The 144,179-nt window shown below is 41.8% G+C and overlaps 1 protein-coding gene across 1 annotated transcript; it reads right to left on the reverse strand.

The window, feature by feature from the left end:
• Window positions 1-4,365: 4,365 nt before the first annotated feature.
• Window positions 4,366-116,405, reverse strand: C5H10orf67 (chromosome 5 C10orf67 homolog). Its single transcript, XM_036188878.1, has 16 exons — window positions 116,293-116,405; window positions 107,868-107,988; window positions 105,829-105,972; window positions 98,640-98,714; window positions 87,201-87,356; window positions 80,690-80,837; window positions 79,524-79,582; window positions 75,099-75,164; window positions 62,135-62,197; window positions 60,817-61,338; window positions 43,478-43,540; window positions 43,089-43,168; window positions 42,948-43,013; window positions 33,797-33,884; window positions 29,195-29,275; window positions 4,366-4,815 (listed from the first exon to the last, which is right to left on the reverse strand). The coding sequence occupies exons 1-16, from the start codon at window positions 116,403-116,405 to the stop codon at window positions 4,366-4,368; spliced, it is 2,295 nt and encodes a 764-aa protein (XP_036044771.1).
• Window positions 116,406-144,179: the final 27,774 nt, after the last annotated feature.

Consider the following 144,179-nt stretch of genomic DNA (forward strand, 5'->3'; position numbering starts at 1 on the left):
AGCCCTCTAGACGCGTTCGTCCGCCCGCCAGCGCTGTCTGGGCTCTTGGTGGCTAGTGGAGGGGTCGGCGCGTGGGGGCAGGGCAGGAGACGCTCGCTTTGGCCTGGAACCTTTGAGCCGTCGCAGGCGCAGGCCGGGTCAAGGTGAGTTGCTTCTCGGAGCAGCGCAAACCTGGGAAGTCAAAGTGCGGCCGCGCATCTTCTTATTGCCCCCCCCCCCCCCCCCCCCCCCCCCCAACCAGCGCGCGCTCGCGCCCAGCCAGAGGACCGCGCACAGACAGCATGCTAATCTCTTTAACCTAGTTTCAGACCCACCGAGGGGTTCCCCCGCGCGCGCGCCGCGGGTGCCATGGACTTCATCCAAGAGTAATTAAAGCGAGGCTAGGAGCTGGACCGACCCTGCAGAGCAGCCTGGCCAGACACGCTAAGATTCTGGGTCGCGACGCTCCCCAGGAGGCCTTGAGCCCCGAACCCCCTCACCTCCTCCAGCCTTCTCCTCTTCTCCCACCTCCTCTCCCCCTAAAAGTTGACTTTACTCTGGAGATGTTTGAGAAGGAGAAAAAAAAAATAATTTGATTTTTGCCTTGTATTACGGCCTCATTAAACACGAAAGTTGCTTTTGTACAAATGCTCCCATCAGGCATGTAATCTCATTACACTCATTAGAAAGTCAAATGTTAGACTTCAACTTCCTTATAAGTTATGAAAGTGTATCTTTTTTTCCCCCCTCCTTCTGTGTAGACTTGCCTTTCGATTGGATGGGGCAGTGTGGTACTTCATAGTTCAAACACTACAATCATTGTGGTGTGGCACCTTTTATTTTGAATGCCAATTTTTTTTTTTTTTTTTTGTGATTCAATGCATCAACACATCCTTTAGTGCTGTGCAGATGAAGCGGAAGAGCCCAGCTAAGCGTGCAAAGCACCAAGGTCTCTATCTTGTCACTCTTGTGCCCTGACTTGGCAAGTCCCTTTAAGCACAATCTTCAAAGAGACTGACAGTTTCTCTTTATTTACTCATAATCTATTCATCCCAGTGTAGCAATTCTTTTTCTTAAAATATACAGCAGTAAAAGCAGAACAAACGTATCATTTCAGAGCCTCCTTTGGCATCAGTGAGGCCTGAGCTGTGCTGGGCGCAGGGGAGCCAGGCTGGAGAGTCTCTGGCCTGAGCCATCTCTGGCTCAAAAAAACAGCCTGGCACTGGGAAGACCATGTGAGGACAACTTGAGTGATGGGCATTCAGCAGTCCTGAGTCAGTGCTCCCCCATCCCCCCTGCACTCCAAATTAGAAACCAAAATTGCTTATGAAAATAATGGAGGTAGCCAGATTGCTGGGTGGCTATGGAGAGGCTTTGCCAGGCCTTGCTTTTCTGACCCATCAGCCCTTGAGCTGAACCCTGGCCTGCTACTACTAAGGGAAAGACTTTAAATTTCACCCTGGTGGCCCTCACCATTTAGCATAATAAAGAAGCGGTGAACCCAGCCAGGGGTGTATTTTATGATCTTTACTGCAGAGCTATCAAAATCATTACTCAGTGATCCAGATTCCACTGCTGACCATGGGGGTGGGGGGAGCGTTGCAAAAGATGCAACACTTCCTTGAAAGTGGGGTGTGCTGTGGCATGCTCTTCTCTCCTCAACTCCATACCCTCTCCTGCCAAAACCACCTCAACTCCAGTCGACCCTGCTTTCTCCATTCCAGATAACCAAACTGATCTGGGTTCCAGTTTGAACATCAAGGACAATATTTAGTAAAAGCTCCTTTCTTCCACCCCTCTCATTCCCTTACACTTCAGGTGGGCGAGCCATCAGCATTTTCTTGTCATGATGTTAAGAGAGAGATGTCACCCCACTTCCAAGAAAAAGGTGGCTTTCTGTTGCCAGAGCCTGGAAAGCACAGGCATCATGGCCTTTCTTTTCATTCTCTTGGTGGAACTTCCAGTTTTGAGATGAACTTGGGGTGGGAGGACTCTTGAAGCGGGAAGGCCTAGAGAAGTCCAAAGAAGACAGGGGAGCCATTTCTGCAAACTAGGATAAGCAGCTTCGGTAATGGAGCCCCCTGGTGGACCCTCTTCCGGTCCATGGAGGATACACTACTGCTTAACTAAAAACTCTTGAAGGGAGCTGGATTCTGTGGGTCTCACCAGGCAGAAAAAGCAGGTGGGAAAGAGTGAGTCTTCCACCCCAGGCTGGGAGCAGAAGGCATAAAAGGCCTTGTTGGAGCTCCTGTGAAACCGTCTGCCAGCCATTCCCAGGACTGCTCATCTGCCAGTACCAGGATTAACGCCCCTCCATGGAGAGGGTGTGAAGCCTTTTAAACCCACAAACTCATCCTATTTCCATTAATGGGCCTTTGCGGTGGGGCATCGAGTACCAGCTGCGAGGTGGAACAAACACCAGTTGAGTATTCCCTGGCGAATCTCTCTGGGAAGAGCCCTTTCCCCTCCCTCTCCCACTCACCCTCCCCTCCCACAGCCTTTCCAAAGCCTTCTGCAGCCTGTGGGAATGGTCCTAAATAATTCCACAACCAATTGCGTTTTTTGAGATCTGGAACCACTGGTAGGAAAGGATTCCCACGACAGGATGTGAGGTCTGGCCAACAGGTGTTCAGATTTGGCCCAGGGAAATGGAGAGACCCAGGGAGAGAGACAGGCCTGCCAGAAAGCAGACTGCTCAGGGCCTCACAGCTTTACAGGCCGTGGAAGCCGCAGACAATCGAAATGATATCTTTATTGCTAGGTTCATGTCCTGGGCTATAACATATCAATCCCTGTCTTGGTTCTCTGGGATGCACCTGGTATTTCAAACTTGTTCTTTTTGTGCTTCTGGGTCCTGGACTGCAGCTGCCTAAAACAAGCAAAGAGAGAGGCCCTTACAATGTCTCCAAGACGTGTTGGCATGGCCTGCCTGTCTTTAATGTACCATTAACCATTGTCTTTACACAATATGGGAACTGTAAAGCATGACATGTGTTATAATAAAACACATTTTCAATGATACACTTGGACTTGGGGCTGGGGTGTAGCAAACAAACAGGCCCAAACCCTGTTTTGTCTCCTTGCTAAGCCCACTGGCAATTAAACTTGAGACCACTGCTTCACCCACTCCTCACCAGCCAATTAAGTTTTATGTCTCCTAATTTTTCACATAGAAAAAAGTCTCAGTGCTGGCCCCTAAAGACATTGATTTTCTTGCTATCACCTGGCGCTCAGACCTTAGTTCCATTTATCAAGAAGAGAACGTCAGGCGTTACATAAAGTGACTCTGTTACCATAAGGCTCTCACCATCCTGGCCCATTGTTTTCCCTTGTTAATAACTCATTACCAGGATTTAACAAATCAACCATTACATATGTTTTGTGTCTCCATATTTTGATCCGTACGATTAAGCAGATGTTACGATTGAAAATTGAAAAGTCCAAGGCTACTCCAGTCTGAAAGAAAGAGGGCAGCCTCAAACAACGAGCTAACAATGAGATTCAGAAGATCTTCAGAAAAACATTTACCACCAATAAACAGACTCCAACCTGCTCCATTTCAACCATTGTGTGCTTTGGGGGAATAATTAAGTTTAATAGGAATAGGTCTGGAGGGTTTTCAATGCCAAGACCACAGGTGCGGGGTGGCATGATGAATGATTTGCCTGATTTTTGCCAAGCTCAAGGGCTCTTCTCTTGGACTTTCAAGCAGATAGAAAATATTGTCATTTCTTTTAATTCACAGCATTACTTTCAAACCGAACAAAGGCTGAGGACGGGGGGAGGCGGGGGAATGGCTCGGGCTGTAATGAAGCGCTTCGGAGGCGGAGGTGCAGCGGAGGAGGCTGAGGCGGCGGCTGAGCGCGCTGCTGCGTTTGTGCGCAAGTGACACTCCCGTGCCACACACAAAAGGCCTTCTTCTCCCTACCTTCTGCTGCTTTTCAGCTCTCGGTCCCCTGCCAAACCGGCTCCTGGGACGCCGGGGGGCTCCTGGCCTCCTATCCAGGGCAACCCAGCCTTTGGGACAACCGTCGCTGCCAAGGCAAACCTCGCCAAACTTTCCCCAAACTCGGCCGGCTGGGGAGGGACCCTGGCCGTGGGCGCGCATGCGCCCAGTTTGCTCCTGCCTGTTCCCAGGGTTCCCGAGAGCCGGGAGGGAGTCGGATGTGTAGCCCGGGAGGTCCGCCTAGCCCTGGCTACCCGAAAAGTCGGGGGTCAGGTGCTGTCTGTCCACCCAGGAGGCTGGAAGCTGCTGCCTGGCTCCAGCTCTCCGCCGTTCTGCTATCTTTGCGCATGGAAGTCTCCAAGAGGGGATCCCGGAAGCGGCGAGTTGAACTGGGGGCCATCGGCCGGGAGGAGGCCCGTAATCCCGGTCCCAGGCTTCCTCTAAGGAGGCCCCGGGTCACTGCCGTCCCCTGGCTCCGCGGGGAGCCCTGGGTAGTCCGGGTGCCAAGAGCTGGGTGGCCAGGTGCGCAGATTGTTGGCTTGCTGGTTTTGTTTGGTGGCCCTAGAGCCTGCTCTAGCGGCGACAGTGGCCGGGGCACAAGCTTCTAGCTGGCCCCACTTTTGGACTCCTGGGGGTCTTACTGTTGCTTCTTGGAGAGGTTTGGCCCCTGGATGATCCCCGCAGATCAATGCCAGCAGATTTCCTGGCGTGTCCGCATTAGTTCCAAACAACCTGTTGCGCTGGCATTGCTTTGGAGAGGCGCGGGCACTTTGCTTGAAGGAGTCAGGCTGTGTGGCCCCCTCCGGCTTCCAGGACAGGCTTTGGGGTTCTCTCCTAATGAGAAGCACCCCTCTCTTCCTCTCGTGATACCCTGAATACTTCACCCCTGCCTGTGTCCCAGCAACCCAAGGCGTCCTGGGCACCCGTACCTTGCCTCGTCTAGGGTCTCCTCATGTAATTCTTTATACTTTGGGTAGCAAGATTAGACAAAGATCCGGATTAGCGAGACACCAGCTAATCCACTCCCTCACTTCCCTAGCTCGCTTCCCTCAACCCTCCGCAGCCAGATAGAAATCTTTGGTGTGTTAACACCGAGAAAAGAAAGCTAGCGTTTTATTCGCGATTCTGTCTTAGAAGGACAGATCCGTGGGGGAATTCTCTCTCCTGAAGATTTTTAAAAGTTGTTTCTATTTTGCGCTTTCTCTCCAGCGACTGCGTAGGTTCCCTTTTGACTTCTTTCATGACTGAATACCAGGTCGTCCCCCCCAAGAGCTAGTCACCTACAGCTGGAATATAAGAAAGACATTGGAAACCTTCTAGGCTGATGAGTCAATCTAGGAGATGTCTCTAGAAGTTTTATTATGAAATCCAGTTGAACAAGCTTTGACATTAAAAAACAAAACAAAACTAGGCATGCATTTGCTCTAGATGAATTCAGAAGAAATTCATATCCAACTAACTGATCTGAAATAAGAACAGAAATTTTTTAAACAAGCCACTTCCAAATGAAGGACGCTTGGCTGCAACCCGACAAAGAGCTCAAGCGCATACAACTAAATATTGGGGCTCAACGATTAGCATTTGTGGCAATAGCAAATGTGTGACTCCCTCACAGCAATTATTGGGAAGTTTTTTCATACTTCTGAAAACATACTTGACGCCTCATTTCTTTGATGACTGCTCAAAAGACACCCTGAAGCAGGAGCGGAGCTCGCTCTCCTCCCCAAGCTCCCCTCCCCAAGCTCCCCTCCCCAAGCTTCCCTCCCCAAGCCCCCCTCCCCAAGCCCCCCCTCCCCAAGCTCCTCTTGCTTGCAGGGCTTTCATCCAGGGCTTGAATTGTGTTGTCAAAGTTTAGTAGACAGAGGAGGGGGCATGAGAATGGGAGGGTGTCTTGAAAAGTCTTGGAAATCGGTATATTTTGCAGGTGTAGAATGTGCCTAATAGCCATGGCTAGTGTGTGCTCCCCAATGGTGAGGGTGTGACAAGGACAGCTGCCTAGTTTTCAGTGTGAAAACACCCCCTTGGTGGACCAAACGCAGCAACACTGACCTTTCTGCGGGGGGAACCAGAGATGTGCCTTTGACTGAAGGAACCACAAAGACGTCTTGCTATGACTTTTGTTCGCCACTAAAGCAAAGAAATATTGCGTTTAATATGAAAAGTACTGTTCACAGCTTTTCCGTGCCCCTTAAGAAGTATTACAGTGCTGATTTACTAGCCCCCCTCCCCAGAGCTGGCTGGCCACAAGGCAGGGTGGGGGTGGAGGGGTGGGGATGGGGCAGTTGAGCAGGAGCAGGAGGAGGGCGGAGTTGGTGAGTTAAATTGCCTGTTGCTGCTGTTTCCAAGTTCTCTCTGTGCAGCAGCAAATTTATCAATCTTTTCATCTGACAATACTTTGGAATATATCATTGTCATCCCAAGTTGTTTGATACATTATCCGTAGGCACACAGCCTTTTCCAAGGTCAAGTTGAAGATTCTTGTTTGCTGTTTAACTGGGTTGTTTAAAACCTCAGAACAATGCCTGCCTGTTAAATTTTCACTTGTTCTCATGGGACATTGGAAAGCAAGCTTTCCTATTGACTGGGTCTCCGGACACTTCATCGTTTTGAGTTAAATTCAGCAAACAGGGTTTTGGCAGTGAGATTAACAGTAGGAAATATGAGATTTAACCTTACCCCTTGTAGATACAGAGGAGATTAAGCTGTCTTTCATCTCTCATCACAGTGTGCACTAATTTTTAATGTGTGTTGGGAGCTGGTCACAGCCACACACATCATGTTCAACTTTCTAATTTTATTCCAGTGGGAAGCTACAAATACACTCTTCTAAAGTAGAAAGGCACAGAAATTGTGGCCACTCTTGTGGGGTTTGTTGTTGTTTGACAGAGTGTACAGAACCTGTTGCTTTAAAGCTGCTCTAAATTAAAGTCAATTCAAAACGATCATGCTTCTGGACTTATTTCTGTTTTTAATCTCAGGATTGGCTGCGTAGTTTCCTCTATATCTGCAATGATTGATTTTTTTGAATTCAGCTAACTTTTATTTACCTTGCAATAATGTTCTGGACCAATGTGATAAATTACAGATATGCAAATTTCTTTGAATGGTGTTGTAAGTGTGTCTAGCTGGGGCTGAATGACTGTTTGCAAGTCAGTCTGTGCGCGCTCAGGACCCCAGGGAGCTGATCAAAGCACCCATTCTCTTTCATCCCCAGTATTCTCCTCCAAACTATTTCGATACAATATGTTTCCATGATGCACTTAATGTGCCAGGGACATAGAACTCATTACAACCTAGCTAGTTCTGCCGACCTCTTTGTTCCTCGGCAGAAAGTCAAAGAAAAAAGGAAAAGCCCTGCCAGTTGCCAGCTTTCTGAAATGCTAAAGCATGCGTCATTTTTCACCAGGTCTGGTCTTGATATCCTCAAAAGACAAACTATGAAACCGGCCTCAGCCCTTTCTGGCATTAATTACACTGCTGTCCAGCCGATCTGTTTTTCCTATTATATGCATTTCTCAGCAGGGATTTTTTTTTGCAAGACTAATGCAGCTGCGAGTTAAACTATGAATGCATTTTTTATCACTATGGAAAAATGAGTGAAAAGGCCGCAAAGCATACAGCACAAACTTTTGAAAGCATTCTGGTGGGTAACAGATTTAGGACTGGCCTTGGGAGGGGTCTGCAAGGTCTCTAAATCCGAAGTTGACCAGAGTCTCTGCCATTTCCACTTCACTCAGCATCCATGGTGACACTTATTGTGCCATTTGAAATTCCACTTTGGTAGCCAGTTAACTCCTAAAGGTTGAGGATGTCCAGTAAAATTCTGAAATGGAAGGTCTTACTACATCCAAACAGGAGACACTTCCATGGAATTTTGGGCCAGGATAATGACACAGAGAATCTACATTTTATGGGATCTCCTTCGTTTCGTGTAGGGTTGATTGGTTGGTGGGAATGGCTGGCAGCCAGTTCTGGGAAAGATTCCAGACCTGACTCCGATTAACCCTCTCTGGTGAAACTCTGCTGGAAACCAACTCACCAGCAATTGCCATTAATCTACTTACTAATTAAGCCAATTCATTTCTAAAGGAGAAAAATTCCTTTCTTTAGCCAAACTGATGGGAGGAAATTTGAAAGAAGCGCCAAACTGTGTAACTGTAATTCAGCCAAGGACTGCTAAAACAAGGTGTTGATATATAGCAGCAGATTTAAAACAAGTTTCTAGGGCAACACTTCTTTGGAGGCGGTGGTATACAGTGTATAGTAGATGAAGCTCGAATAATGCTCCACGGCGCCATGCCATCTCATGCACTAGCTTTCAAAAAACAGGTCTCTCTCCAATTAAATCTTGTTCCTTTTACGCACAAATAAATCGCCTCTCCTGCTTTCTTTTGGACCAGCCTATGCCAGCTTTATGTGACAGCTACTCCAAATATATCGCTTGCGACTTAATAAGTAGCCTTAGAGATTTGTTGCCTAGAGTCTAGGATCAGGTACAAGGCAGACAGCCTTGAAGTTCAGGCAACAGAAAGTACAAATTTGAACGTTACGCATGAAGAGAAGCAGCCTGGCTCTGGGGTAAGTGGCACCTGGCTTGCAGACAGAGAGATTAGACATTAATCTTGGTCTTCATCCTTATAAAGAAGCAAAACGCCAAAGCGTTTCCTCACTAAAGAATCATGCATTGCCTTTAGGACACAGAGCCCTGTGAGGAAATGAGAAGAAAAGTACACCTTCCCACAGGAAATACAAAATGCTCTTGCCTCTTCAGAGTTCACGTTCACCGGCATTAGACCGTGGGTCCAGGGAGAAGCAGGTTGATTTGGCTTTGCATAAGAGACTGGACTTCCCTGTCTCGAAAAACCAAAAAAAAAAAAAAAAAAAAAAAAAGAAGAAAGGAAGGAAGGAAGGAAGAGAGATTGGATGTATGGGGTGGGGTGGGGTGTGAGGGAAGGATGAGTTAAACAAGTTTAAGGCCTCAATTTTTATTTTATTATTATCATTATTGATAACCCTTAGGCACTGGGGCAGGCCTCTGAATCCCAGAAAGGAAGCCCCAGAGTTTCACCTTGAAGAGTTTTGGCAGGGCTTGAGAAAGTGCGCAAAGGCACACGCACAGGTCCGGAGCTCACTTCCTGTCTGTGATGAGGAGAAGCTGAACTGCCAGTTTAAAAACATCTTGGAGAAAGTACCACTTGTCAAGGGTGGGCAAGTCTTACACCAGCCAAGACGAGGAGGAGCATCTTCATCTGAGGCCAGCTCTGGGGAGCCCAGATTGCTATTCCTTTAATCATGTGGGTCTCCTGGCCATGTGCTGGGGCATGAGCTCTTTCTCCAAATAATCTTGCGGAGATGCCCACGACTTTGCTAGAAATGAGGAAAAGATGAACAGACTTGAACTTTCCTTTTACTAGCTGCTCTCCACCCTACCCGACCCCCACTCTCCCTGTAATTCACAGTATTTTAAAATGGCTCTTGCCCAGCTGGGGCTTCTTAAGTCCCCAGGATGGTAAGTTGTGGGGTAGGTAGGCCAGGGGGTCAGATCATCCTTGGGCTTCAAAATAGGCTGTGCCAGCCAAATTTTCCTCGGTGACAGCTTTCCTGAAGCCACAGGCTGTAGAGATAGATGGTCTTATGTGTCTGTGACCAAGGCCAGTTCTTCTGCTTAGAATTATGAGGCATTATAAGAGAAGGGAAAAATGGGGTGGGGTGGGGGTGGGACAGTTCTCTGGATCTAGAGATTCAGCACTGAAATTTACCTAAAGTAATTTGACATTTGCCTCTCTGTGTGAGATAGAAAGTTAGGAACTGTGAGGAAAGAAAACTAAGGAAAGACCCCTGAGGCCAGGGAAACTAAAAGATGCCACGCCCTCCCCTAGGCTAGATTCTGACTTGTAGGGAGGGATGTTCACCTGGTGTGTAAATTGTGAGCCAAGCTCTGGGGGTCTGAAACAGGAAAGCCACAACAGGAGATGTGATGTTTCAGCCTTTGAAAGGGAACAAAGGTCTGGAACTGAACTCAGCGAAAGCCAGGAGTGTGGAGGAGGGGACAAAGACTTTCAGCCTATGATCACCAGTAGGTGTCAATGTGGACACTTCCAGACTGGGTAGTAGGAGAGGGGAGCAGAGAGCATGGCTGTCACTCCAAGGCTCAACATGAACAAAGATAAAAATGTGACAACCTCCATTTTCAATAGTGGTGAGGTTCAAAGTGGAGTGCTTCAGAGTCTGTATGGGTCAAGTCTTTTCTGGAAAAAAGGGAGGGGCTTTCTTTTTCTAGCCAGCTACTGAGGAGGGGAGTCCTAAGGCCCTTTCCCAAGGTAACTTTTCTGTCTCAAAGATTTCTTCAAAGGAATTGCACACTCTCTAGATGGAACTCTAGATTTGTGAGGACAATATAAAAAGCACCAGGGTCTGCACCCAGAAGCCTCAGGAAGCTGCAACAGTGTTTATGAACTTGAACAGCCTATCTAACTTTTAATTAGTGTATTCTGTCACCCATTACATTTTGTCAAACTATGTGTAGAAGAAGAGGATGAATCTACACGTCTGTGTCCATGGGTACCACCACATAGAGAAGACTTAAAATGTTGACAGAATGATGGAAACTGGGAGAGCTAAGCAAACCAGAGGTTTCAGCCTCTCTGTTAGAAATCAGCAGTCAAGGCATTTACCCACAATGAATCTCTCCTACTTTCTGTGAAAGATAACTGGGGATTTTTCTCATTAGCAAAGCTTATGTCCTGGGATTAGTAAATGGGCATGATAAGAAGTCCTGTTTACCCAAAGAACTCCAACACAGCCGCATTCCCCTCCCCCTAAATTCTACTAGTAAGACAAAAATTTTAAGAAAATCCATAATATTCTGAAATTCTGATTTTCTTTAATCGATGCAGGTCTCTCAAATAATAAAAAGAGGGATGTAAATATCCTTAAAAGACTAATGACATTTCACAGGTAATGCAATTTAGAAAGAAACACTTCCATGTTTTCTTTTCCAACAATGTGCATTTTTGTAAACTGCTATAAATTGCAATTCAAAAGCAGTGATCTCACCATCCCCAATCATTTTTTATACTGATCAAATGAATGCAGATACTCCCATTTGGGAGGGGCGACATGACATTTCACTTGGCAGTTCTAAACAGGTCACAGACCTTTCACAGACCCTAAGGCAGTGGGAGGGAGCTCTTTACTAAACCGTGTAACCAAATCAAACCAATGGTTACCCCTTTTCAAAACCATTGGAATGGTTTGCACAATGCTATTCACATAGCAGCACAGGAACTGAAAGGATAGTCATCCAATGGAGATTTCTTTCCTTTTGTTTAAACTTGCAGAGCTCAAAAAGTAATACTCGAAGGCAGACAATTACATTTGCCATGATAAAAAAATCATATACAGTCCACACACGTTTTTGTTGTCCCTACACAGCATAGTTGGAACTGTCCATATGTATGTATATATATGCACACGTATGTATATGTATGTCTATTTATTGGAGATGTTGCTTTGTTTGAAACCATAGGCACAAAGACACAACATGGCTGCCCTGGAGATGACCTATTGCTTTCAAGTTGCTTGAACACATCAGAATTTCCATTGTTAAGGTTGATTAATTGAAACTGATAAGTTACCATGGATAAAGATTGTTTTTCTGTTTAATGTGGTGGGCCTGATTTGGTAAATGCCTCATTCATGTAGCTTTGCAGTGGAGCATATGGGCAAGAGTCATTCAGTATCACAAACATATACAATTTATTATGCTTGTATGGACACAACTGAAAGACCTTTCTGTTTTAATGACAAAGTTTCAATACGAAATTTCATTTAAAGAGTCACTAGTAACATGAAACATGATTTTATAATTTATTATTAGAGTTTCTGTGGGTGATTTAAAAGATAATATTTAAATACACCACACACACACACACACACACACACACACACACACACACACACATTATACCTTAGCATTAGTTATTGGGGATAAAGCATATCTTATCTTAAATGTGACTAGACACATAAGGAGAGAACATGTTGCCATATCATGGTACCTTGCCTACATGGTGTCATTAGGGTTGCGGAGGATGTGCCCCCAGTGAGAGTTCATGCTGCCCAGTTATCAGTAGGAAGGGAAATGGTGTGGTGAGTAGTAAGTCCATTTCAGGAAGCCTGTTTTTCTTATTGAAAAAACAGAAGACATTTTAAGATTCATCCAGAGAAGGGCACATTCAACAGTTAATTCCTTCTTGTACTTGAAAACACCTTTTAAAAGAGTTAAACAACATAAAAACATGAATATTTACTACAAAATATAAGGTTGCTATTATTTTTGAACTATAGTACATAAACTTTTTTTTGTCTTTGCCTTTTCATTTAGGTTGCTATGTAATTGCCAGAAAATAATAATAACCAAAATTATGAAAGATATGTCAACGAATGAAAGAGCTGATTATACCAAACCATCGAAGAGACAGTTGCCATATTTAGCCTTTAATGTTTCATCAAATAAATTCTCTGGTCATTCATGTCCAAGAAGCAGTTCAAGTTCACTCCACATTCCTCATTTACATTAGATGGGTAGTCACAGTTCAGTTCGGAGAGTAATAAACCACATTTGTCACAGTTGACCACCGCTAGTATGCTTTTTTATAAAGGGCTGGATGTCCATTGCAAAGCTAATCCACAAACCATCACTTGTAAAATCCCCTCCTGCATTTTGAAGTGATAATCTGTATCTAATTTTTAAAGAAAAATTTACTTTCCTTTGACTTTTTGAAGACCGGTTTCTTTGCAGGACCTGAATAGAGATCATGGGGAAGCAGTGCCAAACAGCTCTGGTGTGTGGATAACAAAAACCCACCTCTTTGTAGAACATAACAAATTATGCAGTGTTCACAGATGCGCTTCACATTGCGCCTTTTGTGAGAAAATGAAGCCCCACTCTGTACCCCCTCCTCCCCCCAAGAGAGGCCAGGCTCCTAATGTGATCTGTCCTCATTGAAGAGAACAAGGACTCTCCTTAATATGGAAACTTTCCAGGAGTTCTTTTGAGAAGGTTTTCATTGGACTTTTGGTCTATGTAATTTTTGCAAGTATGAAAGTCACAAGCAGCTATTTCTATAAACAAGTGAACAGTTTGGAGTCTTCAGCATTATGTCGTTGCCATTCCCATGGGGGGCACTCAGGATTACATTATTGCCATTCCCACCTGGCTCCTACCTTTGACTCTTAGATATTTAGTGGAAATGCTGTCATTACATAATTACATGTTTGAACTATGTATGAGCAAACAAATGGGATGTTTTCTCCTAGTTACAATGTTAAAAAAAATATATTCTTAAAAACTTTGACTTTTTTCTTCTGTATTTCAGTCCTGGATTGCTCTTATGGGGAAGAAGCTATTGATAGGCAATCCTAGGTATCCAGGGATGTTGATAAGCAATCCTGAGTAACCAGAAAGCAACTTCTGTGGAAACGATGCCAAATGCAGAGAATGCTACCATACCCCCTGGTAATCCTGACTTCTGCTGAATGTGCTGGTCTTGATGACTGTCACAGAATAGAAATTCCAAGCCCTGGAAAATTCTCTGTGTCCTTAGTGCCTAGCCACCACCAGCTTTGATTACAGTAGATGTACAGTAGTAAAGTCTGTGGTATAAAGGAATGAATGAGTGAATGGACAAGAAGGTGAAAGCTAGAAGGTAATGTGGTCCATTAAAACCCACAGCATTAGTGGTTCTCCCCCATATTAACCTTAGTCTTGGCCATGTAATCTTATTTGACTGATCCAACAAGAGAGCAGAGGGTGAGGCCAATAGAAATTTGAACAAACCTTTCATGCGGAGTTGACTCTCCTGTTCTTGAGAACCACAAGTCCATCTTGAACAAGCCTGAATTAGCCTACTTGATCATGAGTAGCTCATTAGCTCTGCAGACTGCCTGAGTGAGGCTGCTGATAGTCAACTGAATACTAATGAATTCAGCAGCCATGCAGAAGACCAGCCACTTGGATAAAGATATCTACAAAAGCTCAGAAGCCCAGCATTGCCCCAAAGAGCAGAAAACTGCACATTATTTGCTGGGACCATCTGGAGAGCTCATGCAGGGGAGGGGCAGGGCCTGTGAATAGCTAGCTCTTCCTGCTTAACTAGAATGTGACTTCAGCCTGAAAGCCATAGAGATCTATTAAAGGTCAGAAGAAGAAGTAACAAAGTTTGAGAGTGGGGAAGCCAAAGAGTGAAATCCTTGGTGACCCTGACATCTGATGCTCACCTCAAAGCAAGGGCAGTTCAGAGAGTAATAGGCAGTCCAGAGTCTGTATGCATGTACACACTGAAGAGAAGGGAGACAGGAAATATTTCTCCCAGGTTGGTTTCCACAGAAAGGAACGTAGAACATGAGCAGTAGCTTGATGGGAAAGGAGAAGGGTGCCTGCTCACATTTTCAGGAAGAATCTACCATGGGTGCTCTCTTTTGTGAGACAACAGTTAGGGATACTAAGAGAGCATAACCTTGCTGTATCAAATAGAACCTCAAGGTAATGAACTCAAGACTCCATTTTCTTGTGTATGTGTGTGTTCTTGTGTGTGGGTACACAGGCAAACAAGTATATACATGTGTTGTTTTTAGCAGTGCCACCCACCTACTTTAAGAGGGGTCTGTTATGGAGCTCACCAAGCAGGGTAAGCTGTTTGGCCAGTGAGTCTGGAGATCCTCCTGTCTCCATTTCCCCAGCTCTGGAATGACAAGTGAAAGCCATAATGCCTAACACTTTTTCATGGGTTCTGGGATTAAATTGAGGTGCTCATTCTTGCCAGGCAAGCACTACTAACTGAGCCAACTCCCCAGGCACTGCAGTTTTGTCAAGCATTTGTTAATTTATTAACTTCCAGGGATGCAGCAAATAACATTCACATTGGAGTCTTATTCCATTTGAATTCTAATTGCTTAAGAAAACCTCGAAGCTGGGGAGCAGTAGTGTTCTAAGCAAGCAACTTCATCATGGCAGGTAGCAAATAGTGGGACTCCTTACTATCTCTTTGTGAGGCAAAATGGAAATATTAGATCCCTCACCTTGGTTGGCAGAGTATAATCTATCTAACACAGATGTCTTACAATGTTATAGTGTTATCCTGGGTTTGCTCCACATATTTGTTACTTTTCTGCTGTTGTAATACATTCTGACAAAAGTGACTGAAGGAAGAAAGACTCCATTTTTGCTTAGGGTTCCAGAGGGATAGAGTCCATCTTGGTGGGGAAGGCATGACATTTTCATTCACACACAGGAAGCAGAAAGAGAGAGGAGACAGGGAGAGGGAGAGAGAGAGGGGAACAGAGAGAGAGAAGTGAGGAGAGGCTGCAAGCCTCGGCCCCCCACCCAGTTATTTAACTCCTCTTGCAAGATTCTACCTAAGGTTTCTGTAACCTCTCCAATAAACACCTCCTGTGGGGGACCAAGCCAGTAGGGGATGTTTCTCATTCAAACCACCATATTCTACCCCAGGTCCCCAAAGGCTCATGGTCATTGTCATATCATCATACCATACTGCAAAATACATTTAATCTAACTTCAAAAGTTCCCATAGTTTTTAACAGTCTCAATACTATTCAAAAGTTCAAAGTCCTCTTTTAAGACTGAAGGGTAATTTCTTAACTATGACCCTCCCAGTTAAACAGGACAATTTACATACTCCCAGTGTACAATGACTTGTTAGATACATTACTATTCCCCCTCCCCCCCCCCCCCAAAAAAAAAAAAAGAGGAATGGAAGCATAGTGAGGAAAGAGTAGAGCACAGGACGGCAGGCAGACACTGAATCCTTCAGTTCCATGATCAGCATCTGGGGCTTTGGTGTCAAAGGGCTTAGGTGGTTCTGTCCCCTCAGTTTTGCTGCCTGAGATGTAAATGTCTACCTTGGACTGCTTCCACTCCCTGTGTGCAACTCTCCTTGGTAGAGGATGTCTCATGATTGTGGCATCTCCAAAATTTTGAGGTCCATACCACAAGTATAACAGCTTTGTTCAAAGGCGTCTTGGGGTATCTTTAAGAGAACTGTGACCCTGTCACATGTTTCTTGGCTCTAGCAGCTTTCTGTAACTACAGAGGAAGAATCCAGAACTCCCTCAGTCGTGCACTTTTCTTGTCTCCCAAAACTAGTACCTCATGGATGACACTGCTAAGTTTGGCTGCCAGCATGGGGTGTACCTGGGCCTTGTAGACCACAGTTGCACCAACACTGGGATACTGAAGCAACTTCTTTCTATGAATTAGCAACCCCCTAGCTCTCTTTCATAAGATGGAGGCTTAGCCAAGCGTGGGCTTTCCTGGAAGGTACTTTCCTATCTTCCCACTGAAGAGCAGAAGGCTTCCCCCTGATTGTGCTAGTCTCCTTAAGAACCACAGCCTCTCTTAAACACAACTGTAGTTGGAATTTTCTTTGGGCCACCAACCATCTCCCAAATAAAAGACATAGAGACTTACTATTATGAATGCTCAACTTCAGCCTAGGCTTGTCCCACCAGCTCTTTTAACTTGATTTAACCTGTTTCTATTAATCTACTTTTTGCCTTGGGACATTTCATTCTGTATGTCCTACTTTCCTGCTTCCTCTGTGTCTGTCTGGCTCTCCCCTGGCATCTCCCTGGTGTCTCTTTTCCTTCCTTCCTTCCTTCCTTCCTTCCTTTCTCTCTCTCTCTCTTCCTTCCTTCCTTTCTTTCTTTCCTTTCTTTCCTCCTCCTACTTACTCTCCCTGCCCAGAAGTCTGGCCTATACCTCCTCCCTTGCTATTGGACATTCAGTTTTTTTTTTTATTAGATCAATCAGGTGCCATAGGCAGGCAAGGTAAAAGAGCAACATATCTTTACACAATTAAACAAATGCAACACATCTTTACATAGTTAAGCAAATGCAACATATCTTTACAGAAACAAATCGACACATCTTTGTATATTTAAACAAATATTCCACAACACACAACTGTGACTGCAATGCTTCCTAATGCTCCTTTCTTTTCCACACTGCAATTTTCATTTATTTTTGCCCTGCTTATTGCTCTTTTTCATTGTATGTCTGAGTAAGGTAATCAGTAATAACCACATCATAGGCTCAATGCTATGCAGCTGTAAAATTTCTTCCACAAAATAAATTAGTTCATTTTTTAAAATTTATCTTCAGGACATGGGCAGTAAATAGCCAGATTCTTTGCCAAAATATCACATGAATGTCCTCTATCTCAGTTGCCAATAGAGTTCTGCTCTTCTGAAACCTCATTATCTGAGATTCCTGTAAGTAAATTTGTTGCAACTCTGTGGGTTTGGTTCCGGATTTTGGCACCAAATTGTGAGTTTTGCAACTCTGGGGAAAGGTGTCCTGACTACCTGGGGAGTGAGGTAACACCTTGAGCTGCTTAGGACAGCTCTGATGGCTGAAACTGCAAGGAGACATTTCAACTCTGGAGGGTGAGGGGTCCCGGACACCTCAAGCTGCTCAGAACAACAGCTCTTCCTTAAAGGTATCCTGGACACCTGGAGCTGTTTAGTACAGCTCTGATGACTAGAACTGCAAAGAAGCAGCCCAACCCTGGAAAGGAAATTTTTCTGACTTCTCGGGAAAGTCAGGCCTGGAACTGCTTCAGTACGGAAGGGTATCCTGACTGTTGGGAAAGTCAGGGTATACCTGGTGTGATGAGGGATGGTCTCCCTGCAGGATATAGCAATCCTGCTCCTTTCCTGGAGAGCCTCCACAGCTGAGCTTTGCTCAGCCCTCACTTAAGGGGGCTTCCTAACAGAGCTCTGCTTCTCCTACCTAAGATGTTGCTTCTTTTGCTTCACTTTGCAAAAGGGGAAACCCCTGCAGACATGTAGCAATCTCCTCAGGCTCTGGAGAAAAGTGTTACTTTTTCAGTTCTCTCTTGCTCTGTCCACTGAGGGATGTCTCAGCAAAGATCTTCTGTTCCCCTCCTCCTTGCTCTGCTCTTTCAGCTCTCCCTTGTTTTGTCCACTGAGAGACATCTCAGCAAGCATCTTCTCTATGCCAGTGAACGAAGATCTTCACACCCAAAACTCTTTTGAGAAAGAGATTTATTTGGGAGAGTAGCTGACTCTACTAGGGTGGAGAGAACAGCCTTTTAAAAAACTGAACTGGCAGGGCAGTTTACATAGGATGTCTTGGGGGTGGAGTCAATCAGGGGTTGACTTGGGGCCCAGGGTTCTACTATCCTTCTCTGTGATTGGTTGGTTTCACAAGTCAGTTGGCCAGGGGCAGAGGTGGCTCTGATCTGACTGAGCCAAACTGTTTTTTTCTGCCCTGATCTGAGCCATCTTTCCCTAGTTCTGGGCTCCAGGGTCATGGTGGGTTTCATTAGCCAGCCCCCTTTCCCTACAGTTCCACTGTTGACATAGCTCTCAGCCTTACAGTCTTCCAGGCTTCTACTAGCATGGCCAGGTAAGCTTAGCTCACAACATTCAGTGGTTTTCTAGTCCAACATCATGAAGTCTTCATTTCCAAAGTCTTCCTCATTCCTCTTAAAACTAACATGTCAGGTTCTTCACAGTCACTTCACTTTCCTGGTTCCAATTTCTGTCTTGGTCACTTTTCTGTTGCAATAAAATATTCTGGGAAGAGCAACTTAAGAGTTTATTTGTTTCATGAGTCCAGAGGAATGGAGTCCATCATGGTGGGGAAGGCGGGGACAGACAGCTGGCTGATCAAAGTCTTATCCACACACAGGAAGGAGAGGGAGGGTCGGAACACAGGAAGGAAGGGGTGAGGCTATAAACCCTGAAGGCCCACCCCACCCCCAATGACATACTTTCTCCGGTAGAGCTTCTTCCAAAGGCTCTATAACCACCCCAAGCTGCCTCCAGATGGGGTACAAAATACTTCATACATGAACCTGTGAAGGGTACTTATTAAGACCCCCCATATTTCCTAAGCTGGTTGGCTTAATAGAGATGTATTCTTTCATAGTTCTATAGACCCAAGCATCTGAAGTCAGAAAGCCATGCTTCCTTTGAGACTGGGTGCATGTCCTCTTTGCCTCTCCACTATGCTGGTGATGGCTACCAACCATGCACTTCTAACTTGCAGTTGAATCATGCCAATCTCCCTCCCCTGATTTCCTCTTCTCTCCCTGCCCCTTCCTTTCTTCCCTTTCTCCACTCTCTCTTTTCTTTCTCTCCTTTCTCCCTCACCCCAATTTGTCATAACTCAGTGCTTTCCCTGGGAGTGCTGAGTGTTTATATAGTGTTTTTCTCTAATACTGACACCATATATACTGATTTGGTATAACCAGAGATTTTAGGGTAAAAGCCAGAGTCTAGAAGCATCAACAAGCTGGGTTCTATCAGCTATCCCCTATATACCAATTAAAGAGACAGGTAATTGGGAAAAGCGGAGGAAGGAGATTTATTCAATATGGCCACACTGGGAAGAACAAGGGATCCATTGACCCCCAAGTTTAATCTTCAGGTTATAGACACAACCTTTATGTTTAAATGGAGGAAGGTGTGTGCCAAGGGGCAAGAAGTATACAAGATTAAGCAGTCTTGATAAAGGTGCAGTCTCCTTGAATGCTGTCTTAGTTTTAGTACTTCAGTGTGGTCCAAAGAAGTCATTATTGCTTGAAGGGATAAGGCAGAGGTTCTTAGATGATTACTTCTGCTCCAAGATGCAACCTCGCCCTCACTGCTACTTGTTTTCATTGGTTTCAGGGCTCTCTCTGTACCGTGAAACATCGGTGTACCTAGATTCAAAGGTCACTCAAGAGGGAAAGTTAAGGGCAGTAACTTAACTCTGTGCCTTCAGCTAAAGTAAGACAGACACAAATAAAGGAAGATGTGTTATGCTTTCAATATGTTTTAGTTACCTATGGACCCAAATGAGAGGTCAGCAGCTCTTAGACAAAGCAGAAAAGTACCTATTTCATTGCTGCCCAGCTAATAACTTCATCTCAATTTGAGTATACCTGGGAAGACCCTATTATAGCTAAGAAGATATAATTCACAAGAAACAGGTTTGGAATTTCACTGGGTTTTGTTGTTGTTTTGTATTGGTGGAGGGGTAGGACTGGATATAATTCAACCCATACACATGCTTTTTCTGAAATAGGAATCATGTTTCAGAGTGGGCACAAAGTCCTTTAAAACTGCAATAGATGTATTGTGAACAGGCATGGCTGTGTGTGTATGTGTTTGTGTGTGTGTTCCTGTGTGTATATTATGTGTATTCTCTCTCTCTCTTTCTCTCTGTGTATGTGTCTTTGTGATACTGAGTACTGAACACATACAAGGTGAATGATCTTATACTAACCTGTGTTCCCAGCCTTGAAGTGTTCATTAAGAAAATCTTTTTAAAACAGATATTCAAGGTATAATTTTGATGCAGAAGACAATAATGACTATGACTATTGACATCCTTAGGATAGACTGTGTACATAAAGCTTAAATCAAATGATGTGAATAGATAGAATTGTTTTGGGGGTGAAGGAGGGAGCTTAATGCTGCAGTGAGCCCCCTTGTGTTTGTAAGCTTTCTCTTACAACACTGTATGGTACTTACTACACAAGACCCGAGGCAGCTCACCAAGGAAGAAGGTAAGCTTATTCTGTAATGTGACTTCAGAGTCACCCCACTATCCATTGACCCTACTCTTTGATGATGTGGCAATGTCAGGAAAAGGGATGTCTAGTGGAGCGGAGTGGCCCTCCTTCTAGTCAAAAGTACTACAGATAAAAAGTACTACAAAAACAAAAAACAATAGTAAGATAATAGTTGTCAGAACTATGTTCACTGCAGATAAATTCAAGGTAAAATAGCCTGAAAATGACTTAAAATGTATACTTATGTTTAATGAGATTACTGATATTTTCCATTAAAAAGAAAAACAAAATTATGTCCAAAATATGACAAGACAGCATATGAAAGAATAAATACAACAAAAAGCCACTGCTACTTGTTTTCATTGGTTTTGGGGCTCTCTGTGTACCGTGAAACATTGGTGTACCTAGATTCAAAGGTCACTCAAGAGGAAAAGATTAAAAATCAAATGTCTTGGAAATATGAAAGTAAAGTTAGGGACTGAAACATGGTTTAAATTGGTACAGCTGATGAGAGAATTAGAAAACTGGAAAGCAGTATTGAAGCATACACTTATGTTTACTATAGTGAAACATAAAAATCATGTGGGTTTAGAAACTGGAGAATAGATTGAGAGATGTTTCAGGGTAAAATAACTTAGAGTATATTGCATGTTGAAAAAGCAATTTTTGAAAAACTAACAGCTGAGAATTTTCTATAAGTAAACAAACATATTAATCATCTCATCTCAACCCTATTTTCTATACTGACAGCAACTAATACAGAGCTGAATAGATTGTAGAGGTAATAAACACCGAGAATAATGAGTAAAACCATAAAGAAGCGCCCACAAACTATTGACAAATTGCCATCTAACTTCCCAGAACCCTGTGCAGTGGCTCAAATGTACTGATAAAATGGCAAAGTATGGAGGGGAAACAGCTGCCTGTGATGGCGAATACTGCTTGCCAGCGTGAAAGATCTAGAGAGTCACGTAGGACGTGAGACCGACTGGAGATTTGGTGAACTGAGGTGTGAGGTCCCGCCTTACTTGCAGTGTGATACCATCACATGGACCAAGTAAAGAGGAAGTGAGCGGATACCATCGCATGGACTGAATAAATCGGAAGTGAGCTGATACCATCACGTGGACTGAATAAAGCGGAAGTGAGCTGATACCATCGCGTGGACTGAACAAAGCAGAAGTGAGCAGATACCATCACGTGGACTGAATAAAGCAGAAGTGAGCGGATACCATCACGTGGACTAAATAAAGCAGAAGTGAGCCGAACACTGTTAGCATTCTTCTCTCCTTCAGCTCCCTTCAGCAGCTCCTTCAGCTCCCTTCAGCCCCGGCTTCCCTGACTTCCTTGCCATGATGAACTGTATGCTCAAACTGTGAGCCAAAGAAACCCTTTGTCCCCTAAGTTTGCATCTTTTTTCCTTTTCCTTTTTCTTTGGTATTTTGTCACAGCAACAAGACGAAAGAAATCCATTGCCAACCTAGGATTTCACATCTTGTCAAACTCCCACCAATAATGAGTGAAAAAATGAACATAGAATCTGCCATCACTAGACTCTCACTAAACGAGGTTTTGAAGCAATGACACTTTTCAGCATGCACATATATTAAAATATACACATATGCCAATGTATATGTTTAAAGATAATCAAGGTTTCAAAAGCAGAAGTGGGGAAAAGAATACAAAAAATGTTGTCAATTCAAAGGAAATATTGAAAAGCACACTAGGAAGTAATATAAATTTCAGGAAATATAAAAGTAAGATGATAGAAATATGTACATGTCTGCTGTGGGATGCCTTTCTGTATGCTGTGAATACATGTTGCTCCCATTGGCTAATAAAAAGAGCTCTTTTGGCCTATGGCAAAAAAGCTTACAGACAGGTGGGAAGAGAGATAGAGAAGAAAGGCAGAGTGAGAGGGAGACACTATCTAGCCACCCAAGAAGGAAGATGTGAAAGTACCGCTAAGCCACGAAGCCACATGGTAAGACATAGATTAATAGGAATGGGTTGAATTAAGTTGAAAGAGCTAGTTAACATAAGCTGGAGCCATAGGCCACATAGTTTGTAATTAATATGAGCCTCTGTGTAGTTATCTTATAAGTAGCTGTAGGGCCACAGGTGGGAGAGATTTGTCCAGACTGTGGGGCCTGGCGGGACTGAGAAACTTCCATCTACACAAGTCTATAAAAAAATTGAACTTTTACACATAATATTCACCCATTAGAAAGTAGTTATGAGGGCTGGAAAGATATCTCAGTTGCCTTATGAGCTTGAGGACAAGAGTTGGATGCAAACAACTCATGTAAGACACTGGGCATGGTGGTGCATTCTTGTAATGTCAGTGCTGAGGAAGGAGGGACAAGGGGATCTGAGCTCCCTGTCCAGTCAGCCTAGCCTACTTGCTGACTTCTAAGCTGTTTAAAGACACTGAGGAAAACACCTGAGATTGTCTTCTGGAATCCACATATACATGACAGCCACAAATGTGCATATGCACCTGCATATGAACACATGCACATACATACATACACATATACATACATACATGCCGTAAGTTGGTAAAATTAGAAAACATAATACAGTGGGGGTCGGGTAGGGTGGAGAGCAGCTAGTAAAAGGAAAGTTCAAGTCTGAAGGATGAAAATCATTGATAATGTTTTTAGGGGATACATGGAATGACTTTAGTAGATTTCGGAGAATAGACAATTTTTTTTTTTATTAAGAAGAATTAAGAGAACAAGTTCTGAATTACAAGTTTGAAAAGTATGAGTGTGTGGAAATTAAAAACAACTTTAGCATAACAAAAGGCATCAGAAACACCATTAAATGGTACATGGAATTCAGAGGTTTTGTTCTAGTCATTCATGGCAGTGACCTCTTATACACCACACTGTGGGAAATATTGAATATTAATACCAGCTACAGTTTGGGCTCTAACAGCCTGTAAATTTTCTAAATTCCCACTAACAGGAGAATGAATGTGTGTACAGGTTGGTTATAGCCATCACCCAAAATTCTTGGGACCAGCAATTGTTTGTGGTAATCATTTAATTTGTTTTAATATGCCATGTACATTGTGTGTACATAATGAAACATCTTGGGGACAGGACTCAAATATAAACACAAAATTTGTTAGTGTTTCCAGCTGTGGAGTATGCCTGTTTAGTGTTTTCAAGGCCCTGAATTTGACTCAGCATTACAAAGGAATAAGAAAATCCATTTATGTTTTGTGCCTACCTTATACAGACAGCCTGAATGAAGGTTATTTCATGTAACGCGTTAATTTTGTATGTCTATCCCCAATTTAATGGTATAGAATTCTCTACTTGTGGTGTCATGTTTTTGCTTTTGAAGCATTTCAAATTCAGATTTTTAAGTTAAGGATGAGTAACTTGTATGTTCATAGATAAACTGTACAGCAGGTATAATAAACTCAAGGCATAGGGAGCAATATACTGTAATTAAATTAGAAAATGTAACATTTATAGGGAAAAGCCAAGGGCACGTACACCCCACTGCTATTTTAGAAGAAATATGGTTAGTTTAATAGAAGCAGACAAAATACTCTATGTCGTCCTTTTAAAAAAAGACAATTTTCGTGTGCATTGGTGTTTTGCCTGCATGTATGTGTGTGTGTACCTTGTGTGTACTATGTCCATGGAGGTCAGGAGAGGGTGTTGGAGTCTCTAGAACTGGAGTTACAGACACTTGTTAGCAGCCATGTGTGTGGGCCCTGGGAGCAGAACCCAGGTCTTCTGCAGGAGTAACAAGTGCTCTTACCAACGGAGCTGCCTCCCCACCCCTTCACGTTTTATGTCCATTTTTCTTTTGCTGTAAGGACCTCCATTCCTGGTTCACAATGGAACCCAGGGCCTTGCACATGCTAAGCAGGCACTTTGCTATTGAACTGTATTCCTAGACCCTTTCTTGTTTGTTTGTTTGATGTGTACATGGTCTATGCATGTGTTTGTGTGGGTGCGTGCACGTGTACATGTATGCATTATGGAGGTTAGAGGTTGACAAGAGGTAGTCTTCCTCAGTTGTTCTTTCTTTTACATTTTGAGACGGCATGTCTATCTGAACCTGGAGCTAATGTGGGCACAGAACAGTATGCCCCTGCCCAGAGAATGTCCTGCTGCAAAATTGTCCCAGGGCCTCCAGTTAATATGGATTAAGGGAAAAAGGCATACCCTGGCCTTCAGCTATGCGAACCAGGAGGAAGACAACACATAAACTTCCTTCAACCCAGGACAGTTTTTTGACACCTGGGATACCAAGAAACCAAGAAATTACCAAATAAAAGTTTTTATTATTTAAAGTACAGGGGTTTGAGCCTAGGGCCTCAGATCATGCTAGGTGGGCACCGTATCACTGAGCTACATCCACAGTTTACGTTTCACTCTTTTATTAATTTTTGCAGTGTTGTGAACTGATCGGCATACATGCCAGGCAAGTGATCTACTAACGAGCTGTTTTCCAGCCTTGGCTTTTGAGATAAGAGGCTCACACTCAGGCTGTCTGTAGCACAGGCAAGCCTTGACCTTGCAACGCTCCTGCCTCAGCCTCCAGAAGAGCTGGAGGATTACAGGCCTCACTTAATCAGTGCTTTCATGAGCTCTTTCCTAAAGCTCATGTCACCTCAGCAATCCCTACAGACAGCAGAAGCAGAACTACGAAAAGAGCTGAAGGGAAGGCTGCCCACCGGACTCTGAGCCCGGGAGAGAAAGCATGTATTTGTGACCGAAGAAGCCTCTAGATTTGAAATATTCGGCAATTATTCCAAAGGCAAGTGACATTGGGCACAGTTCAACGCAGGTGCTGCAGGGAGAACTGAGACCAGCCTGCTGGGTGACAATGAAAGTCAGCGGCAACAGGGTCTTTCCGAGGCACTGGGTCCAGACTGCATGGCCTAGGATATCTCTTCACATCAGCTTTGCACTTCCTGCTTGTGACCCCAGAGGTACTGAGTGGACTGTGTACTTCACTGCTGCCCCAAATGGTGGTTAATATTTAATTTTTTGCATGTAATTATTTTTAATTGAGAACCATTAATGATTGCAATAGACAAAACCAATATTCCAAAGATAAACAAATAAAACAAATTCAACCAATGAGCACCAGAAAAGCCTCTCTTCGTGCTGGGTATGCACAGGATAAGAACTGTGCTCAATGGCATTTATCAAACAAAATATACATATCTCTACAAGTATGAGCAAAATTAATTAACATAGCCTATCAAATTTATGAAGTACAGTTTTAATTAGTTTTCAACTTTTTAGAATAAAGTTTTAAAATAGTAGCACTGCATTTTCCTTATTTTTTTTAAAGAAAGATTTATTGATTTGTATTCATGTGTTTGTACCTGCATTAGCTTATGTGTACCACATGTGTGCTATGGAGCCCAGAGGGATCTGGATCTCCTAGAATTGGAGTTATTGGCAGTTGTGAGGCACTTGCTGTGGGTGCTGGGAACTGAACCCAGTTCCTCTGGAAGACAGCATTAGTGTTTTGCCTGCATGTCTGTCTGTGTGAGGGTGTTGAATCTCTTGGAACTGGAGTTACAGACACTTGTGAGCTGTCATGTGGATACTGGGAATTAATGCACGTCCTCTGGAAGAGCATCCGTGCTTTTAACTGCTGAGCCATCTCTCCAGCTCTTTGTGTGATTTAAAAAACAAACAAACCATTTTTGTACTTAAAACAGTGTCAGGTGCAACTAAACTAAACTTTTAATTGACATTGAGTCTTGCCAAGTGGTGGGAAAAAGACTTTGAAGAAACTATTCCCAGGCCCAAATTTTTAAAGGGTGAAAAGATCCTAATTTTTTTTATTATCAAATATATTATGGTTATTCTACTATTTTTCAAAAGCTTTCAAGCAACCTATTGGGTATTTCTTTCCCAGAAATCCCAGAAAATCAACTCTACAAGGTAATCTAGACTCCAGTATGGGTCTCCCCTGATGTTTGAGCCGTCTCTTCCTGACAAGGTGCGTACACAGCCAGTTACTTTGAGGTTTTATCTATGGGATTCGTGTCTTTTGGGCTCATTAAGAACATTTCCAGAGATTACAATGTCAACAACACCTAATTACTGGGCTGTGGGAAAGGTCTGCTTGAGTACATAAGACCAGAGCACCTTGTGGGGCACACAATGGGAGGGTCACATCCCACACTTTATCACAGGGAAGTAGCAAACAAATTAATAATCTTTCTTGTGCTCTCCTGGGATAATCACTACCATGTAAAAAACTGCTTTGAGATTTTGCAGATAGTGTGGTGCCCTGTTTTTTATCCCCTTCTACTAGTCAGATTTTTTTTTTTTTTTTTTTTTTTTTTTTTTGGTCTCTTAAAACTAGCTATTGCATGAATGAAACCCTGTGGCTCTCTTCAGAACTCTCAGGACTTCATAACAAAGAAGTGACTTGCAGCCTGCTTAGGCAGGTCTTCCTTGATCTAACGTTGGTTTGATTATATGTTATTATTTTAATTCCCTTTCTCAAAGCCTTGTATGCACTAGCCTCGGTTTTACTTCAGTAAAAATTCAGTTTTACTCATGCCGGATAGAAAACTAGTTATTAAAGAAACAAAGGTGACATTACTTTAATTTATGAACCTATTGCTTAGAGCCTTGTTGCTTTTACATGGTAAATTAAAATATAGATCTGCCAGACTTTAGTCTTGGGTCATGTTTGAAACGCCTCGTGAAGAGAAGCTAATGGGAGAATCAGCTCCATATGTCTTCCAGGAGATTGTTTTATTTAATCCTCTTAGTGAGTGCACCAGGTAGGAGTGTCTCAGCTTATGCAGCAGAGGAAAGCCAGAGGAAGCTGCCCAGGGATTAAGGAGCAGAACTGAGACTGGAGCCCGAGTCTGCTGTCAGCCTCCAAAGCACTGGCTCTTCCTGATGCATCACAAAACGACTCCTGTATCTTGTTGAAAAAAGACTGGACCTGGTCCTGTATGCATTTTTGGGTCAGATAACCCAGTCCAGGGGTGTCTGGCACAGACTTTTGGGTCACTTGATTGAATCCCCCAGTCCCAATGTCAGTATAATCATAACAGTTTTCCAACCCTTGATGTATTCAAGTGAGCCACCTGTTAAGTGAAGGAAATTAATAAGGGAAATCCCACCTCTGGGGTGCTGGTGAGAATTAGAGTTAACACCTGAAAAGCACCTCTTAGAATATTACCTCTTCCTACTATATGCCAGCTGTACATACTTTTAAAGAGTATCCTGTGGTGTGAAAGTACAGCCTAGGAACTTACATCTTTGATGTGGCATAGAACACTAACAGAGACGGTTATTGTTTTCATGTTCAATGGGGCACTTTAGATCTTAATATTGATTTGAATACTTTGAACAATAACAAAAAATATAAACCAGTGACTTCAAAGAGTCTAATTTCAGGGGCTGCAGATTTGAGTGACTGGTACACACAAGGACCTGAGTTCAGATCCCAAGCACCAGGCAAAAAAACTAGGCATGACTGCATGTGCCTGTAATGCCAGCATTAGAGTGGAGACAGGTGGATCCTGAGAACTTACTGTCCATCCAGCATAGCCCAAAAGACAAGCCTCCAGTCCCATGAGAGACCCTGTCTCACTGACATAAATCAGAGTAAGAGGGGAAGACATTTGATGCCCTACTCTGGCCTCTGAGTGTCTGTACGCAGGTGCATATACCATACACTCACAGGCATGCAACACACACACACACACACACACACACACACACACACACACACACAAAGGGGGGGAGAGAAAGAGAGAGAGAGAGAGAGAGAGAGAGAGAGAGAGAGAGAGAGAAAGAAGAAGAAGAAGAAGAAGAAGAAGAAGAAGAAGAAGAAGAAGAAGAAGAAGAAGAAGACAGAGAGACAGAGACAGACAGAGACAGACAGAGAGACAGAGATAATTCCATTTATGGTCCATTGCCAGACACATTATTGTGAACACCTCTCTTTATGGTATAGAAAGTGATAAAAATTTGCTTATAGCTTAGACACATATTAATTGTATATCTAACACCACATTCATATTTGTGAATTAGTGCTAGACATTTAACTAGAGATTCAGGGTTTGGTGTTTAGATTTTTTTCCATTCTTTTTTTTTTTTTGCTGTCTAGTTAAAAGAAGTGAAATTTTAACTGAGATAGTTTCTGAGTTTGAAGAAAGACAAAATTCATTTTCAACTAGCAGCAGTCAGAATACAGAAATGCACAAAGGTTATAAATACCAAATTCCATAAACTAAATAAGAAAAGCAAATTGGAAGGAGGACTTCTGTGAGGTCTGAGGCCAGCCTGGGCTACAGATTGAGGCTTAGAAGAGGAGGAGGGAAGAGGGGGAGACATGAAGGTTAATTACTTTTGTGTACTCACTCTCTGTCCGAACATCTTTTCCTAAATAAGGAGTCTTACCTTGCTTTCCTTTGGTGCTGTGATGGGTGCTGGGGCCTCAGATATACTAGGTTGGCATTATGAGAAACCCCCCTACTCCTGCTCCCTAGATTCTTACCTTTTGGCAAGTGTGCAAAGGACACCTGGTCACTGGATACATCCATATACTTGTGCTCCATCTGCATGTTAATCAAAAAGTTTCATTACTGAGCTTCAGTAATATTAACTGATTAAATATTTAATGGAGGAAAAAACAATTGACCTACCATGGATGAGTTATAAACACTTGTAGGAGATGGCATCTCTGACAAATTCATTGCAGAGTGTACATACAAAGGCTTGACTCTCTGAAAGACACAAGCAGCAGGTACTGTGGGCCAAGAGGAAATCATAGTCAAAGCAAAGGGATGTGGATGCTCTTTGTATTAGTCAGGTTTCTCTAGAGAAGCAGAACAGATGTAGTGAATCTAAATATATAAAATTTATTTAGTTTTTTTTTTTTTAGAGTGGCTTGCAGATTATATAGTCTGACTAATCCAACAATGGCTTTCTCCCTATGGAAAGTTCAAGAATCCAGTAGTTTTTCAGTCCTAGAGGCTGGATGTCTCAGCTGGTTTTTGGTCCATGCTAGAATCCAAAAGAAGTAGGCTGTAATGCCAGTGGAGGGATGGACTTGCTAGCAAGATTGAGAGGAGAAGGTAAAGAGCAAACATCCTCTTCTTCCATGTCCTTTATATAGACTGCCATCAGAAGGTGTGGTCCAGATTTAAGGTGCATCTTCCCACCTCAGAAGATCCAGATTTAGGGTGGCTATTCCCACCTCAGAAGATCCAGATTTAGGGTGGCTATTCCCACTTTAATGATTCAATCAGGAATCTCTCACAGGTGCACCTCGCTGCTTGGCTTTTTGTTAATTCCAGATGTAGTCAACTTGACAACCAAGAACAGCCATCACACTCGTTAACTCCTCAACTATGACATGAAAACCCTGCTTCTAATTTCTTATTTGTTCAAATACAGATGGAGAAATCCTTTATTTTAAACCAATGGTGGTGTACATCTAGAGTCCCAGATACTCAAGTGGCTAAAGCAGGATTGTTTAAACCCAAACGTTTGAGACTAGGCTGGGTAATATAGAGATGCCCCAACTCAAGTCAACAACATCAGCATCATCATCACCAACAAGTAGGAGCAAAGATTCACTGCTTTTCTGAGGCTGTTTTGAAAGACAATTCAAGGAAGATATTCTCCTCAGTGTCTCTTCTGACTCTACTTTCTCTTGGTTATCCCTTCAACTTGGGATTTTCTACAGGTCGGCCCTCTATGGGCATAGCTCTGTGTTTGCAGCTTCAAGTTGCACTGGAGAAAAAAACCACTAAAAAACCCCCCTCTAAATTATTTCTGTAATGAACATGAATAGACATCATTTTCCTTGTCATTATTCCCTAAGCAATACATCTACATAATATTAATTATGTAAATTATTCAATGCATAATATATTGCATTAGGTAGTACAAGTAATCTAGAGAGATTTAAAGTCTATGGAGGATTGTAAAACATCGCACTCAAGCACTAAGTCTTTCTAAAAATAATACAGATATTGAGCATCCAAGGACCTTGGTACCTCTGGGTGGTCCTAGAACTAATGCCCTTCAGATATGGAAGGGCATGACACAGTAACAGAAGTCACAACGTTACTTCCAATCCCAAATAGTTGCTGTAGGCTCCAGAAGTGTGCCCAGACTGCTAAGAATGGACTGGCAAAAAGAAAAGAGAAAAAACAAGTGAGAGACTTTCTTCTAGAATTTCTGCAGCAGAAGCACATTTGCATCACTGTTACAGGCTTGTTAGTAAAACATGATGAGAGGGAGGTGTGGGCTACACAATGCAAGGTGCAATGTGCATGCTCACCAGAAACACTTTGAGGTCCATGTGCACTGCTTAGAATTTATGGTTTTTTCCTCTTATGTATTTCCTTATTCACTCTCGGTGAGTTGAGTATCTTTATTCATATATTCATGCACATAGCCTAATCTCAGAAAGGGGTGTGGAATTAAATGTTTAATGGGGAAAAAACCAATTGACCTACTATAGGTGAGTGAAAAACACTTGTTAGAAAACTCTTCCAGGCTCACTGTAGAGTGCACCATAATGGGGTGTGAGATTAGGGGGATAGAAAATGAATGTACAAGAATATATGGCCTCAGGAGATGAAGGCAGAAGGACACTGGAAATGAATAGTCTGTGAAGAGATCCAAGAGAATCATGAATATGGTGTGGAAAAATTACAACTAGTAAAACATGAGAGAAAATTAAAACCCAAATAAAACCATCTCTTATATTCCTCAAAGTTGTCATACCAGTAGAAAATATAATCAAGGAGCTGGTAAGATGGCTCAGTGTATAAGAGCACCATCTGCTCTTTCAGAGAACTGAGTTTGGCTCCCAGCACCCACATGGCAGCTTACAGTCACCTGTATCTCTAGTTCCAGGTAACTCAACAGCCTTCTTGGGCAGTAGGCACACATATGGTTCATCTACACACATGCAGACAAAACACTCATACACATAAAATTTAAAAAATAAAATATAATCAAGAATGCTGTCAGATGTAAATCTAAGAAAAGATAGATACCATGTCTCCCATCCTGCAGCTTCCTTTTGCTTTGAGGACACTTACCAAACTTAACACACACACACACACACACACACACACACACACACACACACACATATATATATATATATATGTGTGTGGTCAAAGGCTCCTTTAACTCAGAGGTAGAGGACAAAACTCAGAATCCACTTAAAATGTGTGATTTAACAAGACACCTTGCTTCATGATGACTCCAGAGTCTTAGTAATGCAAAGTGGATGTATGTGTAGGGCTGAGGGGAGAAGATGGCACCATATATATAATGCATATAAAGCAAAGCTGTAATAAGCTTGAAGTTTTTCCAGACATCTATATCTGCTAGCTTGCCACAGGACATAGCAATAAAAGTTAAAGGTGATTTTTATTATTGATTTATTTGCAGCAGATATGATAAACCACTGGCTAAGGTGACTTAAGAAATACAATTTAACAAATAAAAGTTCCAGCAGTACATTTTTAAGGAATGGATACATTGATTATAAGTGCCCTCAAAAAAATACTAAATATGTCTGATGGTGTGACACAGACTTCTTGTGGGATTTTCTGTTCTGTTGGTCTAGCTGGTTAAACATTGAAGATGAAGATGATGCCAAATGAATTTGCAAACTTCAGTGAGAAGAAGAAAAGGCAGGGAGAAAGATATTAGGCATCTTCTCTGTGTAGACTAGTTTGGGAATATTTCAGGAGACAAACTTTCTTTTTCTTTCTTTCTTTCTTTCTTTCTTTCTTTCTTTCTTTCTTTCTTTCTTTCTTTCTTTCTTCCTTCCTTCCTTCCTTCCTTTCTTTCTTTCTCTCTTTCTCTTTCTTTCTTTTTCTTTCCCTCTTTCCTTCCTTCCTTCCTCTCTGTCTGTCTGTCTGTCTGTCTGTCTCTCTCTTTCTTTTTTCTTTCTCTCTTTTTTCTGGTTTATTGAGACAGGGTTGCTCTGTGTAATAGCCCTGGATGTCCTGGAACTTGCTTTATAGACCAGGCTGGCCTTGAACTCACAGAGATCTGCCTGCCTCTGCCTCTCGAGTGCTGGGATCAAAGACTTGCACCACCACTGCCCTGCTCAGGAGACAATTCTTAAACCCTCAGGTTTCTAAATAGATTTAGTTAAAAATACTATCTTGACAGGATATTTCAGAATGCTTTGTCACAACTTAGACCTAGAAAAGTCTTAAAGTGAAAAATGTTGAAAAGAATTGGAAAGAAATTTATTTTAGACTATAAGCCTCCTAAAGCCACACCCTATGGCCTGTTTCTTACACCCTGTTCTAAAAACAAACCAAAAAAAGCTTGACTTATGTCATGGCATCAGCAGTTTAAAGGGGTACCATGCTGACTGACTGGCTAGTTGAAATGGACCAGATCTGTTTCTGCATCTTTCCTTGTATCAGCAGGACTCTCTCATTGAAACAAGATAAGTAAAAGTCTATATTAGAGTTGGATTTGATCTGCAGGTATGTTGGGTCACCAAGGTTTACCTCCCTAACATGGCCCTAACACATGATGAGGTGGTGCCTCGTGGGAGGTCTTTATATCACTCTGGTGTGTGTACTTAGGTTTTTGTTCATGTGAAACCATTGGGTTTTCACTAGATGGTGGTTGCATGGAGTCAGCATGGATTCTCTTGTTCTCTTTGCTTCCTGGGTCAGGATGTGACCACTTGACTCTCCTGCCATTGCTGTTTGTCATGAAATGGTGCAGTCCTTGCCACCAGCCTATATAATGTTATCTGGACTTTGAGGCTTCAGCTGTGAGCTAAGTGAACTGCTTTGATTCAAAGGTCTTAATTATTTTGTCCTAGTGATGTAGATCTGGTAAGTACAGTTTTGAGTCTCAGAATGATGCTTACCTTCTTCCCTTTAGAAGTGACTGGGGACTTGAACTTGAGCTTTGATATTCCCCAACATAGTACTTGTGGTTAAAGATGAACAAATGGGCAGATCCTTCTACTCAGAAAGAGTATCCCATCCTCTGAGATCTGCACTGACTTCTGTCACAGCTCAACCACCATGCTGCATTGTAACAGCCTTATTTACACGTATCTAACATCTATTTCACACTAACTGAGCTCTTCGGGGCCCTTCACTTTGTTCTTCACTTTGTTCTATGCCCTCAGTAGCTAGTAGGGTGATTGTTGTGTGTTATTGCTAGAGCCTATAACGTGAAAGGAATTCAATAAATATGTGTCTTTCATAGACACAGACACATGTATTCAAAGTACTTACAATGTAATTGAAGGAGGTGTCAGCAATCATTGCAAATTGCCGGAAAAGTGTGTGTCTAGTAAACATTTCATCCTTTAGAATATGGAAACTGAAACAAAAGAAGCGATATAATAAGATGTATAAACATCATAGGATAAGACCAACACTTATCATGTGGGTAGGGACCACATTAGAAATATTTGAAACGTTGCCAAGTAAAATGCTAATTTTAGCTTAATTCTTCTTCCTAAAAAAACAAAACAAAACAAAACACCCTGCATTTCCTAGCTCTGAAAAGTATAGCAGTAACATCAATGACTACCCCTCCAGACTGTAGGTTCTCATGGAAATGAATGAGGGTATTTTTGAGAAATGGCTGTTTTTGGCTCTAAGGCCAAATACCCAAGGAGAGTCTGAGATATGTTATTCTACTAGAAATCAAGGAAATCATCACAGATTAGATCAAAACAGTGCATTCTTCATCTTTGAAAGGCTTTCACCGACTTAAGATTGGAGAAATTAAGCATTAGAAATAATAAGAATCACAACTTTGAGACCCCAGCCACTTCCTGAGACTCAGAGACCAGCCCCTAGCTCCCATCCACCCTCCGGAACTCCCATCTGGACCAGAGGTGAGTAGCTGGGGTCACCACACCCAGAGAGGTCCCAGCCCTGGGCACCAGCCATTCCAGGGAAGACCTGCCCAACTTGGCCCCAGGTTCTGGCCATAGGGCAGGACCCCCATCCCTACCAGGAAGGTTCCCCCTCTCCACGACCCTCTGGTGGACCCTACAACCTCCACGCCCTGCCCCCACACCCATCTGCCGGAGACCCCAGCCACTTCCTGAGACTCAGAGTCCAGCTCCCAACTCCCATCCGGCCAGCACTCTCATCTGGACCAGAGCTTCCATCTGGACCAGAGAGAGGCTCCCTAAATCTGTCAGCTCTGGGTTGGGGATTTAGCTCAGTGGTAGAGCGCTTGCCTAACAAGCGCAAGACCCTGTGTTCCATCCTCAGCTCAAAAAAAAAAAAAAAAAAAATCTGACAGCTCTGCCTGGACCAAGTGCACTGATAAGACCAAGAAGAACAAATCCACAAGGAGATCTGCAGATGTCAAAGCAGAAGTACATACAACAAAACAAAAAGAAATACAGCATCACCAGAACCTAGCCCTTCTCCAACAGCTAGACCTGAACATCACAGAATGGAAGAAGAAGAAGAAAACAACCTTATAAGTAACACCATGGAGAGGCTAGAGCCTTATATAGAAGACATCAAAAATAAAGTGGAGGAACAGACAAACAAAAAATGGGAAGGATGCTATAAAAAACGAGGAAAGGACAAATAAAGCAAAAGAAAACAATAAGTCCCTGAAAGAAAATCATGAAAAAGCAATGAAACAGATGAGGGAAACAGTCCAAGACCTGAAGAGGGAAATAGAAAAAAAGGAAGAAGACACCAGCAGAGGGAATGCTGGAAATAGAAAATCTGAGTAAACGAACAAGAACTTCAGAATGTAAGAGATGGAAGAGAGGATCTCTGGTGTTGAAGATATATTAGAAGAAATAGATTCATCAGTCAAAGAAAACACTAAAGCCAATTAAGTCATGACCCAAAATGTCCAAGAAATCTGGGACACCATGAAAAGACCAAACCTATGAATAATAGGGATAGAGGAAGAAGAAGAATACCAACTCAAAGGCACAGAAAATATATTTAACAAGATCATAGAAGAAAACGTTCCCAACTTAAAGAAAGAAATGCCTATGATGATAGAAGAAGCCTATAGCACACCAAACAGACTAGACCCCCCAAAAAGTCCCCTCACCACATAATAATTAAACAACTAAATGTACAGAATAAAGAAAGAATATTAAGGGCAGCAAAGGAAAAAGGCCAAGTGACTTATAAAGGAAAACCCATCAGAATAACACCCGATTTCTCAATGGAGACTTTGAAAGCCAGACGGACCTGGACAGATATAATGCAGACACTAAGAGACCATGGATGCCAGCCTAGACTAATATACCCAGCAAAACTTTCAATCATCATAGATGGAGTGAACAAGACCTTCCAAGACAAAACCAGATTTAAACAATACTTATCCACAAACCCAGCCCTACAGAAAGCACTAGAAGGAAAATTCTAACCTAAGGAAGTCAGATACACCCTCAAAAACACAGGCAATAGATAATACCACAGCAGTAAACCCCAAAGAAGAGAAGTATACACACACTACCACCAAAAAATAAAAATAATAACAGGAATGAACAACCGTTGGTCATTAATATCCCTTAATATCAATGGACTTAATTCACCTATAAAAGAGACAGACTAACAAAATGGATATGAAAACAGGACCCATCTTTCTGCTGCATACAAGAAACACACCTCAAATTCAAAGACAGACACCTCCTAAGAATAAAAGGCTGGGAAAAGACTTTCCAATCAAATGGTCTTAAGAAGCAAGCTGTTGTAGCCATCCTAATATCCAGCAAAATAGACTTCAAACTAAAATCAATCAAAAGAGATGATGAAGGACATTACATACTCATTGCAGGAAAGATCCACCAAGATGAAGTTTCAATTCTGAACATTTATGCCCCAAAGACAAGGGCATGCACATATGTAAAATAAACATTACTAAAGCTTAAATCACATATAAAACCCCACACATTAATAGTGGGAGACTTCAACACCCCCACTTTCACCTCTGAACAGATCTGCCAAATTGAAACAGAGACATAATGGACTTATGTGATGTTATGACTAAAAATGGACTTAATCGATATCTACAGAACATTCCACCCAAACAAAAAAGAATATACCTTCTTCTCAGCACCCCATGGAACCTTCTCTAAAATTGACCACATATTTGGCCACAAAGCAAATCTCAACAGATACAAAACAATTGGAATAACCTCCTGTGTTCTATCAGACCACCATGGTTTAAAGTTAGATTTCAACAACAGAAAAAACTACAGAAAACCTACAATCTCATGGAAACTGAATGATGCTCAACTGAATCACCAATAGGTTAAGGAAGAAATAAAGAAAGAAATTAAAGACTTCCTAGAGAACAATGAAAATGAATACACCACATACCCAAACTTATGGGACACTATGAAAGCAGTGCTAAGAGGGAAATTCATAGCACTGAATGCCCACATAAAGAAGCTGGAGAAATCTCACGCTAGTGACTTGACAGCACACTTGAAAGCCCTTGAACAGGAAGAAGCAAAGTCTCCCAGGAGGAACAGACGCCAGGAAATTATCAAATTGAGAGCTGAAATCAATAAAATAGAAATAAAGAGAATAATACAAAGGATTAATGAAACAAAGAGTTGGTTCTTTGAGAAGATCAACAAAATAGATAAGCCCTTATCCAAACTAACCAAAAGACAGAGGGATAGCATCCAAATTAATGAAATCAGAAGTGAAAAGAGGGACATAACAACAGACAATGAGGAAATCCAGAGAATCATCAGGTCATACTTCAAAAACCTCTACTCCACAAAACTGGAAAATCTAAAAGAAATGGATAATTTTCTGGATAGGTACCACATACCTAAGTTAAATCAAGACCAGATAAACCATTTAAATAGTCCAATAACCCTTAAGGAAATAGAATCAGTCATTAAAAGTCTCCCAACCAAAAAAAGCCCAGGACCAGATGGTTTCAGTGCAGAATTCTACCAGATCTTCAAGGAAGACTTAATACCAATACTCTGTAAATTGTTCCACACAATAGAAGCAGAACTCCTTCTATGAGGCTACAATTACCCTGATTCCTAAACCAAACAAAGATGCAACAAAGAAAGAGAACTACAGACTGATCTCCCTCATGAACATTGATGCAAAAATACTCAATAAAATACTGGCAAACAGACTCCAAGAACACATCAAAACAATTATCCAACATGATCAAGTAGGTTTCATCCCAGGGATGCAAGGGTGGTTCAACATATGAAAGTCCATCAATGTAATACACCATATAAACAAACTCAAAGAAAAAAACCACATGATCATCTCACTAGACGCAGAAAAGACATTTGACAAAATCCAACACCCCTTCATAATAAAGGTCTTGGAGTGATCAGGAAATACAGGGCACATACCTAAACATAATAAAGGCAATCTACAGCAAGCCAACAGCCAACATCAAATTAAATGGAGAGAAACTCAAAGCAATACCACTAAAATCAGGAACAAGGCAAGGCTGTTCCCTCTCCCCATACTTATTCAATATAGTACTTGAAGTTCTAGCCAGAGCAATAAGACAACATAAAGAGATTAAGGGGATACAAATTGGAAAGGAAGAAGTCAAGCTTTCCCTATTTGCAGATGACATGATAGTATACATGAGTGACCCCAAAAATTCAACCAAGGAACTGATACAGCTTACAAAAACCTTCAGCAACATAGCAGGATACAAGATCAAGTCAAAAAAACCAGTAGCCCTCCTATATACAATAGACAAACAGGCTGAGAAGGAGATGAGAGACACATCACCCTTTACAATAGCCACAAATGATATAAAGTACTTTGGGGGTTACTCTAACTAAGCATGTGAAGGACCTATATGACAAGAACTTTAAATCCCTGAGAAAAGAAATTGAAGAAGATGTCAGAAAATGGAAAGATCTCCCATGCTCATGGATAGGCAAGATTTACATAGTAAAAATGGCGATCTTACCAAAAGCAATCTACAGATTCAATGTAATCCCCATCAAATTACCAACACAATTCTTCACAGACCTAGAAAGAATAATAATCAACTTCATATGGAAAAACAAAAAAACCCAGGATAGCCAAAAGAATCCTGTACAATAAAACAACCTCTGGAGGCATCATGATCCCCAACCTCAAGCTCTACTATAGAGCTACTGTAATAAAAACAGCTTGGTACTGGCATAAAAACTGACATATGGATGAATGGAATCGAATTGACAACCCTGACATTAACCTGCACACCTATGAATATATAATTTTTGACAAAGAAGCCAAAATGTACAATGGAGAAAAGAAAGCATCTTCAACAAATGGTGCTGGCATAACTGGATGTCAATGTGTAGAAGGCTGCAAATAGATCCATATCTGTCACTGTGCACAAAACTTAAGCCCAAGTGGATCAAAGACCTCAACATAAATCCAGTTACTCTGAACCTGATAGAAGAGAAAGTAGAAAGAAGTCATGAACGCATTGGCACTGGAGATCACTTTCTAAATATAACACCAGTAGCACAGACACTGAGAGAAACAATCAATCAATGGGACCTGTTGAAACTGAGAAGCTTATGTAGAGCAAAGGACACGGTCAACAAGACAAAGCGACAGCCTACAGAATGGGAAAAGGTCTTCACCAACCCCACATCTGACAGAGGGCTGATACCCAGAATATATAAAGAACTCAAGAAATTAGACATCAAAATGCCCAACAGTCCAATTGAGAAATGGGCTACAGAACTAAACAGAGAATTCTCCACAGAGGAAGTTCAAATGGCTGAAAGACATTTAAGGAATTGCTCAACATCCCTAATTATCCGGGAAATGCAAATCAAAATGACTCTGAGATACCACTTTACACCTGTCAGAATGGCTAAGATCAAAAACACAGAAGACAACTTATGCTGGAGAAGATGTGGAGCAAGGGGAACTCTCCTCCATTGGGGGTGGGAATGCAAGCTTGTACAGCCACTTTGGAAATGAATATGTCACTTCCTTATAAAATTGGGAATCCATCTCCCCCAAGACCCAGCTGTAGCACTCTTGGGCGTATACTAAAGGAATGCTCAATCATACCACAAGGGCATTTGCTCAGCTATGTTCATATCAGCATTGTTTGTAATAGCCAGAACCACGAAACAACCTAGATGCCCTTCAACTGAAGAATGGATAAAGAAAATATGGTACATATACACAATGGAGTACCACCCCACAGAGAAAAACAATGACATCATGAGGTTTGTAGGCAAATGGATGGATCTAGAAAAAAAACATCATGAGTAAGGTAACCCAGACTCAGAAAGACAAACATGGTATATACTCACTCATAGTAGGATACTACATGTAAAACAAAGATGACTAGAGTGCTACACAACTCCAGGGAGGCTACCTAGAAAACGGGACCCTAGAAAAGACACAGGGATTGCCCAGTGACAGAGAAATGGATGAGATCTACATGAACAACCTGGACGACTGTGGGAGTAATGAAGGGCAAGGTTCAAGGGAAAGAGAGCTTAGGGGAGCAGGAGATCCCAGCTGGATCAAGAACAGAAAGGGAGAATGAGAAATAACAGACCATGATAAATGAAGACCACATGAGAAAAGGAAGAAGCAAAGTGCTAGAGAGGTCCCCAGAAATCCACAATGATACCTCCACTATAGACTACTGGCAATGGTTGAGAGAAAGCCTGATCTGACCTAGTCTGGTGATTAGGTGGCAAACACCCTAACGGTCATGCTGGAACTCTCATCCAATAACTGATGGAAATGGATGCAGAGATCCTCAGCCAGGCCCCAGGTGGAGCTCCAGGAGTCCAATTGTCAAGAAAGAGGAGGGACTGTAAGAGTGTGAATTGTTGAGACCAAGATTGGAAAAGCACAGGGACAAATAGCCAAACTAATGGAAACACATGAATTATGAACCAGGGGCTGTGGAGCCCCCAACTGGATCAGGCCCTCTGGATAGGTGGGGCAGTTGAATAGCTTGAACTGTTTGGGAGGCACCCAGGCAGTGGGACCCAGACCTATCCTTAGTGCATGAGCTGGCTGTTTGGAACCTTGGGCTTACACAGGGACACATGCTCAGCCTGGAAGGAGGGGACTGGACCTGCCTGTGCTGAATCCACCAGGTTGAATTGAATCCCCAGGGGAGTCTTGGCCTTGGAGTAGATGGGAATGGAGGGGAGGGGATGGGGGAAGGTGGGGGCAGGAGGGGGGAGGACAGGGGAACCCATGGCTGATGAGTAAAATTAAAACACAAATATAATAAATAAAAAAAGGAGAAGAAAAAAAGAATCACAACTTCTCTCTTAGGAAATATTTAGCTTATTTTAATTGTGGATAGTGCAACGAGGAGACTCACTGTTAGTGATACATGAGTTGGGAATGTAGCTGGATATGCTTTTTCTAGTAATTGTAAGTGAATAAAAATATCAGGGCAGTATCTTGATGATAGAACACTTGCCTAGCATGGGCAAGGCCCTTGGTTCCACCCCCAGCATCAGGGAAATCAAGCAATCAACAACAATAACAACAACTACAACAAAACAGCTAATGACCTTTGAAATTTCTTCCTATGTCCTCCCTTTTTGAACATGAAGTTTTATTAGTGTTATTGACAGCTGTGTCAATATAATGCCCATCCCACTTTGCACTTGGGAGCAAAAGCTCTTGTCCACAGCTTTGGGAGTCCATGAGAATGAATTTATAGCCAGAACCTTACTGATCCTGAATTTAGATAATATGAATCGAGACTTTGAGGTATGAGTCTTAGAAAGGGTTTAGACATGAGCTGACACTATGATGAGTAGGGTTAGGGCAGGAAGACTTAAAATGCCCTGGGATAGCACTTTGCATGCAGTACAGGCATGCACATTTGGGGGGACAAAAGAGTAACCAAGGTGGACTGAATATTCCTCAACACCAAAATGCCCATTCCTTCCCCATTCCCTCTTTGTAATGTGTGTAGGTGTGCATGACCCTGTGCAGGTGTGCATGCCTCTGTGCAGGTGTGCATGCCCCTGTGCAGGTGTGCATGCCTCTGTGCAGGTGTGCATGTCCCTGTGCAGGTGTGCATGCACATGCCGCAGAGTGTGGAAGTCAGAAGACAGCTATGGGAGTAATTTCTCTTGTTCCACCACATGGGACTGAAGTCATTTCTTTTTTTCCACCAGGAGGACTGCTGTGAGTTCAAGACTTGCCTGGACTTTAGAGTAACACCTTGTATCAGATAGCCAAAAATAAAAAGGATACACATTTCACAGAGCACAGGAGTCACCAGCAGATCCATGGGACTGAACAGGAGCACAAAGGAGAATTTTCACCTGAGGAGACTTGTGCTCACCATCTGGAACTGTTTCTGGTGTTACGTAAGATCTTGGTTGCTAGCCAGTCCTAACTATTTCAGCACCAGGTGTAGGATTTTTACACATGATGGATATCATGTGCTTATGACATGTAGGGTAAATGTAGTGTTTTATTGCCCTGCAGAGCAAATTGCAATGTATTCATGTCATACACGAGCTTTAAGCTTGGCATATACTGACCCAAATCAGTCCGTCACTGCCCTTCACAATTAAGTTTCTTGAATGGTATTATGTGATATAATATAATTATGCGATAACTAAGAAAATGTGGGGGGAAATTAAGTGAGGAAACAAGTGGACAGGAAATGTATTTAAATGTTCAGACAATAGGGCAAAGGGGAGAAAAAGCATTTACCCTGCACAGCATTTATATTCAATGCAAAAATGCGATGCTGTTATTCAGGATTTTAGTTTCTCCTTCCGCTCCTTCGCACTCCCTTCTCTTGGTCTTTCCTTCCATCCTTTCTTGTTCATGTTTTCTTAGACAATGTTTCACTTATAGAGTCCAGGCTGTCTCTGAACTCCCTATGTAGCCAAGGCTAACCTCATACTCTTGGCAATCCTCCTGCTCCATTCTTCCAAGTGCTGGGATTACAGGTATGTATTACAATACCTGGCCCAGAATTTCACAGTTCCACTTTTGCCATTTAAAAAAAAACCAAACATAATTCTGGGAGAAGAAATTAAATGATTATGTGAGTAAAGTGTGGGTGAGAGATTAAGGAATTGTGGCTAAAGGAGATTAGGATATGAAGTAATTTGTGAAGATGATGCAAACCACTTTTCATGATTATGTGCAAACTGCTGCTGAAGAAGATTCCTGGATAGGTTGGACTACATTCAGGATGGAAACAAAGAACTAGAGAATGGGAGTGTTGAATTCCTCTTTCTTTTAAGTGACTATGAATACTTTTCTATTTTAAACCACGTTGTAGTTCTTATTAAAAGTACATGAAGTCATTTATCATTAATTAATATAGAAAGAAAAACACAAGAGTTCCAGTTGTCCCAAAAGATGAGTGGCTGTATTTCTACAAATGGAATTTATCTATATACCTATACCACCACAGTATACACTATACCTGTTCCTGAGGATGATGAATTTCCTCTCCCAGTTTTTGTTGATCCGATCAGCTTCTTTTCTAAACCTAGAACACATTTGCATGTGGTTAGATAGTGTCTTGGCTGCAGACAGACACCATGTGAATCATTAAGCCCAGTACCTCTCCATCTTCTTCTTTTGATCCTCTAATGCCGTTTTTAATTTCTGTATCTCATCCTGTAAAGCTTTTTTGTCTTCATCCTTTTAACAGAAAACACAAAAACCCAGCATAAGCTTAAGGATATTCATGGTTCCACTCCTTCCTCCTAAGTGAGAAAAGGCTGTTTCTGCTAAGTACTAAGGGAATCCTGATTACCACCAACAGAAAGAAATGTTGGAATTCCTTTGAAAGAATAATGAGATTGTTTTGAAAATTCCCAGAAGTCAGAAGGCTTTATGACTATACACTTCTATTTCTGTAATGATTGACTTTGTTACTTCCTAGGAATAGCCAGAATCCATGAGCAACAATGAGGTTAATAATGGAGTTTCCAGTGGTCATTTTCATACCTTAAGCGCCTGTAATTTTACCAATACGTCTTCAGGCACCAGGTGAGGTATTAGGAATGTAACCTGTGAAGAGAATAAATCATAGTAAAGACAAAATATCAGATTAATGCATCAAGATAGTTTTCCTTTCCGTCTTATCTTAGTTTGAAAAAGGAAATAGAGACTTGAAATTTTCCACCTGTAGCCCAGAGGTCTTAACTGCCTCATTAAATCCCTAAAATCCAGTGTACAGAAAACATGTGTGGTTGGTCAATGAGAGCTATAGTAACAGGCCTAACTTTACCATTATACTATACAAAAGATTATTTTATGTTTATGACTGTTTTGCTTGTATGCATACCACCTGTGTTCATTGTGCTCATGGAAGTCAAAAGAAGGCATCAGATCCCCTGGAGCTGGAGTTACAGATCGTTGTGAGCCACCATGTAGATGGTGGGAATTGAACGCAGGTCCTCTGGAAGAGCAGCCAGTGCTCTAACTACTTGAACCATCTCTTCAGCCACATTCACCATTACACTTTTTAAAACCATGAAGGAGGAGCAGGAAGTTATTTTCCTACAAAGTCATAAGCTTTTTTTTTTTTTTAATACTTGAAAATGCTAAGTTTCCATTGCTAGACTTTTCTGTAGAAGAGCCAACAGGTTATTCAGAAGTGAGACTATATTGGGTATAGGATCTTGGGAGATAGTTGGTAAAGTGCTTGCCTTGCAAGCCCCAGGACCAGAGTTCCATTCCCAGAATCCATTTTAAAAATACAGGGCTTTGTGGCATCAGCTTGTAATCTCTGTGCTGGGGAGGATGAGACAGGTGAATCTTCGGGGCTTACTGTCCAGGTTAGTGAGAGATCCTATTTGAAGAAGGAGGAGAGGGAAGAACAGAATGAAAAATGGAGAGGGTGTGTGTCACAATGTTCCAGAGGAGTAATACTTTAATGAATTCTTATGGGCATGTGCTCATAACCACCTGAATTCATCAATATAAAGTATACACTATGTTAAAACTCTTGGCTGGGCTAGAAATATAGCTCAATGGCAGAATACTTAGCTAGTTCATATGAGGTTCCAGTAACATCCCCAGAACCACACACAGACACACAGACACAGACAGACAGGCAGACAGACAGACAGACAGACAGACAGACACACACACACACACACACACACATACACACACACTTTGGTTAATTATATTTCTGTGCAGTAGACAGAAACACTACCACCGCATTTTGCAAATAGGTTCTGATTCCTCCACAGCCCTGTGGGCCATTGCCCTTCTTGATAGAGTGGACTGTGTTAGAGAAAGGGTTAGAAAGAGCTGAGCAGTTCTGCACCCTAAAGAAAAAAGAACTTTCCCTGGCAACCAAAAGTGAAGTCTGAGGTGAAGATGGGGCAAACCCAGGAAGCGGGAGGTACCAGTGTTTGGTGGGCAGCTAATGACCAATACCCAAACTGACAAGTTTGGAATAACAAATTTGGAATAGCCTCTTGATGATACAAACTCAGTCCCTTACCTATGTAAGCCTTCTCAAACTCACCTACACCAAGGTGTAATATGTGCAGGACGTATATGGGAGTGTGGAGAGAAATTACAGCATCAGATTGCACTCAGCCCTGGATTTTGCTGGTTAATTTATATTTTAATTATTTTGTTGCATGTTATCTATCTTATTTTTTTTTCCTGTGTGTGTGGAAGCAAACATGGGCCTCTGGGCATATGTGGTGATCAGAGAACAATTAGGGGGGAGTCAGATCTCTTCTTCTGCCATGTGATCCCAGGGATTGAACCCAGGTCGTCTGGCTTGGCAGAAAGCCCTTTACCCACTTCATGGCTTACTCTTATCATTTTGACTGGATTTAGAAGTCCATATGAGATTATTTGTTTGGTGTGTGTGTGTGTGTGTGTGTGTGTGTGTGTGTGTGTGTGTGTGTAGAGTTCAGAGGTTGATGCTGGGTGTCTCTCTCTATTATTCTCCACCTTGTGTTTTTGAGATAGGTTCTCTCACTGAACCTGGAACTCACTGATAGGCTAGATCATCTGGCCAGTAAGCCCCAAGGATTCTCCTGTCTCTACCTCTCAGTCCTGGGATTACAGGTGCACACTACCATGTCCAGCTTTTTACATGGGTGCATGTGTTCTCTTGTGTGCATAGCAAAGAACTACCCACTGAATAATCTACCTAGTCCTGCTTATGGGATTACAAAACACAGTTCTGGGTATCTGAGAGGGCATTTCCAGAGAGGAATAACTAGGCTGTAAGCCCCATCTTGAATGTGTGTGGCACCATGCTATAGACCGGGGGCAAGGGCAGCTGTGGAATAAAAGGAGAAAGTGGGGAAAGCAGCTAATATAGGCATTCTCTCTCTGCTTCTAGTCAGACATGATCTGAGTGGCTTTGATCCAGTCTACCCTCCCTGATAAGATGGACAGAAATGTCTGAAGCCATGGGTAAAACAATTTTTTCCCTTAAGTTGTTTTCTTGGTAATAGTCATGAAAAGTGTAACAACTACACTGATTAAGCAAAAATGCTAACTAGTGTAGCAAAGCAATCAGAATGTGATGAGATTCAGAAGTTGACTCACTTCAAGGCTGGGATATAGCTCCATTGGTAGAGTGCTGATCTAGAATGCATAAAGCTCTGAATCCAGACTCCAGCACACATAAACTTGGCATGATGATGACTCAGGCAGGCACAGGGAATAGTTTACTAACCTAGGACTCTACTTGGTGTGGGCCCTGTGCATATCCCTCTTCTAACAATGCACTTGGCATTATGAGACTTTTATATGAATATACTATGGAAGCAGCTCTTTTACCTAGCAACCTATTAATAACTGAGGACCCCAATCTGCATGGAGGTATACACCCACTCCCTCTTAATAATGGAGGAAGTTTCTCCTTTCTTTAACAAGCATCAAACTAACAAAGACCTTGTTCATCATTATTTCCGTTGTGTCCAGTCACAGTAAGTGGGAAGCCGCTCTGTCTTGAGTTAGTGTTGGGTATATTCACAGTAAGGCAAACTATACCCTAAAGTGGCCTTTTAGGAAGAAAGCCCTGTTTATCATCTTATTCCTATGCATAATGGAGCATGCATATGATTAAAATTAGATGCATTATGGAAAGGGACATGAACAATAGAGAAAACATTTATATAACAGTCAGTCAAAATACAGAACTGTGGGGGACCTGCCCCCACCTTTACTCCAGGGTACACTTGGGGAGTGAGGGATAAGAGATTTAGATAGAAGGAGAGGAGATAAAAAGACAGAAACACAGGATGGCCTCAGGAGGGCCTGTATCCTTATCCATTGGCCCCTTCTGTCTCTTCTAAAGGGCTTTGTGAAGGAATGCCAAGGGGTGGAGCAAAAGACCTCCCCATAGCTCAGCCAAGTGCAGACCTTTCCAAACACCTGGTAACCACGCACGTGGTCAGTCCATCCCCTCGTGCAGCCCTGCTGGGTAAAGCAAGCTCAGATCTTACAAGGAAACCTCTGTGGGCTCCCACAGAGAACCAACCAAACTGCACTCTTTAAAAACCAAACTTCTTTTAAACTCCATAAAAGTAAGTCCCCCAAAGTAACTAAGGCTATTGAGACTTTTGTTCATGTGGCCTGCTGTCAATCTTGACCATATATTCCATTCTAATATCTACTACTGCTTTGATTGGAAGAAAGTTGCCTTGCTCCCTTTTAATATCTATGTGGGCTTTTATATCAATTCTTTGAATAAGCCAAGAACACGGAGCACCCGATCAAACCCTGACCACCAGGAACAGTGGTGCCCAGCACTCAGGATATGAAGGTGAAGGATTAGAAGTTCAAGGTACTTGTTGGGAGTGGGTTTGAGGTCAGCCTGAGAAACATGGAGGCTCTGTCTTCGAAAATGAACAGACAAATAAGACAACAATTAATCAAAATTACAGGTTCCCCATGCCTGGGGGCAGCCTTTTATCCTTGGCTTTTAACACATTTAGATTCTGTGTAACCATTGGAAAAGCTGGGGAAGAATTATGAAAATGAGAAAGTCACTGAAGTGACACAAGGCAGACACATTTAAGGATCACTCCATCTATTTGTTCTCAACAGGGACAGTCTACTTGAATGGCCTCTCCACCAAGGTATGGAGTACAGGGTGAAGTCAGTGCCCTTTGGTCAGCTGAAGGCCATGGGGGTCACTGAACAAAAGGTCCAAGCACTCCAAGGCTTTCACCACTATGCTAATGAAAAGGTACCCAAGTTGTTGTTGTTGTTATTATTATTATTATTATTGCTTTTTGAGACAGGGTTTCTCTGTGTAGTTTTGGTGCCTGTTCTGGATCTCGCTCTGTAGACCAGGCTGGCCTTGAACTCACAGAGATCTGCTTGGCTCTACCTCCAAAGTGCTGGGATTAAAGGCATGCACCACCATCACTTGGCCAGGTACCCAAGTTTTAAAAACTCAGACAATTAGGAAAACAAGCTGCCATATTGGAAGCCATTGATGTCTTACTTCATACCATCCAAATTCATGTCAGTGATTAACGATTTATTTTAACATCCTGCTTTTGAATACGTAGTGAAATTTTGTATTGATTTCTAAGGTTCTATTTTTCTCATAAGATGATCAGCCATGGAGCTAGAGATAAGACTGCTGCAGCATATCTTCTATAATGCAAATAAATAATTATTCAGTCTTCCCAGAAGATAGCTCAGTTGTGACAATGAGATAGCATTTCTTTTCATCAGAAACAAAACAAAGCAAAGCAAAGCACCTCATATTGACTACAGTATTTGTTCCTTGTCCCAAGTCAAATTTTCCACCTTGCTCCAGCACATTATTGAATCTTAGCTCTGTCCACATGAAAATGTCATTTTGTTTTGCCAGCTGCTGACATTCCACTGTCTCTGGAATACACATGCTGGCCTTTTTGTGGTCGCTTCATTGACAGGTGCAAACACTGGACTACCAAACAATGGATGGAAATGAAAATGAATGGTCATATTAATAGGACAGCACTTAGCTTCCTGAGTGGGAAAATACAAATTAAATGACTGTACTTGTACTGTCAAACTGTGATTATGAATAATTTTTATAAGTATGCTTCTTTTTTGAATTTATAACTAAAATTTCCTAACCTAGAATATTTATTTTAGGGACTGGAGAGATGGCTCAGAGTTAAGAGCACTGGTTGCTCTTGCAGAAGACCCGAGTTACATTTGCAGCATCTAGATGGTGGCTCACAACCATCTGTAATTCCAGTTCCAGGGACTCCAACACCCTCTTCTGGCCTCTGTGAAAACCAGGCATACAAGTGGTTCACAGACATACATACATGTAAGCAAAACACCCATAAATATAAAATAAAATTTATAAAATAATGAAAATAATTTTTTGTTTTATAATAGAACTCATGCTTCTTAAATTTCTTAACATTTATACAAAATAATTTCTTAAATTTAGAACCCTTTAAAATCTGCCCAATAACCCCAGGCTATATTCTCTTTCCTGAGCTCCATACTAGGGCCCACAGCACTGGCAGCCTTACAGGAGGCCAGGCTGGTCCTAGGAACCCCAGGAAAGACACTGCCCACCACCCACAAAACCCCTTTAAGCCTGTCCAACAACTCCAGACTGCACACTCCATCCATCCCCCCACCACACCACACCTGGCTCTGTAGCCTGGTTTAAAACTTCAGAAGAAGACTCCCATGTTAGGCTAGAACTAGAGAGCCCTGGCCTACAACTTCAGAAGCAGACTTCGGCTTTCCTGGAGCACAGGCCAGATCTAGGGATCCCAGTCCTGGCAGCTGTACTGGAGGCCAGGCTGGTGGTGCTTGGACCCTAGAGGCCAAACTAGATTTAGGAACTCCAGACTGCAGCCCCCTTCCTATGGGCTCCATATCCTGGTCTACAACTCCAAAAGGAGACTTTGCCTCTATCAGAGCCCAGGCCCAATCTAGGGACTCCTGGCCCAAAAAACCCTAGAGAGGACACTGTACTGGACTTGAAGACCCGCTAGTCACCAGAACGCTTGGCCATTTAGGCCAGAAGTCCAGAGAGGAAAGAGAAACTAAGGAACAGAACTCACATCCAACAAAGACAAATGCAAGACTCAACACCTAGACCTATAATCATCCCAAACCCAGATGCCTGAACACCAGTGTAAGAACACAATCAATAACAGAAAGGGCAATGTGGTATCCTCACCAGAGCCCAGCTATTTTACAACAGCAAGGCCTGAACAATCCAACATAGCTGAAGCACAAGAAAACAACCTTAAAAATGACTTTATGAAGATAATAGATGTCCTTGAAGAAGATATATTAAAAAAAAAAAACCTATTAGAATGCCGGGTGGTGGTGGCACATGCCTTTAATCCCAGTACTTGGGAGGCAGAGGCAGGTGGATCTCTGTGAGTTTGAGGCCAGCCTGGTCTCCAAAACGAGTTCCAGGAAAGGTGCAAAGTTACACAGAGAAATCCTGTCTTGAAAAACCAAAATCAATCAATCAATCAATCAATCAATCAATCAATCCATTAGAGAAATTGAGGAAAAGACAAACAAAAAACTAGAAGATATCAATAAATCCCTAAAAGAAAGGCAAGAAAAATGAATAGATGAAGGAAAGTCCCCTTGCCATATAATAAGCAAAGCATTAAACATACAGAACAAAGAAAGAATATTAAAAATGGCAAGGGGAAAAGGCCAAGTAACATATAAAGGCAGAGCCATTAGAATGACACCCAACTTCTCAACAGACCCTAGAATCCAAAGTGCCTGGATTAATGTCTTGCAGAAGCTAAGAGACGATGGATGCTGGCTCAGACTACTATACTCAGCAAAACTGTCAATCACCATAGATGGAGAAAACAAGATATTTCATGACAACGTCAAATTTAAACAATATCTATACATAAATCCAGCCCTACAAATGGTACTAAAAGGGAAACTCCAACCGCAAGAAGCTAACTGCACCCACAAAAACACAGGCAATAGATAATCTCACAGCAAAACCCAAAACAAAGGAAGACACACACAGACACAGACACACACAGAGACACAGACACACACAGACACACACACAGACACACACACAGACACACACAAACACACACACACACACACAGACACACACAGACACACACACACACACACACACACACACACACACACACACAAATCACCACCACCACCAAAATAATAGGAAATAACAACCTTTGGTCATTAATATCCATCAACATCAATGGACTCAATTTGCCAATAAAAATACACAGGATAATGGAATGGATACAAAGACAGGATCCATCATTCTGCTACATACTAAGAAACACACTTCAACACCAAAGATAGACATTACCTCAGAGTAAACAGAGATTTTCTAATCAAATGGACCTAAGAAGCAAGCTGGTATAGCTATCCCCAATACCTAAAAAAATAGACTTCCAACCAAAATTAATCAAAAGAGATGGAGAAGGACATTTCATATTCATCAAAGGAAAAATTCACCAAGATGATGTCTCAATTCTGAATATCTATGCCCCAAATCTAAGGGCACCCACATTTCTAAAAGAAAAATTACTAAAGCTTAAATCATACACTGAACCCTACACATTAATAGTGGGAGACTTCAATAGCAAACTCTCATCAATGGACAGGTCATATAGACAGAAACTTAACAAAGAAATAATGGAACTAAAAGATGTTATGACTCAAATGGATCTAACAGATATCTACAAAATATTTCACCCAAACACAAAGGGATATACCTTCTTCTCAGCACCAGATGGAACCTTCTCCAAGATTGACCATATACTCAGCCACAAAGCAAGTCTCAACAGATAAAAAAATTGAAATAACCCCCTCTATCTTATTAGACCACCAAGAATTAAAGCTGGATTTCAACAACAACAGAAACAATAGAAAGTCCACAAACTTATGGAAACTGAACAGCTCTCTACTGAGTTACCAGTGGGTCAAGGAAGAAATAAAGAAGTTAAAAAATTACTAGAATTTAATGAAAATGAAGGCACAACATACGCAAACTTATGGGACACATTGAAAGCAGTGCTAAGAGGACAGTTTATAGCTCTAAGTGCCTTCATGAAGAACTCGGAGATATCTCATACCAGTCACTTAACAGCACTCCTGAAAGCTTTAGGACAAAACAAAGCAGACACACTGAGGAGAAGATGGCAGGAAATAATTAAACTGAGGGCTGAAATCAATACAATAGAAACAAAGAGGACAATATAAAGAAGCAACAAAGAATTGGTTCTTTGAGAAAATCAACAAAATAGATTAAACCCTTAGCTAAACTAACTAAAAGGCAGAGGGAAAATACCCAAATCAACAAAATCAGAAATGAAAAGGGGGAAATAACAACAGACATTGAGGAAATCCAAAGAATCGTTAGGTCCTACTTCAAAAACTTGTACTCCACAAAATTGGAAAATTGGAAAGAAATGGACAAATTTCTTGATAGATACCACTTGCCAAAGTTAAATCAAGATCAGATAAACAATTTAAATAGACTGATAACCCCTAAGGAAATAGAAGCAGTAATTAAAAGTCTGGCAACCAAAAAAAGCCCAGGGCCAGATAGTTTTAACACAGAATTGTACCAGACTTTCCAAGAACAGCTAATACCAATATTCCTCAAATTATTTCACAAAATAAAAACAGAAGGAACAGTGTCAAATTCTTTCTATGAGGCCACAGTCACTCTGATACACAAACCACACAAACATTCAACAAAGAAAGAGAATTATAGACTAATTTCACTCATGAACATTGATGTAAAAACACTCAATAAAATACTAACAAACAAAATCCAAGAAAAATCAAAAAGATCATCCACCATGACCAAATAGCTTAATCCCAGAGATGCAGAGATGGTTCAACATACAAAAATCTATCAATGTAATCCATCATATAAACAAACTGAAAAAAAACCCACATGATCATCTCTTTAGATAGTGAAAAAGCCTTTGACAAAATACATGATAAAAGTCTTGGAGAGATCAGGGATACAAGGAACATACCTAAACACAATAAAAGCAATACACAACAAGCCTAATGTCCACATCAGATTAAATGGAGAGAAACTCAAAGAAATTCCACTAAAATCAGGAGTAAGACAAGATTGTCCACTCTCTCCATACCTATTCAATATAGTACTTAAAAGTTATAGCTAGAGCAACAAGATAACTGAAGGAGATCAGGGGGATACAAATTGGAAAGGAAGAAGTCAAAGTATCATTATTTGTAGATGATATGACAGTGTACGTAATTGCCCCCCCCCAAAGTGTTGTGGAATATTTGTTTAACTTTGCAAAGATGTGTCGCATTCGCTTAACTATGTAAAGATGTGTTGTATATGTTTAATTATGTAAAGATGTGTTGCTCTTTTACCTTGTTTATCTAAGGCACCTGATTGATCTAACAGAAAGCTGAATGGCCAATAGCGAGAGGAGGGATAGGTGGGACTTCTGGGCAGTGACCGTAAGTAGGAGGAAGAATTTAGGCTTGGGAAGGGGAAAAAAAAGACATGCCAGGGAGATGCCAGGGGCCAGCCAGCCAGCCAGACATGAAGGAAGCAGGAAAGCAGGACATGCAGAATGAAGGAAAGGTAAAAAGCTCTGAGGCAAAATGTAGATGAATAGAACAGAACACTCAGGTTCTGGTTCCTGCTCAATGATTCTAAAAATGTTTAGTGCATGGATTCAGTCATGGAGTTATTGTTGTTTATAATATTCATGGTAGTTGCTGCTGTGACTGAGTTATTGATTGAGGTATGGTCATACACACATATAATGTATACATAATATATAATATTAGCTATATATTATACATATTATGTGTATATATAATTTATATTAACTATTGTTATATAGTTAATTATTATAATATAGTATAATAGCTATTATAGTATAGTATAAATATAGTTATAATATAACTACATCAATTATATACTATAAATAATATATTAACTATACATTATATATGTATGCATATATATGTATATATGTGTATTTATATGCATATATACACACACATATATGCATACATATGTACATAAACGTGGCTCCAGTTCATTCAATGACTTGAAAGATATATGTATTTATGTATGGATAAATACATATTATCAACAGAGAAATGATTCCTTTATAAGATTAGTAAAGTGGGGTTGCAAGCACTTGTAAAAAGTTTTTAAAGGTATTTACTCCCACCCCCTGTGGTGTGTGTGTGTGTGTGTGTGTGTGTGTGTGTGTGTGTGTGTGTGTGCAGGTTCTCCTGGAGCTGTAGTTACAGACAGTTGTGATCCCCCTAATGTGGGTGCTGGGAACCTAACTCAGATCTAACTCAGACTCTCTGCAGGAGTAGCAAGCATTCTTTTAACTGCTGAGCTATCCCTCCAGCCCTCATTTTAAAAAGGTTTTTTTAAGCTTAAATAAAATGCTTCTTTTTGCTAGGCATAGTGGTACACATCTGCAATCTTAGCACCCAGGAGACTAAGGCAGGAGGATTTTGAGGTCAATACTAGCCTCAACTACATGGTGAGACCCTGTATCATCAACAGCAAATCAGCCTCTGGTCCTTATTTACACTGCATAGGCTAACAAAACTAATAAAGACAATGGAATTGCCTAGCATCAAATCAATTTAGTGGAATATTACTGGCTACCTGAAGTTGTTTGGGAATGAAAGTTGGAAGTAAAATGCAATAATGGAGGAATAAACAACTTCCCTTTCATAATTTCAGTTTTTTGTCTCCTATAAAAACTGTTTTGTTTAGAGATGATATTGTCTAGTATAAACTGGCCTCACAGCCTGTGACCCTCTTGCTTCAGCCTCTAGAGTGCTGGAATTACACTGTACATTTGCCTGATGAATAAGCAGATTACATTAAGGAGAAGAAAACAAAAGGCATATGAAATAGAGAAAACTTTAATTACTAAAGAGAAAAAAAAAGATGTATCTTAACTCTCTAGACCAAATCTTGGGATTTGAAAAGAAAATGAAAGCCTGGAGCACTGGAGTGCAAGAAGTCACAGCTGAAGAAATGGTAGGCTGTTAGAGCTGGACCCAAGCAGGGAGCCAGCACAGTCCACATCCAGCGCCCACCTCTGGTGTGGTCCTTGCAAGCATGGATAATGATGCCACTCTGGGACAGCAGGCAATACCAAACAGCAGCATTGGTCCCAGCAATAATGGCACTGTGGATGAGCAAAGCTGTGGTAAATGATTCAGCATCTGTGGGAAAGAACCAAGGCGGGGCTCCTGTCAGAGTCCTGGGGTTAGCTCGCTGGTGAGTCAGCCAGGGTTGAAGCCCAAGAATGGGGAGCAAAGCCACCTTGCATAGTGAGGGTAAAATGTCTGCTCTGGGGGACCAAGACACTAAGGATGACACATCACATGTGGGGAGGACCTACTCAGATCTCCAATTTGGCTATTTCTTACCCTGAGAAAAACGGCAAGTCTCCAGTTTTTAACTTAGACTAAAATATTGTGAACATCACAAAATTTACATTTTCTCTCAACTAAACAAGTGAAAATCCTGGCAGGCAAGTTGGTTCTGTGGGTAAGGACACTTGGCCACTAAGTCTAAAGGACAACTCACATTCTGGGGCCCACAAGGTAGAGGGGAAGAACTGACTCTCACATGTGTGCTTTGGCATGTACACGACCCCACCCCAGATAAATAAATGTAAAACCTTTTAAAAACTGTATAAAGTCCTTCACATAACTTTTAAATATTTTTTAAAGTTTAGGAAATACTAAATGCTATTTTCACTAGCAATTTCTAGTTCCAAGAATATTGAAAATATGTGTTTAAATCATCATCAAAGTACCCAAAATAAAATTATATGGAAGACAAAAACTACCTTTAGGTTGAATTTTATTTAATTAATTAACTGATTACTGGATTTGTTTATGAGGCAGTCTCACTATGCAACCCAGGCTGGCTTCAAACTCATGGGTCCTCTGTTTCAGCCCCCAGAATGCTTGGAGTGTAACCATGCATCAGCACTCTTAGTTTAATTATAAATAGGAAATTTTTCAGGTTTTCAGTTTGGGTCTCTGAGAGCAGAAACCAAAGAGAATTTGTTTTAGCTGTATAAGTAAACTTTGTCTTTAAAGCAAAGCAAGTCATTGTAATGTGCGATCTGCAGTCATTTCCACACAGCAAAGTTATTAATCTTAAAGAAACAAAGATATAAAATTAAAGTCAGAGAGATGGCTAGGTAAATATACCTTCTGCACAAGCCTGAAAACCTGAGTTCAATCCCCAGAACCATATGTGGAGGTGTATATCTGTACCCTCGGCACTGCTGAAACAAGAGGGAGGTTGAGATAGGAGAACCTCTTGGTAGCTCCTGAGTCAGCTTGCCTGGGGTAGTTCAAAAAGGCCTTACCTCACAAGGTGGAAGGTAAGAACCAGTTTCCCTAAGTTATCCTCTGATCTTCACATGAGCATTGCAACACACACACACACACACACACACACACACACACACACACACACACCCGCACATACATACACAGCACACATGCATAAAAATATACAGTTCACATGCACACACACATACACACATGCATAAACATACAATATGCACACACAGACACAGTTCACACACACACAGAGAACACATGCACACACATACATAAAAATATACAGCACACATGCATACACACATACACAATGCATAAACACACACAGCACACACATGCATGCACACACTCGAACCATAATAAATCAGTATCAGTGAAATTATTTTACATCAACATAACTATCAAAATAGAGTTAATATCCTTTGACAGCCTGCAAGGACCACACATGTTACATCCAGGATCTCCCTCTCTGTATAACCCAGTTCCCTGGCATTCCCAGATCAACAACAAGCAAAGTTCTGGCTTCCTTCTGCTCTCTGATTTACCAGGCTCAGCCAAGGCAGAAACAAATGAAATACTGCACAATGAACAGGTACATCGCGTTCTTCCCCTACACAGTTTGTTTTAAACTTCATGCGTAATTTTGCCAAACAAAAGAGTTGAATGGTGGAGATAGCATAATTTGCTAGACAACAATAATGTGGTTACAATCATATTTTAAAAATTACTAGCTTGCAAGATGATTATAGTCCTAACTGCAAACTATTGCAAAACTATTTTACTAGTCATTATTAAATGTTACATAGTTTTTGTTCCTTTGTTTTTGGGGAGTTTTTTGTTTGTTTTTTTGTTTTGTTTTTATTTGGCCTATAGAAATTGCTTTGCATTGTGAGGAGAACAAGATTGGCCTTGTCCCTTGTCCTATTTCCCACACAGAAGGGCCCTGAGCAGACCAAAGCACATGCCATATGGCTTGTCAGCATAGACCAGGCTACCCCAAAGGAGGCTCAGAAGTCTTCCAGAGAAGCATTGACTGGGTGTGACCTTAATTAACTAATTACTTGGGGTGGGGTGAGGGGGACGGGAAACCTGGGAATCCAGTTTAACCTTGATACATAAAAACTGAGTATTTGAACTGCTTTACAGCTATCAAAAAACTAAATAAACTTTACATAAGTACCCTGTGCAAATACAAATGTTACGTTATGAAATCGTTTCTAAACTGATATCTGAAGGCGATGCGTGTGTCATGGTTTTTCAGACTGGCTAAACACTGCCCTTATCACTGGGTGCCTCCCCTGGTCAGCATGTGCACCGTTCCCACCAAATGACACACATTTCAAAAATAAGTATGATTAATTAGGAAGTGAAATGACCGCTGTAAAAGTTCCGGCAGCCAGCTTTCCATGCGGTCATTTGCACATCGTGGATATTAGAAAGCCTTTTAAAGGTCATTTAAGGAGGTCTAGCGACCCTCTTGAGTTAAACATTTAAAGGCAGTCCTAAGCAGAGTGGCTCTGACGGAGTTAATATGCACTGCAAAAGGAATCACACAGGAGGATGACCATGGGATTATGACGACTAACATAGGTGATGGCAATAACTGCAAAGCAGAAAATGTATTTAGAAATTGAATCAATTACTGTGACAGTGAGGACCAGCTTAGGTCCCCATGCCTCCCTCTTGTCCAATTTGTGCTTATTGTTAAACATTAACTTGAGAATCTCACCACTTGACAGAATGTTCCCTGAAGCTCTGGAAACCTCTAGATAACAGTTATTCCGATCAGAAGAGAGTGTGATACCAGGAGAAAAGCCAACTGAAATTGTACTTGTCAGAGACCCTAAGTTGCCTTTCCTCTCTCTTTTTGTGTCTTCCCAGTGGGAAAGTGCTGGGGGTGGGGTCTTTGCCTCACTTAATGTTGAAAGCTCAGCATGTATCTATATTGAGGGCACAGCAGCTTCTGAGCCAGATATCTAGGATTCAGTTCCAGCCTTGGGGTCATGAAGGGGGGCAGGGAGGCCGCTAGTGCAGCTGCCCCCTGCTGCTGGGACCTCAGGATGGGAGATCAGCTGCTGGGCCTGGCTGTTGATGCTGCTCTGCTGCGCTATGGCCAGAATCTAGGACCTCAGACCCCAGACACTTCTGAAAGGCACCCACTTCACTGTCCACTGACACCTTCTGGAACAAGTTGCCCAGCACCAGCTCACTGAGGAAGCCAAAGACTTGTACGAGGGCCCCTTGAATTCAGCTAAATGTCCATAAATCCTTTAAGTAACAATTTGCTTAAGTTCATTTTATGAAAAAAAATCTCCAGAATCTACCTAAAGATGGTTCAAAACCTACTTTTCAGGGATGGAAATTCACAAAGTGAAGCTTACAAGTCAGTAGCCTTCTGAGGCTACAAGGTCCCTCCTTGCCATGTTAAAAACTCCCACAGATACAAGCAGGGAGGCATAATGGCAGCCAGAGCCTACCCCTCAAAACCCTAACACCTCCTCCCTCCATGGCCCAATAGATTAGTCTCTCCTCTCTCCCCACAACACTAGGGGAGGAGACAGACCTGTACTCCTAAAAGTCTGTCTCTTTGATGTAAGCCTTCAGGGAAAAACTTCTGCTGGGGGTGGAATCTGTGGGTCTGTGCATGGTAGGCAAGTACTCTGCCACTGAGCTATATCTCCAGATGTTCCTAAAAATCTTGTTTTAGAAAAACTAGGCGGCATAACATTGTCCCCATGATCCTCGGGCAAGAAGCCCTTGCTCTTCTATCATGGTCACCCAGGGTGGCTGGTTGGTCTCTCTTCTCCTGTCACAGGTGGGTGTCACTAACCACTCAGATCAGTGCTTTAATTTTTGATTGTCAGTGTGTGTGTGTGTGTGTGTGTGTGTGTGTGTGTGTGTGTGTAGCAAGACACCTTGTTTGGCTAGGCTGGCTGGCTGGCCTGTCTCCCCTGGAATGGCGAGGGGTATGGGCATAAGCAGCCACACTTGGATTTTTACAGGAGTTCCGGGCACTCCAACTCAGATCCTCGTGCTTGTTCTACCAGCATTCTTTGACAGTTGTCCATCTTCCCAGCCCTTTGATCAGTTTTTGTTTGGTGGAAACGAAAAAATATACATCTGGATTATAAAACAGTCACTTCTAGAACTGAGCCACTGGTCAGACACGTGCAAAGTCTCTTCCTTGGAGGTTCATATAGCCTTCCACCTGACGCTACCTCCTAATTTTTACAGTGGAAACATTTATCTTTCCTTCCTTCCTTCTTTTTCTGCCTCTCCCCCATCTCTTTTATTCTTTTAGCTTTCCTGTTTTTAAGGCAGGCCTTGATGTGTAGCCCTTGCTGGCCTCAGACTTACTGCTGTAGTGTGTAGTAGAATATTATTTCAAGGTGTGCTACATTTGTTTAACTCTGTGAAGCTGTGACACTTTGCCTGTCGAAGACACCTGATGGTCCAATAGGTAGGCAGGAGAAAGGACTGGTGGGGCTGGCAGGCAGAGAGAATACATAGAAGGAGAAATCTAGGAGGAGGGATCAAAGAGGGAGCCAGAGAAGGAGGAGGACTCCAGGGGCCAGCCACCCAGCTACACAGCAAGTCATGGAGTAAGAGTAAGATTTACAGAAGTAATAGAACAGTAAAAGCCCAGAGGCAAAAGACAGATGTGTTAAGGAAAGCTGGCTAGCAACAAACCAAGATAAGGCTGGACATTCATCAATGAGAATAAGTCTCTGTGATTTATTAGGGAGCTGGGTGGCAGGCTCCCCAAAGAACAAACGAGAAAAAACATCAACAATAGTAGTGATCCTCCTGCCTCTGCCTCCTGAGTGCTGGGATTACACAGGCAAGCAACACTATACCAGTTGAGAACGATTTTTCTCATCTCTTGGTGCTTCCTTCCCTAGTGGACTGACTCCCTGCAAGAGCAACACCCAGTTTCTCTCTTCTTCACTTGGAAGGAGTGATCTATGTCTCTGATTAAATGGCTTAAGAGGCCCGTGTTCTTTCCCATCCCTTTTCAGAAGCAAGATGCACACGACTGTATAATTCTGCTCTGTTCTTACGTGTCCTGTGGATAGGCAGATTCTGCCACCTGGAGGGGAGAAAGAACACGGGGCCTGGCAGAACAAGACTCGGAACCTAGGAGATCTGAACATCCAAGTGGACACGCTATGTGAAGGGCTCTCTATTGGCCCAGTGAGTCACCAGTTGGATCTAAGGTCTTTGAAAGTCAGCCCAGAAAAGAATCTTGTCTGGCTGCACAATGTGTAGTGCCTACAGACCATGTGCACCAATGACCATCAATATCCCCATAGTGAAGCACAAAGAAGGTTCTCCCCAGGATCATTACAAAGGGCAGTCTTGGAGAATGCACTACCCAGTAATAAGCCATGCCCATTTGCTACTTGTCGCTGTTGTTAAATAACCTTACAAGAGAAACTTAGGGGAGAGAGGGCTTCTTGTTTTGGCTCTTAGTTCCAGGGTATGGCCCGCCATGAACTCAAAGCAACAAGAGGTCCCTCCCACTATATCTACAGTCAGGAAGCAGGAGAAGGTGCTTGCACTCAGCTAGCTTTCTCCTTTGTAAGCAGTCTAGAACCCACGCCTAGGGGATGGTGCCGCCATAACTGTCACAAGCCACCTGTGATAGGTTAAGAAGAGCAACAGTTTACAGCTGGTGTATATTTGTTCCCAATAGTGTTATTTCATCTAGCTGTGAGGTGTAGACACTTGTGTGACCAAGGGGACTAGATCCTTCCATGTCCTTCAGGGAGACAACCGTAATATAGTACTATACAGAAAGGAGTTAGAGATGTGTGCCCTAACAAGCACTTAGAATCTAGCTTCTCGATAGAGATTTACTATGGCTTACAAACTAACCTACACAATGCAGCCAGCTGTGAGTAACAGAAATATCATTCTGAGAAAACTAAGGCCCCCTGGCTAGCTGCCAGAACCTTTATCCCTACATGAGAGTCAGATGTGTTAGACAGTGGTCCTGGAGGATGCTGGCAGGAAGCGGGAGGCTTGAGGCTGCAGCTGGAAAAGGCTAACAAATTGGGAACCCACATGAAGTCTGGGAAGCGTGGCCAGAGGGCCGTGATGTACACGGTTCTTACATGCTTTTCCTTCTCAGGTTTTCCAAGGAAATCGGTAACAATCGAACCAACAGGTGTGGTGAGAAGAGCTACAGGGACAGTAGCTGCACCAGGAGCCGCAGCTGCACCAGGAGCCGCAGCTGCACCAGGAGCCGCAGCTGCACCAGGAGCCGCAGCTGCTTCAGGAGCCGCAGCTGCTTCAGGAGCAGGAGAGGTAGGAACGAAGGCGGCACCGACATATTTCTTTGAGATCTTCTTTTTCAGCTTCGGTGATACACTGAGGGAAGCAGAAGGTGGCCTTATAACATGTCCGTCTTCAGATAACGTCACGCTCTTGGACTGACGACTTGAAGGCCGTGAGAAGAAAGTAGAATCTCTTCCCTTGGTTGTTTTCTGTCCCCAAAGAGTCAAGAATTATTCTTATTTCATCCCTTAGATTTGTAGCTCTCCTCTACTACTTGCCCTCCCCCGAGCAAGGATCCCAGAGTGAGCAGGTTCATTCTCAGTGGATGTGAGTCTGCCCTTGTTCTGAGTTCCACAGCCCACCCTTGCCTGCCTTGATTAGCAGCTGGGATCGAATGTCCCTCTAACCCACTGTTCTAGGAAAGAAAGATAGAAACAGTTGGACATTCCCTGGCAGTACCTGTAAAAGATACAGGCCTTGTGAAACCGACGAGGTGGCAGGCTGAGCTTTGTGTCGAGGTGGGAAAAGGGCAAGGAAGCAAAAATGGGGAAAAAAGAAGGAGGAACTTGGGCCCTAGGGTTTGGAAGCAGCCTCTCTGAGGGATGGCTTGCTGGTTCCACGGTTCAGCTTCTTCTTCCCCTCCCTACGTTCTTCATTTTCTATCTTCCACATACCCATCTTGTTTCACTTGCAGATGAGTCTTTTTGAAGAATTATTTAAGTGTGTGTGTGTGTGTGTGTGTGTGTGTGTGTGTGTGTGTGTGTGTGTGTGTGTGTATGTGGTGTGGTGTCCTCAGAGTTCAGAAGAAGATGCTGGATATCCCCGGAGCTGAAGTTTGACATCATTGTGTGCTAGGGACCAGGCTCTTCTGCAAGAGTATTGCCTACTCTTGATATCCAGCATTCTTTTAAACGCATGTATGAGAAAGCAGTGGTGTGAATAGTATCTTGAATGCAGAGAGACAGCATGACAGTAGAGATAGATAGATGATGATAGAGTCCATACAACCTTGGTGCTGATGCTGGCATACTTCCTTCTTATTTCCATGTCTTCTTTCTGCCTATTGATCTGTAAAAAAACAAGGCCATACCATCTGTTATCATTTGCAAAGATTAAAACAGAGAAATCATTACAAAACATCTTAAACAGATTATATGCTGAATGCTAATTAGAAAACAAACTTATACCTAGAAAAAGGCCCTTAAAATAAAAACAGAAATACATGTAAGTGTGGATATTTCAATTAGCATCTATTTACTGCTCCCCGCCCGCCCACCCCCAACACACACAAGGTTTCTCTGTGTAGTTTCGCGCCTTTCCTGGAACTCACTTTGTAGACCAGACCAGGCTGGCCTCGAACTCACAGAGATCTGCCTGCCTCTGCCTCCGGAGTGCTGGGATTAAAGGCATGTGCCACCACCACCCAGCTTATTGGGCTGGAGAGATGGCTCAGCCATTAAAGGCTAGGCTCACAACCAAAAATATTTACTGCTTTTATGTATAATAGATTATATAGATTCATGTGTTGTTTGCTTGTGATGTGATATTTTTATACATCATTGTATTATTATAAGTCTTGTAATTAAAAAAAAAACAAGATAATTTAACATCTAAATCTCAACAATATAAAGGACAAACTTTTACTTTAAAAATTAATACTGATTTCCAGGTATAAAAATAATTGTATCAAAATATATTAATGCATGCTTCAATAAAACTGATTTGCTTAATATGAATTTTAAATAATGCCAATGATTCTAATTATGACTAAACTTATTTGAAATAAAAAAGGTGATGGGAAACACATGTGACCATTCATCTCATTACATATTGAGCCTTCTCACTTTAAGCAGTTATCAGAACTTGCTAGAAATGTGTCTTATAACATCTTGCTGACAGTCACTAATGCCTGTGAAGGTATATATCAAGTAGTAGCTGTGGCTGTGAAGTTAAACCTAATATTATAGTTAAGCCCTATTGCAACAGTGTAAAAATAGTTTTCTCCATAACCTTCAACATAGCCATTGTCAAATTCAATCCAGTTTTCAAGGATTTCAAAAATTCCTTAGCATTCTGAAATAGCATTCGTTCTGCTATACACAACGGGATCACTTCACAGTGGACTACATTTGTAAATATTCAACAGCCATTCATGATAATAACTCTCAGGAAACTAGTAATAAAAGAAAGCTCCTAAATTTGACAAATGCGTGCCTGAGAAAACAGACAAGCTATATACTTATTGATGAACTAATGGCCTATTCTTCCATAAATCTAGGAACAGGACATAACTGCTATTGAATGTCATACTGGCAGTCTTAGCTATTGTAATAAGACACTGTAAGGAAAATAAAAAAGCATAAAGATAAGTACTTATAGACTTTGTTAACATACCAAAATCCAAAAGAATCTACAAAACTATGACTGTGACTAATAAATTAATCCATCAAGGCTTCAAGATACAACACTGATAGAAAAGTAAACTGTGCTTTTATTTTATTTTATTTGTATTTTTTTTTTTTTTTTGAGATAGGATTTCTGTGTTTAGCCCTGGCTGTCCTGGAATTTGCTCTTGGAGCCCAGGATGGCCTTGAACTGATAGAGATCTGCCTGCCTCTGCCTCCCAACTGCTGGGATTAAAGGCATGTACCCCCACAGCCCAGACAATTGTGCTTTTTATATTAATATTAAGAATTAAAAATTAAAAATCTAAAAAAATTCCATCTACAACAGTTTCAAAACTACAAAAGAATTTGAAACAAATTTAACACAATAGGTAAAAATCTCAATACTCAATGACATATTGTTGGTAAGCATTAAAGACCTAAATGAATAGCTACATATCCCTATGTATGAATTGGATGATATAAAGTAGGGTCTACTAAAACACCAATCTTTGCAACATAAACATTGATTCTAAAACCCTGTATGAACATGGAGCATCTGCAGTTTTTCTGGTGAGTTTTACAGGAGGACAAAGCCAGGGGAGCTGCTGTACACTCTCTGAAGCCTTGCAAAGCTCTTGTAACTGGGAGCATAGCACTAGGGTGGGGACTGACATGCCGTTCGATGACAGAATAAGGAAGTCCAAAACACTCATTTGATTCTTTTAAAGGCTCCACCATGAGAAATCCAGTGAAAGAAAACGTCTTTTCTGCAAATGGTATTGTAATAAATGGATAACCATTCAGAAAAAATAAGAAATTTCCCCCTTCTCTCACTTAATACAGAACAAATTATTTATGTGAATAGTATTCATTAAAAAGCTAAAATCAGGGAGAAGGGGCTTGGACCTGCCTCTGCTAAATGTACCAGGCTCTGCTGACTCCCCATGGGAGGCCTTACCTCGTTGGAGGAGGGAATGGGGGGTAGGTTGGGAGGGGAGGCTAGAGGAGAAGGAGGAGGGAAGAGAGGGGGATCTGTGGTTGGCATGTAAAATGAATAAAAAATTCCTTAATAAAACAATTATATATATATATAAAAAATTCCTTAATAAAACAATTATATATATATGTAAAGAAAACATAAGGACTGTTTCCCTGAATAGAAATCCATAAATTGGGCTTTAAAGAGTTTAATGTGTGTGTGTGTGTGTGTGTGTGTGTGTGTTATATGCATGTGTGTGCGTGCAAATACACACACACACACACACACACACACACACACACACACACACGAATGCTGGTATCCTTAGAGTTCAAAAGAAGATGCTGGATCCTCTGGGGCTTGAGTTTGACATCATTGTGTGCTAGGCTCTTCTGCAAGAGTATTGCCTACTCTTGATATCCAGCATTCTTTTAAACGCATGTATGAGAAAGCAGTGGTGTGCATAGTGTCTTGAATGCAGAGAGACAGCATGATAGTAGAGATAGATAGATGATGATAGAGTCCATACAACCTTGGTGCTGATGCTGGCATACTTCCTTCTTATTTCCATGTCTCCTTTCATCTGGGGGCTGGAGAGAAGGCTCAGTGTTTAAGAGTGCTGACTACTCTTCCATTGGACCCGGTTCAATTCCCAGCACCCACATGGCAGCTCACAACTGTCCGTAACTACAGTTCTAGGGGACCTGACACTCTTACACAGCAAAACACTAGTAATGCAAATTAAAAAAAGAGTTTAGTTACCAAACACATTATTGGTCCCCAGCACCCACATTAGTTAGTGGCTCACAATGGCCTGCAACTGCAGCTCCAGAAAATTTCAGCACCTTCTTCTGGCTTCCTTGAGCACCTGTACTCATATGTACTCCCCATACACATTATTAAATTTTTAAATATTATTTTTTTAATGAATGAAAAAGTACAACTGGGTAGAAAATATCTAGAACTATATATTAGAAAGGTTGCCATTTAGGAAACAGTTTATTGGTTGTGTTGTAGTTACATATTTGGCTTTTTATCAACTACCAGATTTTGTATGGTTATTCAGTTTGCCGGCATTTCCTCACCAATGGTCAGCTCAGTGCTTTAAAATGGACAGTCATTTTGAAATAAATTTGAAAAAAAATAGAGATTCATATGTAACTGTAATAAATGTGAGATCTTCTGATATGTTTTACCGAATTTCCCCAATAGAAACATTTTGCAAAGTATAGGGAGTATAATATCTCTATCAGAAATTTGATGTGAGCACAGAGGATATAGGCGTCACTGTCCCTTCTCTGACCTGCGAGACTCCTGATTCTCAGACCATCTGTTTCCTAATTCTCAAGTGAATGTCAACATGGCATGAATCCACGCTAGCCAAGTGGCCCACACTCCTCTGACCTTATTTAGATGTTGTGTGTGTGTGTTTGCATGTGTGTGTTTACTTCTATGAAATTTGATCCCATGCACAGATTTGGATATCCTCTACTACAGTCAATGGTACAAAACAATCCCATGACTCTGGGTTACCTTTTAAGAGCCACACCCACCTCTACCACACCCAGCCTCTCTCTCCCCATCATCTCTAACCCCGGCAAACACTGTTGTAATTTGTACCCAATTTCTAAATTGTATCTTTTCAAAAAGATAAAAAATATATAAAAATTATAAAAAATGGAATGGTGCAAAGGGCGTGTGTGTTACCCTAGTGGCCCTGCCTTTCCATCTAGCAGGATCCTCTTGAGGTCAATCCAAGTTGTTGCCTGTGTCACAAGTTTATTTCTGTTCTTTGTGCAATTGTCCCATGTGATATAGAGAGCCATAGTTCAATCATTCAACTGCCTAAGGGTGTAAGGGCTGCTTCCAGCCCTTAACTACTATGAGTAAAGTTAATGAATATTTTTGTGCATGAACGTAGGTGTTCATTTTCCTCTGTGGAAAATTCATGGGTATGATTGCTGGATGGTGTAATTACATGTTTAGTTCTTAAGAAATGGCCATACTTTCCCTTATGTTTTGGAGTTTTCCTTTATTCTTGCCAACTTTACAATTATTGCTATTTTCCTTTCTTTTTAAAAACAAACTATTTAATAGGATTGTAGTAGTATCTTCCTGTGTCTTAGCCCTGCTTTCCCTCCTGGTTAATGAGATTGGCCATCTTTTCAAATGAATATCTGTTTATGTATTTTGACTACCTTCTAATTGGATTTACTATTGTGTTTTGAGAAATCTTTATGTATTCTAGATACTACACTTTTAGTGGATATATGATTTGAGAATATTGTCTCTTTCAAGTGTACAGTTTGTCTTTCCATCTGCTCCACGTGTTCTTTCATGGAGCAAAAGCTGCTAATTGCACTGACTTGGACTTGAACATTATGTATTCCTAGAAAGCTATGTTTTGATGCAATACCAATGTGGTATTGCACAAAGTGGAGACTTTGAGAGGTTACACACACACACACACACACACACACACACACACACACACACACTACATATTTTAAGAGGATTTATTAGAATGGCTTATGGGCTGTTCTCCAGCTAGTCCAACAATGGCTGTCTACCAATGGAAAGTCCAAGAATCCAGACCAATCCAGACTGGATGTCAGCTGGTCTTCAGAATATGCCAGAATCCTGAAGAAGTAGATTAATGCCAATGAAGAAATGGACTTGCCAGTGAGAGCTAGTGCCAACAGGCAAAGAGAGTAAGCTTCCTTCTTCCATGTCCTTTATATAGGATGCCAGCAGAGGGTGTGACCCTCCAGATAAAAAGTGGATCTTCTCTCCTCAAAAGATCCAGATGAGAAAGGGATCTTCCCACTTCCAATGATTTAATTATGGAAAAAAAATACCTCAGGTGTACTCAGACACTTGGGTTTTAGTTAATTCCAGATGTAGTTAAATTGACAACGAAGAATAGCCACCATAACTGTTTTGTAAAAGTTGAATTATCTTCCACACTAAAAATAAACCTTATTTAACCACAACTCATAAATCCTCTTCTATGCAACAGATTTCCATTTACCAGTATTTGTTACTGTCTGTATTTAGATTTGTTATCGTGGGGAAACTAATCTTATAAACTCATTGGGAAGTGCTATTTCCTTTCCCAGAACACACTGTGAGAAGCTACAAATGTTTGATAGAAATTTCTGGTGAAAACATTGAAACCTGGAGTTTTCTTTTCACAGGAATTGCTTCAGGTTTTGTGGGTGGTGACTTGTTTGCTGTTGATGTTGGTTTTCTTTTCTTTTGCTTTTTTGAAAGGATGTTTCACTGTGTAACCCTGGCCTGGCTCATTGGTCTGGAACTTTCTGTGTAGATCGGAATGGACTCAAGTTCACAGAAAACTGCCTTCATTGGCCTCCCAATTGCTTCCGTTCTTAGCATTGAGAAAGCTATGAACATAAAATTGTGTGTTGTTGTTTTTCCTGATTGTCTTTAAAAACCTTAGCTCTTTATAAGAACTTTCTACAGTGTGTTTTGATCATATTCACCCTTCTCCCTTCTTTACCCACCCAACTTTGTGCTCCCCCCCCATTTCTCTCCATCTATCAAGTCCAGTTTGTGCTGGTCATATTTTCTTAAAGGTGTGGCCTTCCATTGGAGCATGGTTGACTTACCAGGGGCCATATTCTTAAAGGTAACGGACTCTTCCTTTCCTAATACCTCAGCTCCTCACTTCTGGATAGGACTTCATGTCTACCTACCCTTTCCATGCTGAGATCTATATGGCTTCAGTCTGCACTGGATCTGTGTATACTATCACAATTACTGAGTTCATGTGGACAATGGCCCTTTGTTGCCTAGTCTGGAAGACACTGCTTCCTTTTATTCATCCACTGCCTCTGTCTCTTTCACTGTCTGCTCCCTCTTTTGCAGTGACTCCTGAGCCTTGGGATGAGAGGATGTGATACAGATGTCCAGTTTTCTTGAATGTTGCACTTATCTTGATATCTCATTTCATCCTCATTTTGGAGTTTCAACCCATCTCTTTATACATGTGTTAGTGTTGGTACAGATTTATCAATTGTACTGATTTCATTGAAAAACTCATCTCTTTGTTGATTGACTTCTGTTATTTTTCCATTTTCAGTTTTAATGATCTCTGCTATGATCTTTGTTATTTGCCTTTTTTTGTGTGTTGATTTGAGTCTATTTTGTTCTTTTTTCAATTTCTTGGGGGTAGGCAGATGATTGCTTTCTGACTTCTTTTGTCTCTTAGTTCTATATCCCTTTCAGTACTACTCTATGTATGTATTACATATTTGGTATGTCTTACATTTAATTCTGTTTTTAAACATTTACATCAAGTCATGTTTGGAGATGTGTTGTTTAATGGCCAAGTCTTTGGAGATTTTCCTCTTTTCTTTCCTCAAGTCTTTGGATACATTATGACTATAGAACATGCTGTTTTGAACACATTCTGGTTTATATTATGACTCTTGATGCCACAGACTCTTGAGAAAATACATATTCTACTGCAGCTATACAGTGTCTTCTATAGAACAATTAAACCTTTGATAGCTTGTATTTTACATGTCTCAGTTTAGCTATATTCATGGTGATTTCATCTATTAGTTCAATCATTGGCTGAGAGTTTTAAAATGTTCCCAGTCATATTGTGGATTTATCTATTTGCTTTTTCAGCTCTTCAGCTCCACAAATACCTGCTCCTTATGCTGTCTTATACCCCATATGCATTTGGGATCATTGTGTCTTCTTGGCAGACAGATTTTTTTTAAAAAAATCACTTTCCTTTACAGTAATTCTTTTTTCTCCTCCAGTCTACTTTGTCTGAAGTTGTTGAGGTCAATCTTGTTTTGTTTTTAAATTGTTTACAGACTACTTTTTCTATTTGCTTTCAACTTACTTGTGTAATGGGAGTTAGTGAATTTCTTGTATGTAGTATACTATTGGGTTGTAATTTCTTATCCTATTCTTTGTTGTTGTTGTTGTTGTTGTTGTTTTTTAACTTGATGTCCTTGGCTCTTTACAGTTACAGAAATTATAAATATAAAACTCCTTCTACCATTTTATTGTTTTTTTTTCCTTTTTGGTTTTCATCCTGTTTCTTTTCTCTTACTCTCTATTGGCTACTGAGATGATTTTAAAGATTTTACTGATGTTTTAAAACTTATTTCTTAATTTTACTTATTTCTAGTTTTTTTAAAATTGTGGTACTTTGTACAGTTTTCTTGGAGTTACAACAGGTATCCAAATCTACATATAGAATTTATAACAACATTGAGAGAAGTGTAAAATTTTTTTCCTTTTTTATTTTTTTAGGAGGATGATCAACCAGCCAGCCTGTTGCTCGGGCATCACACTTGTCCCTTTAAAGTAGATTGGTTTTCAACATTTCTTCTGCATAGATGGAGGGTAGAACATTAGATGGTATTACAATGTCTTAACAACTGTGAAAGCCAATTTCAACAACTTACAGACCAGTCTGCAGTCATGCTCACCCACACTGTTGCTCTCACACACTCTCTTAATGTTCTCCTCTTTCTGTTGTCATTATTGCTGGGTGATAACTTCCTTTAAATAAGAAATGTTATTGAATCTGTGCTCTGTTATAATACAATTCATTCAAAGTCCTATCATTTTCCTCTGGCTACAATTCTTTTCCTCTGGTCTCTTGTCTGGAATTTAATTATAATGTGACCTACAGTGGGTTTCTTTAGATATATTCTACTTTGAGATTTCTTGGTTTCTTAAATCAGTTTATGACTCTCATCAAATTTAGAATGGGATCAGCCATAATGTGTCAGGATACAAAATTAACATAATAGAAATCAATAGTCATCCTATATGTCAATGGCAAACATACTGAGAAAGAAATCAAAGAAACAATCCCATTCACAATGGCACCATCTTGCCCAATACCTTGGAATAAAATGAACCAAGGAAAAGAGAGACTTCTACAATGAAAACTTTGAAATGAAATTGGGAAAGACAGTAGAAAATGGAGAGGCTTCCTATCATTACAGATTGGTAGGGTTAACATTGTGAAATGGCCATCCTGCCAAGAGCAATCTACAGAGTTATTGTAATATACATCAAAATTTGAGCTCTATTCTTCACAGAAACAGACAAAAAAAAACAATATTAAAATTCATTTAGAAGCTGGGCAGTGGCGGCACACACCTTTAGTCTTAACACTTGGGAGGTAGAGGCAGGCAGATCTCTGAGTTCGAGGCCAGCCTGGTCTAGAGAGTGAGTTCCAGAACAGCTAGAACTGTTACACTGAGAAACTTTACCTCAAAAACCAAAACCAAAACCAAAACCAAATAAAAAAAATTCATATGGAAGCACAAATGACTCTAGATAGTGAGAAACAATTCTGGGTAAAAGAATAATGCTAGAGATATCACCATATCTGACTTCAAGTCATACTACAAAGCTATTGTGAGACAAATAGCATGGTCCTGGCATAAAGCAGACATACAAACCAATGGAGTAGAACAGAGGATTTAAGTCCATGAAACTACAGCTCCACAATTTTTGACAAAGATGCCAAAGTACACATTGAAAAAGACATAGCATCTTCAACAAACAGTGCTGAGGAAACTGGATACCCGCATGAAGAATAGTGAAACTTGATCATCCCAACTTAATAAAAGTAAAGTCATACTATTTAATAGACACTAACAGGAAGGGTTGAAAAGAGGGCGTTCAGGTATGAGACATAGCATGAGGTATTTGATTTCACCAATAGTCAACAAAACAGGTTAAAATCATAAACTTAAATATTATACATACCAGACTGACTGGTTAAAAACAAAATCTTTAAAAAAAAATCCCCAAATACTAATTGTTTGCAAAATTGGGAGGCTGTGGAACTTTCCTATGGTGATGTCAGTACTATGCATCAGTAGAGTTAATTTTGAAAATTATTTAGCAAATAAGGAATTAACATTAAATTACAATGCATAGACTCATACATGGTGCCAGGATACAAGCACAAAAAGGCTCAGGATGGCAAGGGCCACCAGGTGGAAACCTTCAGAATGTCTCTTCACTATAGGAAAAATGGCATCCATTGTGGGAATCGTTCTGGAATCAGCATCCTGATGACACCAACGAGAGGAGAAGAGAAGAGATGTCACCGGCAGAGCTCAGGCCCTCATGCTTGTATGGCAAGTGCCTTACATGCCGAGCCAGCTCTCTAGCCCCATGTGTGGGACTTTCTGCCTGAGCCTAACATTAATAGCACAGTCCATTGAGATACAGCAATGTAGCCGGGCGTGGTGGAACACTGTGGTCCTTTGACTTGGGGGCTGAGACAGGAGGATCACAAGTTTTAGGCCTGACTGAGCTAGATGACAGGATCCTGCCTCAAAAACATAATAAAGAATAATGAAAAGAATATATATATAGAGAGAGAAATGTAGTACTAATGTAACATTCTAACAACAGTGTGCCAAGGAAAAGTTATTAGTGAAGGGTTACTAGTTATTAATTACTAGAAAAGAAGAGGATCAAAAGCATAAAAGAGCAGACATTTCCTTTACAACTGGCTAGGCATATTTTCAACTTATTATTAAATAGTATAGCAGATATCAAAGTGTGGCTCAAGGATCCTCAAAGTCCCTAAAGCCATTTGGAATTCTGTAAATTGTAAATTATTTTCATGACAATATGGTGCTAATTACTTAAATCATTCATAGCGCTCCTGAGTGTACAGTGCAGATTTTTAGAGGCTATGTGAACACCAATTAATGGAGGGAGTTCTTCCTATCATCAGCTTTGCCCTCTGCCCTTTTGACTGTATAATTAGTACAGGTGGAGCAGGACTTTCTGCTGTCTAGGACTTCAGGGGACACACTGGACTGACAAGTGGGCAGTGAGAACATGAGAGTAGAATGCCTTTGACAGTGTGGTATACAGTGACCAGTCACTCACCACCACTGCTCATTTGGTGCTAGTCTTCCCAGAATTTTGGGATCAATGCGGTTTTGCTCAGATCACAGGAAAGATCTGTTTCCCAAACACTGCCGTATCACACACATTAGGACTGGGGGGGGACTTGAAACATGCATTAAAAGGAATTTGGACACCTGGAGCCCAGTTACAGAAGCAAGTGGACCTCAGGAGTCTGCTAGTGCTGTGTCCCCAGAATGTGTCCCCGTCTGTCTTGACTCTAGGCACACTGAGAAAGCAGAGAGAGATGAAACATATGACTAACAGGTCAAGGAAAGAGCTTGGTCAAGTTCTTTTCTGATGGGGAACCCTCTCCTTTGTGCACTTTAAGACACATGAAAAGCATTCACTTAGGAGCTGTAGAAAGGTGCAGAACTATTTCCTGCATTTTTTCAAAGCCCCTTCTAGGGCTACAAGTTCTCCATATGTTACTGCAGGGATATGAAACTGCCCTCCCCCCACCCGCCGTGCCCTCCAAAAAACTTGTGTGTTAAAGGCTAGGTCTGCAGAAAATGGACCCAATCATGGAGAAGCTATTGGGTCATGAGTACTCTGACCTAATCAACGGATTTGTATACTGAGGGATTAATAAGTAACCAGCATTATTAAGAGGTAGTTGACACTTCAAGGTGACACTTTAGCTAGAAAATATATGAAGCATGCCCTTAGGGACTATATCTTTTCCTGGGTCCCCCTGTTGGCCTCTTCCTGACATCTTACGTTCCACCATTTCTGCCCCCAGATGTTCTACCTCATCACAGGTTTAGAAACAATAAACCTAGAGGGCCACAATCTGGAACCTTGGAAACTATGGGCCAAAATGAGTCTTTTCTCCTTCGATTTCTCAAATACTAGTCTAGTGACAATTCTAACATATCACATGTGATTGCTTGCCTATGCTTATTGTAGTGGTATTGTTTTTTTAGATATGCATTGACGTTTTATATGGGACTCTTAAAAGGCCAGAAAAATATTTTGGGAAACAGTCACAGAAAACTAAAGAACAGAAAACCTTCCGTGAGAAATTTGATGTTTATAAAATAACAGCCAGTTCCTCTTTCCTCCACTCCTTTTCAACATACTCCATCACTCTATATGGATAAACAACATGGTATGAAACAACAGTGCCCAGGACCTCCAAAGTCACCTCCCTCTAATGCAGCATCAGTGCCTAGGGGAGATGGAGGGAAGCAAGTCCAACATGCCAACCTTGGTCCAGAGGACAGACTTCAGCTCACGCCCCTACTGAAAACTGGAACCGCCCCGAAACTAGTTCTAAGCATACTAAAAACTCTAGTATTGTCCTATTTTTTGTTTTTGTTTTTGTTTTTTTTGTTTTTTGTTTTTTTTTTCTAGGCAGGCTCTTGCTGCTTGGCAACAAGCTTGGGGCTCAACAAACTCCTAAACAACAAAATAAAATGGGATTGGTTCCCCTGTGGGCGATACAATAGCACCCGTTGAACACTTACAGTTTTTAAAAAAGAAAGGGCCATGGGGTCTACTCCCAGTACAGGCACAAATTCACTGCTGGAGGGCTTCGGTTCTTCTCAACTGCGGCTGACAAACTAACAATGTCACATTTACTTCCCACCCAATAAAAACACTCCCCTTTAATCACTATGTGTATATTTAACTTTTGGAGGCAGAGGCTGGGCTTCGCTAGAAGAGCAAAGAAGACAGACTGTGGGAATACCAGAAATCTACCAAGTGGACTCAAAGGAGGGAAGCTTTTTATATGTAGGTATTTAAAATTAAAGGACCAAGCAACGCATTTGCTAACACGTGGTGTTTGTGAAAAGTGGGTCTTAATTTTTCCCCCTCGCCTGCATTCCCAAGTTGGTTTCATAGAAGGCTTCATTGTAATCCAGGACCATTGTTTTGCATTAATTTCTATGACAAGGAACCCAAAACACAGGGTGCCCGAGAGTAACAAAACAGGGTTGGGAGACAGTCACAACTTGGCACAAGTGTGACAAGCTTTGAAAAAGCAAATGTTTCACTATCCGAAGTGGTGTGGCTTTCCTGGAGCAACCTTGTCTCCTGCAGACAGAGTCATATTCTTTCCAAGCACATTGGAGACCCAAGTCAAGCTGTGTTTTATTTTTTATTATAATAAACACAGTTTACTGTAACAAAGACGTACCAGCGGCGATCAGCTGACAGCCAGTGCAGCACCAGGGGCTGGTGGCGAGGGCCTGGGGGTGGGGAGTCAACTGATAAAAGACCAGCCGTCTGGAAAGTTCCCTTTAAAGAACTTGAAAAGGCAGTGTTGTCTTATGAGACCACCACAGAATGCCAAACTATCTAGCTGGGCTCCTTTCTTGTTGTCACTTACTGCAATTTGTAACTAAAAACAGCAAATCCTTCAAAATCCTGGGCTCTCAGACTTCATTTTGCTTTCAGATTTCCAGGATAAAATGAAAATAGTTTATACACTGTTTTAAGTGGTCATACTGTTTCTTCCCCAGAGTTTACTTCCAGCTTAACATACCATCATTCAAAATTTTCCTTCAAACGCCTACTTAAACGTCTCTACAGTTATCTGTACACTTAGGATTTTGATGAAGGAGGAACAAATTGTTCACAGCAAAGTTGCAAGGGAAGCGCCTAACACATTCAGGTTATTAAAGTCTCAAATTCAGATTCCTTAGGGGGATATAAATCATCTTACCAAATCTTGCATGGCAAGTTTTTCGCAATCCAGCTCGTATCTCAGTCTGTCTCTACTGTCCATTAACTGTAATAGAGAGAAATGAGGCATTTTGACTAAAGATAAGAACACAACACCTAAAATGTTTTCCTCAGTAGAATGTGCTAAAAACACATTTTAATATAGGAGAAAAATGGATCCCAATGTGATCAAAGGAAAAATTAATTTCCTACAGATTATTATGTTCTGATAATATTATTATATAGCCAAGCTAATATACAAAAACAATGCTAATGTACTTACAATTTTCCTTGCTACCCTCAGATATGACATCATCATATAAGGCAGTGAATCAATCTATCCCCCATAACAACTTTGCTAAACTTTCTGTATGGCACATTCTCTTCCTTCATGTTTTTGTGTTATATTTATCTGTGTATCTAACTATATTCATATTGGCTGAAAATACTCCTTAAAAATCATACATTTTACCTCTATCCTCATGTAGCTTTTGTTTTCTTTTTTTTGGGGGGGGGAGGGTTTCAAACAATCTCTGTTTATATCAGTAAAATTCAAACCTTAATTCAGACCTCTGTTAAACTCAATCAATTAATTATGTTTACTAATCTGATAGCTGTCTCCAGAGCCATTCTTCACGACTCTGTATTGTCTTCTGTTTATCCTGGTCACGTGTTGACTTGCCCCCTCGGCTCAGGTCCCCTCTCCCCACTTCCTAGTCATCTTGATGAAACACAAGTCTGCCTGTTTCTCCAGGGACTCAGAAGGCATCCAACCCCTTGGCATGAGTAACCCTTTCCTGTGTGCCTGACCTTTACCACCCTTCCCTTGTGAACAGCCCAAGTGAAACCACACAACTTGCCCCTTAAGAAGTGGCTTCTAACAATCCTTAGGATTTCCTTCTGGACTCTCAGTTTTTCCTGCCAAGCTCTGTCTGGCTTCTGGGAAGCAGCTCAATGCCTTGCCTTCAGCCAGCTTTGATCTCCTACCACCCAAGCTAGGCACACTTGCTGTAGCCTCCCCAGCTTGCTGGGCATCACATTTGGATGGTCCCCTCTGCCTCCTGGTGTGCCACCTACTAGAATGAAGTTTCAAGTAGGGACTGCTTCGAGGTGGCAGTGGATGGAGACAGGCTTCAAGACTCTGTTGTTCAGTCACCTGAACTAAAACACAGAGGCTACTGAAGTCCATACTGTAGGGCACTTACCCTTGGCAGAAGGCGAAGTCGGCTTACCCAAACTCAGACCCATTTTCAACTTCTTTTTCAATTGCATCTACCAATTAAAGAAGGGAACTTGTGCCTTAGTTGAAGCGTTTGAGCTTGTTTTTTCCCCATTGGTTCTTGTTCTGTCTGCCTCTTCCCCGGGCTCTAGGCTTCCTCTTTGTGCTACACAATGAATTCTCACTTTGGCTTCTCAACAGGTCCCTATTATAATAGTCAGCCACGTCACATTTCAGAAAGTCCTGGAATACACGTCACACCACTCACTCATCAACACACTTGGCCGCCAGCTTCTGTGCCCTCTTGTCCTCTGGGAAATAACAGCTCAGGCAGCCCACCTAAGAGGACCTCAAGAGAAAGAGCATGGGAATGTCTATGAATGTTTTCTAGAACTCTCCAGATGGAGACAGCATCTCTTCTCCATGGATCACCCACACATTTAATATTTTTCTAGCAGTAGTGGAGTGGTGACATTCACAAACACCTAATAAACACCATTGAATTAATTTACTGAAGGGTATTGGGAACAAACTTCAAAGATCTGTTCTTTCTTGTTCAACAAGGTCTGACCTGCTTCCAGTTGACATACCACTTCCACATCCATTATTATCTCTAGTACATACTTGGTAAGCCTAGGAGAAAGAGGAAGTGGGGGGACAAGAACGAGCTCACAGGGCAAACAGGAACCCAGGGATCCAGATTATTTCTTCTCAATAAGTGAGTCTATATTCTGTGTCTGTATTAAGTTCCAGTGATTGGAAGGAAAAGCAAATGAGAAACACAGGACTGTCAGAGGATGACTGAGCTGAAAGAGATTGGCTGTACTCTAGCAGATTGTATTTAAAGGCCAAATGACCCTTTCATAGGGGGCTGCATATCAGAGATCCTGTACATCAAATGTTTATGTTGTAATTCATAACAATCCCAAATTACAGTTATAAAGTAGCAATAAAAGTAATGTTATGGTTGGGGTCACCACACCATGAGAAACTGTATTAAAGGGTGGCAGCATTAGGAAGGTTGAGAACCATTGTGCTATAGTTATCCAAAATAGAGCTGGCAAACAGAAATACATTGTGAGTCATATACATACATTCAATTTTATAGTAGCTTTGTTAAAAAGTAAATCATGATATTAAAACTATTTTTATCTATCCCTACATATACACTCCAAATACTAATAAATATTAGAATTCTAAGGGAACTATCTCTTATTTTATATAATTAAAAAATACATATATATATATATCTTTTTCAATTATAGCATAAATTGGAGAGCTAAATTCTTATTTGTGTAGATTTCAGAAAACTTTCAAATAAGAAGGCAGATTCATTATCTAAATTATTGAAAACATGAAGGTTTTTTCCATTCATTGAAACAAACATTGTGTTTTTTCCATTTACATTTAAAACTGTTCAGAATGAATCCCCTCAGTTGCATTGGCCACATTGCAAATGTCCAGTGGTCACATGTGGCCAGGAGGCAGCCCTGGGCAGCGCAAATCGAGACTCTGAGGCAGCCTGTGGATGAGCAATTTCAGCTCGCACAGGGCGTAGTTTGCATCCTTGAGGACTGCAGGGACACTTTTGGCTCTAAGCACATATTGTATTCCATATAGACTAGGAAGCCTCTGTAACTCATTCTCACCAGAGGTAGTGAGGATGAGTGGCCTGGGGCCTTTTTAAATGAATAGTGTGCTTCCCTTGTAGGCAAAGTGAAACCAGAATCCAGATATTTCATTTTTACACTAATGAAGCCGATCTGGAGAAACTTGGACTGTCTGTTCACAGATGCCATTGCTACTTTGTAACAGTGGGGTTTACAGTGCTGCTGTAGGAGACCAGGTGAGGGACAAGAAAATGAAATCATTTCATGGAAATCTACCTAGCAGAGGGAAACATGGCCGGCTCAGACCTGTCAGTGTTAACTATGGATCTTGAAACTAGTTTTATCTAAACTCCATGAATATCCTGTGCTGCAAAGTCAGACCTGGTTGGAATCTGACCCTAAATTACTTGGGTCCATGTGACCACCAGGCTTTGAAATGTGACTTGTATAATTGAGAACAAAGTTGTGTGTGTGTGTGTGTGTGTGTGTGTGTGTGTGTGTGTGTACACATAGATATGTGTATATGTATAAATGTTTATATTTATATTCTCTCTTTTTTAAGTATTTATTTTTATATGTATGGTTGTGTTGCTTGCATGTATGTCTGTGTACCAAATGCATGCCCTGTATGTAGAGGCCATCAAATCCTCTGCAACTGGAATTATAGTTGGTTGGGTGGGTCATGGGAACAGAACCCAGGTCTCTGGAAGTGTAGCCAATGCCCTAACCACTGAGCTTTCTCTCCTGCTCCAAGATCCATGTTTTTAATTTTGCTTACTTTAACTTAAAAATTGATAGTTGGTTGAATTACTGGAAAATATACACATTTCTTGGACTAGTTTAGGGATGTGGTTCTGTCTTTTCATCTGTAAATTTTATGAACTCTAAATGCATCTTTATTCTATGCACCCCTACAGGGAGGGGTGTATTTCAGGGTTCCAGGTAAGGTCGTCAGCACAGATGACATAGTGTGCTGTCTGCACTGAGGATCACAGTCCAAGAAAGACTGACTGACTGCACATGGGAGGAGTATTGCTCAGAAGACTTGAAGCAGGGTGGCTCACCAGCAGGGCCTGGGGGCGGGGCTACTGCTTTGTCCCATGCATTGGATGCACCTGGGATTCTTGATTTTCATGATACTGAAACTTTTCTTGCTTTAAATAAAGACTGACCTAGCATAATAAGCCAATTCATTCTCAATCAGAAAAAAAAAATGTCAACCAACGTCTGGCTTGCAAACAGCATGTGGCAGTGTGGTCTCTTTCTTAGTAATAGATGCTTATAAGCAGCAGTTGGAAACTCTCAACGATCTATAACTTGTCAGTTCCTTACAACCACAAGATACATATGCTGATATATCTCCATTAAATAAGTGATTATCAATATTCCAGTGGGTTTTTCAGTCAGAATTCTTATTTATTACTAGCTACTTTATTCCAGATAAGAAGGAAATATGTTGCTAAAATGACATAATGGGGAAATGTCTATGCCAACTTTCTCTACATTTGAAGACACCCTGGGCATGATGTCATTTCACCAATGGTGCTGATATTTCAATTTAAAAAGAGTCATTTATCAATGTAAAAGATGTTCGTACCCTTTGAATAGTTCGCTGATCCTGGTCTGCCATCTCTTTCAGATACATAACTTCATCCTCTGTAAACAAAAGGAGAGAGAGGCCGACCATGAAATTACACACGTATGCCCCTGTATTCAAACTGCCTGCTTTGGGGCAGGTTGTAGAGGCAGTGGCAGGCATGGTGTTCAGAAGTCCTAGCAGGATTGTGACCTTCACAAATGCCCTTGACATTCACAGCCTTCTTCCTGCTGTTAGGTTGGCCGGTTGGATAGGGAGTAAGAAGTAAGTTCAAGATCCAAGTGTGGCTGAGGGCTAGATGCTTTTCATCAACAGTGGCAATAGACATTTTTTGCTGTTAGTTACAGCCAATACAAAGTGTTTTAGCAGGTGGCACTTTATGATTCTCCAAGAAAGACCACAACCTGGGAAAGCATTGTCATGCCACATCAAAAGAGAAATGGAGTCGCAGTGGCATGGCGTCGTCCTGTACTAAAAGGACACTACAATACAGCTCATTTCACCAATGCTCACGCCCACGTTCTTAATCTTTGCTCTGCTTTCATACTGTAGATTTCCAGAACATCATACTAAACACACAAATACAATAGCAACAGTTAACATTTAAAGGCACTTTAAAGCAGTGTGCTTTTGGTGATAAAAGGAAAATTTGCATTTAAAATTTGGATCAAAATTGAGTGTAAGTGAGTCCCAGCATTTTGTTCTGAAAGGCTAAGCTTGCTTTTCCACAAGCATATCCTGTCATGTTCCTGTATGCATGCTATAGTTTAAGAAAATCAGCACATGTATCTGTCGACAGCACTTCTAAGTGAAGTAGAATCAACTAACTAGCACTTTTTTTTTTTTTTGCTAAGACTAAAGTGTATTTTTGTTTGTTTTGTTTTGTTTTGTTTTTAGAAATAAACACTCGGAGTTCATCTGGTCTAGCTTGGTAGCACAAATACAGATAAATGCTATGTTCCAAGCAAGGAAAGTTATCTTAAAAGAAAAAAAAACAAGGATACCTATCAAACTGATTTATTTTAGGTGTAAATAACTAAACACATATAAGAGGAAAAGCCAAAGAGTGCTGAATTTCAGGACATGTCCCACTCTTCACAAGGACGGGGTTAAGAGCTGAGATGGCACTTTCTTTCAGGTTCACAAGGAAAGGGTAGCAGCGTTACCTAACATGGAATTTTCTTTCAGGTTCATTTGTGCTTCCTCTTCCAAGACTGCGATCACTTGCTGCAGCCTCTCATTCTCCATCTTGTATTCCATCATTTCCTTTTCTGAGAATGCCTTCGGAGAGCCAGTCTCCCCGGCAAAAGTGTCCTGTGAAGATAGGGCATTCCATATGCAACTCCAGGACAATGCAGATACAGAGGCGCTATCATATAATTTTCTGAATTCTATTACACACTTATAATATGAATAGCAAAAAGGAAGGGGACTAAATAGATCTGGCTGGAAGAAAGGCCACAGTACATTCTGTACAAAGACCCCAGCACATGGGGACATTTTATTGACAGGAATAATGCATATCATACTGTTTGTGTGCCCTCATCATTCAGGTCAATTCATTATGGAGGCTGTGTCCAGGGAGGCAGCTGGGGCCCCTCCACCCACACTTCTCTCGGAGTCTCTGAAGCACTGTCCCCCGTAACTAGGCAGGCTGGAGAGACCATGGATGGGCAGCGCCAGGGGGTGGCAAAGTGCAAGGCTAAGGAGGGGGGCTTGTTGCCTTTGTGGCATTTCCCAGTGTCGGGCGCTGCCAGTGTCGTGAGGAGCCCATCACATGTCAAAGGGGTGACGTGTGCAGGCTGGGAGCCGCATGGAGCCCATCAGGCGCGCAGATATCCACACAGTTGGTTTTCTGCTGGGTGGAGGAGCCACCCAGAGGCAATTCATAGTCTGAACATTAACGTGGCTTTGCATGCCTGTCACAGGGGCTGTGCAGGCAGTTAACGCTATTGAAGGCTAGGGTTTAAATCTCTATGCAAAGTGATTACCTTGTAAGAAGGTTTCAGGATAACTTACAACAAAAGACTTTAAAGTTATAGTTTTAGGAAAGCAAACTCATTTACATTTTTATTATGTGTGTCTTTTGTTTAAATCTTGCCATGTCCATTATGATGGAGGCTTTTTCCTATGCCATAGAAGTTTATTTGGGAAGGCTACTCTTTTTTTTTTCTTCTTCTTCTTGTCTGTTTCAAAGCTATTGAAAACATCTGAATATACTCGCCTATGGTTGTCTACATTTTATGGACACACTTAAAAAAAATTAAGATGTCATGGACCAGGGAGGCTGGTGCAGAATTTTATACTCCATCACGGATCATGCAATTTCAAAATAAGGGTTGTATTATTATGCTAAAATAGGAAAACAATTCTACATGCCTTGCTTTGAAATTCCCATAGACTTGAAAATAACTTATGAACTTCAAAGTAATCTTAGCTGAATTATGAGTTGTTTCTTTTATAGTAATTCCATGATTGCAAATAAATAAGAATAAACAGACACTCAAAAACAAAGTGATCTTTCCAATACACCGATTTCCTTCTGAACTAACTGTACGCTGACTTAACTTTTGAGAGACCAGAGAGTAAATTATTAAAATGTTTCTCTCTGTGATCATAATGTTTTAAAAGAAAAACAAGTATTGAAATTTCTTGTAGTATGTTAATAAAACCCTTTAAAATTAGTGGCTTACTAATGGAATTATAATCATATATATTGGATTTAATATCATTTGAATATGTTGTTGAGTATTATACTAAGCTTGGGTACAAATCTTTGAGCTTCTGACTCTTCATTCTATTTAAATTATCCCAGCATAATTAATTTCTAATTTTATGTATTGTCATTGAGACAGGCTAGCATTATATAGCCCAGCCTGGCTATCCCTGTTAGATTTACTTTCTTACTTACTTAACTTACTTACTTACTTATGTGTATGAGTATTTTGCCTGCACATATATGTGCATCATGTGTCCACCTGGTACTACTGGAAGTCAGAAGAGGATGTGAGACCCCTGGAACTGGAGTTACAGATGGTTGTGAGCTGCCATGTGCGTGTGAAGGGACTTGAACCTGGATCCTCTGGAAGAGCAACCTGTGCTCTGAAGCACTGAGGCATCCCTCAAGCCCTTGGTCTTGAACTCTTCACCCTCCTAACCAGGCAACCATAGTGCTCTAACAAGCAGAACGAAAGGAGCACTAACTGGTCTAGTGAGCAGTTAAGAAACAGCGTGGTTTTCTTAGTAAAATAAAGGGAAACTCGGTATTTCTTTGTCTCCCATCGCTAAAGTTGAGACTATTACAGAATGTATTTATGGTCTACGAGGACTTTTAAAACAAACAAACAAAGAAACAAACAAACAAACAAACAAATAAATAAACACAGACTAGAATCTGTTTATGCCTGTATCTGACACCTAGCAGTTCACGGCCATCCATAGAGGATTACACAGGTGCCTGTGATCATTTGTAACCTAGGAACTATTTGAACAAATCAGGTGGAGATGAAAGCGGGACCAGCTCCCAGCTAACGTTTTCTGAGGCTCTGTGAGGGCAGCAGGAACCCAGGAAAACAAGTTCTCAGGCACTTTTCCTCCCTTCATCCCCAGGCAGCCCCGGCTATCCAGAGGTTAGCCTTTAGCGCTGTCCCCACCATCTGCCAGCTGCAGGAACTGCAAGTAATTAACTATTCAGACACCCAGGGCAATGAGGACACTTCATTAGCAAAGGGAACAAAGCCTTCGTCCTGGCTGCTGCCGTCCTCTCTCCCACTCAAGTGGCAAGTTTTGTGGTGATGTTCCTTCAGCCATCTGCCCTACATTGCTAGCTCCGGCTTGCTTAAACCATGAATCTCCTTAAAAATAAGCTGCATTCATAAAACAAGGTTAAAGAAAGTGGAGATCATTCGAGGAAAGTTAGCTGGGTACTTAAAGAAAGGCACAGTATAAGCCAAAAGCGTGTCGTCCACAATCATCCTGGGATTTTAAATTCATAAAGGTACTTCCCCCACTCTTGTTTTGCTATCATTTTATGAAAACGAGGCCTTGAATCGGTGGGATAAATGCAGTTTCTGTTGTGAATATGCATAAGGCTCACAATATATCTGATTGCAGGTCTCAGAACTCCAAGTGGAATCTGGAAAGAAGTGCTTCCCAAAGCAGGAAGCTTCCTTCTCTCAATGTGCTCTTGACCAAGTGCCTAGGCATCAGTTGGGAACTTGTTGGAGAGGTGGCATCTCAGGCTTCAGCCCAGACTGCCCATGTCAGTCTATCTCTCTTGGCAAGTGACTCATATGAAGCAGGGTCTGAGAAGTTCCTGCCTCAGAGCTCTCTGTGTGCATTCTCAGCAGTCCTCCTCTGTGTGTGATGTTAGCGTCTCAATTCTGCAGACTCCATGGATGGCACTCAGACATCTCAATTTGTGGATGGCAGGGGGCAGGAGGGGGACAAGCAGGATTGTGATGCGCGCCCTTGCCTCGTGACAGCCACACAGAAGAGCAGGTGCTTCCCCAGTGAGTGACAACCAGGAAAGTGGCACCCTAGGACAGCGCAGCCCTGCAGTGTCCTCATTCTTGAATGACAGCTCTGTCGCAGTGGCAGTGTTGTTAGCAACAGGCAGATCTGTTCATCCATGGAGGGTGGGTAGATGATGGTTGCACAGCTTGGTCATGTTGGGGCAAGAAGGAAACATGAAAAGCCAGTTGAAATTAAAGTCAATGTATGGTGTGCACAGGCAGGTGTGAGTGTGCACATACACATGAAGGGTACACACAGGCACACAAACATACTCTAATGGGGTAGCTTTCTCTGCAGTTCTCAGAGAGAATGCTCAACAGACAGCATGGCAAACCAGAACTCACACACACATCTGTAGCTAAGTCACACTGATTTCTCACAGACTGAAAATGGGAATGAAGTTGTTCTCAGGAAAACTGGCATCAAGATTGTCATTGGAAGCTCAGGTTTCTGTACCTTGAAAACCTCCCTTTCTGCCCCACATGTAGTTTAGGCTACTCATTTAGTGACCTTGTCCCTTTCTAGCCAATCTCATGAGATTTCTCTCAGAGCCAAGCCAGGAGAGATAGCATGACTATTAACATAAATAAGTTACTGATGCAATTTGATTATCAGAAGAATCAATCAAGTCTTGTACAGACTAAGCAAAGCTGGTTTATTTCACGTTTTTGAAAATATTCCTCTCGAGATTCCCGCTAACTATTTACTCATTAGTAATGTGTGTATGCGTATATGGTGAGGGTGGGGCGAGAGCGCCACAGCGTGTGTGTGGAGGGCAGACAACTTTGTGGAGTTCGCTCTTTAAACTCTGACGCTGGAACTGCAGTCACCAGGCTTGTGTGACAAGCACTCTGAGCTGCTGAGGCAGTTGCTGGTCCTCCCCTTGGTATCTTAACTGCTTCCCTACGTTCTGTGCTCCAAATCCAGTCATAGGTTAGCATTGTGTGACATCTCAGGGGGATTTTTGAGCCACTAGAGGGGGCAGCTGTCTATGATGAAACATCAACTGAAGGCTTCAGTTGAGAACTTACACAGCAGGGGTTTTCCGGGAAGTTTGTTCTTAGAGAATTTAGTAAAATGTTTTTCAGAGGCTGACCGAAATGCAACTACTCTGAAATTCAACATAAAAATCTGAAATCTGAAACCTTTCCAGTTGTAGGTATTTTTGGACAGGTCAGACTCAACCTGGATTGGTGGTCAATGCATGCTCACGTGCGCACCTTTAGCTTCACCTGTTCACCCTCAGTCCTCCAACTCCAATTCAGTCATCTCTTGCTCTTAGAGGGTCATGATCAAATCCTGTCCTGCTTTGGACTGCCAGCGGGGCATGAGAAGGAATCTGCCTTTCTTGCACATTCTTCCCAGACAGAACTTCAAGCTCTTCTCTCTGCTGTCCACTCTTCCCATTTGTGTTCCCACTGCTCTGGACCTAAGTAGGAAGGCAGTGACTGGCTCTTCTTGCCAGGGAGATTATCAGTAGGGAAATGTGAGATTTTCCTTCTCAACGCCTTGATTTAAAAGTCATTCTGTCAGCTGTGATGGGACAAAGACAGTTGCACAGCACTGTGCGGTAACATCCTGGAGACTTCCCTTATCCTTCAGAGCTTCCACTATGTAAAGCCATATCCTTGACTAGGCCATAGGAAAGATTTCCAGAATGAACTAATTGCAGCAGAGTTGGAGTTCATTCAGAGAAAAAAAAGTTAACCTGCACTTAAGAATGTTTTCTTTGTTGTTGTTTTGTTTTGTTTCTTTTTTTGTTTTTGTTTTTGTTTTTGTTTTTGTTTTTAACAGAAGGAAGCATTCAGGGAAAGAGTAAGAAACACCCAAGTGTCATAGTTCATTCACATGTAGTTGTTGAAAAATATGACTTTATGGGTTTCTTATCTTCAAATGGTTGCTAAGGAACGTGAATGAGACCACAGGGTAATTCTTGAGATGCATTGAACAGGATTACAATTGATAACTTAAAACTCCAGAAGTTAGGATATCTTGTTTGTGAGATTCCCAGAGAAGAGTAAGATCACAATGGCTTATTGATATTTTAACATTCTTACTTGAAAATACAATCTCCTTTCTTTAAAGAGAGAGGGGGAAGGAGGAGGAAGGGAGAGGAGAAAGAGAGAGAGAGAGAGAGAGAGAGAGAGAGAGAGAGAGAGAGAGAGAGAGAGAGAGAGAGAGAAACCAGCACTCTTAACTTCTGAGATATTCCTTCAGGCCCCCAAAGTGTCTATCAAAGAGATATTGTTGGTAACCTTTATAACAAATATTGCTAACTTGTGTTAGAACTCTTAATTCTTAGCTAGCAAGAAGCTTCCACCCGATGCCAGGATAAAGGATCCTTGTCCTTCCTAAGTCTCTATCATTTCCCATCTTTCTATCCTGCCTCAATTCTGTTTAATCCCAGTTGGCTTGTTGGAAGCCTCTGACTTGGGGAGATTGGCTTTGTCTCTTTTCAGGTATCTTGACTATAAAGAGAATGGAGGTCTTAGAAATTACAACAAAAATTCATGGTGTTTTTCTCTAGGATGGGATTTTTCTTGGCACTGGCAAATGGGTTATTTCATTTCCATGATAAATTAACATTTGGGAATAGTTATAGCACTCCTCTGTATAATTACTATGGATTTTCTAGAATGTGTCAGAGTAGCAAAGTGATGGACTGGCTCATACTGTGGAGAGATTACCAAGACACACCCAGCCAACTCTTTCATTCTTTTTTTTTGAGTGGGTATGTGTGTGTATGTGTTTACATTTTTATGGGGGGTGTGGCCTTGTGTACCTGTGCACACGTGTTGTGGAAACCAAAGCCAGGAGGTAACATCAGAGGTCTTCCTTATTTACCCTCTACTTTTTTTTGGGACATAATCTCTCACTGAGCCTGGGGGCCACTGATTTGTCTAGACAGTTTGGCCAATAAGTCCTAGGGATTCCATTGTCTCAGCTCCTGCCCACAATGCCATGGTTATAGGTACATGCCACCATGCCCAGCTTTTATGTGGGTCCTAGGTCCTGAACTTAGGTCCTCATGCTTACACTTTGGTAATCTCCTCAGCCCCGTTTGTATTCATTTTTAACCCAGGATTATTGCTATCTATAATCCTATTTATATGACTTAATATTAACTATAATTAATTTATTATAAAAGCGAATGAAACTTACACTCTTGCTAATTCCAGTCTCTTCATATTGTTCTAGCTCATCCCTCAAACCCTTAAGAATTTCTTCTTTTTCCTTCAGTTTTCTTGCTAAAACATTCATTTTGATGTTTGTTGCATCCTGTAGTGCAGCTTTTTCTGCTTCTATTTCAAAGAATTTCTGGAAGGCAGAGAGGAAATTACAAATCTGATCAGAAATTGCTTTATTTTAATTTGATTTCTTGTCTTGTAAACCTATTTTATTTTTTTAATTTTCCTACATTTCTTTGTAAATAACTCTAAATGAAAATACACAATAAAGCAATGCAATACCACATTATCTGATAAAATACAAAGTGTGGTATATTGTTCTAACTTTATCTGCCATACAAATAAGAGTGAAGAAGAGGGAGATGACTGTTTAGGAGGTTTCCTCCTGAATTTAGGTTTCCCACAGGCATCCCTCCCACAGCCACAAGAATTTGTTAGCAATTTGTCAAGATAAGTGTCTACTCAGCTAGAAGGGTAACCCCAAGAAGAACTTTTTTGGGAGATCTGTACCAAGTGGCAGGTTCAACAATAACAGTCTGACAACAGAGTCATAAATGGACTCATTGTACTGTGGACTTAGTTATGAATTTTTGCTTTTGGTCCCACCACCGACACCAGCTGCTAAGAAATCCAAGAGGAAGCATGCCCACTCATGTTTCTGCTAGGTAACAGGACCACTGGCCTGTGAGGGTTCCAGACCCTGAACTGGTCTTGAAATCCATCTAATGCCCATCTCAGCTGTGATTTGAGAGCAGTTTCACTTCCCAGGAACTGAGTAGGAATCATACTAGTCCATGCCCTTGAATCATTGTTTTTAGCCACATAGCAAATCCTGAAATTCCCTGGAACAACCCTGGCTGTCATTTAACAGTGGCAGCCTACCCAGGGACATTCGGAGAAGTATGTGACTTCATGCCTTCAGAGGCACTCTACTGATTCACATCTCATTGCATGAGTAGCCCTGCAAGCCATTTCCATCTCATCCCAGCCCCAGTACAGAAGCAGCCCTGCCCATCCAGAGACCCATCAGGAGACATGCTCACACAGGCCTCCTAAAGTAAGCCTACAGGCATTAGTGCAGTTTCCTACTCTAGGGAAGCACAGTAACCCAGCTTCAGCCCCACAAAAGCCATGATCCTGGGGTACCTCTGAATCTCCAGTGTCTAGCAGAACACAGCTTCATCTGTGTCCCTGGTACATGTCTGTAGTGTTCAGACAAAAATATTAAAAGTAACTATAGTTACAATAAGTAGGTGATGAAACAATTTTAAAAGATAGAAAGTGTGACATCAACAGTATAAAATATTGGATGAATGAAAATATTGAAGTGTGCAGGGTTGTATGCCATTGAAATTAAGTTACTATTAGTTTAAAATTGTCCCTCCCTCTCCCTCACCCTGTCTCTTAGCTTTTTGAAGTAGAGTTTTCCAGGTAGCATAGGTTGGCCTAGAACCTAAGATCCCTACCTCAGCCTCTTGAGTACTGGGATGCTGGCATAGCCACCATGTCTGGAAACAGGCTCTTTTAACTATGAGGTATCTTATATATGCTTCTTGTTAAGCACAGATGAAAGTTTCCAAAGTCCTCTAGTAGGCAAAGATAAAGAGAAAACAACACAAAACCTAGACTACAAAGAAGGTGATGGAGCACATGGCACTAAGAAAGGAAAGGGGAGTGAAAGAATCACAAAGCAGGATAATCAACAGAATGGCAACAGGAAGTCCTTACCCTGTGCAGTTACTGTAAAGTGTAAATGAATGAAAGACCTAACCAAGGGTAGAGCAGTGAATGAATGAAAGTATCTAACCAAGGGTAGAGCAGTGAATGAGTGAAAGAGATACAAGATCCAACAATGTACTACTGCCTGTGAAAGACTCACATTAGCCTGAAGGGCACACACCGACCGAAAGCTTAAGATAATACAAGATTTTCCCTGTACTTAGAAACCCAAAGAGAACAGGACAGACACACTAATATCAGACAAACAAATTTGGATTCAATTGTTTTCACAAGAGACAAAGGTCACTGCATTGTAATAAAAGAATCAATTTATGTAAAGGATGTAACAGTCCGTAAACATAGAAGCACTTAGCACTGGAAAACTGAAGTATATAAAATAGATATTAACAACTTAAGAAAGAAATAGCAATATTGTAATTGTAAGGGGATTTTGATAACCCATTAAAATTTTTTTTTTTAAATCAACCTTTGGGTTTGGACCTAGGGCTTTACATATGCTAAGCACTCTACCACTGAGCTAACTCCCAGCCCAATATTGCACTTTTAATAAGAGACCAAACTTAAAAGCTCAGTAAGAAAACTGTAGACTTGAATACATGAGAAATGAAAAAGAGGTCTAATGTGTGAAAATTCCGGGGGGGGGGGCTGTTAACTTGAGGTGTGCAGAGGAAGGCAAATGACAGCAAATTGCTTGGTATTGTTAGATACCAAGTTTTGGATAAGATGTTAATGACAAAAGTGGGGAGCAGTGGTGACCGGTCTCATGCCCGGGAGCTTAGAGCAACCTACATGTATGAAACACTGTTTAGACAATGGGATTAGTTAGACAATTTGGGATAAGAAGAAAAAAAAAAAAAACAAAGCAAATGCATCAGCAAACCAGGAGCTTGTTCCCACTGAGCCTCCTTGGGAAGACACACGCTCTGTCCCTTGACAAGGCAAGGAGACAGCGGGAGGTGGAACTGCACAATGCCTGTAGGCTTACTTTAGGAGGCCTGTGTGAGCATGTAAGTTTAGAGCCACGCTCCAGAGCCTTAACTGGCCTCTAGGAGGCAGCAGAGAGCCAGTTACGCTTGTCTGATGCCAAAAAGCACAGACCTGTGGAGGCGGCTGTCTTTTCAAGGCTCAACTGTTCTCTTCCAACTAATCCTGAGCAGAGCAAAGTGGGTGGCCAGGATTAGCAAGGCTTGGGAGGTCAAAAGTCAAATCAAAGCGAACAAGCCCAAGTGAAGATTCAATGATGACTTTAATTTAACCTAACAGAAACACAGTTTTTAATCTAACAAAGCAACTAACCACAACACTAGCACATGTTTATCAAAACTTGGTAACAGGCAGAATTTGGCCATTTCTGCTTTCTACTCCCAGAAATAGAAATTGTACCTATGAAGAGTGACACTCATTGAACATCTGATGTATATTTAAAACAGTATTCCAGGAATTATTGAAAACATGAATGATGGTTAAAACCTGTTCTAATGAACCATAGATTTTTAATTTACTCTTACTGTAAATAAAAATTCTGGAGAATTCTGTGTGTGTGTGTGTGTGTGTGTGTGTGTGTGTGTGTGTGTGCGCGTGTGCCAAAGAAGGAATTCCTGTGGTCTACTCTATCACTCTCTGCTTAGTTGGGTTGAGACAGTCTCTCACTGAACCTGGTGGCCCACAAGCCTCAGCAATCCTCCTGCCTCTACTGCCAACTGCTGGGGTTACAGGTGGACACAGCCACTTTTTTCGTTTGTTTGGTTTTTCAAGACAGGGTTTCTCTATGTAACAGTCCTGGCTGTCCTGGAACTGGCTCTGTAGACCATGCTGGCCTCAAACTCACTGAGATCTGCCTGGCTCTGTCTCTCAAGTACTGGGATTATAGGCATGCACCACCACCATCCGGCCTGCACACAGCTACTCTTTTTACAGATTTGCTGGGATCTCCACTCAGGTTCCCGGACAAGTATTCTTACCCATTACATTATTTGTCAAGCCCTGGAGATGAATTCTATTGAGTCCGTTTCCAGCTCACTACAGGCAGCAGAGAAAATACAAGTAGGTCTTTGTCAGAGTATCCTCTTAGAGGCAGGACAACACAGGGGCTGGGCCAGCCTTTCACTGTAGGAAATACCCCACTTTGTACTCTATACCCAATCCTACTACACTGTCCTAGAGTTAGAGCCTGCCTGGAAACTGACGGTAAGGATAGGGTGGGCAAAGAATGGGGGAGAGGGAAGCCCTCTGAGAAATTTTATCCCCATGTTCACACATCTGGGTAGTCTAAAACATTTCAGCTGAGATTTACGTTACAGTTACCACAGACCCACAGAGTTTCACAGAAGCAAATGCAAATGTTCTTTGAAGAAACCTCCCTCTATCTTGGGGCTCAAAGAACTCAGAAGAACATCAGTTCATAGCTAAAAATTGTAAAACTCAAAAGCAAATGTCACCTCATGAGTGAGGGCTAGTGCTTGTGACAGACAATTGCCAGAACCTCAAAGATTGAAGATGTGTAAATTATGAAGCGCAAACTACAAGTGTATGTCAGTGTGCTGATACATATTAATGGGAGTGTGAGCACTGGAGAGACAACTCTGTAAGAGCTGCACAAGTGTGAGACCTGAGTTCAAATCCCCAGAACCCACGTAAAAGCCAGACACATGCATGCATGTCCCAGGACTGAGGCACAGACAGGCAGATTTCTAGGACATGCTGGCCAGCCCACAGAGCTGAAAAAAAGGCAAATTCCAGGTTCAGTGGGAAATCTGTCTCAAGGAATTAAACAGAGAATGATAAAAGTTGAACTCTTAACATCTTCTCTGGCCTCTGCGTGGGCACACACTCATGTTCACACATACATACAAAATAAGTAGATAAAAATTAGAAAGTGTTAATTTGACTTCCAAAAGTGCCTATTTGTTTTCTGGTGGAAAGTTTTATACATCGACCAAAATAGTGAGAATAATAGTTTGCTGTCCACTTATCTACTTGTGTGTTTGAGTATTCCTGAGGGAATCCTGCCCAGCGTTATTGAGCTTGAAAGACTTCAGATTGCCTGAATAAGAGTTAGGGATGTTTCTTTACACAGTCACAATGCCACCGTCATACCTTTCAGTCAATGAATAGCTCATTAATATTTAACATGTAATCCACCATTCCCTCCCCCTCTGCCCCACCCCCAACCCTATCGCCATCCCTGACTATTTAATTGAGAACATAACTAGCTGTATGCATTATATCTGAGCAATGTCTGTAATTCTTCCACTTAAAGTAGAACTTTTCTCCCTCCTATTTACCACTCCAATCACCACTTATGCCGCTACAGAGCATGTATATATATGTTCCCCTTATTATTTTCTGTTCCTCTTTCTCTGTATTTGTCCAATATTTTTCTCCATTATATTATATTGTGCTGAGCAATGTACTAGGTCCTAAGGGACTTTTGTGAACAAAAGCTTATGGTGTCTCCCTTTGGAGGTTACACCTGTCTCCTTTTGTCCAGTATCTTCTTGGAAATAATTACAGAAGTGACCATCTTAAAAGATAAGGCACCCTCTCTTCCTACTGCTTAGGGAACCCTGTGATCTATGGAATGACTTTAGAGACATAATAAAAATTGACTCCCAGCTCCGACACTATCCATTCCTATGACCTTGAGCATTTTCCTTAACAGACTTTGTGTCTCGCATTCTTTAGCTACAAAATGAGGATGCTGATGATGCCTTTTGAACACTTACACTCCACGAGGTGAAAATGGCCAGAAGATACTTCATCCCAACATTTAAGGTAAGCCAACCAGGACCAGCTCTAGATGCCTAGACAATGACTGAGCTTAGCATCTAACCAGCAAGAACACTAACTTAGGACGTAAGGCTGTGAGGTAAATCCCTTCTATTATTAATAGCACCACGTTGAGAGTCATATCAGGAGTTAAAGAGATATAAGTAACAGACTGAATTATTCATTTCAATCTCAGAAGCTATAGGTGACCAGCAGCTGCCATCCCGGCCAATGCCACATTGAGTGACAGTGATCATGTTCAGGTCTCTGCTCAGGACCCATCTTCTCTTTCACATGCTGTTGTGTGGGAGCCATTTGCTCAACCACTTTCACTTCATCAGCACCCTCCCTCTGGGCTGGCCTCTCCTAACATTATGTCCTGGGTTGGGTATGGTTCTGGACTGGCTTGAGGAAGAGGCTAATACTAAGTAAGTTAGATTTCTATCACTTGCCAACAAAAGATATTCCACTATATGCTAGTATAACTGTCTGTCTAGACTCCCGCTAGATTTTTTTTTTGCCCGCCTGCTCTGAGCCTTTCATGCCAGCACTAGTATTACCTCTTCAGTGATGTCTTCACAAAGTTCACTAGCAGAAATAACTGTTCATTATGGTATTCCCACAAATACTACCGTATATGTGTATCTCTGCATATACCCACTTATATTTGTGATTTATTTATGATCTCTCTCTCTCTGCTTATCCCTACCCCATCTCCATAATGTCAGTATCCAGCATATCATACCATAGAGCATTCATTTAAAGATATTGTATGCCAAGATTTTTTTTTTGCTTAAAGATACATTTCTCATGTTATTTATTGCTTTGCTTTAAATTTATTAAAATAACTATGATTATTTAAGCTAGGTACCATGTAAAAGAGTTACTTGACTTTTTAACTCCCAAAGTGGAATCTCATATGATTCAACATAGCAAATATGAAGTCATTACTGAGGCTGTAAGGGCATTTTATTTATTCTCGGTCAGTAGGCAGAAGGCCCTGAGCCTCTGTGCTATGATAGGATCATGAGAAACAAAAGCACAGCAACACTAAGACAGGAGGCCCATGAGTATGTACAGCTGTGGATTTAACACGTAGAGTTTACCTGCTGTGATCTAGGTACCATTCTAAATGCTTCGTAAAGATCAATCTGTCTTACTCTTGGAGCACATCTGTCTGTATGGTATGGAAGATTATTATCCTCATGTCACAGCAAAGAAAACCAAAGCAGAGAGATTACATCATGCTTTACCTAAAGTCACATAGCAATGAAGTGGCGAAGGCGAGATTTGAACCTAGGCTGTTTGCCTTCGTAGCACTTGCTCTAAAACATACATTATACTGACTCTTAACTAATCCATGCAAGTAAAGAAAACATTAGAAAAGCAATCTTTCTAACAAATATAATCAAGAAATTGCATGTTGCTGTGAGCAGAAGGATCCTATCCTATTTACCAGCTAATGCATAACACACCTTCCAAAGGGAGCAACATAAAACACAGCTGTTGGTCATGCTGATTGACATTCTGGGGTAGGGAATTGGGGCAGCAATGGCGGAGATGTTGTGTTGCAGGGGCTACACAGATCCATAACCTCACATGGAAGAATTCTAACTGCTGGTAGCTGATATCATCCGGAAGCTTCTCTACCTGTGGTGGTATTGTGTTCCTCAAAATATTGTGCACCCTAATAAACTTATCTGGGGTCAGAAACAGAACAGCCACAATAGTAAAAATAGAGGATAGGCAGTGGTAGCGCACGCCTTTAATCCTAGCATTCCAGAGGCAGAGATCCATCAGGTCAAGGCAGAGATCTACCTGGATCTCTGTGTGTTCAAGGATACAGCCAAGCATGGTGACTCACGCCTTTAATCCCAGGGAATGATGGCAGAAAGCAGAAAGGTATATAAGGCATGAGGACTAGAAACTAGAAGTTTTTAGCTGGTTAAGCTTTCAGGCTTTGGAGCAGCAGTTCAGCTGAGATTCACTTGGATAAGGACTCAGAGGCTGAAGAAACAGGATCAGCTGAGGAACTGTCGAGGTGAGGATGCTGTGGCTTGTTCCGCTTCTCTGATCTTCCAGCATTCACCCCAATACCAGGCCCTGAGTTCGTTTTATTAGTAGGACCTTCTAACAATTCTGCTACATCTACCCACACATGTGATGCTGGAGTTTAGATGACTCAAAAGCTGGCTCTGACGACCCAGTACCCAGAGCCAGACTCTCTGTACGGGTTGGGCTTCTTTCAGCATGGCAGCTGAGCTCAGGAGGAACAGTGCAGAGAGCCTTTTGAGAGTCCGAAGGTAACTTTCAAGATTTCTTCTGGCCTTACCTCAGAAGTCCTGTACTTTCTCTTCCTCTCATATATCAAGGCACTAAGGCCACCTCTGACTACAGGGAGGGGAACCAGGCCCTGCCTCTGGTCAGGAGGGAAGCAAGGTCATGTTGCAGAAGCGCAGGTGAGTGGGACATAGCAGCATGACCTCATCTAGAAGCACCATTTAACACAGAGGCACAAAGGCTGTTTACAGAGCAGGTGGTCTTGCAGTGTTTTTACCTGCAAGTAACTGAACAGCCAACTAGCAGTGGCTTAAAGACCGAGGGTTATTATCTCGAGCAAAAGGGCAAGTTACATCAGTTGCCCAGTAGCATCACTGGGGCACTTCCATCTTTCTGCCTTGCCCCTTCCGCACTTGTAAATCTCAGTCCTCTGTTTGCTGTAACCATTCTACCCATCAGAAAGTGACATAGCAATGTCAGACAAAGAAAAAGGAGGACACGGGCCAGGGACGATGGATAAAGGGCTTACTACAGAAGCATGAAGACCCGTGTTTGGACCCTCAGCATGCTCAGGAAAGCTGAGTATGCCTGCATGTCTGTAATACCCCCCAGCCCTTGGGAGGGTGGAGACAGGCAGATCCTAGGAGCTCGCTGCCAATCCAGTCTAGATGAAACAGTGAGGTCCAGGTTTAGGAGAGGCCCTGCCTCAAAATTAAGATGGGAGAGCCTGGCAACATGGCTCTGCAGGCAAAGGTTCTTGCCCCTGAAGTCGGATGCCCTGAGTTTGATTTTTAGAACTCACATGAAGGTGGAAGGACAGAACCATCTCCAAAAAGTTGTCCTATGATGGCCACACATAAACAAACAAACAAACAAACAGATGAATGTGAGAAAGAACAAGGGTGACAGGATTCTGGGCAGATTTTTTCCAACTTAACACAAGCTAGAGTCATCTGGGAAGAGGCTATCTCAATTGAAAAAAAAAAAAATGTCTCCATCAGACTGACCTACAGGCACGTCTGTGGGGCATTTTCCTGATTGATGATTGATATGAGAGAGATAAGACCTGTAGGGTCTGAGAGTCCTGCTCCCAGCCCCTACCCAGAGTTCCATAAGAGAAATGTTTCTCAGGAATGGGGGAAATGAAAGATTTTTTTAATAATAACTTCACACCCACAGGCAAATGCTCTTCATTCTATGTGCTCTTTATTCATCTTATTTTCTTCTGGTTTCTTTCACCTGTTACAAATTCCCAAGCATATACATATACATTCATTAGCAACTTGTTAGTAATAAAAAAAAAAACACAAGGCAAACTCTCAGGGATAAGCATTCTTTGTAGATACTATAAGAGTCATGCTTGGCAAAAGCTTGGTCAGCTTAAATGGCTGCAGTTGTAAAAAGTTCTGGCTTATCTCTTAAAGGGATAGCTACAAGGGTTACAAGGGAAAAACCAAACCAATGAGAGATCTAAGGAAGAGGCAAAGAATACCTGTACTATGTAACATTTCTTAAGTGTGATTAATAATATCCAGACATGGTTAATCAGTTAGCCTTTTTCTGTTAATCACCTGAATCTCGGGACCTAAACATAAGTCTACTGAGCCTAAATCTTGCATCAAAAATTAGTGTAGCCAAAGGGGAAAAAAAAAGTATCAGGGCCTGGCAGTGGTGGTGCACGCCTTTAATCCCAGCACTAGGGAGGCAGAGGCAGGTGGATGTGAATTTGAGGCCAGCCTGGTCTCCAAAGCGAGTTCCAGGAAAGGCGCAAAGCTACACAGAGAAACCCTCTCTCAAATAAATAAACAAACAAACAAACAAAAATTGATGTAGAAATAAATACAAAGTGTTAACTGCTTTTTGAATCAGAGAAGGGAGGTATTGAAGAGGCAGGGCCGGTAGAGGAAGCTTAGGGCAATGTAGGTGCTATGGATCTCTTGAAGGACTATCATATAACAAGGCCAGACACCTGCAATATCACTCTAGTTTGCCATAAATCTTTTAAAAGGCTTTGATACAACAAGGCCAAACATCTGCAATTTTGTGCATGAATAAAATCTGTGTAAGTTCTGCCTGTAATCTATCCCAAGGACACTTTCTTTGACCATTTTTCCCCATCACTAAGCCAAGGATGGAGAACAAGACCTCTAAGTGTCTACAGTCCACATGGAACAATAGATCCAGTTATGAAGCATATTTTAGTATGTTTCTATTCATCAAATTATACAGTTAAATGAGAAGTTGTCTTCCTGACCATCCACATATATGTGTGTCCATAAGAGTGAGATGTAATCTTGAGATTACATGTACACATTACATAAAAATGCATGGCAAATGGGAAGATATCATAGCTGTTATTGCACAAGTAAAATTACAGATGAAAGTAACAGTTTTCAGAGTCAGTGATCCATAAGCCTTGCTGATGGGGTATCCCATTCCTCTTGTGGGTCGACATCTGAATTATCAATTGCTATGAGCTGTAATTGCCTCATGGCCCACAATAGCTCATGACAATTGCTCCCAACAAAGACTGCAGTGTTACTGAATTGTATAAGAAAGCAAGCTGAGCACACCAGGAAGAGCAAATTAGTAATCAGCATTCTTCTATGATCTCTTCAGCTTCAGCTCCTGCCTCCAGCCTCCTGCCTTGAGTTCCTGTCCTGACCTCTTTGATGATGTACTGTAAGCTGTAAGACGGAATAAACCCTTTCCTCCCAGGTTGCTTTTGATTCTGGTATCAGAAAGCAAACTAAGGCATGCTTCTTCAATCAGCACAAATCCCTTCCCCTAAGCTTTACAGCACCTCATCTGCTGTCCCATTGGTCAGGCCTGACTTCCAATGTACAGGCCTGGAAAAAGGAAAGTCTATAAAGTTGGAAACGCTGATGAGAATGGGTGAGAAGCAAGCAACACCAAATCCACAACAGGCTCTGGAAGTATCCACTCACAATTACTAACTGATGGTCAATGATGAGTCATGCATAGAGCTAAGAGAAGGGCCACACCAATGAGAAAGGCACTATTGTTATCTTCTAGCACAGAACATGCAGTTACATAGTTAAATACAGACATGCCAAATGCCATGCAGTAACCACTTCGCCAATCAGATATAAGTATAATTATTTATTGAAATATATGGAAATGAAAGATGAGATTATAGCGGTAAATACAAAGGGAGGCATAAGGTGCTTACTAAGTCTAAAAATCATCTTGGAAAGTATGCATTTCCCCACTGTGTGAGAGAGTGAAGCACACAGCAACATCCTCTCGTTAGGGAGATTACTGTGTACTTATGACATGTCTTTTGAAAGTCTAGTCTTATGACTGACTTTCTTCTATCCAGCTGCATCTTCACCACAGAACTTTGGACGATTTGGGTACTTGCTGAGGAAATGAGTGTCATTTTCCAGTTTCTAGAAAATATTGTCTGTCATCATATAGTGTGATTCACACACACTTAACGTGAGTGTGAATAGTCTAAGCCCAAATTCTCTGAGATGACCTGAAATTTGAGGAAACATGCCTTCAAAACTAAAAGTGTAGACTGGGAACTCAAAGCGAGCTCCACCCCCTGTACATGCAGGAATCAAAGCTTGCTTTGTCCTTGATGGCACTCAGAACCCACCTTGTACATCCCTCTGACAACAGCTATGGCGTCACTCAGCTGCTGTTGAAAGCTTTTTCTCAGGACATCTTCAGCCTGCAAACCAAAAATAAATGTAGTAAGCACTGCTGCACGTCTGAATGCAGTCCGTACCTCCTGGGGGAGAGGGCGTAGAAGTGATGCCTTGACTCCAGGCAGTCATCATCTTGAGAATTTCAGTCAATCGTCATGATTTACCAAAGCTATTGTAGCATGTTTAATTTTTATTTGTTATTACCCAAGAGCAATACAAAGATGCTGTGGATAAAATATGGGTAACTTGACAATGTTTCGTTGTACACATCAACTAAAATCTTAGAGACTTATCCTAGAATTGCTTAGAAAAAGAATAAGATCGGCTGGGCAGTGGTGGTGCACACCTGTAATCCTAGCACTCGGGAGGCAGAGGCAGGTGGATCTCTGTGAGTTCAAGGCCAGCCTAGCCTGGTCTACAGAGCTAGTCCAGGACAGGCTCCAAAGCTACAGAGAAACCCTGTCTCAAATAACAAAACAAACAAACCAAAAGAATAAGATCCATTTATATTCACATGTTCTTATAGTCTGTATACTTTTTTTGTTTTTTAATTTTAACTTTGTGTGTGTGTGTGTGTTTTTCCTGCATGTTTATCTGTATACCATTTGTGTGCTTGGAGCCCCAGGAAACTAGAACAGGGAGTCAGATCCCATTGACTAGAGTTACAGATGGTTGTGAACTGCCATGTGGGTGCTGGGACTCAAATCCTAGTCCTCTAAAAGAACACCCAGTACTCTCAACCACTGACTCATCTTTCCATCCCATAGTCCTTCTGCTTTTTGATGGGATAGGCTCATAAAAAGGTTAGCTTTGTTAATCCATAGGCTATAATAATTTTGTTATTTAAATAAATTTGATTATATCTGCTTAGGGTAAAAATGAACACTATTTTTAAAAATACTCTTGGTTCTCCTACCAATTCTGATTCTAGCATGGTGTATAAGCAATAAATAAGTGTTAGAGTCAGAAAGGACTGAATTTAAATACTGTGCACCACTATGGTTTGAGCTGATATAAGGTATTAATCTTGGCAAGCTTAGTTTCTGAAATTTGTGTCTCAAGACCAACAGGATTCCCATTTGGGGATTTGGGGAGACATGAAGATGACATAAATGCATTCAAAACGCTTAGCAAGGCATTTGCTATGATGTGGTCACTAAAATATGGGTCTTCTTTTATACCACAGAAATAATACCAATCTTTTATATTTTATTTTAGGCGCAGTCTCACTGTGTAGATCAGGCTGGCCTAAAACTCCTAGAGGCCCTAGAAAAAGTCAGCAGATGGAGATAAATCATAAAGATCAAGGGCAGACATTCATGACATAAACAACAGCAAAGCCAATGTGAAGAACCCATGAAACAAAGCATTGGTTCTTTGAAAAGAAATCTGGGGTCAACAAACCCTTAGCCAAACTAATCAAAGAGGGGGGCAAGATGGCTCACTGGATAAAGGGACTCTCTATCAAACCTGACGACCCGAGTTTGATTCCCTGAACCCACAAAGAGGAAGGAGAAGACCTTTGACCTCTAGATGGGTATCAAGGTGCTTGCATGTCTATCCCACGACATACACACCAACTAGCCAAAAGAGAGAGAGAGAGAGAGAGAGAGAGAGAGAGAGAGAGAGAGAACCCAATTTAATAAAATTGGATGTTAAAATGGAGCCATTGCAACAGATAACAAAGAAACTCAGAAAATTGTTAATTATTATCTTAAAAACTTGTATTTCAATAAATTTGAAAATCTAACAGCAATGGATGGATTTCTAGGTGGAGGTAACCAAAATTAAACCAAGATGAGACAAACAACTTAAAGAGATCTACTTAATATAATCAAAATATTTTAAATGGTGAAAAACTCAAAGCATTTTCAGTTAAATCAGGAACAAGACCAGGGTGCCTACTTTCCCCATTCTTATTTAATTAGTACTGGAAGTCTATCTAAAGCAATAAGACAAGAGAAGCAATTAAAAGAAATATAAGGGCTGGAGATACAACTCAGTGGTTAAGAGTACTTGTTGCTTAGTTGTGAGCATCAAAGTTCAGATTGCAGCACCCATATCAGGGGGTTTGCTGTAGGGTGTAGCTCTAAGGACTATGACACCATCTTCTGGCTTCTGTAGGTACCCACCCTCACATGTGCACATACAGTCACACAGATGTATATACACATAATAATAATAATAATAATAATAATAATAATAATAATAATAGTAATAATAATAAATTTGTAAAAAGGGTAAAACAGAAAAGAAAAAGAAGTTGAAATATCCTTATTTGCAGATGATATGGTTCTATGCCTAAGAGACACTAAAGATTTCACCAGAAAACTCCTAGACTCATCATACAAAAATGAGTAGCCTTCCTATATTCCAATGAGAAAAATACTGAGAAAAAATCGGAGAAGTAATTCTAGTCACAATAGCCTCAAAACAAAGAAAAAGAAAGAAAGAAAGAGAGAGAGATAGAAGAAGAAGAAGAAGAAGAAGAAGAAGAAGAAGAAGAAGAAGAAGAAATAAAGGAAGGAAGGAAGGAAGGAAGGAAAGGAGAGAGGAAGGAAGGAAGGAAGAAAGAAAGAAAGAAAGAAAGAAAGAGAGAAAGAAAGAAAGAGAGAAAGAAAAAGAAAAAAAAAGGATCCATCTTGGAATAACCCTAACTTAGGAAGTCACTTCTACATTGGAAACTTCCAAGCCCTGAAGAGGGAAACTGAGGAAGACAGTAGAAGATGAAAATACTCTTGTGCTCATGGGTCAGAAGAATCAATATGACAGAAAATGGCTGTCTGACAGTTGTTTAGCTTGAATTGTTTAGGGGCCCCCGGGCAGTGGGATCAGGACCCATCCCTGGTGCATGAGCTGGCTTTTTGGAGCCCAGGTCTATGGTGGGACATTTTGTGCAGCCTTGGGCCTGCCTTTATTGGAATATACCAGGCTCTACTAACTCCCCATGGGGAGGCCTTCCTTGGAGGAGGTGGAAATGGGGGGTGGTTTAGGGGAGAGGCTGGGGAACAGGAGGAGGGAAGAGAGGGGAATCTGTGGTTGGCATGTAAAATTAATAGAAAATCTCGTAATAATTAAAAAGTGCATTAAAAAATGGCTGTCCAAACAAAAGCACACTTAGTCACTGCAATCCCAACCAAAGTTCCAGCATTGTTCTTCACAGTCATAGAAAAACTATCTTAATATTCATATGGAAGCAGAAAAAACCCTGGGTAACCAAAGCAATTTTGAACAGAAAGTACAATTGGAGGTATTATTCTGTCTGGTTTCAATTTACTCTACAGAGGCACAGTAACCCAAACAGCATGGTACTGGACAAAAACAGATTTGTGTATCAGTAGACTGGATAGAAAACATATAACTTCATGCAATTACAGCTGCCTGGCTTTTGATGAAGGCACTAAAAATACACATTGGAGAAAGGGCAGCATCTTCAGCAAATGATTCTGGGAACACTGGACATCAACACATGGGAGAATGAAGCTAGACCCTCTATGGTCTCTCACCCTCCACAAAAATCAGCTCCGAATGAATCAAGAACCTCAACAGAAGACTGGACACTCTGAAAGTGCCAGAGGAAAGAGTAGCATGCATGCCAAGATACAGGCACAGGTAAGGACTTTCTGAGTGGACAGAACTTCAGCCTCGGAAGAAATATGACCAATAATTGACAAATGGGATTGCATAAAACCAAAAGCTTCTGGAGAGCAAAGAAAACTGTCAGTTGAGTGAAGAGGCAGCCTACAGAGCAGAAGAAAATCTTTGCTGGCTGTACATCAACACACGATTAGGATCTAGAATTTGCAAAACAAACAAAAAACCCTTAGGAACCCTTAACTACTGATAGTGGGAGTATAAATTGGTACAGACACTTTGTAAGGTAGTGTGGAGGTTTCTCACAAAGCTAAACATGGAACTACCATATAACCGAGCTATACCACTCCTGGGTACATACCCACAGGGCTCCATATCCTCTCACAGTGCTCCTTGTTCATCTGTGTCCTTCCTTGCTCTACTAACAATAGTTAAGAAATGGAATCAGCCTAAATGTCTCTCAACTGATGAATGATAATGAAAATATGCTACACCTACACAATGGAATTTTATTCAGCAGTAAAAAAAAAAAATGAAATTTACAGGAAAGTAGATGAAACTGGAGAATATACTAGGTGAAGTCACTCAGGCCCCCCAAAATAAATAACATGTTCTCTCTCATATATGGATCTTAGCTCAGCTTGGAATATTTTTATTTGTGTCTTCAACTTACAGTGTCTGTAGTAGTTAAGAACCTAGAGAAGACCCGTGGTAGGGAAGAAGGGAAGAGGACTTAAGTGGGGGAGAGAATGCAGAATACATGTGACATAAATATAGGACAGGCTCACCAACGTGACCGCCCAAACGTAAACTGGACAAGGTTCATACCAATGGACATGCAAAACTGGATGGGGAAAAAGCCTGTTAGACCTCAACCCTACACAAGACTACCGGCAGCCCAGGAAAGCTGGTGGTGGGAAAGGTGGTCCTCCCCAGGGAAGGGCACACCAATTGGCAGTCATGTCAAATGGTCAGCCCTGAAAATATACGTACAAGGAACATTATATGGACTAAGTAGGTTATATTTAGGAATACACACACACATACATACATACATACATACATACATACACACACATATGCATGCAATGACAACTAATGAATTTGACGTAGAGTAGGGAGGGGCATATGTGGGGGTTTGAAAGATTATATTATAATCTCAAAAAAAACCCCACAAAACGTAGGGTAGGGAATTCTGGGGGTTAAAGGCTTGAGCAGGGGAATGGGGGGTGGTGGTCAGGCAGGAATGTTGGGAAGTGGCTTAACCAAACATAAAGATGTATGAAGAAACCTTATGAAAATCCATTTCTCTCTCTCCTTTGTCTCTCCCCCCCTCCCCCGCCGCGTGCCGTGTGTGTGTGTGTGTGTGTGTGTGTGTGTGTGTGTGTGTGTGTGTGTGTGTGTGTGTGTGTGTGTGTGTGTGTGTGTGTGTTGTGTTGCTGTAGATATCACTCTGTGTAAATAAAATGCTGATTGGCCAGTAGCCAGGCAGGAAGTATAGGTGGAAGAAGCAGAGAAGAGAATTCTGGGAACAGGAAGGGGAGGCAGAGAGATTGCAAGTCACCGCCATGAGAAGTGAGATGTAAGGTACAGGTAAGCCACGATCCATGTGGCAAAGTATAGATTAATAGAAATGGGCTAAATATAAGAGTAAGAGCTAGACAACAGTAGGCCTGAGCTAATGGCCAAGCAGTTTAAATAGTATAACTGTCTGTGTATTTATTTTATAAGTGGGCTGTCTAACAGGGCTTGGCGGGGGCTGGAGAGAAGGTCTCCAACTACAGTTGTGTGCTTAATGAAGAAGTTTGAATGAAGGTACCCAGCATCAGCGGACAATTATTAAGTGAAAATCTCAGTGCCAGATGTGGGACACCATCCTCTGACCTATTGGTCAGTGAGGCTCCAGAGGCCTCCAGAACAACACATGCTACTGCCATTGCTCCAACTTGCCCATTTTAACTAGATGATAGGACCTCACTCCTGAACACACAAAACATTTTGATTTAGTGCATAGAGAAATCAAGCTGAAACAGACTTGGAATCTTGTTCCCTGCAGGTTATCTTTCATACTGTGCAGGCCACTTGGGGGCCAAAGTCATCAGTAGACTTACCCAGTGGTAGACCCTGCAGGTGTAACACTGACCTTCCAGGCAAGATGTGACTCTGGCTGTAATCACAGCACAGATGCTATGTGGGTAATCAATTGTTTTCTTATTGGATTTGAAGCCTGTTCCACAGGAGAGAATTCATGCCAGGTACCATAATCCTGATCAAAAGCCAAGGACTTGTGGCTGAAGAGATGGCTCAGTGCTTAAGGGTACTGGTTGCTTTTCCAGAGGACCAAGGTTTGATTCCTAAAACCCACCAAGATGCTCACAAAATCTCTAACTCCAGTTCCAGTGGATCCAACACCCTCTCCTGTATAGACACCAGACACTACACTCAGGGAGCAGACATACCCATAGGAAAACACCCATATACACAAAATAATAAAATAAAATTTGAGTATAAAGAAACCACATGGCTCAGGAGGTCATAGGCCCTAGAGGTGGGTAACCTACTACTACTGTTAGACATTTTTAAAAAGCCCCAATGGCCTAACAAATAAGGGCATTTATTGTATAGCCCAAATTAGTGATGCTCTCAGCCTTGGTCAGAGGTTTCTTTTCTTAGTGGCAGCAGTCAGTGCAGAGACTTACAAGGGGTTGAAGTGATGATAATAAGTAAATGTTCAGCCGTAAATAAGATATCTGTATTACCTCCTCCCTAGAAAGCTCAGGGAACCTGCCAAAGAGGGAGCTGAAAGAGTGTAAGCACTGGAGAATGGAGAAGGGCTGCTGTGAGATGCTTTTTTTTCTGGTTGAGATGTGGCCACCATGTCATGGATCTGTAGTAGCTATGGTTACCTAAACAAGACCAGAGTTATTTCAAGCCAGTCAAAAATTCCAATGTGGAATGGGAGGTGTTCATGAGGTTTCAGCCCTAGCTAAGGAGCTATTGATAATTGGTGGATGCTGGGGGAAGGAAGCCATTTTTCTTTGGCTCTATGGCCACTGATATGCTGCACATGTTCATGCAGGCTGCGCTAGGTGAACTGAGTGGATTATTAAAAAAAAAGACATGGAAGTAGGGTGGCTGGGTATATGTTGGGAGGTCTGGGGGAGTTGGAGAAAGGAGTTGGGATAGATATGATTAAATACATTGTATATATGCATGAAATTATTGAAAACTAAACAAAAGTACTGTTTTAAAAAAATGTTCAAGAGCAAGCATCTGGCAGAGAATCTAAAGTTCTGCTGCCTGACTGGTAATTGTGAGCCAATTAACCTGTTTCCCTATAAGTAATAATCATACCAACTGTACAAGGTAAATATGAGGATTACTGAGGTCACACATGAAGTGTTCACCTAAGTTCCTGATAGTATTAGCTCCTGAGACATGTCTTACATAACTGCAGTTGCTCTGATAAGTGACTGCATTCAAACCCATACACATCCAACACAGGGTCAATTCATGTGGCAGAGAAAACGAGAGAGCACCTACCTGTCGATAATATTTTTTCATTTCTGAAATCCTGTCATTAAGCACACTGACAATTTTCCAAGACTCCTCTTTAAGTCGGTCCTCAAACTTCAGTTGAACCAAATCTTTGAGGAATCCAAAATCCACCTGAAGTGATGTAATCATCTACAAAATAAAAATTGTTAATCACTATAGAGGATAGGGTCTTGGGTGCCAATATTCCAGCATATTCCTTGGTTCAGGGCGTTTGACCTGGTACTTGGCTTACCTTTGAAGATTATCTCTCAGATATGGTTTATTGGAGAAGTCCAATAATTCTCTCTCACTGTGTCTAGGTTTTCAAAATGGTGTCTGATTTCAAAACTAAGAAATGCTAGTGGAGTGGTATGGTTTGAGTATGGCCTGTTCCTTCCAAAAACTTATGTTGGAATTTAATCTCCATCATGAAACATTAAGAAAATGAAATGTTAGTGTGACTACACTGTTTACAGGTGAGAACTTGGAGATATGATTAGAATAAATAAAATCCTGGGGCAGAAGACAGAGAAGGGTGTGGGAAGGAGGAAGTAGAAGAGGAGGCAAGAGTAGGCAAGCCAGTGTTTGTGAATTGTGTCTCAAAGAAGGTTCCCAAAGCTCCCACACCACTGCCATCTAAATCCTCCTGACTAAAACCTAGCTACTGAGGAAGAACATTATAAAGATACTGCCAGAAAATGTCATTCTAAAAGAAGACAATAAATTGACAAACGTGGCAAGGCGACATCTTCAAAAGTTCTTAGCAATGTAAATTGGTACAGTCTTTCAGCAGGGCAACTTGGCAATGCCCTTCAAAGTGACTCACGTATGTACCCTCTGACTCACAAATTCCCTTTTAAGAATTTACGCCACAGATTTACTGGCACTTGAGTCCATGCAGGATTATTCATCACAGAGAAAGATTAGAAACTATCAAAATGTCTATCAATACAGTAATAGAAAATATATGATGCACATCTTGTGCCATAGCTGTGGAATAAAGCAGACACTGGGTATTGAACCCAGGACTTTGCACAAGCTGGACAAGCACTCTATCTCACTACATTTCCTTCCCAGTTGATTTTGGTTTTGTTTTTATTCCCTTTTAAAAATTTTTAATTTGATTTTTGATACATTGTTTCATGAAGTTGCCCAGGTTGGCCTCAAACAAGCGATTCTCCTGTCTCAGCTTCCTGATTAACTTGGATTCCAGTCATGTGCTACTGTATTCAACTATGTGGAAGATTTTTATGTATAGATATGGAATGATTTTCAAATAGGTGAAAAAATAAAAATGAGGCACCTGAGACAATATGTAGCAGTATTCCAATTCATGTAGTAGTCTTAATAACTCAGTATCTTATTTATGAAATACTCTATTCTTTTTCAATCTCAAAAGATCCAAGGGAAATGATATGATTTGACCAAGCTAAACCATTAGAAAGTTATTTAGTATCTCATTGTCTTCATTTATCTGTAGGTAAAATACTTTCTACTTTTCTTAGTATGTCATAAGCAGAAAATATTCACAGATGTAAAAAGAATAGAAATTATAAAGTACAGCTGGGGCCTGGGGCAAAGGCTCAGTGGCTGAGAACACCTATTTATTGCTCTTGCCGAGGACTGGGTTCAGGTCCCAGCACCCACATGGTAACTTACAACCATCTGTAACTGCAGTTCCAGAGCACTTATCCCTTCTTCTGACCTTTGGGAGCACCAGGCACACATGTGTTACACAGACAAAACACACATGTACACAAAATTAACAATTCAATCTTTAAGGATTAAAAAGAATACAGCGGTCATTCTGCTCAGTTTACCAAAGACCTTAATATTTTGAGAAAAATCTCAATTACTTCCGTTTTGCCAATAAAAGACGTATAAAACCACATGTGTAGGGATGTTGTTCAGGGATAAGTGCTTTTTATAACATTCATGAGACACTGAGTTTGATCTCTAATACACTAACCCCTCCTCAAACAAAAAATTACCCTATAAAGACAAACAACACAAAAAATTATTTTAGAAGTTATGCTTAGATTTACCTGTATTAACTTCTCTGTTGATTGAGTCAAATCTTTCAATGGCAAAATTTCACTGCAATCTGTCTGAGTAGCATGATCTGAAGTGAAAAAGCCAACCTTTAAATCTTCTGAAATAGTAAGTCTGGAAACAGAATAGAGATATTAAATTTCCTTAGTAAAAGGTAAGGACACATATTGTGAGGTAAATTCAATTATATTTACAGAACCTCAAGAGACTACTCAAGAAAGAAACTTCTGGAACATCTGGTCATACGAGTTGGATTTGGCCTGGTTGTCAGACTCCCTACACTGTGGCACCCTAACCTCTGTGTGTTTTTTCCACTTTTCTGATGTACTTAAGTCTATTATCTTAGTTTCTTATCCTGTGTTATTGCTGGAGACGTTTATAATTTATGCATGGGCATATCTAACAGAAGCAAATCAAGATGGAGATTCTCCTGGTGTGACCTGAGAACCCTTGGGGCTCCAGAACACTCTGTGGGGCAATCTGTAGGAGGAAACTTAGTTTTTCATAGTAATGGTAGGAATTTTTCATTTTCCCTAGGATTCTCTCACAAAAGTCCATTGTTGTGTTTCACAGCTGTGTGACTGTTGGAACACAGAAGTGACTGGGATGAATCTGCTGCCTGCCTTCAAGCCAGGCATAAAAAAGATTTGCAAAAACAGTGACACCTTCCACCTTAAAATTGGGGTTCTGAAAAATATGGTTACCTTTTCTTTAAAGTTTGTTATTTATATTGACACATGACTTTTTTATCACTATGCTAAAGGAGTTATTATAATATGCATTTAATTTCTACTTTTTAATTTTGACTTCAACAACTATCAATAGATACGATGAATGCAAACCAAAGCTCTTTGAGGTTGTCAACACGTGGAAGAAACCCTAACAAGGCTCTAAAGCCAGAAAGCTTGAGCCCTACTTTAGATGATAACTGTCCTGTAACTGACCATCAAACTCTACCCCTGAAGCATCTGGGGGCCAGGGGCCAGCCTTTGCATACTCCTTCCACAGCTCTACACGGACCAGCATCTTCAAAAGCTAGAAGCAAGCTCATTTTCTGCATGTACCCATCAATTTGATCAAACTTACCACAACCTTTTGTTTCTAAAATGTCAGCAGAGGGGTGGGGGTGGGGGTAAGGGAGGAAAGAAAGGATGGATGCAAGCATGTAAACGAGCCAAGGAAATCCAGTAGAAGCAGAGGCTCTGGTAGAATAGGCATTTCTCTTACTCCTCTGCTGAGCAGCAGAGGCAGACCTGCCAGGGGCACTGTGGCCTTCCCTCTCTTCTTGTGCAGTGGCAGAGCTGTAGATGCCTCTGCCAGGGAACTAGCAAGTTCTGAAACCTGCCACACCTCTGGATTGTCACATAATATGTGTCTCTGGTTGGCAGTTTCTGCCAACCCTAGTGGAAACACCCTAATGGACACTGTAACCACGTGACTTCAGGGAAATTAGTTAACTTTTCCTTGCCTTGATTTCCTCTTGTATTTTTTTTTTTTTTTTTGCTATGTGTATGGGTGTTTTGCCTTCATGTATATTTGTGTACTGTGTATCTACTTAGTTCTGAAAGAGACTGAAAAGGATGTCTGGTCCCCTGGAACTGGAGTTACAGTTGTGAGCCTATTCATGGATACTGGCAATCAAACCCAGTTCTCTGGAAGAGCAGTCAGTTCTCTTAATCTCTGCAGCATGCCCCAGTTTCTTCTTATGGGTAGCAATAGTGCATGCAATGTCTGTAGGATCATTGATAGACAAGTGTGTTAATTGTAGAATCACTTTGGTGTGGTACTTCTACACAATAAGCTCTCAAGGAAGAGTGTTGGTATTGTGCCGAGGGGGGCATTGTGGTGATAATGCTGCCATCATCTTCTTTCTTTTCTTCTTTTGTTTCTCTCTCTGTCTCTCTTTCTCTCTCCCTCTCTTTCTCTCTCTCAGAAAGGGTCTTTCTATTATGTAGTTCTGGCTGTTCTAGAACTTACTATGTAGACCGGGGTGGCCTCTATCTCAAAAAGATCCACCTGTTTCTGGCCCCCAAGTGTTGGGATTAAAGGCATGCACCACCATGCATAGTCAACTTCCAGGTTTTCAAATATCACAATTTGTTCATCATGTTTGAAGAAAACTATGAAATGTTTTACATGGCAGTATTCAACTATGAAAAGCTAATTTGAAATTTAAAACTTAATACTCAGAATAATGATTTTCAATGAATTTCACTAAATTTGCAATTGTGCTTCCATACACATCAATATTATGATAAAAAAAACCCTTATCTTCAGCAGTAGCTAGGTAGATAGAAGCATCTGATGCTAATTAAGATTTCTGAATTTTTTTTCCCCCAAAAGAAACTGTGTTTTAGGTTTATTTTAGTTCCGTTTAGGAGCTTGTGTGTTTTTCCTCACTGACAAATGCCAAAAAGGAGAAGTCTTTCTGCAGGCCCCTTCTAAGTTATGTTTTCAGAGAGTATCCTTGAAGAATGAGGTAACATCTTTCCCCTACTAGGAAGCAATAGTGGCCAGGCTGGAGAGATGCTTGGTAGATAAAAATGCTGCATGGTCTTGCTGAGGACCCTGGTTTGGTTCCCAGGACGCATGTGGCTACTAAAACCCATTAGTAGTAACTTTAGCTCCAGGGGAGTTGGTTGTATCTGCTGACCTCCCTAGGCACCAGGTACACACACAGGACCCTTACATACATGAAGGCAAAACACTTCTACAAACACATACACAAAAATTATAAGTTAATTTTATAAAACAGTGGCTCACAATCCCTGGGAACCTCTCCTTGAGTGTGAACTCCCTGCACGTAGATATATACCATGGGTCTTTCACGCCACCTCTGTGGGAACTGGAGGTGAGATGGGGCACTCAACACAAATGGAAATGAGGCTCAGGATGCTGCCTTGATGGGGTCACTTGTTTCTGGCCCTGGCATTGTATGTTGTCCACCAAGGTGCAGGAACAGTGACGGGAAATCTGTTAGTGACTGAGCAGGGTGATGTTTCAAACAGTCCCTGACAAGCGCTTGCCCCAGAAAGACCCGTGAGTGTGGTGGCACCCACCTGTAATCCCAGCACTGAGGACCGAAATACAATAGCGCATTTGAGACCAGCCGGTATTGAATATTCCCCTTAAGACCAACTTACAGAGATCAATGAAATAATAATCAATGTTTAAGGCTCTGCCCCATGAAATCTATAGCCAACTCTGAAAAAGAATTTATGAAAAACACCAATAAAGTATCCTGACATGTAAGATTAACTATAGTATTACCCTGCACTGTAGAAATGAATAAGTTAGACAATCAAAATTAAACATATTTTTAAATGCTTTGCAAAAATATAGGAGAAAAGCAACTCTTAGAAATGATGACAGAATTTCAGGAAAATGTTCTTTGTACTTCAGGTGAAGGGCCTGGAGTAGCTATCTAGATTAATTCATGAGCAGTCACTAAAAAGCTCATGCATGGCCAGGAAGGCAAAAGATTGGTGGTGAGAGCATCTTGGGAAGAGTTTTATGGATGAACTTTGAAGAATAGAGACGGGCTATAAACATCCCTGTAAGAAACGGTGACTACGTTGAAACCTGGCTGTTCTGTGACCCTTAGGCCACAGAACCAACGGTGTAAGAAAGGGATCCCTCTACTGCCTGATGTGATGGGAATCTGATTATCAAGGGATGCTTGGGCAATTGCCAGAGTGGAGAGTCAAGGAGGGCTCTCTCTGTGCAACCCATGGGTTCTGTGAAACGCCTTTTAGTATTCCCATGCCCAGTGGTAAAGATCAACTGAAAAACACAGCAGCCCAAATAACAAAAGGCTTTCCTGGCTCAGTAAGGAGCTTGGCCTGACTGCACCTTTTAGTGTTCCTTAACCAGTGGGCAAGCTATCCCTGCAGACCAGCTCTGCTTACAACCTCTGCCAAGATTCTCTGCCACTAGTAGCCTGGACCTTTTAGTGTCTCCCATGATGTCTCCAAATAGGTATTTATTGCAGTCTTCAGCATTTGGGGGTATTCTAAATTGTCTAAACCTTGGGTGCTACACCAATATAACAGATAGAACCCATCACCCTAACGTACCCTGTTTCTCTGTAGCCTGCGCACTGTATGTTTAGACCTCTATTTATTCCTCCAGTCCAGAGCTGTAATTCTTTACAGCACCCCCCCCAGTGCTAAGTGCCCCCCCCCCCCCCCCCCGCTATTCAACTTCATTTTCCATTAGGCTTGAACATTTATGTTATTTTATTCCTTCCTATTTTAGGCAACCCCCCCCCCACACACACACTTTATTTGAGCTGTAGGTTTATAGAATGTGGACAATTTTGTGTGTGTGGATAGTTTTTATTATCAATACATTTTTCCAGGTTATGTTTGGTTATTCCTTCTGTTACTGTATCAGGACAGTGATAAAATACATAATTTTACAAATAAACCCTCTGAAATGTTTAAAAACAATACACCTATTTATAGAGTAGCTTGCCGCAGAGGCTTCGTTAAGGTATATATGCGTCAATCTACACTTTTTCTTCTTCCAGTCATTTTCCAACATCTTGTTTCAAAGATGTGGAAACTGAAGTTCAACAAAGGTAAATAGCTCATCCAAAATTGCAAGCCAGGGGTGGGGGACAGAACTGGCATTGTAAGGCTCCCCCCAGTCTTAACTTCCTGTATGATTGATTTAGAAAGATCTGGCTCACCCAGAATCTAAATAAAATATGAAGGTTCATTCTTCAGCTTCTCTTCCAATTTGAAGTAGCTCTAATTTTAGATGTTAACTGCTCTGCCTAGAACGGAAGCCCACATCCCAAGACCTAGTGAAGTGGTTCCTACACAGTCCTTATTTATAGTCTGTGCAGTCCTCCCAAATAATAGGTTGCTCATTATGCATAAAGCATGGTCTTGGGAGATAACAATTATGTTAAATAAATTAGACACAAAATTAATATGCTAACTTATACAAAATAGATCCATGAATATTTATTAATAGACTGCAGCAACACATCCCACTGAGCCCTAGAATAGTCCATCCTAACAAATGCTGGCTAATGAATTACTCAATGAAGATGACATTAGAGGTGCTAAATTTTCACTGTGGTGAATGTCTCAATGTTATTTAAGGAAAATATCCTTTTATTGTTTTCTGTTATTTATGTATTTTCTGGCTGATCTCATGAAATCTCATAGTTTACTTAACACAGAATCCTTTTACAAATTATTTCCAAATTGATATACCAAGCTGGACCCCTCTTCCCGCCTTCAGACCTTACTACTGACCTGCTTAAACAGATGCTTGACAGTCACTGCTGACATTGTTTCCCAAGGCGAGCTTATCACGTTACCCCCATCCTGTTCCCCACATGCCCTTTCCCAACTAAGTTAATGGCAAACTCATATTTCTAACTCCTCAGGTCAGAAACCTCAAGAACACCTGTCCTATGTGTGAGCAGTCCATCAGTAAACTTGACCAACCCCCCTTTTTAATGAGTAGGAAGAATCTGATCACATCTTCAGCTTCTCCAAGGACTGCCTCCTGTTTCCCCATAACCATCTTCCTCTAAGACCACCACTTCCATGAGCTGTGTTATCTGCTTATGCGTGAGCATGGAAATGGGTGCACCCATGCACTTGTCTGCAAGTGTGTGCATGTGGAAGTCAGAAGTCAGCGTTGAGTGTCTTCCTCCTTATTTTGTGGGGGGATAGGACCACTTGTTGAATTCAGGCTTCTAGCTGTATCAGTTAGACTGGCTGGCCGTGAGCACCTGGGACTCACCTGCCCTGCTCCCCCAGTGCTGGGCTTACAGATTTGCTTATATGGCTAGAATACAAACTCAGGCCCTCATAGCCAAGTGCTTACCCAGTCCCCATGTGTGGTGGGATTGTGTTCCCTGAAATATTGTGTGTTCCCCGAAATAAACTTATCTAGGGTCAGAGAACAGACAGCCACTAGAACAAAGCCAAAAATGGTGGCTAAAAAATGGGAAGAGTAAGCCATAACAGAAGTTGGGTGGTGGTGGTACACACCTTTAATCCCAGCACTTGGGAGGCAGAGCCTGGTGGATCACTGTGTGTTCAAGGCCACTTTAGAAACTGCTAAGCATGGTGACCCATGCCTTTAATCCCAGAAACCCAGCCTTTAATCCCAGGGAGTAATACAGAAAGTAGAAAGATACATAAGACGTGAAAACCAGGCACCAGGTTTAGTAAAGCATGTAGTTAGGCATAACTGGAGAAGTATTCAGGCTTTGGAGCAGCACAGTTCAGCTGAGAGCCAGTGGGATGAGGACTCAGAAGCTTCCAGCCTGAGGAAAAAGGATCACCTGAGGAACTAGCAAGGTGAGATAGCTGTGGCTTGTTCTGCTTCTCTGATCTTCCAGCAATCACCCCAATAGCCTGCCTTGGGTTTGTTCTTATTAATAAGAATGCTTTAAGATTCATGTTACACCCATGGCCATCCTCCTTGATAGATATTATAAACCTAACTGGTTTCCCCACTTGTGTCCTTGTCCCTGTTCGAGTCCAGTATCAAAACAGTAGAACAATCCCATAGATAGATAAGTCAGAGAATATCAGAATACCCTCTTGGCTTCCTATCCCTTTTGAAATAAGAGCTGAAGTCTTTATGGTGATCTAAGACCCCTGGAATGTGGCCATCTCTCTTGTGCCTCACCCCATTTCTCTATGTTAGAGTCCCACTGGCCTCCTTGCTATTCTAGACCCAGACTCCCTGCTTTGCATTTCTTGCACTTCCAGTCAGGATTTTGTCTACTGGTTTGTCAGCCTGGCTCCTCCTGCAGTTTTCTTTTTCGTGTTCTCACAGTGAAGCCTTTCCTGACAGCCATATCTAAAATTACAATTCCCCCTTTCCACTTGGTGACTTGGGGGGGGTGGTGTAACATGCACACACAATTTCCTCTGCTACCCTTCATTTCTCTTTCTTCTTTCACGTGTAAATGCTGTCTGACTTACTATGTGGTTACTGATTAACTAGTTTGGCATTGCTTCCTAACTAGAATGTCTACTTCACCAAGGCTGTGAACTGCTGGCGTCCTGGGGCCTAACGCGGCTATGCCCAGATCCCTGGGTGTCAGACAGTGGTCAGCTTCTCCCTCCCACTCATTTCAGAGCTCCAACCTAGCTCCCTGAGTCTTGGGGTGAAGACAAATTGTTATGGGCATTAGCAGTTCCTTGGTTCAATCAATGCATGTTAGTACTGTGCTTGGCAGAGGTCCGTCATTCAGTCCCTTGAATCTGGCTGGAATGTTTTGTTGGGGACTTATTCCACTGTGGAATGTCAAGGAATCCAGAAGAGAGAGGGAGGAGTCTTGGGAACAGGTTAGACACAGCATTCCACTGGTGTCTGCCAAGAGCTGCCTGGGATATGTGCTTTTGGCAGCTTTATCGGGGTCTGTGTGTTCCCTGACTCGGTCTGACTAACATACCTATTATTTAATACAGTTGCACTAGGGAGGCTGAGCTCAGCAGGACTGTGTCACTGGGTCAGACCCATTATAGTCAATCCTCCCCCAAACCCCACCACAACCTGGAGCTACCTAGGTATTGGCCTTGCCTGGAACCAATTGTCTGTCTCCCTGAGGCCTCTGCATGGAATTGCATCTTGTAGCAGTTAACCCAGGGCTATGTGCTTCCTACTTTGAAAAAGTGTTTTAAGAAAAAAAAAACAACAAAAACAAAAAACACCAAAAACGTTCCCTCAGAAACATCCACTCTACATTATCCAAATAACAACAGTAGGGCTGAGGTCAGAGGATCCCAAGAGGAAGGGATGAAACCCAAGGACCCTGAAATAATGACTCCATTAGCAACGGTGTATGGCTCACTGTCTCCGTGTTTTGCGGGGTGCTCCGGTTCTAAGAAAACCCATGCCAATGTCCTACTTTCCAAAGTGATGGCTTCCAGAGGCAGGGTCAAGAGAGAGGACAGGTCATGGTGTGGGAGCCTCGGTAATAGGACTGTATCTTTATTAAAAGCCAAGGTTGTGGCAGTAGAGAGTGGGGAAGTTGGGAGACAGACCCCTGCTGGTCCCACCACCAGACACCAAAACAATGCTCAGTTCTTGGACTTCCAGCTTCCAGAATTCCCAAAGAAATTTGTGTTTAAAAGCTGTAAAGCAGCCTCGTACCATTTCTGTATGGCTCTCTTCTAGACTGTACCTAGGTGAACACATTTAACACGCCTTGTTGTCTGTGATGAGTAGGCACAATTGGCCGCTGTCCTGTTTCCCAGCTCAGGTATAATAGAGGCATAGAGAAGTAAACCGGCTAAGTCAGGGCCTGGTGAGAAGCTGAGCACGACTGGAATCCAGACCTGAGTCTGAGCTGTTAGCCTATGATTTACTTAGAAAATCAAAGGCCAGGAGGCTGTGGGCCTGCTCCGGGGGACGTGGGCACAGTGGGCAGGTCACCTGGGGTTATATTGGAATTGTTCGATAGCCACTTCGAGGGTCTCGAGAATCTTCCGGCATCCTTGGGTCTTCAACCTTGGGTCCTCTGTGTTCTCAGGCTCAGCCTCGGCCATGCCCGCTGGGCTGTGTCTGCAGCCACCACCTAACTGCTGACGCCAAGCTCAGAGAATCTTGAGCTCCAAAGCCAGCGTCCGTTGCCATGGCGACTCCCAGAGAAACCTGAGAAGGGTGGGTGGAGATGGGGGCGGGGCGGAGAACGGGAGGGAATGGGATGGGTGAGGTGCCTAGCAGGCTCTGGAGGTGCCCCTCCGTCCCGCCATGCCACCTGCCCCACCAAACATACACCTTGTGACAATGCACCTTCTTTCCCGGACGCCCACAACCCAACCCGCTCCTAAAATGTCTCCAAGCAAAGCTGCACCCTGTAAATAATTGGCTACGGCCCACACGCCTCCGGACCTTTCTGCTTCCTTCACCATTAAGGCTCTGAGCTCTGGCTCCTTAAAATTTTCTAAGTCAACGCCCCTCCCACGTGCCTGTCAGACCTGAAGCTTGCTTAGCTCTCTTTTGTTTGGCCTGCTGGTGACCCTATCTATTGGCTATGCTCATGACATAAAGAGGCCTGGCTGTCAGCAGTATCACAAAAGAGCAAGTGGTCTGATAAAATACTGACACCTTCACCTGACCACACACACTAGGAGTGTTGCTGAGTAAAGATTTTATTTGCAGAGATTAAAAATGGACCTACATCCTTATTTAATGTAAAGGTCAGAATGTAAAAGGCACGGCATTTTACACTATAGAATGTAGTGTGGAATACAATTCACCGTCTACCATGATTAAGAGAAACTATTTTTAGTGGTGACACTCAGTAACGACAGCTGACAAGGGACACCTAAGCTCAGGGTGTTATCTCTTTGGTTTAGAACTAAGTGTTCTTCGTCTTCATTTTACTATGTCCACAGAAGACACTGCGGTTTCCTCCCTTCTCTCTCTTCTAATTAGCTTGCTGTTAAGAGTATAAAACAGAGAGAGAAATTCACTGTAGCATTACCACTATCTTTAAATTTTTTAAATGTGGTGTGTGTGTGTGTGTGTGTGTGTGTGTGTACCTACTGACAGTGCCCTGGGAGACCAGGAGAGGTGATGGATCCCCCGGAGCTGGAGTTTCAGACCATTGTGATTTGCATTTTGGCTACTAGGGACCAAACCCCTGGCTCTCTGCAAAAGCAATAAGTGTTCTTAACAAGCCAAGCCATCTCTCCTGCCCCATTACTATTTTATGTTTACATACAAAGGCAATAGTGTGTGGTGGCCCAGGATCATGATTCCAACATCCTGGATACAGGCAGAAGGCAAGAGGATACAGAGTTCAGGGTCCTGCTAAACTATATCTAAGCCCCTATCTCAAAAAGACAAGGGAAAAAGGAAAGAAAAGAAAAGAGGGAGAGAAGGATATAAAATTGTACAATAATAATCTTTAAAGGTTTGTTTTCCTTGGGGGGCAGGGTTACTTTTACTCTACGGAGATTTTTTTTTTTTTTTTTCACACTAACTTCTAGGGCTGGGCATGTAGTTCAGTGGTAGCATGCTTAGCACACACAAATTCTTCTGTTCAAGCGCTGACACCACATAAACTGGGTATTGTGGTACATACTCATAATTCCTGCACTCTAGAGACAAGAAGATCAGAAGTTCAAGGTCATCCTTCCTACGTAGGGGGTTTGAGGTCAGCCTGGCTAGAGATCCTATGTTTAAAAAAAAAAAAAAAATCTCACTTCAAAACACTTCAACATTAACTTAGGAAACCTTTATTATATAAAAATGTTTTTAATGTAGATATCTACAATACATTGTCTTTTTCTTAAAAAAAATAAAGATAAAATTAGAAGAGAGCCAAGATAGTATAATGAGTTGTGATAAGCCCTTGACTGTTTGGCTCAGGTAATTATAAATGATATTTTGAAACTGACGCAAGATCTCACAGTTGAGCCCATGAGTCATTGGTCAGGGCTGTGTGGCATTTGCTGGTCAGGCTGCATAGTTACGCCATCCCCCAGAAACAAAACATCTTTATTGGAACATCTTTGCAACACCCTGTCAAGGAGATTTGGTTTTCAGCATCCAGGGCGCTAAGGAAGCAGTGTGAGGTATAACATTTCTTGTCAGCCACCCGAGTTTAATGAGTGTCCTGGCTTACACAGCTGTTCATTTCAGGTCACAATCTCACCTACAATAAGAGGCCTGACACAGTCAGAGTTTGTCATACTGAAGCCAATCTCCTTTCATCAGATGTGGAATTCATTGGTGGTGTTTTGTGGAGAAAGTCCATGGACTCAGGGTAAACATTAGAAATACAGGCTCTAAACCCACTTTTGAATACTGGGCTCATTTATCTAACATTCCCAGGCTTCTGGTGTTTCAGAAGCAAAATCTGGATCACAAACCTTTCTCAACAGACATAATCTATAAAGTGGGAAGAACTCACAGCCCTTTTCGCACATTCCAAAACAGACCCCAGGCAGGCTATTATAACAGCGTTTTCCCTCTCCCCAAGCCACTCCCCAGGAATATGACAGTAGCAGCCAAAGTTTTCAGCTTTCAAAAGCTAGAATGATTCTTCACTTCTTCAGTCAACAGGACGGAGGGCACCGCTTAAACTCATATGTGTATAAATATACTGTGACTGCCTATGAAAACGTCACCTGCCAATTATCAAGAATGATTGCACCTGAGATTAAGTAGCAGGAGGGTTTGATTAAGAGTCACGCGGTGGCTCTGAACATGGTAATTTACAACTCCCAGTTGGACATTATCAGTTCTGTAACTCTAGTAAAAGCCAAGAGGTTTCAGCTTAGGTTTGTAATTTAAATTCTTTTGAGAGAGTCATGCTATGTGAAGTGCTTATTTTTTTCTTTATCACCAACCATAATATGTGATTATGTGGTATGGGTGCTGTTATGTAAACTTGTTTTATGTAATGTTTTAGCCCTCACTGAAGATCTGAAGGAAAGGGTTGGGAAAGGAAACAGGGAAGCCCCAGCCAGGACAATTTTATGCCCTAAATCCCTTAGAGGTAAAACTAAAGAGACTAGATATGTCTCAAACTGTGTTGCAGCAAGTTGCCATCTAAGTCTCCATTAATGACTCTTTGGCACCGGGTTGAAATGAGAGGCGCAATGAGAAACAGAGACTGGGCAGGTGTGAGCTGCGTTAAAGTTGGGGTGTTGGCTGTCAGATGTCCTTGAGCACTCGGTAGACTGTTTCCTCTGGTTGGAGCCCTTGAAAAAGTCAGGGCCCTTGAGAAAGGAACAGGAGCCAAGTGAGAGAATAATGGTGGAGCTTTCGGAAGGAAGCTCCCTTGAGAGGCATGTGAGCTCACTGCCAAGAGTAAGTTAGAGTGGATCCTCCATCCTGGCTATGACCTCACAACACTGTCATGTGCTGCCATTGCAGTACAGAGGGAGGTGACTGGGACAAGTTGAAATCTGGATGGAGAATAATATAGGGACAATCATCATATTTAATGTCATGGAAGACTTAATCCTTTGTAAGATGCATCTTTATTTTACTAGATGCTAAGAAAAAGAATAGCACTACAATACTACCTTAATGTTGATTAGCAAAAGAAGAACATCAAAGATCCTTAATGGGAACACTATTTCATCAGACCCAGAGGGGTTCTCCTCTCCTGAGAAGCAAGGCAACCCAGGTTTTTCCATAGCTTGAATAAATCATCCCATGGGACCACCATGTTGCCTGCTCTTTCTCACCATTACAAGGCAGCAGGCCAATGACCAATTCATGTTATCTCATATAGACATGTAATAAAGACTTATCTGGGCAGCAAATGTGATTTTGGACAGAGTAAGTGATGAAGACTGTTTATCTGGGATTTTTACTTTCTGTTGCTTAAGTTAGCCATTCTCTCCAAAGATAGCACCAACCCCAGAGAGAGTGTACAGAGCAGGGTATTCTGAGCTACCACATTCATAGAACCTGCATTACAGTAAACTGTTATGACTGCTTTGTTTTAGCAGGATGTTGTGGGGACGCTTTTTATCCCAGCACTGGGGAGGCAGAGGCAGGAGAATCTCTGAGTTTAATGCCAGCCTGGTCTACAGAGTGAGTTTCAGGACAACTAAGGCTACACAGAAAAATCCATCTTGAAAACAACAACAACAACAACAACAACAACAACAACAAAAGGAACAAAAAAGGGAAAGAAAGAAAAACCTTGTTTTGTTTTAGTAAGTTATCACTGTCTCTAGTTTATAAATTATACACACACAGAAAGAGAGAGATTAAATTAACTGCTAACACATAGCTTAGTCTCCCTACATCAGCCTAGACTCAGAATCAAGAGGTTCCCTCAGTTATATCAACTGAAATTTTATCTGACAGGCAGCTGGGCTCTCCCATTAACACTCTGCATATGAAATACAGTCTCTCTCTTTCTCTCTCTTCATATCTATCTATCTATCTATCTATCTATCTATCTATCTATCTATCTATGTGTATAGATAGAGATATGGATATAGAGATAAATACATAGATACATAGATATAGATAAAGATCTCAGACAAGGTCTGACTATATATAGCCTTGTTTGTATAGTATAGACTGGGCTGATCTCAGACTCACAGAGATTCCTGCCTCTGCCTCCTGCTAGGATTAAAGGTATGTGCCACTATAACCATAATGGCCTGGCCTAACTTTAAACTCTTAACATAGAAATATATTTCTGTTCCCAAACTCGTATTTAGCAATTTTGAGTACTTAGAGGGGGAAGTTACATGGTAGTCATGGGAGTGTGAGAGGCAGGCTTGCTGCCGTTGTGACGCTGCCTTTATTGCTTGGAAACTCTTCACCGCACATTGAGAGTGTTGTAGATGAACTACGCAGTTGGTGCTATCACCAACAGGTCTGCCAGGAATCAACAGTCTGTAAAAAGGACTGGTTTTTGGTTGTGTTTGTTTGTGTAGCTGTGTCCTCCAGATTGAAACATTCCCCCCCTAATGTTTTTTATCCCAGCACTGAGGAGGCAGAGGTAAGCGGATCCTGGTCTACAGAGTGAGTTCCAGGACAACTCAGGAAGGAGGCTGACAAGACCCAGGAAATTGACTCAAGGCTGATGAGCTCCCTGAGTTTCACTCAGTTTCCTTCAAATAACCTGGTTTCATTGTGTGTGTGTGTGTGTGTGTGTGTGTGTGTGTGTGTGTGTGTGTGTGTTTTCATGTTTTCTCTGAGACTTGTATTTATTGTTACCTGAGTTCAAAGTTACAATATAAATTAGTAACTTATAAATGGAAGATTGCTTTCTCAATGTTCTTTTCCCCAAACTACTAATCAGGCTTCAAACTATAACAGGAGAACTCATGCCAAGACCTTATAGCACTCACAAAGTACTCAGGTCACAAAGGAACATGCTTCTTTGGGACTCTTTGTTTTCCCATTACCTGGGGAATCAGTTAATCTTTACCTTCATCAAAGTTCTTCAGAAGACAAAACATCTGTCCCAAGAAATCTGAGTTTCCTATGACCAAATTAGTTGAGTTTTCTGAGAAGCCACAGAGATAATAAAAACTTTCTCAGTGGAACTGATTTTGCTGTATAGTACAGGGTGCATCCATCTTGTTCATCCTTCTGTTCTCAGGGACCTGCCTCCCACGTGGTGAGTGTGCAATAAACACTGGTTAAATGAATAAGTAACTCAGTAAGAATCCAGGCTGGAGATGTAGCTCAGAGCAGAGTGTTTACCTACAAAGATCTTCAGTTTGATGTCAGTGCCTCATAAACTAGGGACAGCACATGTTTACAACCCAGAAATCAAGAGGTGGAGGCAAGAACAGCAGAAGTTTAGAGTCATTCTTGGCTGTTTGGTAAGTTCAAGGCCAAGCTTCAATACACGAGCCTGTCTCAAATAAGTAAGACTGAACAAACCACCAAGAGCAATTTCCACAGTCCAAATTCCCAATAGTCAATATCAGAAAACCAGGTAGGGGAACCCTGGGGATTGCTTTCAAGTTAATTAATTGGGAAGACAAAACTAATTCATGTAAAATGACACAATCACCCAAAAAAATCTGTAATAACATACTGCTATGTCAAGAAAACTCCAAATAATGATGGGAAGCGGAAGGAAAATTACATCTTAAGAAAGCAGATTCCCTCCAACTGATAGCCACTTGCAAATGAAAGTTGCTCCCTCCATGGGAGTCTTATTGGGAAAACTAAGGACTCTTAAGGGCAGGCTGTGTGCCTAGCAGCAGATGAACAGCAGAAAATGGACTCAAGGGCATCTTTGGAGGTTCTTTGTCCCATAATGTCCTGTCAGGACTTTTCTTTTTTAAAATTTTATCTTATGTTTTTTTATTCTCTATTTTATTTTATTTTTATATATTCTTCTCTCTTTTTACCCTATAGGTCCTTTAAATATATGTTATAGCTTTTAGTTTAGTGTTTTTACAGGATTCCTGATTATGAAAACGAGTGGGTCTCTGTTTCTTGTGCCTTAGCTTGGGTTCTTTTCTTTCTGTTTGTTTTGTCCAGGTCTGATGTCTTAGTTTTTGTTTTATTTTATTATAATTTATTATTATCCCACAGAAGCCTGTTTGTTTTTTCTAGAGACAGAAAGGGTGTGGGTCCAGATGGGAGGGAAGGGAAGGAGAAACTGGGAGGAGTAGAGGGAGGAGAAACGGTAAACAGGATGTGTTATGTGACAGAAAAAAATCTTTTTTCAATAAAGGGAGAAAATGAAAGAAAGGAAGGAAAAGAAGGGAGGGAGAAAGAGGGGGAGGGAGGGAGGGAGGGAGGGAAGGAGAGAGAGAGAGAGGGAGGGAGGGAGGGAGGGAGGGAGAGAGAGAGAGAGAGAGAGAGAGAGAGAGATCCCTTCATGGGAAACATCTAAGGAATCTTCTGTAAAAAGTTGATACAGAGTCAAGGCAAAGACTGCGCATGATCTGGACAGGTAGAATCCTCGAGACATGCAGTGCTCTTTGTTAAAGCTGTATTGGAAATGGGCCTCCCCACCGGCAAATGAGCAGAGACAAGAAACTGGAGAACAGTATCTCCACTACCACCACCACCACCACCACCACCACCACCACCACCACCACCACCACACACACAGACACACACACACACACACAGACACACAGACACAGACACACACAGACAGACAGACAGACAGACACACACACACACACACACACACACACACACACACACACACACTTTAATCACACACAGGAAATAATGCTAGGATCCAGACACAAACTGCTAGATCACTGGTGTCTTATGGAAAGGGCCTTGTTTTTCTGCATGTAAAAGGAGAGGCAGTACATTTATACCATACAAGATGTTTAAAAATTGTTTAGTTGATGTGGCTTACCATTTTGCTTAAGATCATTAAAGAGGAATTCTCATGGGCACCTCAAACTTTTCATGAACCTGTTTACTAGTAACTTGTAAATGGAAGATTACCTTCCTAATGTTCTTTTCCACAAATTACTAATCGGGCTTCAGACTATACAGGAGAACTCATACCAAGGTCTTTTAACACTCACAAAGTACTCAGGTAACACAGGAACATGCTTCTTTGGGACTCTTTGTTACCCTGTTCCCTGGGGAGAAAATGTGAACTATGCCTGAACTGTTGCCAAGCTGGGAGAGGATTCCCTCATTCAGCTCCTTTCACCTTGAGTAATTCATTGGCACAGTCCCTTTTGCCTGCAACAAGCCCAAACTCCAGCTTCTTAGTGTGTCTTAATGAATTGTACCCTTCCCTATCTCTGCATCCACAGTGCCTCTTTTGCTACTATGCCTTAAAACTTGTTGGTACTAATTCTTCAGACTCCAAAGCTTGATACAGTCTGTGGTTTTAGATTTTGTTTTCACTGTTATCCCAGACAGCTTAGCTGAAGCGAGATTAGTATGTTCAAGGTCATGGGCTTGGCCTCTGATGTAATCATACTTCCTTTTCCAAAGGCTGCCCTTCTGATCCCACCCCCAGCAATTCCATCTCTCAAATGTCCTTATATAATCATGGTCTGATTTGGGGGTGGGGTAGTAAACTACAGTGACACTCTACTCCACTGACTTGCCTTCCTAATAAAGGGCCATGAGTCCTTAACTGCTGATTAAGACAACAATCAGGATCTCCCTTACAAAAAGATGAGAGTTAATAGGGATAAATATGAAAATCATGTACCACCTTGTAAATCAAGACACAAAATTACTTGAACCCTATGAGTAAAACCTTAAAACCTCATGGAAAGTTGTAATGGGCAAAGAATTTTTTAAAAGCACAGGACATAAAAAGAAAAAAAATGGATATTACAGAGGTGAGATTATTAATGGGTTTATTCTTTCCTCTACATTTTCTCACAGTGTTGTTTACATTAGTAGACAAAATTCTCAAAAATTCTTCTAACTGGTTCTGCTTTTCCCTTCATGTCTAAATAAATAAAATAGTTTAATATCCATCATAGTAGTTTCCTTTGATTAAAAACTTTTTCAACAGGGCAAGGGGATTAGCTCAGTGCCGGAGCACTGGACGAACATGTACAAAGCCCTGGATTCCATCCTTACCACAACAAAATAAATGCAACAAAATGAAATGGAATTCCTATCACACATGCAAGGATGGAGACTTGATTCCCCTGTCCCTTTGCCATGGTCACCAAGCTTTCTCCACGAGCATGGAAGAGACTACCAAATCTGCAATCTTGAAGGCCATCTGGGAGACAAAAATGGTACAAGAACACCATAAAAAACAAGGGAATTTTTAGTTAGATGTCCAACAGCATCAGCCTTCCATTTATGGTCATCTCTGCTCCAGGGATTCCTCACTGGCCCTTTCTTCTTCCCTGCTCTCAAGCTGCCCCCATCCACACTCTCTCCTGGGGATTATTAGGCACTTGCCCTAGAGAAGGCATCACCAGAGCTGAGGTTCAGAGACTGTGTTAAGAGTTAGCCTGGTGAGCAATTATGGTAAACCATTCAAGGCTCTGGAAGACCGACCTAAGGACAAGGGGTGGGGTTGACGGGGACAGCAGGACAGGGACACATGAAGAGAGGAAGTGCATCTATTCAGGGAATTGCAGAGGTTACCATTGCCAGCTAGTAAGTACATTTGCAAAGGAAGGGCCAGATACTTCCTTCCAGCACTTTCACTCTGGATCATTCTATCTGCAGAGGAGAGAATGGGCTGAACTGTGGTGAGTATAGAATGACGGTAACTTCAAATGCTGCCCTGGGTCCAGATGGGAACCAGAGAGGGAGTGACCTGGGGGAGGGCTACCAGAAACAGAAAGATGACAGGGTCCATCTTGCAACTGCACTGAAGCCATGGTCGAGGGTGTGAAAAAGACACAAACATTCTCAGCTTAGGGGGACAGGATGGAGTCAGTATCAGTCAGATACTGTAAACTGGGAAAGAGAAGGATGGGGGACAGGATTGGTGGAAACCTACTCAGCAGACAGGACAGAAACCTACTTAGCTTGTTCAGAGCAAGATGGAAAGTTCTTTTCAGAGGAAGGGAGATACTACATTCCTCACTCGGGTCCATGTAGATCAGATGCTAAAATTTCTGTACTTTGGCAGAAACTAGGGGTTTATTCTTGGTGAGGATTAGATAGGGGTCTGGACTGGGGGACCCAAGACATGGTGGAGGTGATACCTATATTTCCAAAAGGACAGTTTCCATCATGTCTGGTGAGATCTCTAGTATGGCTCCTGGCAGAGCTCTGAGACCACTGAAAGACCCAAGAATACAGGTTGTGCTGGCTAGTTTTCTGTCAACTTGACACAAACTAGAGTCATCAGAGAGGAGGGGGCCTCAATTGAGAAAATGCCTCCCTAAGATGGGGCTGTAGGCTGTAGGTGAGCCTGTAAGGCATTTTCTTAACTAGTGGTCAGTGTGGGAAGGCCCAGCCCACTGTGGGCGCCACCCCTGGCTGTGGTTTTAGGTTCTTCTATAAGGAAGCAAGCCATGTTGAGCAAGCCAGTAATAGCACCCCTCCATGGCCTGGGCATCAGCTCTTGCCTCTAGGTTCCTGCACTACTTGAATTCCAGTTCTGACTTCCTCCAATGATGGACTATCGAGTAGAAGCACAAGCCAAGTAAACTCTTTCCTCTCCCCCTTGGTTTTGTTCATGGTATTTTATCATGGCAATAGTAACTCTATTTAAGACACAAGTCAAGGGCTCTGAATTTTCCCCAATACAATGGCCTCATAGGTCTTTGTCTAGAAGGCTTCCATATACCTCTTCTCCCTGTCAGCACGAGAATACACACTGTGTAAGATGAATTGCTATGAGGTCTTATTAGTAAAAACAAAACAAAACAAAACAAAAACAAACCCAGAGCCAGATATTAGGGTAAATTCTGAAAGATCAGAGAGACAGAACAAGCCACAGCTAACTTCACCTTGCCAACTTTTCAGCTGATTCTGTCCTCACCTGAATTGATCTCAGCTGAACTGTTGCTAAAAGCTTAAAAGCCTCTAGTTCCTGTCCTCAAGCCTTATCTACTTTTCTGCTTTCTACCATCACTTCCTAGAATTAAAGTCGTGTGTCTTTCCCAAGCAAGGCATGAGATCTCAAGTGCTGGAATTAAAGGTGTGTGTCACCATGCCTGACTCTTTTCACAGTGTGGCCTTCGACTCACAGAGATCCAGATGTATCTCTGCCTCTGAATGCTCTGGATTAAGGGTTTGTGTGCCACCACTGTCTGGCCTCTATGTCTAATCTAGTGGCTGTTCTGTTCTCTGACCCCGGATAAGTTTTATTAGGGTACACCATATATTGGGGGATACAATATATCACCACAACACTGTGACATATAAACCAATTGCTGAGAATCAACAAAATATTTAGGGAAAGTTAAACAGAAAATAGAAACAAACCAACACAAAGGAAAAAGAAAAACAATTTGGAAGAAAAAAGACTATTCACAAATTAAAACTTGAAAAATATCCATCATTAGTGACCCCCGATACTCTCTCTGCACAGGATGAGAAGTCATGCCCTTAGCCAATGCCATGGGAACTGGAGCTGAGAGCTGGCATCTGCTACTGCAGCTCACCAGCTGGAGGTACAGGACGAAGTCTGAGATCCCTATGTTCATTAATTTAACCAACATTTATGGACAGCTGCTCAGTGCCTATCCCTGTGCTGTTCACAGAGGACCCAACAGTGACAAGGAAGACAGAGAGCTTATTGTCTAGACCGCCACTCACTCTGAATTCCCACAGCATAGCTCATTCCCCACACCCTCATGACTGCTACAATTTTATTCTGCATCTTGGAAATTCACATTGTATGTTTCAAACAGGAGCTCTGAGAAGTCATGGATAAAAAAAATTTGAATATGTTCAATTTTCAGTGCTGCCTTTAGAGAAGCAAAGAATTGTCCTTTGCCCTACATGATGCCGGTAAGCACCTATAGAACTGAGTCGGGCCAATGGTAGAACACTGCAAAAATACCAGAGTAAGCCCCATGTACACTCTGATCGTCATATTGGGATAGTTCTGGCCATTTGGAGCCTTTCCTACCTCTGTATTAGAACTAACATCTTATGACTAATAGGTAAAATTCCTTTTAGAATCTATTAACTTAGCTGACAACCAGCTTCCACCAATCATAAATCTAATGCCATCATATAACATCTTAGACCTATAGAAAGACTTCCATCTTGCACCCACCAATGTATTTTCAACTTGCCTTGATTTATTACTTTAAAAAAATTCTATAAAACTTCATGAAACTGCTTCAGTGTTTGAACATAGAATTTAGAATAACCTAAATCTGTATTCATAGACCATGGTTACTCAAGAGGGCTCCAGAATAAACTATCACTTATGTCCTTTAACATGAAAGCCAGGGTTTTGGTGTCAGCATAGGAAAGACCTAAGGGCCAGATAAGCTGACAGAGCCTGCAGGGAGAATGGATACCATGCCTAGAACAACCCATCATAGAGCTTAAGTGGTATAAGGGGTGGACAATCGGTGTATCCACCTTCAGGAACACATATTGAACAAATGCTACAGTTAGTACTTTCAGATAAAGACTGTTTTTGCATCTAAGTCCCTTTTTAAAGACCCCTTTATCTTTTGCTACCACCCAGAATTGAGGTCCGGCCCTGGCATTCAAGCTCTGTGTACTTATCAAGTTGCCTCATTGCTCCGAGAATACAGTATATGAAAAAATACTTTTCAAGCGGCGGTGTGCGGTGTATGTATGAATTCTTGGTATCACGAATACAAAGGGACTGGCCTGAAATTCCATCCAACTCTTCATCCCATGTTAACATGGGGTGGTAGCATACAGTCTTCTGTGTAGGCAGTTCTCAGGCCCATGCTTGGCAAGTGGAGTCCCTGGGAAAAGAGTAATTCAATCTCTGTTTTCTTCTCTATAGTTTCTGCCTTATAGCCTGCCTGCACTCCAGGCCGAGGCACCTCTTAAGTCCTCTACAACCTGAGACCTGCCAAGAATGAACAACTGTCCCAAATTTAACCTCTCCCCTCCAGGTGCCATTTATTCATCTCCCAGGACCCTTCCTCTCTCCAATTCCTCACCCTTTTGTTTGTATGCAGTGCTGGGATGGAACTGAGGCCCCTGAGTACGCCAGGTAAATGATCTGCTGAGCCATGTCCCCTGCTGGTGGCCACATCAGAGGAGCAGCAGGTGGCACCTGAGCTTCAGGAGTTAGGCCACCAGAACGCAAGGCACTGATGGGTGAATCTCAGATAGGCAAGGCCTCCCAGGGTTCAGTTCCAGAATGTCTCTTGCTACTGCTGTGCCTTTACATGTTTGCCACGGCCATTTTTCTCTGGTATCTGGCATGGTGTGAATGGGTGTGGGGGGAGGGGAACCCCTGACTGCCTTTAATGTAGTGTGATTAACTCACAGAAATATTCCATTCTACTGGGCATTTCCCCCTGTGGATTATTATGAAGATGATTTCCTCTTAAGCTGTACTGTTTAATTGAAGTAATGATTTTATACAATAATGGTGTTAGTTTAAATAGAATTTTGATGATTTAGGACTTTCTAACAAATAGAGTAACGGATTATGACAGAGGTTAGTTTAGGTGGAAAATTTACATAGGTAAAGGTAGGATATAGTGTTGCCCCAACCCTGATTAAACAGAGGCTGCAGACGATAGAGAATAGGAACAAAGCAGTGTCACACAGCCAGACTTAATGAGTGTCTCTTGAAGCCACATAGATTTTTGATTAGTGATTAAGGAAAACAATGGAGTCCCAGGAGTTAGCTCAAGTTCTTTTTGATAATAGGAAATGTGTTGATAGGTTTCAGTGTGCATCATAGCTAAAACAAAGATTTAAACAATTGGGTTCATGTAACTAAGAAATTGGATGGTTAGTTAAGATAATTGGACTGGCCTCTAAAATATAGAAAGTGAAATTAGTAACCCGTTTTTCTGGCAATTATAAAAACTATTGCCTATATAAACAGTTATAGCAGAAAGGCTCCTGATCTATGAGAAGTCTAAAAGATAAATGTTTAATTGTATGTGGGTTCTTGGGGATAATTTTTTTAATCTGTAATAAATACATAAAGTGTTTAATCATGTAAAGGAAATGGGAAACATTTTTTTAACTTGTACATTGTAATCATTCACTTAAAAATAGAATGTAACTGCATTGTAATCTTTATATTGCTTGAAAGATTTTGCTGGAGTATATAAGCTGTAAGGAAAAAATAAAAAAGAAAAGGAAGTTGTCAGGAAAGAGAAAGAAGGGAAACATCAGGGTAGAAGAACAGACCAGAAAAAGAAGAGAGTAGAACAAGAAACAGAAAGAAGAATAAAATAAAAGAGAAGCTTTTATCTCTCAGAAAAGAAGGCTTTGTGTTTTCCTTGCCAACTCTGCATCTTGTTCCAAGTTCCTCTGACCTCCAGAAGGCTGGAGCCTCTGCAGTCTACAGCCCCTTCCTCCAGCCATTCTAATAATTCTTAATCCAATATCCTACACATCACTTCTAGATGATCCTGTCCCTGTCCCCATGAGTCTTGCTAGTGTCTAGCTGAGTGCTCTTAAGCTTGTATCTAATATCCTCCCAGGATAAAGCCTTAGTAATCCCTTGTGCAGAACATGGCACATTTGAGATGCTAGCTAAGAGAGTCCTGCTACCAAGGTTGACCCTTGGCTAGCTCTGACAGCTTTGATTTAGGAAAGTCCCCATCATTTCTGAACTGGCAAGAGTTTTTCAATATGTTTAAACTGTGTAAATAGTGTAGTTTATGCTGAATACTTTTTCTTCTTGGAGTCTAGGATTTGTACACTGTTAAGGAAAAGCTGACTATGGAAAAATTCCTCTGTAAAAGCCTGCAGCATTGACTGTGCACTTCTAAGTGACATCTTACTGTGCTGTTACCTTTTGCTTCAGGGGGAATTAAACACAACCTATAACTTCTAAGAAGCCCTAGAAGCCTGTCTTGTTTCTTACAGACATCTCTCCCTGTATCTATCCCTTGGCTGATTTTCTCCTGCATCCTTTTGCTTATAGCCTAAGTTTTATGAGTCCATCTAGTAAATCATTCATTGATTCTAGAGATGGTTGGGTGTCCCTACTGTACCTCTCCGTGTTTTCTTTATTCCTCTCCATGGACTCTAGTTAATCCAGTTTACTACAAACACTCCTTGGGCATGCCTGGTCCCATAGCCTTACTCAGTCTCCCTACCTGAAGTACCTCCAGCTCTGTCAGGCTTAAAGGCTCCCTCCTTCAAGGCCTGTGCCAAGCCCGCCCTCCTCCACCAATTCCCAAAGGATAGGTTAACCTTCGAGAATGCTTCTTTCTCTGAACATCATTTGGCATTTTGCACACAGTCTTAATCATTGTAAATTAAAATTTACGTATTTCTGATCTGCCTTCTCAAGTCAAGTATTAAGTCCTCCAGGGAAGGAAATGTGTTTTGTCTTACTTTCCCAGGCCAAGTCTTCTACTCATTGTAACTCTTTGGGGGTTTATTTAGAAGCCCTCAGATGCTGTCTGACCTGTTCTGGGCTCACTGATTCAAATGTCTCACTCTCTAAGTGTTAACTTGCAGTTCCTTCTCATCCCTCCACCTATGACAGTAGAGCCTCCAGGAAAGTAACCCTTCTACCACCATCTCCAGACCTTTGTCTTATCCTTTCTTCCTCCATTAATACTGAAATTTTCTGGGTTGTTATTTCAATACTGATAATTTATTTAGTCATGGACTTGACTCTTCATGGTGTATACAGTTAGCTGACTTCTAATTCATTCATTGCTTCCACCCAGGCATAACACAGTTGTGAGAATCACAGCAAGAGGCTTGTTGATTTCAACATGGACTGTGGTCAGCAACCTCAGGGCTTGCCCCAGTCAGGGGCTATTGTGCCAGACTGAACAAAGTGGTCCAGTTCCTTGGTAGTTGTTGACAATTTTAAATGGCTTAGAGTCTCTACTCAAATGACAAAGATAGTTCCTGAGTTAGTCAGTTTACTACAACAGACACAAAATCAGAATAAGCAAAATTAACAAAATACATACTATATTAAATTTAACAACATATTCAAATATAGACAAAAATAAGTAAAAGAATTTGGTTGTTTCATATCTGTAATCCTGGGAGGCTGACACAAGAAAATCACAAGTTCAAGGCCAGCTTGAACTGCATAGCAAGATCCTGCCTCAAAATGAAACAAACAAACAAACAAAATCCACTTCCCCCACCACATATAATGCAAGGTAGTGTTTAGGATACAGATCAGTGCTAGAACGTTTGCCAAGCTAACCATCTGGAGGTCCTGGGTTCAACAATCAGGGCTGCAATAAGAAAGGCATCTAAGTGCAGAACACCCATAATGAGTCAAACAATTTGTGTCTCTGTGGAAGAAGTTGTCCAAATGTGAGATGAGTCTTAAATGGCAGTCTGAGGTTCCCTGGTATTCTACTGTTAAGGAGGTGTATTATCTTAACTTCCAGATGTCAGCCTTGGACAAAAAATATCCAAGACACTAGCTCTCCTGTTTGTGTATCAGTTCATGTTTCTTGAGATGACTCTTAGACTGCCCTTGGCTCTGTTACAGCGTGGGTTATATGGAAAAGCTCAAAATGGAATTAGTACTATCAAAACATAGTTACATTAATCATGATTAAAATGCCAGTATACTTAGAGTCACAAAAGTCCTAACATAGCAAAACATACATCCCAACAGGGCCCAACAGGAAGCAGATGAGTCACTTCAAAGGAGCTAAGGAGGGTTGATGAAGGGAAGACTTAGCAAGGTGTGGTTCTGGTTATGGAAATCCAACCAGAGTGCATCCCTTCACCCTCAGGAACATCAGAGGCATGCCAGAACCCAGCTGTGGCGGGAGCTGCAGAATTCAGAAGGGTAGTGCTAGACACTGTGAAGCAGGTATTCAGCTTGTCTGCCCATTCTCACTCCTCTGCTGAGGCTTACCAGATGAGGGTGGCTGGAGGAGAAGGAAATCTGACTGAAAAAAATCAGCTCTTGCAGCCAGACCTGGGTAGAGGAGAATGGAGAGTGGTCTGGAGACCAGAGACTATCCGGACCTGAGAGACAAGCCAGATATACTGCTTTACTTATTTGCACTGGTATTTTCAGCTTCCCTCTAACCCACTAGGTCAGTGGAATAAGTTTGTCTATGAGGAATAATCATCCAAACAAGGGTATCTAATACACAATGGAGGTCTACTGGCCTTTTGTGTAGAAGTTGGCAATCGTGGGTAGTAAGGTGGCTCAGCTCCTCCAAACCCAGCTTCCTTCTGTGCCTTGACTCATAGGATTCGGTCACCTTATTTCTCAAAGGGTTTCAGTCCTGGCCATTGCACCTGCATAATAGCCAGAGGCCAAGAGGAAGAAATGAGAATGTGCCAAGAGGCAGAGAATTTGCCTTTTTCAGGAGCTCCCAGCAGACAGTAGTACCTCCATGGGACTTTGTTAGCAGAGTGCAGGCTCATGGCACCTACCAATTAAACAGTGGCTGTAGTCCATTCTGATTGGCTAGGTGACTACTTTAAAATCAATAGGTCCTAGTATTACAGAAATGAAGCAAATTGGATGGGGAAGTAGGCAGCTAACTTTCCTTGGCATGCCCACCTACATAGGTATGTACCCTGCTATTTGCCTTGTTTGCTCTATCTTTGCAGGGGAGGCATGAAGATGGTCACATCAAGCGACTGTTCCTATTGGGTCCACAGTCACGACCAAGCAGAGAGAGAGAGAATGCTAGCCCTCAGTGTACTTTCCCCTTACTCTTTTGATTCTGTCTGGAATCAAAATGGTGCTGCCCACATTCAGAGTAGACCTTCCCGAATCTCAGTCACACCTGCCTGGAAACACGGACACACAGGCCCAGAAGTGTGTCTCCTGAGGGATTCCAAGTACAGTCCAGTTGACAATGAAGATCAACCATCACAGGGACCAAGCTTCCAACACAAAAGAGGGACATTTAAGATGCAAACTTGCTGCTCTTGCAGAGTACCCGAGTCAGTTTTCAGCTCCCAAACAGTGGCTCACAACTGTCTATAACTCCAGTTCCACAATATCTAATGCCTTCTTTTGGCCTCTGCAGGCACTACACAGATGTGATGCACAGATATATATGCCAGCAAAACATCTGCAGACATAATTAAATTAAATTAAAAACAAGATGCAAACTTGTTTTAGCAAATATGACCACAGAATGCTTTCCTAGAACAATGGTTTCCCATAGTTGAGGATGAAGTCTAACAGGAGATAAACAGGTGATGGGAGAAACAGTTTTATTGGTGAAATTATTAAGGCCACTCCACGTAGTTAAAAGGCAGGTTTATTTTGTGGGGTAACTTATAAGTGAAGGGATAGGTAACAGGGTCTGGGAAAGGTGTGGTGCAGTCCAGCGGTGTTCTCTGAAGAACTCTGCTCAGTCCACCTCCAGCGTCCAGGGTCCAGGAACCAAGAGAACCGGCACATCTGGATTTCGGGTCTTCAGGGTCCTCCCTCGGCCCCGCCTTGTAGGCGTGACCATTACTGAAGCCTCAATGGGGGTTGGAACTTCCAGATCAAAGCTGGAATGGCTACCTACTACACAGCTTCCCATTCATTTAAGACTCAGTTAAAAGGACAAAAGCAGACTGTGAGGGAGGTGAAAGGTATTCTGGCAGCTCACTTAACCCAACACAGCAATGGCCATACAGCTCAGGGGAACTGGGGTCAGTTGATCCCAAAGCATCCATCCTGCCTGAAGTTGCTACTGTGTCTCTGGCTGACTGGCAGCAGTGGCCCTAGTACACAGTCCTGACAAAGCTTCTGATCTCTCTAAGGTGAATGTCACAGGATGCAGTGACAAGAGAAATAGCCCCTCTGCCTTATTCATAAACAAGCCAACTCTAAATACTTCTATGGCTCCCCATGAGCTGTGAGCTTGCTAGTCACACACTCTGCAAGGAGCATGAGCTTTTGTGGGGTTCTGGGTCAGATCCACCAAGGGACACTTTGCCTGGTGAGTTCACACATTTTCCTAGGTTTTTCCACAGATCCCTGGTAAACTGCTATGTAAGCCCCAGAACCACTGGCACAATGCTGTCTGAAAGGAAGGTCTTGAGAACCTTATACCTAGCCCTTGTTACTAAATCTTTGTGGGAAATGGGCTGGGAAAGACCCACAGAATAGTTTTGGTGAGAATGAGCAGGCATATTGACTCTGCAAGCGAAAGAGTTCTCTTTTAAGAAAAACAAAATCCAGTAGGTGTTGAGAGGCTCTCCTATCCCCAGGCTTTCCAAATGGGGGTGAAATGCAGCCTTGCTGCGCTGGACCACTTCACCACAATCCCTCTGTCCACACCCAGCCTGCTTTTGCTCTTTCTTTCTTTTTTCCCTTTAGAATTCATTCAGAGTCTGTACAGACCGGCCAAGCCACATTCAGGACAGCTGGTTAACTGATAGACTCTGAGGTTTCTGAAAACAGAATAGTGGAACAGCTTGTTTGAGCCAAAGGAGAGAAAGTGGAGGTTGGCCAGTACTCTGTGCTTCATTCAGAAACCTACTTAGTCAGAATGATTTCCTGACTGGGAAGGTCAGTTTCTATTCGGTCTTTGCCCTATTGATCTGCCCAGAGGCCATTCAAATAGAGATTCAATCCAAAACTGGATGCAGAGATAGACAGTTATTAAACCAATGTTCAATTAATAATGCAGTGGCAACTTCTACAAACTGCTTCTTCTAGGAGGTCGTCTACATCTCTGCTCCCTCCATGCAAAGATGACACAAATCCAAACTCTGTTTAGGTTTGGATAAAGTTCTAGAGGCTCTTGGCATCATTCAAGGTTAGTTCTTGAACTCTGTGATTCTGTTTGACAGGAAGGAAAGGGTCAAAATGTCTTCTTCCGAAGGCTGTCTTTGGCACCTGATTTATTTAAGTTTTTTTTTTTTTTTTAGCAAAAGGGCATTGAACACGATGATTAGTCAATAAGTATATTGACTCATGAACTGGAGGAGAGTCCAGAGATGAGCTGGAAAGTTCTTCTGGAGAGTGGCTCGCTTGCAGCTCTAGCCCCTTGCATCCTCCTGGCTCATCTCAGGCCTTTGTTAAGATGTCCGCCTCCATTCCAGGCCTCAGTCACCATCACTGTCCAAAGCGGGAAGGGAGTTACTTCCAAATGTGCTCTCGAAAGAGTACAGAGGAGGAGAAACGCCCTCTCATTCAGCAAACACCATCGTTCCTCCTGAGTCTTGGACACTTCGTTTTTCAGAGCTTCCCACATTACGTAAAACTTTGTTAAGTAAATTTGCCAAAAGTTCCATTTTTTTAAAGAAAAGGTTTATTGTATATTTTAATTATTCACACACACACACACACACACACACACACACACACACACACATACACACACACACAGGTCTGCATGTGACTGTAGGTGTCTGAGGAGATCAGAAGAGCGCATCAGATCCCCTGGACCTAGAGTTACAGGTGGTAATGGCCTTTCCGGCATTCCTCTGCGGCTTTATGCAAGCTGTTGATCATATAGCTCCCTCCAGCCCCTGTAAAAAGTTGCTTTTATTCATCATTTGGGATGAGGATGCAGCCATGACCCTTGTAAAGGATAAGAAAATGGTATTACTTTTTCTCCTCTACATTCTTTTGATATCACTTTTGGAACTGACTCTCTTTTTTCTGAATAAACCCTGTACATATTGACACTAACTGAAAGAATCCAGATTGAAAATAAAATCTGAATTTTATGATTCCATGTGCATGAACTATCCAGAACAGGCAAATTCATAAAAGGACAAAGGAGGAGGAAGTGGTGATGGTGATGAATAATGGTTTCCTGGGGGGTGGGGTTGGCTAGAGGAAGCAAGGTTATGTAGGGAAGTTGCTTTTGAGAATGGTAAGAGTGTGCTGGAATTTAACAGGGGTGATGGTTACACTTTGTGACTATGCTAAAATTACTAGAATGCTGTCATGTTTTGCCTTCTGGGACTGTGATAGGAACCACGGCCTAAAGCAACTTGGGGAGAGATTTCATCTTACACCTCCAGGTCATACTGCATCACTGAGGGAAATCAGGGCAGGAACTCAGGCAAGAAGCATGAAGAAATGCTGCTTACTTTTTTGCTCTCTGGCTTGCCACATGACTCATGTGCAGCTAGCTTTGTTATACAGTCCAGACCTTCCTGCCTAGGGATGGCATCACTCACAGGACTGTGCCCTTGGACAGCAACTAGCAATCAAGGCAATGACCCACAGACACGCCCATAGACCAATATGATCTGGGCAATTCCTCAACTGAGGGTCCCTCTTCACTCTGGTTCCTGTCAGGTTGATTTAAAAATTGACCATTGAAGATGTATCCCTTGAAAGGCTAAATATTATAGTGTGTGAAGTGTGTGTGTTGGGGGGGAGGTGCTGTGCCTGGAACCTAGCACTTCACACTAGGCAAACATTTCACCATGGAGCTGCTGCCTCAGCCCTGAATTATGTTTGAGTTTCTAAGAACAGAGTATGAGTACTAGGGATTCTCAAAAGAACTGAAAATGGAAACAGGCAGGATTGCTTAGTGGTAAGGGCACTGATATCAAGCCTGATGATCTGAGTTGGGGTCCCCAGAACCCACATGCTGGAATGAGAACCAACTGCCACAAAGTGGTCCTCTGATCTCTATACACCCACACAATAACCAGGTAAATCAAAACAAAACAACAGCAACAAAATCTTGAATAGAGGGCCTCCATAAGACCCATCTGTGCCACTCTTGGGTCTATACATGAAGAACTCCCAAGTCAGCACAGCACAGAGACACTTGCATTATTTGTAATGGCCAGGGAATGTAGGCAGCCTCGATGTCCACTCACAGATGATAGATAAAGGAAATGTAATAAAGAACAGGGTTTTCAGTATCCACAAAGAAACCTGAAATCCTGACATTTGAAATTGGAAATCTTTACGTTAGGTAAAATAAGCCAGACACAGGAAGACAAATACTGCATGTGGTCTTTCCAATACAGGGCCTAGATTTTATATGTTTGTGTCTCTATGTGTAGTTGTAGGTTCTGCAACTAGAAAGGAGATCACAGGGACGGAGGAAAGACTTCTTATGGGAGGTGGGAAATAAAGAAGTTAATTGAATACAAGCAATGAGAAGGCAGAAGGGGGACTCAGGGGAAGAGAAGGAACCAGGTGGAGGAAAGGGCTTGACAAAGTGTGGGGGAGTGATGAGGAACAGTATAATGTGGAGATTCTCTAATGAAACCCATTACTTTGTATATTAACTTAAGATAAATAGTAAAATAATTAAAAAAAATAGCACAGACAGAAGTCTTCAGAACACCTCTGCTCGCCTGACCATGGCCTGAACCGAGACATGGAGAGTAAGAGTCGGTAGCCAGAGGGAGATGCAGTGCCTGTCTCGAGACCGGAGACTAACCCTACCACCTTATGATTGCTGCACAGAAAAGGGGAGACGAAGAATCCCAATTTCCTGACTCACATTCTTCTTCCAGCATCTGTATCACAGCACATGGTCAATTCCCACTCTCACCCTATCGGATTGTACTACAGTTACTTATCTTTTTGCTATTAAATCACAGTTTCCTTGCTAATGGCCAGTATAATGTCTTACCATATAGGGCCATCAATAAATGCTTGTGAAACAAATGACTAAGATGAAATTCATACAAAGCTCGTTCTGGTGGACAGTCAGCATTCCTGCTATCAGCAACTTATTGTCCATATGAAGTCATGCCTTCTGCTACAACCTCCCTCCCCAACAGAGATACTGGGTTACTCACAGCTTTATGTGTTTGTTTGTTTAGCTCCTCTAGACCCAAGAATAAGAAGAATAAGAACTACCCTGTGCTTCCCAGAGATAGAAATAACAAAGAGGAATTCCATCCTTTAATCTGGGGCGGTTAACTAGACCCAAGTGCATTTGCTTTTAGCTTAAAACTTGGGACATGAGACCTGATGGAAAGTAAGTCATGTTTACTGGAGGGCTGGCAACCTAAGAAAGTGGGGAGGGAGATGTTGTCCCACTCAAAAGGCCGTCCTAGGGGACTCCAGTGTGGGGAAGTGCTTTTATGGGGACCAAAGGGGAGAGGATGATAAACAGGAAGTGGATGATGATGGATTTGGAGGCTTCATCATCCAGGGCCTATCTCCTGTTCTTCATTTTTCCTCTTTCCTCTGACTAGAACATATTGACCTTGACCTCCAGGCATGAGTTTCTGTAGTACTTTAATTAAACAGCACAGTAACTGATACACTTTGTATTGATGGATAGACTTATAAAACAAGGAGAAGCCTTATATATTCTGGCATTATCTAAAGGTCACCTTAGATTCCATTAGGAAAACCTGAAGAAATACTACTTGGCAGTTAACATCTTAATCATTTAAGCTGTCTCTTAGAATTTAGAGTGCTTATGGGGGGGGGGTTAGGGTATAGTTCAGTGGTAAAGCACTTCCTTAGTACCCCCAAGAACCTGGATACACAGACAAGAATGAATGAATGCCTGGCCTATGGAGGAAATCAAAAGAACTCTCAAAATGGTGGCCCCTCTTTAGGGCTCATATGCATGATGAGCTCATGGTATATTCTTCTAGCGAATATTTGGGAATTTCTAATTGTTTAAGAAATAGCAACGCTATACTAACTCAAAGGCACACTATGCATACTACACCCCTCACAAGCAGCTCATACAAACACAACTACTTCCTCAGAGGTTTACTCTTTCTGACGTGGGCAAGAGGCATTTGACCTCTGGAAGGGAAGATACAGGGGAGATCTGATCTTTCTAATAAGAGCAATCACTGGGGTATGTTAAGTGTGGACAGTGACTAGAGATAATTATCTATTGTTTGACTTCCTGCATGCTTGGGGAGCTCTAGATAAGATCTATAAAGATCTTCTGTTATAAGCCTTCTCTTAGGATTTCTTCACAGAACACTTTGTTTTATAGAGGGCTTAACAAGGGCCACAGAAAATAATGTGCAGTTATTCTTAAACTAACTGATTTGAAAGAGCAAGCACACTGTGAAGTCCAAAGCTGCTGCATGTAGAGCAGCTGACTAGAGCATTAAAAAAATCAATAATGAGAACCGATTTCCAGAGCACTGTGGTCAGCAAAGGTACACAGGAGTTACGTTAAGGGAAAACGTCAAATAATGCAACCAAAATAAAGCCACCCAAGGCATGCCTATTGTTGGGGCTCAACCCAGGGCAAGTCTTACTCAGCGCTTTTTACCCTGCTGCTTACTCTCCCGAACCTCTCCCTCCCAGGGCCCGGGCTTCCACCGCCCTGCCCCAGCCTGATCTCTGTGTAACTCAGTCATTTTGGTCTCTTTGCCAGGCTGCCTCTCTTGATCAATGGCTCCTCTCTTGCTCTCCTCTCAAGGTCTGGTTTAGACTACTGACCATGTTCAGCCTGGACCCTTCCCTCTGCCTGCTTTCTCCCTTATGTCTACAATACAAATCTTCTCCATACTTTACAAGCAGTCATGGCCACCTCCTTTGATTTCATTTTTTTATTCACTAATGAATTTACACTTTCTGAGATATCAAATATAAGAGAAAGACTAACCATTATCATCGTCATTAAATTCATGATGACACCTGAGTCAGCGAACTCCACCAAAGTTCCAATGATGTTCTTCACAGAACAAGAAAAAAGCAGCCCTAAAATTCATCTGGAAGAACAAATGGCCTTGAATAGCCCAAGCAACCTCAGGCAGCAAGAGCAGTCCTGGAGGGATCACAACACATTATATTACAGAGTTACAAAGCCAGCATGTCTTAAGAACAGACACATAGACCAGCAGACTAGAACAGAGGACATAATCACTTAGTTTTAGACAAAGATTCCGAAAATGTACATTAGGAAAAGAGCACTTCTTCAATCAATGGTGGTGGGAAACCAGATGACCACAGGTGGAAGAAACTAGATCCCTCTTTCACTTTGTACAAAATAAAGCAGGTCAAAGTGAATGAAATCCCTGACACTCGGGAGCTGCTTGAGGAAAACACGGGGAAAAACACTGCAAGGTACAGATACTGGCATGACTTCCTGAAAATGACCCCCGTAGGTCAGGAAATAATTCCAAGAATAGACAAATGGGATTGTGTGAAATTAAAGTTTCTGGACAGAAAAGGAAACCAGCGGTGGTGTGAAGAGTTGGTCTGCAGGATGGACATAAAGCCTATGTCAACTGTCCATGTCATGAGGGTTGAGTGTCTAGAAGGTACTGCAACAATTAAACATACAACAATCAACTCACACAATTGAGGGGCCGATGAGCCAAGCAGGTGGTTCTCAACAGAGATGCAAATGGCTAATAAATATATGAAAAACATACTCAACATTGTTAACTATCAAGAGAGCAAAAATTAAATTACATTGAGGTTCCATTTCAGCCCAGTCAGGAGTATTATCAGGAAACCAAGCAACAACAAATGCTAGCGGGGAGGCAGTGGAGAAAAGGAACCTGTATGCATTGCTGGTGGGAATGTAAACTAGTGCAGCTATTACAGAAATCAATATAGGACAGTGATTCTCAACTTGGGGGTCAAACGACCCCCACTCAGGGGTCGCCTAAGACCATCAGAAAACAGATATTTACATTATGATTCATAACGATAGCAAAATTAGTTATGAAGTAGCAACGAAGAATTTTATGGTTGAAGGTCACCACAATAAGAGGAACTGTATTAAAGGTCACAGCATTAGGAAGGTTGAGAACCACTGATACAGAGGTTCCTTATAAAGCTAAAAACAGACCTACCATATGATCCAGCTAAGCCATTCCTGGCTAAGTGGAAGGAATATGTCAGCAAACTACATAGATACTTGTAAATCTGTATTTATTGCTGCATTATTCACAACAGCCAAGATACAGCCTAAATACCCATTAACAAATGAATAGATAAAGCAAATGTGGTTTATATACACAGTGGAGTTTGATTAAGTTGTAAAGAAGGAAATAATGCCATTTTCAGGCAAATGGATGGAACTGGAAATCATGTTAAGCAAAATAAACCAAATTTAGAAAGACAATTATCTCATGTCTTCTCTCATGTGCAGACTCTAAACAACATTCTAAGAAACATGAAGGATTCAGAACCACAACTGTCTTCTTTCTTATTCATATTATTTCTCTGTACTAGTCAATCACTCGTAGCAAAAAAAAAAAAAAAAAGAAAAAAAGAAAAAAAAAAAGATGTATGTGCAGGAAAGGAAAGACAGGAAATTTCTAGCTCCTTTTTAGGGTTTAATCACCAGTAAGCTGAAGGTAGAGTATTGGCAGAGCCTGTAAATGCTGAGACAAGACATATAGATGATCAACTTAGCTGTAAGAACAAATGTGCAGGCACAGGTGGGGGGTGGTATGTTGACTGCAGTTTCAGGGTCTCCGCATTACAAGCTCGTTTTCTGGTATTTTTCTTTAAACTTGGCAATGCATTACAGCACATGAATTTGATCTCATTATAGCACAAGTTAAAAAAAAAGTACCCACAACCAAAAGCAAGTAAGGGTGGGGAGTTCCTTTTCTATTGTTTTATTTCTCAGGAAAAAAAAAAAAAAAGATTGACTAGGAATATTTCTCTGTGGTAGAGTTACTTGGCAAGCGTGTACAAATTTCATTTTCACCTCTTATCACTACTAAATCCATTCATTCGTTCACTAATTGATTCAAATTCAAATTTATTTTTATTTAAAAAAATAAGACCGGAAGCAATTGCTCTCTGTAGAAAATTTGGAAAACTAGATAAGTATTAAATGGGAACTTTACAAAGCGATATCCTTCTGGCATCAACATTCCCCTCTGAAAGAAGGAAGGCTGGCATGGCAAAACACGAACTGCAAACAATGCGCTAGTGTACTTTTAAGTATTTCACTTTATTTTAGGTGAATGGGTGTTTCGCTTGCAGGTCTGTCTATATACCTTATGTACGTGGTGTCTGCAGAAGTTGTCTGAGGCCCTGCGACTGGAGTTACATATGGTGTAACCACCATGTGGATCCCAGGAATAGAACCCAAGTCCTCTAGAAGAGCAGCCAATGCTCTTAACTGTTGAACCATGTCTCTAGCCCCTGCTAATAATATAAGGTTTGTTGTTGTTTAAGTTAGTATGATAATGAATAGCAAATAAAACATACCACGAGAAGCTGAGAAAAAGGGTGTAAAAGAAAGGAAAACATTTGGTATTTGTTCTTTCATTTGGCTGTTGCTAGGGTTCAAACTGAGGGTCTTGGGTGTGTCAGGAAAGCACCGCACGACTGAGCCACACAGCCTAGGCCCTGTTTAGTTTACTTTTACCCTGCTGTTTGAATAAGAGCCCCTTTCATTTTGCACTGGGCCTAACATGTGGCTGGTCCTCCTGCCATCTTTGTTTCTTCCCAAATACTGGCTTCATTCTCACCTTTCTGCGGATATTTGTTTCTTCTCAAATGAACTGGAGCTCCCTCGCAGTTGCCACACTCAGCAGACTAACATTCTCAAGCAGGTTTCTACAGCCCCAAGAGAAAGAATCTGATTGGCTCTGTGACACGTGATCTAGGTCAACCTCACGATGTGCAAGCATGGCTTCAGCACCAGACACCCTGTAGTTAGAAGACCTGGTGGGCAGATCCCTCAAGGCTTGTTTGAGCCCTTCAAAGTAATCCAGAATGGTTGGGGTAGAAGGGTTCTAGTTCTTGGTAGACCATGCCATTGAAAGTTCTGGGATGCTGGAGAGAACTGTGCCTCTTTTTCCAGCCCCAAAGCACTAGCTCACTTAAGCAGAAACTGTCATCATCAACAACAGCCCCAAGAACTGGTGGAATGAACGTGAGTTCACGAATCATGTTTGGGACCTAGACAGGGCACCATAGCATCTACTCTAGTTTGCGTTTAGAAATGGTTTTTAAAGTGGGCTTCTCTGCACAGGGACTGAAGGGTCCCAGGAATAAGGTGGAAGACACACTGTTCCAGTATTTACGAGGAGGCATTCTGGGTACCTGATGCCTTTGAAATCTTTGAAATCTTGGCCCGTGACTTCATTGCAAGTGGTGGGTGTTATTAAACTCCAATAAAAGGTTTAAAACAGGTTCTGCTGCTCCAGGGGGCCTACAGCTCCCTGTGATGATGGTGGGGCACTCCCTAGGGACTCAGAACTGCATAGCCACATGGGGGAGGACAGATACAGGACAGATGGAAGCAGTTACCTAGCCCTTTGAGTCTTCCTAGTGGGCTAGGACAGACATGAGGAAGGCATCAGGATCAGGGTGCTGATGTGGTCTCAGTTCCTCCAGCAGGTTGTTTTCTGAGAAATCTAGCCCAGACTTCTTCAATACCTTTGACAGAATGACCCATCTTAGAGAAATGGACAAAAATATTTCTGCCAAAGGT

Source organism: Onychomys torridus, chromosome 5, assembly GCF_903995425.1.
Source record: "Onychomys torridus chromosome 5, mOncTor1.1, whole genome shotgun sequence".
Taxonomy (NCBI): Eukaryota; Metazoa; Chordata; class Mammalia; order Rodentia; family Cricetidae; genus Onychomys; species Onychomys torridus.

Coding starts and splice junctions, on each gene's coding strand:
- C5H10orf67 (XM_036188878.1), bottom strand. CDS start 116,405: ATGGCCGAGGCTGAGCCTGAGAACACAGAGGACCCAAGGTTGAAGACC. Junction 79,583..80,689: donor GAAAGAAAATTCCATGTTAG/GTAACGCTGCTA, acceptor TTTTGTTTACAG/AGGATGAAGTTATGTATCTG. Junction 61,339..62,134: donor CCAGCATCAGCACCAAGGTT/GTATGGACTCTA, acceptor CTTTGGGGACAG/AAAACAACCAAGGGAAGAGA.